The sequence below is a fragment of the Phyllostomus hastatus genome, unplaced genomic scaffold (assembly GCF_019186645.2).
Source record: "Phyllostomus hastatus isolate PE091 unplaced genomic scaffold, TTU_PhHast_1.1 phas_scaffold_1674, whole genome shotgun sequence".
In the NCBI taxonomy this organism is placed as follows: Eukaryota; Metazoa; Chordata; class Mammalia; order Chiroptera; family Phyllostomidae; genus Phyllostomus; species Phyllostomus hastatus.
Window position 1 is genome coordinate 26,831,662 of NW_025334011.1, and position 121,896 is coordinate 26,953,557.

General features: G+C 41.9%; 1 protein-coding gene and 1 pseudogene across 1 annotated transcript; both read right to left on the reverse strand.

The window, feature by feature from the left end:
• Window positions 1-38,095: 38,095 nt before the first annotated feature.
• On the reverse strand, window positions 38,096-121,145 carry ITIH5 (inter-alpha-trypsin inhibitor heavy chain 5). Its single transcript, XM_045857853.1, has 14 exons — window positions 120,982-121,145; window positions 109,066-109,110; window positions 99,327-99,490; window positions 98,356-98,457; window positions 94,940-95,190; window positions 77,032-77,201; window positions 76,189-76,305; window positions 54,400-54,568; window positions 52,099-52,408; window positions 49,132-49,691; window positions 46,914-46,967; window positions 45,419-45,535; window positions 43,158-43,535; window positions 38,096-42,096 (listed from the first exon to the last, which is right to left on the reverse strand). The coding sequence occupies exons 1-14, from the start codon at window positions 121,069-121,071 to the stop codon at window positions 41,798-41,800; spliced, it is 2,826 nt and encodes a 941-aa protein (XP_045713809.1). The 5' UTR covers window positions 121,072-121,145; the 3' UTR covers window positions 38,096-41,797.
• LOC123831045 lies at window positions 102,977-103,860 on the reverse strand (annotated as a pseudogene).
• Window positions 121,146-121,896: the final 751 nt, after the last annotated feature.

The window sequence follows — 121,896 nt, forward strand, 5'->3', positions numbered from 1 at the left end:
AAAACATTTTAATTATGTGGAGTCACAAGGAGGAAATCTTACTTTTGTACTGTGTATAATTCTAATTCGTTTATTCACTTGATTAATAGTCATTGAATACCTACTGTGAGCCAGGCTACACAAGGCCCCTGTACATGCAGGGCGTGGAGTCCGGTGGGAAAGACAGAAGGTAAAGGAAGCAATAAAATAACAGGTGATGCATTTCATCATAGAGAAGGTGGGGCTAAGGTGCAGGTAGTGGAGGCACCTACCCTGCATGCCAGGAAAGGTACTCAGGGGAAGTGATGTAAAGCTGATGGCTAAAGGGTAAGGGGCTAGGTGAAGAACGAATGGAGGGCCTTAGGAGACACAGTGTGTACTGAGGCCTGAGAGCACAGGTGAGCAGAAATCAGAGCCCACCTGAGAGCCTGAGACGTTTGCAAGCCACAGGAGAGAGGTTGGGTCATATCCTAAAGGCGGCGTAAAGCCACTGAAATGTTTTAAACAAGGAAACCGCATGACCACGGTGATGTCTAATTTTATGTGTCTACATGACAGGACCCAGATATTTGGCCTAAAGTCATTTGTTAGTATGTCTGTAGGGTGTATGTCTGTAGGGTGTTTCCAGTTGAGAGGAGCATTTGAATCTGTGGACCGAGTAGATTGCCATCTTGAATGTAATTTTATTCAGACAGCACCTCCAGTGATTATTAAACAGAAACGACGCAGTGGCGCCATCCTTGTGAGGGTGTTTTCCCATCTGGCCCAGCCCAGCATCGTTCGTCTGGTGTTGAGCACGTCCCCAGACTGCTCGATACAACATCTTGTTTCTCACATGCAGATAAATGCACCGCTTTTTAACAGCATGTTGTTGTAGCCTTAGAGATTTCCAGCTACCACATTGTAAGTTGTTTTTTTCTCCATGTAACCAGGAACAGGATCAATAAAGTAAAAGCATAATGACTTTCCCTGCTTTATTTTAGTAGGTTATCTGATACTATTTGCTTTTTTAGTCTCAGTCAATGTTGATGTCTCCTGGGAGGCAGAGATGATATCTCTCCACGAAACTCATTCCTCCACACTCCTAAATAAAAAGCCAGCCAGGACAAAGGATTCCAAGCCCCACTGGTCATTTTTTAAGTGGATTTCAAACAAATGCTAGCTCAGCCTAATTTTGACCATAATCATTTGCTTTGCCATTGCTGTACATGGTGGTGGTTGCTCCTTTCGCCTAGAGCCCCCAGCTGCCTTAGGGACCAGGACCGGGACTCTGTTTTGTAAAGGGTGTCTGACCTCACTGTTCAGCTAAAGCCCTCACTCCCCTTACTAACAGCTCAGGGACAAATTTCAGAGCTCAGGCACAAGAAATTCTGCTGCGTTATTAAATGGGAGGGGAAAAAAGAAATTGTTCCGCTTACATCCTGGTTTGCTAAGGCTGCAGTAAGCTTATTACGTTGTGAAGGCTCCATACATGTCCCTTCCTCATTTTTTAAAAAAAATTTTACTTATTTATTTCTAGAGAGGGGAAGGGTGGGATAAAGAGGGAGAAAAACATGTGAAAGAGAACTGAACCCACAACCCAGGCATGTGCCCTGATTGGGAATGGAACCAGCTACCTCTCGCTTTGTGAGACGACACCCAACCAGCTGAGCCACACTGGTCAGGGCCCTTCCTCATTTCTTAAACCATCCACTTCATCCTGTTTTTCCTCCCTCCTGATGTCTTCAAGTGTTTTTTTTCAGATGAGTAAGGCTTCCCAGGAAATATCTGGGAGCTGCACTACCTGCCAGAGAAAATGAGATTCCACCTGGAATAATTGCCCTCAGATGCCTGTTCTTCGGGCTGTGGAGCTTAATTCCGTTTCACAGCCAGCATTTCTTCTTCCCGATGGGAATGCGCAACCGCCTTGACAGTGGTACCTGAGAATGCTTGTCAAATGACTTCTCATCAACAATCACACAAAACAATTGTTTTTCAGGAAGCATCAGTGGTGTTTTTTTATGAATTCACCTCATGCTGTGACCACAGTCAGAGTCTGGGCTCTCATTTCGTATATGAGCAGACTGAGGAACAAAGAAATAGACCTTTTGCAAGCCATAAATTTAGTTAGCTGGAATGTCTGGCTGCTGGACTGGGTCCAGTGTGGCTGTGAAAACAATATAGACATTAAGTCACTATGTGACCTTGAGCAGGTCACTCCACCTGTTTCCTCATCTCTCTGAAGAAAGAGGTTGAATTAGATGGACAGATCTTGGAGGTGCTACCATTTCCTGATTTCTGGCTTCATCTCCCACAGGACAAAGAGCATAAATTTAAATATACAGTTTGCAACTTATGTGTATTATGGGAAAAATCCTTTTTCTCATAATGTTATAATTTGCAACAGGAGGAAACATGTAGGCTGAGTAGATTTGTAAAGAAAACTCTGTAGGAATTACCAATAAAATACAGCTCTTGAAAGCTTTATCTACCAGATCATCTTTTGTGGTTTTTCCACTTGGGAAATGTTACTCTCCCTTACTTGTCTCATGGAAGCAGCTGAAGGGACAAAGAAGGTCATTTTCTGAAGTCCCATTTTGAGCACCAGTGCTTCCGGTCCTTCCAGCTGCAATTTCCCAAACATTAAGTATAAAGTGTTAAACTTGGGGCAGCTTCTTTCCTCCTCAATGTCTGTGAGACAGACAATCTACTCATTTGCCCTTCTTCCAAAATTATGATTTAACCCAATCAAAGATGAAAATTCAGCACACAAGTCCCAGAATAAATACATTTAATTAAACTCATTTTGTTCTAAATGAAATCTGACCTGTCTTTATTTGTATTCAACTCTGGGTAAATTTTGAACAACAGAATGAAATATGACATCCTTTACTGCTCTTTTCCTGAATATTTCTAGATTAGTATTTCTGTTTTTTAAAAGGAAAGATTTTATTTTAAGTTTTTTTAGACAGAGGGGAAGGGAAGGAGAAAGAGCAGGAAACATCAGTGTGTGGTTGCCTCTCACATACCCCCTACTGGGGACCTGGCCTGCAACCCAGACCTGTGCCTTGCCTAGGAATTGAACCAGTGACCCTGTGGCTCAGAGGCCAGCACTCAATCCACTGAGCCACAACAGCCAGGGCTAGATTAGCATTCCTTAACCTGGGATTTATGGATCTCTCCCAGGGAGTTTACTGTGCATTGTTTCCTGAATGGTATAAAATGGGTCGAATGCTCTGACTAGAATCAAAAGCGTATCATGTCAATGTCTATACCTGTATTTTTCTTTTTTTATTTTTTTGGCCTGGGAAGAAATTTCAGAGTTTTCATTCTATTTTTAAAGCAGACCATGACTCTCAGAATGATAAGAATTATTGCTCCAGGTATTAATTTGTAGGACTTGACTTGTTGACAGTATCGGAGTTGGTTTTTTCCACTTCCTTAGTGACTAGATGGTAGCTAGATGACCTGAATTGAACTGAGATCTTCATTTGAACTAGCAAGTGCCTTAGGTTTAAAAATTACCCAAATTTCTAAACTGTCAGCTTTGTAGATAAGATCTTCTACTGGTCCAGGGAGATGGGGAATTCCATATATTCTGTACTAAATATCTCTTTATGACCAATTTGGTGCAAAGTTAACATGTTACATTTATTGATCTTAAGAAAATCTTTTGTAAAATGAATCTGTGCAAGACTAAATATCCTAGGGCCTGCAATCCTTTTAAAATTGCATGTCTTTGGGAAGATGGTTATATATGTTTCTTGTATCTCTTTACCACGCAAGCAAAAATGCTGCAGACACTCTTTTTGGCTCTACAGTTGAGCTCCCAAATCAGGTAACTTTAGTGTCATTTTTACATCCCTGTCTTCCTTTCCCTTTCCTTCTTGCTGTCCCTAAATTTTGAATTTTGACGGAGGTTAAGTGTATAAAATGTCTCTTGAGAGAATGTTGGCAGAAACTGTAAAAACAAAGAGATTTAATGAAATAATCTGACCTGTATAAAGTAACGCTATTAGTAATTGATGCTAAGATGTTTCCTCTTTCTTTTTCCAAAATCCACAAAATTAATCACCTTAATATAGCTGCATTAGTCATTTTGGACTGTGCTCTTTTAAATGAACTCCAAGTGCATACCGGGATCTAAAGCAAGGAATCCACAGGAAATAAGTCATCCTGTAGATGACCTTTCCTGGTGGAAACTTCAATTTCCTTTCATTCATGTATTACTGGTTCCCTCCTGAGGGATGCTGGGAAATACTGAGGAAGCCCACAGTACACGGTCTGGTCTGGTGGAGCGTTCAGTCTCACCGGGTAGCTAAGATCTGCCATGCGAAGCAGCGAGGGGGCAATGTGCAGAATGCACAGTCCAGTTTTAAGGCACACCCTCATTCAGTTCAACAGGAAGTTGGAAAAAGACTGAACTGGAGGCACTGAAACAGTTGGAGACAGATTTCTAAATCTGTGCTTGTATGTGTCCCAGGAGCTGGAGAAAGCACATGAAAGCAGGCTACAAGCACAGTGGAAGCTTTCCTGGGAACAGTGAAGGAAGAAGCCAGAAAGAATAGAACTGGCCTGGAAAAGTGAGTGGAAATACAGGTGAAGGGAGGAACCTGGGGCTGATGGCGGCAGAGGTTGAGTCTTATTCTCACTGGTACTATAGCTGCTAGAGAAAGAGGGGAGGAAAGGGATGGACTCCAGAAGGAGTGAAGACCCCCTTAACTTCAGGTACCACTGTAGGTTTGGATAGGCACAGCATAGAGGGAAATGAAACAGAGGAGAGGGTTAAGTGTTGAAAAAGGGAGAAGGAGGAGGAGATAGGGAGAGGAGGGAATAGCTTTGTTTTATTAGATACATGCTTGTGACCAGGATTTCATGGAACCAACCCAACTTGGTGGCATCTCTCTTTTTGAAATGTTTCAGTGGCTATGACAGCTTTCCATGTAATAAATACAGCTCCTCGGGGTTCTGCGATCTTCCTAACCAGGTTTCCCCCCACTGCGACTCAGCACTCCTTAACATAGAAGAACACCTTCCCTCACCCCTGACCATTCAGGAGGTGGTCAATAAATACATGAATTAAACAAAACTGAAGTTTCTATCAATATAGTTTATGAAAGATGACCTTGATTTTTTTCCAAGTGGATTTCTTAACTTTGATTCCTGTATACACTTGAAGTCAATGTAAAAGGGTACCATCCAGCCACCTCATACCCATTACGGATGCCTACTATTAAAAAAAACAGAAAACAACAGGAGTTGGGGAAGATGTGGAGATATTGGAACCCTTGTGCCCTGTCGGTGGAAATTTGAAATGGTACAGCTGCTGTGGAAAACAGTGGGCAGTCCCTCAAAAGATTAAACATAGAGCTAACATTGATTCTGCTGTTCAGAATGCACACCCACAAGAATTGAAAGCAGAGCCTCGAAGAGATGCCTGTACACCCATGTTTGCAGCAGCATTGCTCACAGTAGGAAAGACGTGGAAGCAACCTGAGCATTCGTCAACAAATGACAGAGAAGCGAAATGTGATCGATACATACAATGAAAGATTATCAAGCCTTAAAAAGGAAGAAAATTCTGACACATATAACATGAACCTCAAGGACATCATGCCAAGTGAAATAAACCAGCCACAAAATAACAAATATTGTATGATTGCACATATGTGAGGCACTTTGTGTTCACAAATGCAGAATGCAGAATGGTGGTTTCCAGGGGTGGGGATGGGGAGTTACTGTCCAAGGCAGACAGCTTCAGTTGTGCAGGATGAAAGCGTGGTGGCGATGGGTGGTGGCAGTGGTGGTACAACGAGGCGAATGTACTCAATGCCCCTGAACCGAACACTCACACATGATTAAGATGGTAAGTTCTACGGTGTGTGTGTTTTACCACAATAAAAACAGAAGCTAAAAAACACAGCGTCCAAAATGACTCATCTTGCAGGAGGCCCCACACGGCTGAAGCACCACCCTCTGCAGCCTCTCATTCAGGCTCCTAGACCAAGCAGCTCAGCAGATGCCTTATTAAGCAGTTAATTATTTCTCTTTGATACTTGCTTTTTTATCTTTTAATACAACAGTTGGACTGTCTCTGATAATCGCTCAGTCTTGATAACTCTTTTAAATCTAATGAGGTGTGGTGAGCTCTGCTTAACAAGGCAATACCCCATTAGCTTCTTGCCTCTTTGCCATCTTATCACACTCAATTACAGTATCACCAGCCAGACACTGACCTGTCACTCGCCATGGGCAAAATGGTGTGACGTGACCTGCTGTTGGGTCAATTAGTGGTGGTACTTAATAAACTTCGGGGAGGGGAGCTCACACTCCTGCATTTTATCCTGCCCAACACCCAGGGTGAGAGGGCCTTCAATATACATCAGTTTTCCACTCACCTGACAATGCAATCATTAGGCAGGGTCCTCTGCTTTCTCAGTTCTCAGGAATTCTAACATTCCTTCTCAAGAGGCCCTGACAGAGAATCAGCAAGAGGCAGTGCAGTGAACACTGGGTTGGGTGGAAAGGCAAGGGGTCAATCATACAGTGCTCACCACATGTGTGGCTTTGGCTAAACCATTTAGCCTCTCGGAGCCTGTTATTTTTTTATCCCAAACAATATATTTCTGAGGATTGTCTTGAAAGTTAAATGAGTCCTAGGTTACCAAGGCCTTTACTTTTGAAATGAGTTAGGGTATAGAGCAGTATAGTGTCAAAATGCTTTCAAAAATCTATTTCTTCATGTCTTTCCTTTCTCCCACAGTCTACATAACTGCCACCAACCTTCTACTGTATCATTCCCAAATCATTCAGGGGGTGCTGGGGGGTTATTATTTATTTAGCATCTTTGTTCTAGGCTGTGGCTCAGTGGCCAATGAAAGAGAGAAAGTCTCTGCCCTTAGGACATGCATCTTCTCAGTGAGAGGGACCCACTGCAGGATTTCAGTAGTGGAGTAAAAATAGCAGAAGGTCACTTACTTTTCACTTTTATCTTCCCTTTGCCTGGAGTAATGCCTGGCACATCTACAGCAGGTCAAGTTCAAAGTTCTAAGTACTTACATGTGTTGACCTTTCCAGTGAGTAGGTGTAATGAGAGGTGGAGGAGATTCACAGATCAGAGGGACTATTCCGAGGTACCTGTGTGGTGTGGTAGGAAGTGCAGATTTGGGGCCAGAAAATGTAATTCCAAGTTCTAGCTCGCTTCCTTGTTAGCTCTGTGCCCTGAAAATGTGGAGGGTAATGCCTCTTCCCAGGATTTCACCAAGACACAAAAGGATTAAAGTATCTGAAAATTGAAGGTGGGAAATTACTACTGAAAATAGTTTTATTGATTTTGATAATTTCCTTGGGCTGTGAGTCACCAAAGTAGTTACTTTTGATAAAAAGGATGCTTTCAAAATTAAGCTTGTTCTATCTGAATTTTAAGAATAACAGCAATTTCATGCAAAGAATCATCTCTTCCTATGCCACTTTTTATACCCATGTCCTTGCTTTACTTATGAGTTCATTGTAAATCTGTTTCTATAAATGAACTTCAGGGGCAAGATCTCAGGAAAGAGGGTATCCCATCTTAACTGAGATAAAATGAGTCGCAAGCACACGCCTTTAACAGAAGGTCAGTTTTCATCCAAGCAGATAGATTTCTTTTATGTTTGGAAGATTCAAGGTCAAGCCATTTTTCACAGATAATTTTCAGGTTATCATACTGCAAGCTCAATCATTTTACAGTAAACATACTTCCAAGTCCAGAAAGACGTGGCAAAAATCCCTTCCTTAGCCCAAAGCAGTGGATGATGGGGAGCCCGGCCTTGCATTCTTTGTAAATGTCGAAAGCAGTGGGTGGGTGCTCCCATTACCACAGGGCCTGCTAGCTCCCAGGATGCTAGGGAGCTTCCAGGAAAACCCCAGCTCTGTTTTCCTCACTGCAGCTTAGAGGGCCCAACACAGCCAGTTGCTGTTGCTTCCTTGCAGTCTGCCCCCAACGACCTGGACGTGTCTTCCTCTCACAGAGAAATAAAGTGGGTGGTGGGAGGTTCTGGCCCCCAGGAGTCAGTGTGCTCTGTGCTAGGGCTACGAAGACCCACTGCTCTCTATTCACTTCACATGGAAGTTTTGTCCTCAGGACACTCACCCAAAAGAGAGCTGGGCAGGCTAGAGGTCAGACAGACGGGTGCTGCTTCGGGACACGCCCCCCAGACCCCCATCTGCCTCAAACCGTAAGTTCCCTGAGAAGGAGACCACGTCCTCCCCATTCTCCTTAGGTCCACAGCACTCAGGGCGGGACCTTCCACCAAGTAACACCCAGCAAGTATTGTCCAAGTGAGCGAGTGAACGGTGAATGGGCGCATGTCTAGGAGTCCCCCTCTTTAACTCTAAGGACCATCCTCACCCGCAGGTGTGGACTTGGACCCACGTCTACAACCATAAGGTCCTCCCTCAGGGACACTCCCCAGGACATTGAGTAATGAGTGACCCTCATTCCCACAGGTGGAGAGAGGTTGTAGCTCTAGCAGAGGGCAGTCCTGGAGGCCTCAACCTGTCTAGTCATTTGTCTTATGAAATTCATATGTTCAGCCATTAATTCATTCTCTTTTTCAACATAATTAGCTGAGCACCTGCCATGTGCCTCGGGCATTTTTTATGCATAATACATTTACACAACTTAAAGTTCAAAATTAAATGAAAAATATATACATTGAGGAGGCGCCCCCTGCTGGTTGCCATTGTTACTTTGTTTTTTACTTGTAAGCAAATATATAAGAAAGCACCTTACATATTACTGTTTTGTACCTGATCTCTGCGTAGGTATCTCCCTCAGTATTTTAATAGCTGTACAGCATTCCATTGCCATGTGTACCAGATTTCCTCAAGTTGTTTTCTATTGCTGGGCATGGATTGTTTCTAATCTTTTGTTATTCTAATACATTATCACTGTGAATACTTTTATGTGCACGCTATTGTACTTGCACAGTTGAATCTGTAGAATAAATGCCCAAAATGAGATTGCTGGATCAAAGGGTCAATGCATTCACATTTTTGGGAGGTCAGCTTCCCTTCAGTTCTGCTCCCCCAACTCCCCCACCAGCAATGCACGAAGCCAAGGCAGGGTCCCAAGGAGTGAGGACGCAGTGGGGACGCCGTGGTGGGCAGGAACAGCTCTTTTGGAATGTACTTTCCGGTGTGGGCAGCCTGACAATAAATACAGAGGCAATTGGGAATTATGATAAAATGCTGTGTGGACAATGAGACATGACGCTGTAGTGGAGGGTTGTGTGGAGCATTGGGTGAAGACTGATCCACGCTGGATGAGGAGTCGAGGAAGGTCCCTCTGAGCAGGTGACATCTGATCCCAGGCCCAAAGGGTGAGAAGGAGGCAGTTGAGAGATCAGAGGAGAGCAGTCCAGAATGTCTGAGGAGAAGAGACAGCAAAGGTGTTGACGCTCCTTCTGGAAAGCAGCCCCTGCCCAACTCACCCGAGAGCCCCTAGGAGCAGGCGGATCACCCAAGCACCGAGCTCTGCTCTGGGATTCCTGCTACACACGAATCAAAGGCATCCGACTGAATTATTCTACATCTGTCCAACCTGCAGAGCGTGCACAGTCAGGGAAAGTGGGAAAAGGGCAAGTTCACTTTGTTGCTTAGACTCAGAATTTTCTGTTATTCACACATAGGATTTTTTTCATAATATTCTTAAAGTTTCCAGAATCTATTAGATATGTAATTTTAAATATTGTGTTTCAAAAACACCTAATAAAAAACTTACCACTTTAACCATTTTAAGTGTACAGTTCAGTCGTGTTAGGTATATTCACTCTGTTAGAGTCTCAGACTTATTAACTACAAACAGGAGTCTAGGCTGTGAAAAGAGGAAACAAGATAAAAGTAACTAAAACTTCAACAGAGTTACATGCGTGCCTCTGGTTCCAAAGTTCAAGGGAAATAAAAAAGTGGGGGGTGGGGGCAAGTCACTTATGGATGAGGGTGGAATTGAGGGTCTTTGGCATCTGGGAGTGACCTTTCCCTGAAAAGTCATTCTCACAGTCCCTTCCTGTCTAGGTTAAGAAGTGGTTGCATTTTTCTCAACTCCTGTGGTGCACTTTAATGCTCCAGAATGAATCACATCTTATATTCAGTAAAAAACAATTAATGATGCTTAGTGAATGAATCAGATAAACAGCAGACAGGTCAGATGTCTCTCTGCAACTACCTGCTGTCTTTTTTTTAAGGTTTTATTTATTTATTTTTAGAGAAGGAAGGGAGAGAGAAAGAGAGAGAGAGAGAAACATCAATGTGCGGCTGCTGGGGGCCGTGGCCTGCAACCCAGGCATGTACCCTGACTGGGAATCGAACCTGTGATACTTTGGTTCACAGCCCATGCTCACTTCACTGAGCTATGCCAGCCAGGGCTAACTACTTGCTGTCTTTGTACCACTGCAGACCCAGCACGGCAACCACAGGCCACAGGTAGGTCCCTGATGGTTACTAATACATCTAGTGGGTTACTAGATGGATTCACTAATTTGGGCCCAATGTCAGACATGTACCACCTTTCCCTGCTCTCTGACTTCCCTTATCCCCCATGGCAATTACTGGGAAGATGACACTTAGCTACTTTATAATTTTATGACAAATGAGTGAATTTTAAAAATCTATTAGAGAGGTTGTGAGTTCGATTCCCATTCAGGGCACATACCTCTGTTGCAGATTCCATCCCTGATCAGGGTGTGTATGGGAACCTGATGGATGTTTCTCTCCTACATCAATATTTCTCTCTCTCTCATCCTCTCTAAAATCAATAAACATATCCTCAGGTGAGGATTTAAAAAAGATCTATTAGCGATATGTCATAATCCTAATAAGTGACAAGGAGCTAAACTCCAAGTCCTCCTTCTTCTTTATGGAGAGACGATGTACACACAGATGATGCAATAGGAAGCAGCTCTACTTCAGAGACTGAAATGAGAAATATATTGATAGTGAAAAAATACATCCATGTGTGTCAGCTTTCTCCCCTATTTTGAATCGGCTTGCAGTTTGGCTACGATCCATTAGGTGGTGCTATTCATCTGTTTATCTGCCAGTGTGCACGTCTTCCACTAGGTTAAATCCAATTTTGAGACTTGAAAGCTAGGGGGCAAGATTTCCTTAGAAATAACTTGTGGATTAAAAAGGAAGTAAAATAAATGTCCATTTGAGTATAAAATGCCTATGATTGTCCCAGTCTTCTAGCGGCAAGGCTCAGCTAGCAGCAAAAAGGTGACAGATGTGAGGGAAGATTGTAAAAAGCCTGGGCAATGATTTTTATAGAGGTGGACTCAAGGCATTGGGGAACGAATGTAAGATTCCATTGCCTGGAAAATGTGTCTTAGACTTGGGTGCTTTATTTCCCGTCAATTGCTCACCAGGAAATGAGGATTTGGCCGGGCTGGGTGTTTTCTCCCAGAGTGAGAGCACCGCAGGCTCGACTCCCCTGAGTCTGGAAGAGAGTCTGGCATCTGGAAGTCATAAATCCACTTTCAAACACATTTGATGTCACTTTTTGTGACTGGTGCTCAAGTATCAAGGCCTTTCCTTGGTCTGAGCTTGGTCTGAGGGCAGTGGTGGGCGCAGTGAAGCGGGCTTAGTGCAGCGGGCGTGAGAGGTGGAGGTGCCCTGGTGGCTTTTGCCAGGAGGGGAAGCCCACCTCCTGTCCTTTCCCGCCTGGACCCTGGCAGCCCGTTAGCCCGCCTGCATTTCTCCTTCCACCCCCTTGCTTTGCCCCCTTTCTCACTCATCAGGTTCTTGCTTTTTTACCCAATTTGGGACCTTGGACCAGAACTGCCTGCCACTTTGTTTCTTTTATAATTTTCCTCTTTTACTTTTCAAAGTTTCTTCTAAAATTGTGTGTGTATGTGTGTGTGTGTGTGTGTGTACAGTGTGTGTGTATAGTGTATAAAATATATAAATGTGTATATGTATATTTATTTATGTGTATGTAACTATGCACATGCACACACGGGGATGTGTACGGACTAATTATTTCAGACCCACACAGAACTGCACTTGTCCTTGGTAGGTTATGATTGACCAGACCCTTCTGTGCCTGTGACCACCTCTCAGTCTGGAAGTGGGGGAGAAGGGCTCACAGAGGCTGAGGAAGGGGTATTCCCTGGTGCCAGGCCATCGGGCTGATGAGATGTGGGGTGACAGCTCTCCCCAGACCACCCTGTGGCGTGTCCACTTCCATTAACAACAGCATTAAGATGGTGATGCCTCTCAGCTCCTCAGGAAGGTGATTCGGACACATTTAGGAGAGGAATTCGGGCAAACAGCCACCCCCTGTATTCTTGCGTGGCCTCCACTCAGGTCATCTGCTGCCACAGGCCCTCTCCTCCGCATCCCCTGCTTTCATGTATTTGAGTGAAGGTGCCTTGGCAAGAGTTGTTACATTCATTTGGCAGACTTTGGCCCAAGCTTTCTAAAAGCACGTGTTTAGGTTGCTTTTCAAATCTGGTTGTATTTTTTAAGTTGGAGGAGAGGGAAGGCTGTGGGGAAATGAGGGGTGAGTGTGTGCACCCTGTGTGGCACAGAGGAGGGGGACTGGGAGGGGGGGTTCCAGGCTAAGTCTTCCCTGGAAGATTCAGCTGACTGTGCTTATTTTAGTTAACCAAAGGGATGATAGAGACAGAGATAGATGCGTAGGTGGATAGATAAGTAGATGGTTGATAGATTGATTAGAGAGTTGGATGGATAGTTAGACTTTTTACTCCAGTTTATTTTTCACGATTAGAAAGGTAACTCAAAGAAAAGGCAGAAATAATTTATTCGTTCACTTCATAGAGAAATCTTATAATATTACAAAGTGAGCTATAAGCATATTTTTGGTAAAATGAGTTATAGATTCCTCCTGTAGCTGGAGATACCTGAGCCAGGGGCTGCAGGCACGTGGACATGTAGGGGCAGCTGCAAGCTCCATCCGCGGAGGAACTGGGCAGTAGGACCCTTCTCTGTGAATGGCAGCAACACAGCGGAGTAAGACTATGGAGCCAGAACCGGAAATGCTGCACGTTATCTGTCTTTGATTGACAGCGGTCTTAGGAGACCTCCACAGAACACTGTTGGAGGAAATGGGCGACTCTGATGGGAGGTCCCAGCTGATACAATTTGGGCCCTTTTGTTCCGAAATTAAAATATTCAACTTGAGCTCACATTAGAAAATGCTCTCACAAATTTCTCTAGAGGTCTTAGACACATCCAGTGATTTATGCATCCCTAAGGTCTGTATACTTGTCCTGAATGAGCCACTTTAAAAATAAGAATGATTAATTAAGACCAGGTCCCCCTAACCCTTCTGCTTTGTAAAAAGGATCCCCAAACAACAGATTTGTTGTTTTATGGATTGGTTTAGATACAATGGGCTCACTTAATTACAATGCCACATGCTTCAAATATTTTTACTGAAACGGATCAGGCCCCAGGGAGACCCTCAGTAACAGGGAGGTTATGCAAATGCCCCCTGGGGGGAAATGGAGATTGCTTCAAAGGTTTTGGTTTTGTGATTAATAACAATATGAAAAAAGTGGACACGATTATAGGGTCCAGGTCCAGGTTTTTCTGCTTTACATTCTTGTCTATGACTTTTCCTACCTCACTGAATCTGAAAACATCGTGGTGGGATTCTAGTTTTTCTCTTTTCTTCTCTTCTAGTGGAACGGGTTAAGGAACCAAAGAAAGAAGACATCTTGGAGAATGTGGTGTGTTTCGACTGTTTTAATGTGGAACTAAAGAATATGATAAGATTTTATCAGTTTCCAGAGAGTTTTTTCTCCAATGATGACTTGTAATCGTATCGCTTTTTGCTTGTCAATATTACAAACATCACCCATTTTGGTGGTATTTTTTCTTAGTTTATAAAATTACATCTAACATAAATAAGTTGTTTTTATTCCTGACCACACATGAAAGTCAAATGAGATAAACCAAATATTTATCCAAAAAGCACAAAACTATTTCAGTAATCAAAACAGCATGTTACTGGCATAAAACCAGACACACAGATCAATGGAACAGAATAGAGAGCCCAGAAATAAACTCACACCTTTATAGTCCATTAATATTAGACAGAGGTACATTGTATATACCTCTTGCACATACAATGGGCAAGAGGTAGTTTATTCAACATATGGTGCCAAAAAAATTGGACAGATATGTGCAGAAAAATTAACTAGACCACCTTCTAACACCACACACAAGAATAAACTCAAAAGGGAACAAAGACTTAAATGTTAGATCTGAAACCATAAAAATCCTAGAAGAAAACACAGGCAGCAGAATCTCAGATGTGGCTCGTAGCAATATTTTATTGGATATATCTCCTTAGGCAAGGGAAACAAAAGAAAATTAAACAAATGGTGCTACATCATACTAAAAAGTTTTTTGCATGGCAAAGGAAAACATCAACAAAATAAAAAGACAACCCATAGAATAGGAGAGCATATTCACAGATACATCTAGTAAGGGGTTAATATCTAAAATTTGTAAAGAACTTAGAAAACTCAAGGCCAAAAAACCAAACAACCCAATTTAAAAAATAAACTTGAATAGGGCAAAGGACCTGAATAGACATTTCTCCAAAGAGGACAGATGACTAGTAGACATATGAAAGGATGCTCAACATCACAAATCATCAGATAGATGCAAATTAAAACCACAATGAGATGTCACCTCACACCTGTCAGAATGGCTATAACCAATAAATTAACAAACAACAGGTGCTGGTGAGGATGTGGAGAAAGGGGCATGAACCCTTTTGCACTGTTGGTGCCAAGGCAGATTGGCACAGCCACTGTCGAAAGCAGTATGCAGTTACCTCAAAAAATTAAAAATGGATCTGCCTTTTGACTCAGCAATCCCATTTCTGGAAACCTAGCCATAGAAACCCAAAACACTAATTCAAATGAACATGAATACCCCTATGTTCATTGCAGTGTTACTTACCATCACCAAGGTGTGGAAGCAGCCCAAGTGTCCATCGATAGATGAGTGGATAAAACAACTATGGGGCATTTACACAATGGCATACTACTGGACCATATAAAAAAGAAAAATTTTACCCTTTGTGACAGTGTGGATGGATACAGAGAACATTACTGTAAGTGAAGTAAGCCAGTCAGAGAAAGACAAATATATAAGATTTAACTCAAATGTGGAATCTAATGAACAAACTGAACTAAAGCAAAATAGGGACAGACTCATGGGTAGAGCAGGATGACAACTAAGGCGGGACAGGGGTGGAGGGATTGAGCAGAAAGGAAAAAGGACTTGTGGAAATGGACAGGAGTGTCATCCATGTCGGAGGAGGGGGAATAAGGGGACTGAATGGTAGTGGGAAAGAATAAACTTTAAGAAACAAGCAAATAAAAAAAAAGAACAAAAAGCACAAAACTATTTCAGAAATACTGACTTTCTTTAACTTCAGTTCATTTTTAAAATGCCATTGATCAGGTATATGGGTATGTCCAAATTTGTAATTTATTCACTCTCCTGCTGATTTGTCTGAAAACATTTATCAAATTCTACATTATTTCCTCATTTCTCAAAAATAAGATGTCATAATTACTTTTGGATTATTGTAAAAGTAAGTAAAATATAAATATTGTGATTTAATTCCTCCTTTGAAGTCACTGGGACAATCATAATATGCATATGTTAAAAAGTGTAAGATATATTGGGTGTCCATCTCCTTCATTTCTAAATGCTTTCCCATGTGACTGGAGTAGAATTGGATGTGTTTGAAAAAATGTCTGACATGGAGCAGGACAGTGTCAGCTAGAACGGTGTGATGAAACAAAGGCATTTTTAAAAACCTGTTCCTCACCCTGACTGGTGTGGCTCAGTGGGTTGGGCATCTTCCCACAAACTGAAAGGTCACCAGTTATCCGATTGCCGGTCAGGGCATGTGCCTGGGTTGCCGGCCAGGTCCCCAGTTGGAAGTGAGTGATACGCAACCAATTGATGTTTCTCTCGCACATTGCTGTTTCTCTCCCTCTCTTTCTCCCTCCCTCCCATTCTTTCTAAAAATAAATAAATTTTAATAATGAATTTCAAACACCCTATTTCTTGGTTCAATGAGACCTCAAAGCATATAATGGGAGCCCTTGTATACACTTTGCTTACATTCTCCTATCAGATTTTACAGAATAGCCTCATACAGATTCTGTGTCTAAATCATGCCCTTATCTTTGTAACCAGAATTCATTAACTTCTGTATATAAAAATATATGTATGTATTTATTACTAATTTTTACACCGCTCTAGCTAGCCATTAGCAGCGCTGAGTGACTCTTCTAATTGATTTTCAGTCTTTCTTTGCCACCCTGGCTCTTTCGGAGCAGGAAAACCTGATGTCATGATGATAAGCTTTTCCTTCTCTTCAGACCTTATTTATCTAATAGCATTTAATATTAGATGAACACATCTTTGGGAAAACAGCTCAATCCATCCTCACTGAATATGCTGCATTGCATTTTGCCTTCGACCTGTGAAAACGGATCAGTCACTTTCTTTGAGAGCTACGGAGAGACAGCGGTTGTCAGAAATGAGACAAGCTGGCACAATGGCGTTCGATACGACAGATATCGATGGGTGCCGACGACAACAGACTGACACTGCGCTGGGTGTGGGGTGCACAGAAATTAATTAGCCTTTGCTCTGCGCTTGCGGCTTTGTGAACAACACGTCCACCTGATCTTCTGTCCTGTTGTACGTGCATGCCAGGCCCATCCTTCCCTGTTTATTCCTAATTATAATCCGTTCTCAGCACTCTCCCTTTTTAAATTCATTCTTTCGTTCACTTTCTCTTTCAGAAAGTCTCTACTTTGTACCTACTATGAACCAGGTGCTGTTCTGGGGACCAGGGATAGAAACAGGAGAAAAGCCAGCCCTGGTTTTCATGGAGCTCACATCTCAGTGGGGGAAAAGGTGTTAATCAAAGAATCATGGTGAGCACATGGAAAACTGTGGCCATGACGAGTGCGGTGAAAGAGAAGGGTGGTGGGTGCTGTGAGTCCTGGGATGAGAGGGGAGAGAGAACTGGGTCTGGGATCTGAAGGTGGGGGAGGGACTAAGCAGCAGACCATGTGACCGCAGCAGAGGGCACGATTTGGTGTGAGAGCAGAGAAGAAAGGAGGGCAGGAGTAGAACCCTGGTGGCCTCCTCGGAATTGTCCTGGATGGAATGGTGACATGTGCAGACCCAGATTTGGAAAAGGCCTCTCTCCATGGCAAAGAAATCTCTGGCCCAAAATGTAAATAGTACTGTTGAGAAATCCGAGGTTAAAGAAAATAAACTATTCAAAACTAAAGAAAGCAAACCTCTCTATGGCTGCGGTGCAGTTAACACAGGGAAACATGCCTTGCTGGAGGTCTTGACTCCAAGGACATGTGATATGTGGGTGGGAGCAGAGGGACACGCGTGCCTCCGCACTGCCTGTGTGGAGCGTGTGTTCTGCCGACCCTGCGGTGCAGCGTTGCTGGCTGGCTCTCACCACAGTCTTCTAGAAAAGACCAGTAGCTCTGGGGATGGAGTAACTGCCAGTGGAACATGAATAAATAATACAGGTTTTATTCATCTTCTTTCTGTTGTAAGAAACTATGAAACATGGCACAGTGAATAGAATGGTAGAGGGAAATAATATCGTGGCCTCCTGAAATCCTTATTACTTTGCAGACTATTCTCTCCAAGAGGGCAGAGACCATGCCTTCCTTTTGTAGAAATGACCACTCCCATGTTCTTTAGTCAGCGTATGAACTGTGGGAAAAGACTGGATCGTTTAAATAAAACAGGATTGTCATTACGGAACCGGCCACCAAATAAAGCCTTGAATGTTGTTCAGCCAGTTAAAGAGAAGCCACGTCTCCCACTGTGCAGACTCACTGGCCGGTCTGTTTTGATGGGCAGAGCTTGCAGTCGGTCTAGCAGCTCCTCTCCCCTGTCCTCTTTGCTTAATGACCCGATGAATTTTGTCTTGGATGCCACCATGGCAATGCTACTCCCATGGCCTGGTGTGAAATCAGTGTCCCGAGTGGCCGACCATTGGGATTACTCCTGTTGGTGTTTGATGGTGAACTCTGGCATGGGCAGATTTAGTCTGCATCACAGAGGGGACAGTGCTGAGGAGTTTCTGTTTACTCAGAGCTTTCAGCTTAATATCCCGCAGCCGTGGGCCTTCTTAGGAAATTCTTCATCAGACCACTGCCTCTCCTGTGTTCAGTTGACAACAGGAGTCTCAGGAGCTACACTGACCAACGTGCCACATTGATCAGGGTTCACTTGCAGAGAACAGAGTCTGCTCTGGCTAGTTGAAGCAGAGAAAGATCCGTTACAGGGCATTAAGTGGCTCCCAGAATCACTGGTAAGATGGAAACATTGAAGAAACTCTAGGCTGAGTTTGCCAAAGTCATACCGCAGAAATGGGCTGCCAAGGGGCTGTGATTTTGTCATCATCAGGAAGCCGCCTGCCATTGCACCCGCAGAGCTGGGGGTCCAGGCTGCTGCTGCTGCGTCCTCACCAGCAGAGCACACATCTGTCTCCCTCTCTGCCTCAGGCCCGCACTTCAGTCCTGAGCAAGTGCTTCTCTTTGGTGGAACCAAGTCGCATTAAGTGCCCCGTGTTTGTCAGGGTTCTCCAGAGAAACAGAACCAATAGGATGTGCACTCATGAAGTAAGAGGTTTGTATTAAGAAATTGGCTCACAGGATTAGGAAGGCTTGGCTGGTCCAAAGTCTGCAGGGTGGGCTGGCAGGCTGGACACCCAGGAAGAGCTGATGTGGCAGATGAAGTCCAAAGGCCTTCTGTTGGCAGAATTTGCGTTGCAAAGAGGAGGATCAGTCTTTTGTTATATTTTCACTTTCCACTGCCTAGATGAGGGCCACTCACATCATGGAAAGCAATGTGTTTTACTCAAAGTCCACCAATTTAAATGTTAACCTCATCTAAAAACACCCTCACAGGAACATCCAGAATGATGTTGGACCACATATCCATCACTAACATGTCCCAGCCAAGTTGACAAATAAAATTAACCGTCCCGTGCCCAGTTGCAAGAGAGTCTAATGAATGTGTCCCCATACCTTCCTGCAGGCAGGAAAGCCCTCTGCACACGTCCATGCTGGAAGCTGGAACAGGTGCGTGAGAGCCAAGCTGCAGAATCTGCCAGTGTCTGTGAAGACGTGCCTTTGAAATCAGAGTGCCTCTTCTAGGTTTATGCACAAGTGTTCTTGGAGATCAGAGATAAAGTATTGCTGTTACTGTTACTGGTTTTAGTGGAAGGTGAACAACTTGATTTAAGTTCTGTCCTTGATGTGGGGGGAAGAAATACCTCCAGTATGATCATGATTGTTTGCTAAACAAACAAACAAAAAATCAAGGTCAGATGCTAACAAGAAAAACTTACAGAAAAGATTCTCCTAGTCCTAGTTCATGGGTGTTCACAGGGGTTTCTGAAATGAATGGTCCTAAGTTTTTATCTGTCCTAGTGAGTGATGTAGAAGTCCCCTCATTTACATGCATTTCCCCAAATGAATATAACATGGCCAACTTTATAGCTTCTAAATTTCAGCCACATTCTCTCTCTCTGAGAGGACACCTCTGGCCCTCCCCCTAGAACCGGCCAGATCAGCTGCCAGAGCTTCTGTCCTGACCACTGAGCAGTACTGTGGGCTAGGCAGGTACCAGTTAAAGTACAGATCTAATCATCACTCACTTCGTATGGTGTTTTACATCTTCAAATATTTTCGTATCTGTTGTCATCTTTGGTCTTCATGACAACCCTGGAAGTTATTCTTTTTCTTTTTCAGGTGAAGAAAATGGCAGTTTGGGCACAGTCAGTGACTCGCTCCGTGGAGCACAGTAATTTTTAGTCCTGGAGGCAGCAGGCTGCCTCTCTTCATGCAACTCTGGTTCGACTTCCTTCGTGCTAAGCTTTGCCCCAGCCTGCCTTCCACGGCTCCAGCACCATCTATTGGACACTTCCTTGTAAGTGATTCTCAGCCTTGGATAATGACAGCCTGTGTGAGCTAGCTCAGGTGGGTTGTGAAACATACCCAATGCTCATTTAAATTCACTCCCATTGAAATATCTTTGAAGTGTATATTTGAATTATACTCCAATCTACTCCCTGTTTTAATTTCTCAAACAGTCCCACAAGGGGGCAACAAGAGTTCTCAGAATGGCTGAAATTTCTAACACAGTCTTTCTTGTGAGAGCTTTTTCGATATCCTTTCTTTATCACCAGACCAGAACACTTACTATGTATGCATTTTATGACAAAAATTCAAGAAAATTTACCAGAGCTCACCTGGTAAAAATTCTGTTTTAACCCACTAGCTTGAACTGTTTTCTTATCAGAAGTGCGTGCTAAATGTAGGGTTTATTTCCCTCACTTCCTTTTCCTTGTCTCTAACCTGTTTTCATTTGTGCTGGTATTTTCTGATAATTAGGTCCCTCTGATGGTTACCAGCTCCTCCCCAGCTCTTAACATATCCCACGCAGGCTTCATGGTATCCTGGGCAGAACAACCCTAAGAACTAAGTCACAATCACATCAACTTAACCTTGTATGCTCCCCAGAGGAAGGGACCACGCTTTGTGCTTCTTTGTACTCCCCACAAGCACTGTGAATTGGGGCCACCTTAGTGCCTGTGTGAGGGGGTAGTTGTCCTGTGCACAAAGCATCCACTCATGCATTTGTCAAATGTATAGAAGAGTGAAAGTGGGAGAAATAAATTCACCAGTGACAGCTCTACAGGCAAAAAGGAACAGGAGGGTCATGGACTCCTGCGTCTAGTACCATTTTCATTCAATGACTTAGTGCCTGGAGACACTGCTATCTCTCAAAGCCTTGACACAGGCTGGCTTGCCATCTTCCAAGGTTCAGCCTCACCAAGACCCATGCCTGCCCTGGCTGCTCTAGTTCACAATATCCACCCTCTTCTCTGAGCTTTTACTCCCTCTCTGTCACTGACAGAGCCCTGCATATCCCTCCTTCTGCGATGGGTTTATTTTCTTGTATGTTTACCTCTCACTTAAACAGTAACCCCTTGGTGTCTCTCACACTGCCTTATACAGAGGGAACATTCAGTGAAGAGTTCTTGATTAGAGTCTACATTCATTATGTCACTGCATCGTTTGTCTCCCTGGGTAACATGTCAACATGGAAGAAAATTGTAGACTTATTACCTATTTAAAAATGTGACATCTCACATGACTGCTGGGTTGCCCTTCAAAGACAAAAAAATAAATGTCACATTTGCTCTCTTATTTTTTGAGTCTTCACGCCACCGTGGCTTTGTACCTCTGGGGATGGGGGACCCACTTCATGGTTGCCGGGAATCCAGCGTGAGAGAACGGAGGCATTCAGCACTGGGGGTGGTGACAGAGAAAGCAGCTGGGAAGGGGCAGAGCGCATGGAATTTGGTTGGGCCCTCCTCACTTTCTCCCTTTGTGTGGGAGAAGAGCAGATGGTGAAAGGGCAGAAGAAATGAGTATTTCAAATTGTTCCAGAAACCCAGAGTAGGCGAGGATAAAGTCACTATCAGGTCAGGTTAATACTGGTTAGAGTGAGAGAAGTAAGGGATGGCGAGTCTAGGCATCAATCTGTATACGGAGGAGTTTTAAAGTCCTTCCACCAAAATACTACAGCTCTACCTAACGTAAGTCTTATGATTTTTCACAGGCAATTTCCATGAACTTATGAAGCTGTGTTTTCTCTACTGATTGAAGGCTATGTATCTTTCTTAATCTGAAAAGCCCAGTGGGAATTTGTGTTTGTTCTTCTCCCATCTCTTTGCTCAAGAACTCTGATCCCAGCTGTCTTCAGTAATGCCCTTGGCAGAGAGGGGAGACAGACTCGCCCTCCAACCCCAAGGGCTTGAAGAACATGCCCTGATTGGAAGTGAGAAGCAGACGGTGAGATGCGCTCGGCAGCAGTGGGCCCTGGAGGCAAGATGGGGCAGGACTGCAGACCTGAGATGAATTTTAGCAGAATGCACTGGAGAGGGAGCAGAAGATCGCATCACTGACACAAGAGATGATAGCCCAAAATTTAGTTCTCTCTGGTTTAGAATATGTGCTGTTTTCATGTCAAAATGTGCTCTATATAATATTATAATTTCTCTGTATTGCCTGAATACAGATGATATCATGTAAAACAGAAGCGGATAAAAGTTTGAAATAAATTCCCCTCCTTATTTATATACTGAAACTGTATGTTATATTCAAGTAAAAGCTGAACCCAAACCGGCCATGGCATCTTTTTTTTTTCTTTGTCTCCCAGGACTGTATCTGCAGGTATGGTCCTTGGAATCTGCAGTCATTCATTGTCCGAAGGACAGGGAGGCAGAATTCCTCCCTAAAACAAGGTCAATTATAAAACTGTGGCTGGTCCTCTGCAGTCATGTCTGAGACACACGTCCCGCCATGAAGGCGTATGGGCTGCTCCTGTGCTGTTGCCATGGCACCAAGCAGTGTTTCCACAACATGGCCTTCCCACATCCTGGGCAAGCCAACTTGGATGGTTTGCGCTGCATGATGCTGTTCAGCCTGGAAAGGGATCAAGGGCCTTTTGGGATTGGTATGCTGATTTTTGCCTGCGAAAGTAACTCTGGCTAGAACCAGGCACGTACATGAACACCGTCTTGAGGTCTAGCGGGAATGGCCCTAGAAGAAGACACAGAGTTGCTCAGAAGGCATTGAGCATATTCCTTGCCATTAGTTTTGAGAGTTTGCAGGGTGTGCAGAGTGCCGTAGCTGCAGGCATCCTCGTGTCTGCGAGACACAGGCAGCTGCCAAGAGGAAAATGAGAGCGAGCAAAGGGCAAGGAGGCAGTGCACTACCTGGGCACAGGCAATGGCTAACTTCCATGGCTTCAAGATTTTATTTGCCTTTTCTGCAAAAGAACAAAAAATAATTCAGGAACTTAATTTAAACTTGGTGGGTATAAATAGGAATAAGGCACTCTATTTAAAGCACTTTGTGATCCCAGGAGAAGAGAGTACTCAAGACTCTACATCATTTCTCACTGTTATTAACAAAATTAACCTGTGTCTGGCACAGGGACTCACACATAGCAGATAAACAGTAAAATTCTGGAGTGAGTGAGGGGTCAAAGTGTCCAAGCTGTCAGTGCAGTGACGTGTCATCTTTTGGCCGTCTGGCTCTGTGGGCATGTGCCCAGCACTGGGGGAATCCCCCACTTTGAGTCCGGCCCTCCCCATGGAAGCTTCAGAGGGCCAAGTTTCCACAAGTTTCCACAAGTTCGGTACTCTCACGCTCATTTTCCTTTTCCATGGGCATGCTCCCAAGAGGAGCCTTTGGGGAAGACAGATTCTTAAGAGAGGATTTCAGCCTCAGTCTTTCTAGTTCAAGTTCTGTGGCCTTGATTTTCAGAAGGAAACAGAAATACAAGGTAAACTGATGGAGAAGGAAAAGACTTAGGGGTGTCCAACCTGTGACCCACAGACCACATATAGCCCAGGATGGCTGTGAATGTGCCCCAACACAAAATTGTAAATTTACTTAAAATGTTATGTGATTTTTTGGTGATTATGTGTTGCAATGTATTTAATATGTGGCCCAAGACAATTCTTCTTCCAGTGTGGCCCAGAGATGCCAAAAGGATGGATACCTCTGGGACTGACCGTGTGGTCCAAGGTCGTCAGCCTGGGCCAGGCCAGGGTAGCTGGTTGGGAATGGAGAATCTCAGGTTCATCCCTCCTCCCCACTTAAAACCATAATCTACTGCTCAACAAATTCTCCTGGTGATTCACAAGCACTTTCATGCTTGAGAAGACTCATTTGGAGAAAAGCCCAAGCAGCTGTCTTCAGAACTGTGAGAGGAAATGTGTACTTGACTAAGTCAAAAACGGTAACTTGGCTGCAGCATCAAGGAAGACAGATTCCAAAAGATATAGAAATAAGGGTGTAGTTCTGACACAAGCATTCCATTATAGGAGCTACTGGATTCTTTGAGTGGCAAAGCTTGGCACATTAACAGTCTGATTAGGCCCTGGCAGGGGAGGGGACAAGTGGGAAGAAGGCAGTGATGGGGAGGAGAAAGAACAAAGGAGAGAGATCCGATAATTTTCTTACTAATTTAAAATAATATATATCTACCCTACAAATTTTAAACACCATGCAAGAACATAAAGTAAAAGATGGACATTAGCATTGCTCCAAGATGGTGTTAATCACGTACATCTAAGAACACAGACTCTAGAAACCCACTGCCAGTGTTTGAGTCCCAGCTCTATGGCTTACCAGCTGTGTGACCTTAGGAAAATCACTTAACTTCTCTGTGCCTCAGTTTCCTCTGCTGAAAACTGGAAATAACAGCAGAGTTGTTGTGAGGATTCAATTTTGACAGGTGTACAGCTCTTCCAACTCAGGCCTGGTATGATTCCAATACTTTGTTTTTTTTCGCATTTAAAACGTAAATCCATTTGGTATTTTAGCATAAGGAGTAAGGAATTGAGGAATTCATTTTTGTACGTAATGGTTGACCAGTTATTCAAACATCATTTATTGATGAATCTCTTTTTATGTGTCATAAGAGTTTATTATGTCTCCCAAAAGATATGTTGATGTCTTGACCTCTAGTCCTTCAGAATGTGACCTGATTTGGAAATAGAGTCATTGAAGATACACTTATCTAAGATAAAGTCACACTGGAACAGGAAAGGCCCCTTACTGCAATATGTCTCCTGTCCTTACAAAAAGATGAACAGACAGAGACGTGGAGAAGACGGCCGTGTGAAGACAGAAGCAGAGATGGCAGCGATGCTGGCGCAGGCCAAGGAATGCCTGGGGCTGCTTCAAACTGGAAGACACCAGGAAGAGGCCTTGCTCCCGAGGCCGCTCAGAGAGTAGCTCTGCCCTACCTCAGCTTCAGACTTCTGGCCTCAAGAAATGTGAGACAATAGATTTCCGTTGTTTTAAGCCCCCCAATTTGGGGTGCTTTGTTATGGAAGCCCCAGGAAATAAAAACAACATATAATGGGCATTTTTTTGGTTCTTTTGATCTGATTGCTAATTCCTATGCCTTAATGATATGTTTTAATGATTTTTAAGTCCTGTTCAGAAGGAAGAGATATCAATCATTCCCATTTTTTCTAATAAGTAGCTTTTGAGAGAAAATTTGACAGAGGCGAAATCAGTAACTAGTATCAGCCATTGTAAAAATTCTCAAACTTTTCTGAGAGTCTGAGGTGGCTGTCAGCCTCCCTTCTTGCTTGAGGGCTCCGTGGTGACAACTCAAATAAAGGGTTTAACACCTTAGCCACTGAGTCTCCTCTTATTAATTGAGAGAGGTTATAGGATGCTATTAATGATTAATAAACTCCATCCATGCACTGCGCCGAAGTCTTTATCATGCACAATCGGTCTTCTCTCCCTGGTTCACGACAATGTTAATTGCTTTTTAAGAACTGTTGGTGCAGTTGTCGAGAGAGCGCCAGTGCCAGGTTCCATTTCACTGGAGTAAAGAAAATCAGATTAGAGTAATGAATGACACTCCAGGAACTATGAGGTTTCCTGGGGGAGCTAATGACTGTCCGTGGGGTCTTAGCCTGAGACCCCCTTTGTGGCGTAAATAGGGATGCATTTCATAGCAGCTAAGCATCAGGAAATATGCTTTTAATTATCACTTAAGATGTAACCTGTCAGAGGTATTCGTCTCACTTGTATGTAATGAGAATTGATTTTCAGATTGCATTACCCAGAAAGCCTGGGATAATGGACACCCTGGTTCTTTCCGGAGACCTTTAGTCACCACATACTTCTGTGTTGGTGCTGGCCTGCCCGGCAGCCACCAGATATCCGATCTGCCACATGCAACCCAGGCAGAGGCCTGCTCGCCAGCCTCGGAGTGATTTCTGATGAATGAGACTCCGCCAAGCTGAGCCTGGCTCACAGGCTTTGCTGCAGTGTGGGGGAGCCCCAGGGAAAACAAATTAGGGGGTGAACTGTTGACTGCTGCGCACAGACTTTTCCAGTCCATGCAGGGATACCACGCAGAAACGAGGTGTTGATGGGACAAGCATCCGCCTGAGCACTGCCCTGCTCTGGCTAGATCTTCTCCAGGTTTCCTAACCTTCTTGAAGGCAGAGAGCAGGGCCTGGAGAGGCAGCCCCGTGGGGATGTGCAGAAATGCAGTGAGAGGCGGAAAAGTTGCCTGGTTATCCAAGTGCTTCTAAAGTTTACATCACTCATATACTACGTGCCACTTTTCTGTTTTTCTTGCCATAACTGTGCTGCCTTTACAGTGATTTACTTAATGCTTTCCTTTTAGCCGACTTGGTACACCGTATATGTCTACTTTGCAAAGAAAACCTAAATCACCCTGTAAACAGATTAGTATTACCGGCTTGGAAATAAAACCTCTGCAGCTGTATTTATTTTTTATTGAAATATACTTGACATATGGCATTGAGTAAGTTTAAGGTGCAGGGCACATTGATGTGATACATTTATGCATTCAGTGTGATTGCCATTACAGCCTTAGCTAACACCTCCGTCATGCCACATGATGGCCATTTCCTTTCTGTGGTGGGAATGATTCAACTTTTCAGCTACAGACAGGTATGTTTGCCTGCTGATGGTCTTGCCTGCGATGGTAGCCTGTGATTTCTTTGTTTAAATGGATATTCGAGAGGGGTTAAAAACATAGTAACATGATTCGGAAACTTCTCTCTCTCTCTCTCCCTCTCTCTCTCTCTCTCTGTCTGCAGAATCAGGAGGATTGAAAGAGATTTAGATGGGGAGTAACTTCTTCTCTTTGAGATCCCATATTACTGATTTTTATGTCTGTATAAAACCTAAGCAAATGGTGGCATGCATTGTTCTGTTTGGGAAACAGTGCTATCCGTGCACAATTATGTGGGCCCCATCCGTGTTGGCACATTATGTGGAGGGAAGTCGGAGAAAGGTGGGAAGAAAAGGAGACAAAGAAGCAAGAGCAAGCAGGCCCCCTCGATTGAAACACCACTTCTCTCCGTGGTGTGAGAACCGTAGTTCTGGAAAGAGAAACGATCAGAGTTAAAATCAGCCCCACCTCAGTCTCTTGGCCCCTCCTCCTATGCTCTTTCATGCCTTCTGTGAGTATTCATTGCCTCCCATGTATCAGACACCGTGCGACACACTGGAGCCATGAAGACAAAGAATCACTGTCTCAGGGGCTTGTCTAGTTTGATTAAAAAACAAAAACCAGAGAGGTGCATGGAGAGCTGTGGGGTCTACGAGGAAGTCACCTGAATCAGATTCTGGGGATAAGCAGCAGCAACGGGAAGAAAGTGGTTGCTGAAGTATCACCCTAATAAAGTATTCTAATACTGAGGGAAATGGGAAGCCATCACACTTGGGACTGACTTTCTGGACAAATGGGCAAGGGTTGTTCTCTGCTCCACTGTTTTGCTGACTATAAAAGGAGGATGTCAGCACTGGACACCAGGTGGCGCCGGTCATTAAAGTTCTACAGCCTGGAACTAGTGACATCTCAGTTACAAGTTGAGCTTTGAACTCATGGGCCAGTTTCACTGAGTGGCCTGCTGTGATTCCCCATGGTGACCCCAGGGAGGTATTAGTCATTGGGTCCAAGTCCCTGGTTCCCACTGGGTTCATTCTGTCCTCCCAGGTGAGCCTTCCTAAACAAGGCCTGAACCGGGTAGTACCTAGTTAACCTGCCGACCGTGGACTTGGAGAAGATGGCCACTGGTCTTGTTCTGCTCATCCTCAGCTGGACCACAATAAGAATTCGACTGACACTTCTGGAAGTTCTGTGAGTTGATGTTCAAGAGAGGGGTGAGGTTTGGAACCAGAAGGATTGGATATGGCCAAGCCTTGGCCACTCAAGCACTAATTATAGAGATTCAACCTGCCACTCATATTATAGCCATTTCTCTGGTCCTCCAGGGGGACATAAGCCAGTCCATTTTGCTTACTCTGAAGCAATTTTGGTAAAACACATGTTAGGGCAGGAATAAGACTTTGGTAGAGTTCCCTTGAGGCTGGGAGAATGTCATAGCTTTCAAGAATTTGGGGTACTTTTAGTTGTTAGAATGCCCTCATTTCTCTCATAAAATCTACTCATTAGTTACTAGAACTTCATCTTCACTGTTTCCACAAAACATTCCCTGATGACCTCTTGCTACAATGACTACAAGTAGTTCCTTCTCTGTTGGACTGTCGGCTCCAAGAGACAAAATATACTTTTACACTTTATTTCCCTCCAACTGCCTTATGAGCTGATATGCTATGCCTAGTTGGCTGAGATGGGGGATTATAAAAATCACGTATCCTTAATGTTCTATGTTCGAAAGAACAATGACAAAGATTTGATTTAAATGTTTTCAGTTTTTGGCTTCATGGTCTCTCAGTAGTCACGGCTGCTATTTCAGTTCTTCTAGTCCTATTCACCAGGAACTCCACCTACTTCTGTGTAGTACAGGAAAAATCTCAAACATTGATTCAGATTGGTGAATAGAACTGATCATTATTAATGGTCATTGTCAATTTCACTATTAGTTTCTTATTGGAATGCATATATTCTCAGCAGTTTATCAGCGCTAGAGTCAACAGTTGTTTGAAAGTATTTCAGCTGTTGTAAAAGGTAACTTACCCAAACCTAACTGGTTTGCCATCTTTATTTGGGTGTTTATACTTTCTATGGGCTTATAGCTGACAGGAAAAGTGGAAGAAAAATTGTGCCCGATAATGCATCACTTGAACTTTGTATCTTAATGTTATGCTTAGAATTGCTCTTGCTTATTAATGCCTTCTGAAATGTAAACACTGCAACCAAATAAAAGACAAAGATAAAAAAAAAGATTTATCTCTGTGCTCTCATTGACACAAATAAGTGAGAGTTGCCTTTACTTGACTTCAATTCACTGTCCCCCAAGATCACTTCTTCTTTTGTCACATAAAACTGTGAGATATATGTACACTTAATACTCATTTTCTTTCATGCATCCTGGTAACAGGTAGGAGCATAGAGGATTTCACCTCCCCAGTGAGAAGGCTGCCAGTGTCCATGATGAAGATGCTAAATTGATTCTACTCCATTGTTGTGGGGTGATCTTACTCTCCCGCCAGCCTCAGAAGGTTTGGTTGGATTACACCCTAGACCCTCAGCTGAAGCTGGTCCTAGTGAAGCTTATTGTGTCTTTCATTGTCAACATGAGTGCATCTCAAAGGGTTTCTGAGAATAAAATGGACAGTGCAGTGAGGTATGCAGGTCAGTGCAGAAGCCTGGTCTGGGAGCCCCTTAGCTCTGGATGGGGTGGAACCAACAGTACTGTGTGTCCTCCTTGGCAGAGGAAATTATCGCAAGGATTTGGATTTCCTCCAAGGAAACCAGAAAGCAACAAACTAACATCCTTTTAGTTATAAGAGAACCACTGAACATGTCTAGAGGGCAGAGGGTACAATTGCATGAGGTCTGTACCTCAGAAGTTCCACACAGGAGTTTCACTTTGCTTGTTTTTCAAACTGTTCTCCTCAGGGCATAGTCTATCCCAGTTTTCTGCAAACCTTCTGGAAATTCTGGTGACTCAAATGCAGTCCTGATGCTTCCTATTCTTCAGATTGCATTCCAATTTAAGGAGTCATAATGGGAAGTTTAGACTAAGATGGCTAGTGGCTGTCACGGACTCCGTTCAATCATAAAACAGGAAATGGAAAATGACCTTTTATTTCAATCCCAAATCCATCAGTTAGAAACAGAATGACCCTTTAGCTGCTTAGAACATTTGGGTATTTTCGGCATATTCACATACACGCGGGTCCACACCACACCCATCATCACTTCCTTTCTCCCCAAGTAACTTTAATCGTACATATCATTCCTACATTCTTTTCTTACCTTTTCTTAGCCACCGGAGTCTTCTTCCACTAGAGGCACACCATCAGATGACCAAGAACAAGAGGTCGGGGGATTGGGAGTGAGGCTGGCAATAAGGGAGAGAGCTAGAAACACCAAAAAGAACACACATCCTCTCTGTCATCATTTCCCCCTGTTCTTACCAAGACCTTAGACAGACACATCTTCACCATCTTTCACAATCTCACATCAGAGTTTTATTCAAAATTATTTTCTATCTCTAACCATCATCATCATCATCTACATGTCTTTCTTGAGGTCATTGTGTTTTGGATGGCAGACAACTTGATCATTCAGATGTAAAAAAAAGACAAAGAACACTGACAGTTTTCAATGCAGGTGGGAGGTGGGCAGTCTACCAGTCACAAAGCAAGACGAGTATTGAGTACTGATGAGCATGCGGCATTAAACATGATCCTTTAGCTGAATCATGATTACGTCAGGTGTCTGAACATAAAGTGTGCAATTATATCTGTGACTTTAATATTTATTATAGAAAGTTTACATATATATTCAGTGTAGAAACTTTGGATACTACTAAGTATAAAAAAAGGAAATAATTATCACTATAATCCTGCCACCCAAAGATAACCACTGTTATTATTCTGATACATTTCTTCCCTTCTTTTTCACTAAATATATATGTGAACATTCTCCTGTGTCATTAAATATTCTTGCATAATAAGATGCCCCCATATGAATACATCATGATCAATGTCACCAACTCCTTCTCGTTAGGAAACCGAGTGGTTTCTAGTTTGGCTCCATTGCTGTCCATGCATCTGCTGTCCGTATCTTGATATCCATAGACAGCATCCCTTGAAGCAGGACACTAAGTTAAGCAGTACCTGCATGTTTAAGATGATTCTTACTGCCAAGGTGCCCTCCAGGGAGAGGCCACCAATTTTCCCTCCCACCATCAGTAAACAAATTGCCCCTTTTGCTGGGTGTGGGTCTATCTAATGGACCTTAGAAGGGCTTTCAAGTGCAGTCCAGGGTAAGTTGGAGAAAGTTTAATAATGCTGAGGACAGAATGATTGCCCTTCGAAGACTGGGGTTCTCCAAAATTAGATAAAGCCTGGACTAGAGTTGAGAATGCCAAGTTCAAGTTCTGGCTCTGTGTGACAAGCTTGTGCTACTCTACTTCTCTGGGCCTCAATTTCCACTCCTAAAGAGTAAAGTGGTGATTGAGACAACCACTCACAGACAATAAATGTCCCTAAAATTAGGGTCCCTGCTTTGGAGTGGGCCCCAGGTCTGAGAGCAGCCAGGTTGCACTGTGGCTCTGTGCCTGAGGCCAGTCACTGTAATGTTCACACCCAAGCAGAGGCAGCTGTTCTTGGCCAAAGTGTGAGTACAGCCTCCTTCCCTGCTTCACTGATGGGGTCAGAGCTTAATAGTGATAACTGACTTGATGGACTGAGAAAACCAAGTGGAACCTGTGCTTGGGATCCCTAATGTGATTCTATTTGGAGTAAGAGGGAGTTAAGTTAAATGAGGTTGTAAGTGTAGAGCCCTAATTCAATGGGATTAGACTCCTTTTAAGAAGAGACACTAGAAGGCTCTCGCTCTCTCTCTCTCTCTCTCCCCCTCCCCCCCCCCCCCTCTCTCTCTCTCTCTTTCTCCTCTGGATGATGACACAGGGAGAAGATGTTCTCACCAGAAACTGAATTGGCCAGCACATTGATATTGGATTTCCAGCCTCAGAACTGTGAGAAATAAATGTCTGTTTTGTAAGCCACGCTGCCTGTATTTTGTTAGGGCAGCCAGAGCTGACAAAGATACTTTACAAAGAAATCGGGAAGTCTCCGTGCTACCATATAAGAAACAAGCAGGGGTGTCATGGCGGCCTCAAAACTCCAACTGTCAGAACAAAACTGAGACAACGTTCAGTGTCTTCTTCGTTTAAACAGTAGAAAGGGGAAGGCCAGGTGGGTCCTGAGTTAGGCGCAGGTGGCAGGGGTTCAGCTCGCTGATCCTACCCCATCCCACTTTCCTCGATTTCAGTTTAAGTGTCAGGCTGGATCGGTTTTCTCCTTGCTAATTAGTAGACAAAAGGTAGGTCAGCCCTATCACAGAATCTCGCACATGGAACAATGTGTGAGGATACAGTGTCTCGCAGGCACTCGGTGCAGGAGTGAGGCATTCATCCCCATTCTCAGGAGAGGCACATCCGAACTCAGTCTCTGGCACACAGACCAGGGAATCACACTCCTCACTTCCAGCAGAGCAGAAAGATAGAAACGCGATGAGGTTTCCTCCACACCCACGACTGGTACCTTTCCCAAATCCTAGAGTCTGATAGCACCTGGCAGCCTCATGGCATCAGAAGACAACTCAGAAAATAGACCTCCAGGCATGAGCTGACCCTTCCTGAGTGGCAGGGTGTTTGTTAGGCTGGCTGGCACTGTGCTCCAGGGAAGGGCTTCTCACTGGCTGGTCTAGGAGGGTTTGGCGAAGACAGTTTCCCAGCAGGCGCCTCCGTACCCAGCCTCAGTTTTGATCCACAGCCCTGGTGGACTTGAACTTCCTGCTGCCCGGATCCCTCCCTCTTCCTCTGCCCGCGCGGGTCCCAGCAGCAGGACCCCCTCCCAGCTGTGCGCCTTCCCCGGCGGACCCCGCGTGCCCCTGGCCTCTGCCCGCGCTTTTGCGAGTACACAAAGCCCCTCCCTGGCTGCCGGGAGCCCTCTGCCCGCACCCTGCCGGCGCCCTGACTCTCCACGGGGTGCTAGAGTTTCCCCCTGGCGGATCAGGCCGGCGTGGGGAAAGTGCCTTCAGGTTTATCAGAGTTCATCGGACTGTCTAACAGCAGGCGCCGGGCTGCCAGCATCGGGGCGACTTGAATTTCAACCATTTTCTCTACCTAACACCTCGCTGGCCCTCCCCCTCCGCCCCACACATAATAAGCCCCATTCTTTCCAGCAAGCTCGGCGCTACAGCAACCCTGGACCCACCGCGTGGGGACACGCTGGCCTTACTGAACCTGCGGATCGTTTCTCCCCTTTCTTTTGGGGACACTCAGCTGTAATCCTAGCAGGCCCCGGGCAGAGGGGCGCCAAGGCCTTCGCTACTGGGAGTGAGCCCAGCTGGGACCTGTAACTCAGGCCGGGCTTGGGCAGACTGTGGTCATCAGTGGGTCCCTGGGTCTTAACTGCCACTGTGACCCCAGAAGCAGGAAAGAATAGGCTTGCAGGGAGGTCCTGGAAAATGCTTTAGTCTTAGTGTCAAAGTCCTGAGGAGAAAAGGAAGAAGTCGGGGGCGGGGGGTGGGGGGGGGCCGCTGGAGGGGTGCGGGGAGAGGACAAAAAAACCTTTCTGGTTATTATGTCTGGAGTTAGGCTCGTCTCCTTAAAAGGGATGGGCAGGTGGGAGTAAAGCAGGGTAGTGAGGGTCACTTAAGGACTCATACTAGATGAATTAGGCTTAAATCTCAGCACAGAGGTTTGGGGTTTGACTTTAGTCATCGGCTACATAAATATGGCAGCAAAATACCTTCTGCTTTGGAAAGTTTTAGTAAGAGATTAACTGGGTGATTTGTTTTTTAAGAAACAATGACAGATCGTATTTTAGATTTCACATTTTATCAGGTGCTCAAATGTGTCCCTGACTCTAGAGATACTGGGCATCAAGGTGTTGTCATCTAGTAGGATCATTCTGTACATACTATTCTGCAACTTGTTTTTATGTTTATTAGAGCTCTCTATTAATAAGTACGGATCCACTTTAATAGTCATAAACCATTGTATTAAACTGCCCTCAGTGAATACACACTGCTACCTTCTGATGGCCGTTCAGGCTATTTCTTAGTGCCTATGTGTTTGCTTTTAGTATTAGAAAGTGGCAAGGAACAGCCTGTACACATAGCCTTGCAAATATATGTGAGTTTATAAAATAAATATACAAAAGTAAAACAAAAGAAAAAATAGATGCTGTGATCTGTCCAGATCCCCTTTGGCTCCCTAATGCAGAGGAAAGAGCATCCTTACTTCTCCCCATTCCTTCTCGAGTTACTCTTCCTCCAGGTCTAGGACTCAGCTGCCTGGAACAGAAACTGCTGGGTGGGTGGACACGCACCAGCAGGTCAGACTGAGCTGATAGGCCCTGAACTCACCGTGGCTCTCAGGTGTGGGATGAGGGTGCCCCAAACAAAGAATATGAAAGAAAGAAGGAGCAAAGGACAGAAAGTGTGTCTCCCCTGCATGGGTAACAGAAGCAAGGGGCCAGCAGAACCTCACAGAACCTCAGAAATCAGTTCCTTTTTCCAAATACGGGTAGTTTGTAATTCAGTTTTGCTTCCTTCACCAGCACTGTGGAGATGGAGGATGTGCAAGTGACTCAGGACGAATTTGCTTTTGGGAAGTTGATTCTGTGCGGCACTTCCCATCTTCCTGTGGCCCCTGGCCCCAGATCTGAGTCTGTGCTCCCTTCTTTCCTTCCTTACTCCCTGACAGACACATACACTGTCCTAGGGACTTGCTTATCTCCTCTGCAGAAACCAGGACAGTCACCCCAGCACAGCACTGGGTGTCTGACAGAAAAAGGGAAGTTCCCCTCACTCCCTCCTCCCCAGCCACAGTACCTCTCTGCCAGGTGCCGTCCAATGGCTCATTAATCATGTCAGTAGCTGCATTTTCTGGGCCTCTCCCAAGGAAGACAGGTGACATTAGCCAGTGAATGTTCACGTGAATTCTGTCTCTCTCCATTTCTGTGCATGTAACTGGATTGGGGTTAGCACCCTCCTCCCCTGCTAGCTCTCCACGCCCCAGCTCTCCAGATGCATGTCCATGTCCTTTGAGCAATGATTTGCTACAGAAAACTATCAACTGAGAACTGTTTCCTAGGATGCTGTTTCTAAGGGAACAGGAGAAAGATGTGGTCCCCACCCCAGCAGAATTCCCTCGCCATTCTGAGCCCAGACCCGAGGCTGAAAGCCCGACATTCGGTACAATGAACACCTGCTTTTAGAGGGGAACAAGCAATGCTGGAGTTTCTGCTTCTGGGGACACCCATCACAATCCTTTCTTCTTCATCTTGTGATAGTTGGCTGACATACACGGGGTGGGGGGTCCTCAGCTCAGGGGCCAGCAGTCTGTGACAGTCACAAAAGAGGCTGCACCCCACTCTGATTTGTCCAAAGCATCCCAGCGCCATGAGGAAAGCCAAGCCTGAGCTCACAGAGCTCTGTGATGAGGGCAAGGTATTTACATCGCTGACTTTCAGTTTTTCTATACAGCTCATTTTCCTTTCCTTTTTGGTATTTTTTTATTAAGAATAATATGTTTTTAAAAATGTATTTATTTTATTGTTGCTCAGTTATAGTTGTCCCCATTTCCCCCCATTGCGCCCCCCTGCCCTGTCCAAACCCTGCTCCCAAAGAAAATCCTCACCCTATTGTCCTTGTCCATGGGCCCTTTGTACATGCTTTCCTTCTTTCCCCATATCCCCCCTCCTCCTCTCCGGTCACTGTCAGTTTGTTCTTTATTTCCATGTCTCTGGTAAGAATATGTTTTTATATACAATACACCTACACATTTTTCCTCACCAACCGTACCAGTTCTTTGAAACCTAGATTCAATGCCAATGCCTTTTCTAACCTAGGCTGAAAAGTCTCTCCCTTTTTAAACCCCACATATTTATCTGGGCCTTTGTAAGGGCACACTGCTGACTCTCTTTTCTGAGAACTAATTACCTGAAACATTACCTCCAGGGCCAGGGAGAGAGGGCACTCTGTGCCCTCCACACAGTTAGTAACCACTAAGTATTAGTTAAATAAATGTATAAGTGAATATATTTGTTTTAAAGTATTTTCTTACCTGGGAAAATTGCATGAATAATTTAAAATGCTATTGTCAATCAATAAAATGCAAAGTTTTATATTATGTTTTCATCAAAAGTTCTCAAAGTGTCCCATATTTTTTCTATAGGAAGGCAGATGAAGAGATGGAAAAAATAAAGAGTTGCCTCCAAGTTGTATGAGACCTTTTAGTTTCTAGAGTATTCCAGGAGAATGTTCAGTTTCTAGAATATTCCTGAAATGTTCTAAGCCTTCTTCAAAAGCAAATACACTTCACTGTTGAGATGAGTCTTCAGACTTTGAACTGTTTCTGCTTCCCCTAGAAAGTTTTGTTTCTTTTGTAAAGTTCCATGTGAAATTTCAGGATAGAATCTGGGTCTCAGCATTCTGTAACACTGAGAGAGCTTGTATCACTGTCATGGCTGGGAGATGCTGGAACTGTGAGGCAGACTGTGAGGCAGCAGGAAAGTTAACAGGAGAGAAGAGTGTATGTGTATCCTTCATGCATCCATTCACACTTAAATATCTCAAGTATTGTGTTCTCTGTATTGTCCTTATACATTCTAAAAATTATTTGTAAAAAGCATGTTAAAGTGTATTTATAACAAATGTGGTACTAATAGTTCAATGAAGTGATTTAATGATATATAAATAAACTTAGTGCATGTGATTTTCATCTTATATAACAAGAGATTCCCAGTGAGCAATCAGGACGCTGAACCTTTTCTTACACAAACACAGCTGTTGTTTTGAGAAAATAATATGATCAACAGAGAAGTTTCAGAAAGAATGCTGTGTCAGTAAAAATGAATTTTGAGTTGGCCTACGAAAGGCACCAACACACACAAGCACACACACAGATATTTCCACGTTTATTTGCAACAATCAAAATAAAAAAGGACTGTGCTGGATCTTCTTCCTATCTACTGAGATCATAAATTCCAAATACTTATACTAAAAATATAGGCACTTTGAAAATGTAACGTTTGTTTTTGTTCTTGAGCTTGAGAGGATGCTGGAACAACTAAAGGGAAGTGTCCCAACACGAGGAGTCAACAATGCAGATTTATGGGCAGGAGCCTTCTCCACAGAGCCCAGTGATGGAGCCCTGATGTGACTGAGAGTGTGTGCTGGAAAGTGTAGAGGACCAAGGATGAGCCTTAGGGTAAGTCCACAGGTTGGAAGGGGGAAAGAAATTGAGCAAAGGAGACTAGAGAAAAAAACTTGTAAATCAAGAAGCATAGGGATCCGTCACTTTAAAAGAGGAAGAGACCAACATCGTCATGCAGTGAGGTGAAAGACATTGACAGCTGGAACTGAACCTCAGGAATGGTAACCTGACATCTGACATACAGTTCTATTAGCATGGTGAAGACAGAAGCTGAATTTGACGAGTTAAGCAACTGAGTAGGAGGTTAGAAAAGAAAAATGAGGGCTCAAATACCAACCACTACAGCAAGCCTGACATAGATATAAAAGAGGGAAGATGGAAGCCCTAGGCAAGGACAGTAGTTTCAGACCAGAGGAAACTTCTGGAGTGATACTTGAAATAAAGAGGGAAGAACCTGGTGGAGAATAAGAGCTTAGAGATTCTAGAATGAAAAGGAATAATTCAGGCAACTGCCCAGAGGAAGTGAGCATGGAGGGGTACTGGGAGAAAGGAAGACAGTTATACTTAAGAGGAAGGGGCCATGAGGGTAACAATATCATGTGATGATAGAGCCATCTTGATATCAGACAGTGAAAAGGAAGCTCTTTCTTTTTTCTCAGAAAAATAGGAGGCAACCTCCTATGGAAAATTGCGGGGGTGGGGTCAGGGGTGAGGTGATCTAGAAAGCATTGAGGCCAATGTACTTTGGGGAAAATAGAAATTGAAGCAAAGAAGAAAGCAAAACCCGGAGAGTTCGACTTCACACCCTTGAGATCAGGCATTGGCTTGTTTTTAACACAGCCTCCCAGTGCCATCTTACCCATGCTCTATCTGGTTGGGCTCTAATCAGGTGCTGTTCAATTCAGAACTTAACATAGCTCAGTCAGAATCTGAGCAAGACCTGAGGGCCACTCAGAACTGGAGGTTCTGGGGGTGGGATGCCAGAACCATAAAGTGGAGATGCCCCTTGAGGAGGAAAATGACTCAGAGCCAAATGGAAAAATTTCCAAGCAAGATGGTGGCCAGTGTGTACGAACAAGTGACCCAATAAGAAGGTGATCAAAACTTTGAGATACCGGAGTCCCAGAAAATATGGTATTGAGAGGTTTAAGACACTTCTCTACCTATTTAACAGTTTTATACAAAGGTCAGGAATGACTGCTGTACATTTGCTGTTCTACATGGTAATTTGTGTGTTTTACTATTATTCTTCCAGTGTCACTCACTACTCCATTTACATATATTTTTATGTAATTCATAAATTATTATAAATAAGCAGTACAGTTAGAGTCATCAAGTTTTATTCTCCAGAGCCTTAATTCTGTTTTCCTTCAAAACATGAACATGCCAATATGTTATTTTTAGATGTCATTCTCATATAAATTTTTAAGAAAAATGTCTCTTGAATGTGAACTATCTTGTACCCTACTTATTATTTTAAACTGACTAAAATAAATATTTAAAGTTACATTTCTAAGTGTTTGTTTAGCTGTGTTACTTTAGTTGCTGTTAGCTTTAGGTGGATCAAGTTCTTCTGTTCCAAGAGCTCTCCAAATTTAATGACAGCATTATTTGTATACATTCTATGTAGCTTGAAGAAATGAAAAGAATTCGTGCTTTGATTCAGTCTTATTCAGTTCAGGCTGCTACATCAAGAATGCCACAGACTGGGGGCTTAAACAATGAACATTCATTTCTCGCCATTCTGGAGGCTGAAGGTTCAAGACACTGGCAGATTTGGTGTCTGGTGAGATTCCATCCCCTGGTTCATAGATGTCATCTTTTACCTGCATTATCACCTGGTGAGAGGGGTGAAGCAGCTCTCTGGGGTCTCTTTTATTAGGACACTAACCCCATTCATGGGGCTCCACCCTCATGACCTCATCACCACCACCAATGCCCCACCTCCCAATGTCATCACACTGGGGGAGTTAGGCTTTCGCATATGAATTTTGGGAGACAAAAACATTCTGTCCACAGCATTCAGTTTAGACAAGAGATAAATTTAAAGAAATTAATCATGTTCCAAATCCACCTGTGAGGGTCCATGATTCCATTAAAGACTTAATGTTATTCCTGATCGAAACAAAGAGGTGTTCTTCCTTGTTCCCAGTGCCTGCCTCACAACTGCCCAGCTGTGACACTGTGTCAGGATGGCTGATCCTCCCAAATACCTACTCCCTTGAGACTGAAGTAGTAAATCATGGAAAAGTCAAATGGAAGATGATAAACCACCCAGCATGGCTGGGTAGAGAACATTCAGTCCATTTATTTGGAGAATGCAAAACTTTAAATCAAGATGACCCATTAGAAGGCTTTCTTTTTAGATGTGGGAGGGGGTGGGAGGCCAGAGATGAAGACTTTTAAGATCTTAATCAGTTGTTATGACTCTTTCATATTAGTTGTGTTGACAACATGTGATTTATCTCCTCTAACTGCAACATATTTCTCAATCTCATTCAACTTCTCATTTAGTTACCCTCTGTCAATTTATAAATGCTCAAGGAAAATAAATGATTGCCCAGATGGTGCAAATGTGTCGAAGCAAACAAAAGAAGTTCTGGAAATTCAGCCTGGTCTCCTTGTGAGTCTTTTACCTGACATGGGCAAAATCACCCAATGGTACTCTGCCTCAGTTTCCCTACCAGAGGAGAAGAGAGTTCCTCCTTCATCTTGCATTGGCTTCAAAATAGCTTGATCTTCACAACACATGGCCAACAGAAAATATTACATTTTTCAATCAAATTAAAAGGCCCTAACTATAACATGGGTGTGGAATTTTGGGCTCACATATATCACAGTCTCCAGGTGAGAAGACAAAATTTAATGGTAAATACCTTTAGCAATAAAAACAGATGTACAACTGAAGGAGGAAAAAGAAAAGTGGATTTGTAAAAGTCTCAAGTAAAAACTTTAAAATAAGAGCTCAACCTTGATACTTAAAAAATGTTTTTGTCTAAGTAGGAGAGGAAGCGATGGGTAGACCACTGGAATATTCTTCACTGCTCTTAGAAAAGCAGGAAGAAGTGGGAATGTCTTTCAGTAGCCTCCTCTCTGCAGCTCTGAGGCCTACACTTGGAACACAGGTCACTGATCCCACTGTTAACACAGTGGGCTCACCTCAGGCTCAGGGACATCTACCCAGCCAGGACTGCAATTGTATGATGGGCCTGGCCACTCACTGGTTGGCCCTGGCTCATGCTCCTCTTCTTCCTCTGGGCTCTGAAATATGGAAGCATCTGTCAGTCTGGGCAGGTGTCTTCACATGCTGGCATGAAAACAGGCAGCTAGTTTGAGATGGTGGGAGTTAAAAATAACACAGCTGGCAGGCCATGGTCTAGTGGGTTCACGCAGAGGAGAGAGACTGAGAGAGGACTGAAAAGTCCCCAGCTACTAACTTAATCCTCTGGTCCAACAGGACCATGTGGAGGTCGTTTTGCTGTTCAAATGGTTCCCATGGGAAGGCAAGTATGACAAACAATTTTTGTAGCTCTGATTTCCCTCCAAGTACTAAGCATGCTTTCATTTTTGTGAAAGCCTGCTTTGGAGTCAGTCCTGATGGGGAAAAACCTCCTGTGAAGCCAGCACAAAGGCCTTTATTTCATTCAGTCTCACATCAAAATATTCTATGTCTCTGGCCCGAATCTTTCTCTGCTGTTTGACACAAGTGCCCCCTGTGTCCATCTGTGACCTGACTGTTCTCCTCACTCAATGAGGATCAGACTTTCAGAGCCGCAGTGGTCCTGAGAAGACCAAACTGAAAAGTGAGAACTGGTGAGTAGAGCACAAAGTGAGGCTCTGATGCCACCAGCACCCTCATGTCCTGTGATTATATGAACATGCTGCAAAGAGGGTGCCCACAATGAGAAGGCTGACAGTCGGTGACTCCTGGAGCTCCCCTCCCCAATTTTAACCTATTCCTTATGGGATTAGCTATGTCCACACTCTGGAACCAGAGCCCTTGACTCATGCTGATTCCTTGCTTTGCTTATATGAGGTGTGGAAAGGCTTCTTAGACTCTGTAAGCAGGGGTACTTCCTGCTGAGAACATGCAGGTTGACTCCTGTATGCCAGCTGTCAGACTTTCCCTGTGCTGTGTCTACCTCCCAGTCCAGTACTGGGAGAGCCTAATTTATCACCTGGTGCATGATGATGAAGGCTAAAGAGGGCCTAGTAAAAGCTTGTCCATTCAGCTGGCACCAAGACAGGCCAGTAAAAACATCCATGTGGAGTTGTCCTTTTTATTATAAGCATGTGGCTTACTGGAATAAATAGGAGAATATTCATTGGCAAAGTAAAGTGTTTTACAAAACCCATTAGAAAGACATGGGTAAGCTGGGATGTAGATTTTCTAATTTTTAATTAGTTTTTTTTATAAAAATGAAAACTAAATTTCAAGGGCAAGATATCACAGCAGAAAAAAATCTTCTCTAGGAAGAGACTTAATTGTTTATAATGATCAAATCTACAGGCTATCACATGACTCATGGTCTGGGCTACACCGAAGGATCCCCTGAAGCAGAAGCAGGCCACACATCTGGAGAATGCAGCAATATGAAGAGAAAGGATTCCTAAGCATTTATAAGGTGAAAAGCAATGTGCCCAAACTTGGCTTTTTCCACAGAGAAAACAAACTTTGCAGCAACCTTCCTTTGTCAGAGTTCCTTTATGATGGGCTGTGAGATGGACAAGCCAGTTGGTACGAGACATAGACTTCTTGCTTTTAATTATGCCCTTTCCCCCCTTGGTGCAACCATCTTTCTCAATAGTACATAAGGAGACCTTGGCAGGAGGAGGAAGCAGGGGAAACATTTCACTTGTGCTTCCTGACCCTACTCTTTGCTCAAGATGATGTCCAACCTACAGACAACCAGGGACAGACCAAAGGTCACAGCTTACTACCAAGAGACCAGGCACAGGGACCACACCGCAATTTCCCTGAAGGCCATTTCCCTATCAGGCACTGTGACATTAAGGGTGCTGGTGTCAGAGTCCCCTGGATGTTCCCAGGCTGAATGAAGTCTCTGAGTCAAAAGGATGGGCTGCCAGGTAATCCTTGTACTCTCCATCGAGCAGCTGGGCAGCATTCCTGGCAAACCAGCAGTCTACCTGCTCCTCCCCATTGTAGATTTTCCTCTGTTTCCAGACCACCGGGACCTGGTGTCCTTTCACCTTCAAAACAGTCCCAGACGCCTCGCCTGTCTTTGGGAGTGGAGGACCAGTAGTGTTCTTGCTGGGCCCATCAGGCTCCCCTGTGAGTCTGGCATCTTGGTTCAGGAACTGACCTGAACAGATAAAAAAAGAATCAGGTCTAAATCAAGAGCTGACCACACCATGCAGAAAAAAAAACGAATTTCAATTTAGGCCACTGGTGATGAGCAAATGCATACATGGTACCCAGAGGAAGGGGGAATTCATGATGTGACCGCATTCCTAGTTGCACTCTGTCAGAAGGCACTCACACCTTCTCCAGTGTAAGTGATGGAACACGTGTCTGGGGCGTATGGAGAAGAGATACCTGAGGTTTTACAGGTAGCGGCCTCCGCATCTGGAAGCTGTCCACTTGCTAACACTGGATGGAATGCTGCCTAACCAGCCCACAGAAATAACTGTAGTCTCTTACTGAGCTGGGAGGACAAGAAAGGGGGCAGGTGAATAGGGAAGAGTCAGGCCTTCCCCTCTTTCCAGTCCATGCTACAAAGTTTGTGGATTGTATTGGGCTGAGGGTGTGGAGGCAGCCAGTTCAGTTTGTCCCTGATACACATCATCATAATTCTCCAGGTCAAGTGAGGGCATCACTGAGGCCAAGGACACTGGTGTGCATCTGTCAGAAGGAGTGCATGCTTGGCCATTAGGAACTACAGAAATGCATCCAGCTGAAGGGCCAGGAAATCCTGCTTTCTAAATCAAGTCCTGGTGGCTCTGGCTCTTTACTTGCAGACAAGAGGCCCACATGAAACTGCATGCTGAGGAAAGCCATGCCAAGCAGATCGCCTGCTGTTCATGCAATGTGGGTGACTCCTCAGAAGAGACACCCATGTCATACCACGTGCTAGGCTGTGGACTGCCCTTTCTTTGTATTTTCTTGCTGAGAATAAGGATCCAGAGGGTTAGTCCTAACTTCTTTCCCTGCTTTCCCAGAAAGCCAGTGAGAATTAGTTTATAAAGTGCAATCCCATCCCAGAAAGTCATGAAGAGGCAAGATATACAATTATTCTGACATGCATAAAGACCACCTTCCCACTGAATTTCTCAATCAAGCTAAAGTGATTGGCAACACCAGCTTCACTCCAGGACTCCAGGAGCTGAGCATTCTCCTCTCACCCTGGGAAGAGTGGCTGCTTACCTAACAGTCCGTGGCAGCTGCTGGAAAGGCCTTTGCTACTGGAGATGTAGAAACCTAGGTGGTCTCGCTGGTAGGGGGCTGGTTTTTTGTAGAGGTGAATGAGGATGACAAAAGCAATGGTGTCCTGGATGGTGACGGTGACATTGGCATTGGCAAACACTGACACCTCCAGCCCCCGACTCCCCACTACCATGCTCTGGTTGCAGGGGAGGACCAGCCTGTCTTCACTGTCCAAGATGACTCTGTGTGGTGTGATCTCAAGGTATGATCTGTTGGGCTTATTGACGAGGATGGTGATGGTGCGAAAGTAAGTGCGTTGTTTCTTGTGGCCGCTGGGAGGAGCGGGGGCCCCGATTAACGCTCCATTCACTGTCACACCTCCAAGATAGAGGGGAAGAGAGCAGTGGTTAGAAACACTATCCCCACTTTCACGCTAAAGACATCTAATCAGAATTTCCTTCCTCCCCTGGTTTTATCTTTATATCTCTTGCCCCATGAACTTTGACTCAGGAGTAGAGGCCACTTACTGCCTATTGAGTGAGTGAAGAAATGAGTAAATGCATGAAGTTACAAGGAAATTTCTTCCCCATGTTCAACCAATATCTTGGGGGAGGGGAAGGATGATGTAGATTTGGGTCAAGATATCACAGAAAGAGTTTACGTGTTTGTGTTCACTCCAGTATTTCCTTTCATTCTGGTTGCAGGGACAAAGAAACATTTCTTATCTGCCAGTTGCCACTGCTGCTGATTTGGAGACTCCATGATGCCACTGAGCAGTGTGGCATAATGCAAAAGTTGGAATCACACTTAGTCCAAAAGCTCAAGTTCTTTTACTTTCCAGGTGTGCATCTCTGGACAAGTCACTTTAAAACTCTGAGCCTCAATGTCTTCATTTGTAAAAAGGGGGTATGAAACCTAACAAGACGGTGGTGAGGATTACGGTAGCTGGCACGTGGGCAAGCTATCAATGGCCAGCAAATAGAACTCTTTTCTTTTCTCCTTCACTCTTGCGAGCACAACTGCAACTCTTCTAGACTTGAGCAAGGCCTGGGAGCCAGACTCCTGGCAATCCATGCTGTCCAAACAGATGGCAATTCTACACCAGATGTTTGGGACTGAATTAGTTTATGCGCATTAAGTGTGTTTGCTCTCAGCCAAAGAGGCAGTTTGCATTAACAAAAGATTGTTATGTCATCAACTCTTGTTTTCTCTGCTTTGGGGATAATCTTCCCATACATCTTGACTAGAAACTCCTTGGACACTCCAGGGGAAAACTCATTTCTCTGGGGAAAGGAAAAACCCCAGCATGAGCAGAGGTCAGGCAGTTCCGCCTCAAGGCTCCAAGCATCTTCCACTGAGCTTCTCATCATGGATGCCACACTGAACACAGAAATGACAGAACAGCTCTGAGGGCAGTGGACACCTCTAGGGAAGGATGCAGGTAGGTCCGTATCTCACTCTGGAGCCCTCTGAGTTACAAAGAAGCCACAATTTTGCTCTAAGGCTAGCCAGCCCTGCAAGAAAGCAAGGTAGGTAAGGAGCCCACAGTCAAACATTACATAACAACATCATCCGTGTGATCTTGCTGTGGGGCCCTCTGTCACCTAGCCTTCTAAGAAGCTCGTTTTCTCAGAACTGAGGAATGCCAGAGTGTCCACTGCAAAACTTGTCCTCACAAAGTCAGACTGTGTGGCTATCCACATGGCCATCCCTGAGGTACTGGCACCTGAATATAACCAGAGAAGCTTCTTATACACCAATCTCTTTCATGCAGTCCCTCTACAGACCAAAGGGGATCAGAGGCCTTCTTACATCTGTGTCTTCTGTACAAAGCTGAGTAATTAACATTGGGCTTAACACCTTAATCATCGAGGAACTGAGATAAATGAGTTTAGCACATCCCACCATCACAGTTTTTGATTGGAAAGGCATAATAACAATAATGTGCTGTGAATTTATATAGCACTGTGAGGCCAGCACAGCAAGTATCACTATCTCTGTTTTACAAGGGAGACAGCAGGAGCTCCCTAGCTGAGTACCCAGGGCCACAACATGAGTGCAGTCAGAGGGCAGGGTTTCCAGTGCACATCTTCCTGCCTCCAAGGTCAGCACACAGTCTATTTGCTTTAGTTATTCATCAACGATCCTCATCAAGCATCTGTGATGTGCCTCTCATATACCTGGACACCTGTCTTAGGGACAGAGGGGATATGGTGTCTACCTTGCTCTTGCCCAAAACCACTACAGAGGTCAGAACTTACCAGAGTCCATGTGATCGGAGACCAGCCTTAGGATGTCCCCAGGCTGCCCATCAATGTTGAAGCAGACAGTGAGCTTGTTCGAGGGGAAATCCACAACAAAATGGGGGTCTCCATCCGCTGCCAGAGCAGGAAGAAACAGGAGAGAAACAGAAAGAAAAGACATCATTGAGTGCCATGTGTAAGCACTTTTTTATTTTTTCTCATGTATTATTGATTTGATTCTGTCAATGATCTTGAATCTCTAAATGAGGAAGATGACTGGGAAGTGGATGACTCACCACAGTTACCTAATTAGTAGATGGTGAAGTTTGAACTTGGGTCCCCTAAATTCAAATATAATGCTCCCTTTTGTCACACCTCAGCCAAACACAGACAACTAAGCCTTGAGAGGTAAGAGGGAAACAGAAAGGAGAGTTATTGCCAGATACCCCCACTACGATTAAGCCCACTTGCTTCAACTTCCCATATGATGCCAATCATTTCCTTTCTCCTTTGACTACCCAAGTGAAGAGATGTGGGTGAGAACGCTTTGTCTCCTATGACCAGAGAGCCATGGCACTAGGGACATTCACAGCCCGATGCACACAACTCTGGTAATGCACACATTACAGGAGTAATGACCAAACCCAGTGGAGGGCTGGTGGCCAGTGAAGACACAGAGTCAATAGGAATGGAGCTATGTGACAGTTCCCTGAGAGCTTCTTGGGTTCACACCACATCATTTCTCCTCAAATCATCCAAGTCCCTTTACAAGGGTGTTGCACGATTTGCTTGTGCCAAACAATAGAGCAGTGGTCTGAAAGTCTGACTCCCTGCAGCATTCCAGAAGAAAGCGTTCTTGCATTAAAGCATGTGTGAGTTCAAAGGAATCACATTCTCTCCGTTGGAGACTGTGCGTTTCCTGTCTGCTCAGCTAACCTTGGGGATGTCCCTGATTTTATGAACTTGTGTGTCTGGCACATGGACAGCAAGGCTTACAAAGTGATGTGTACATTTTAAGAATCCAACCCAGCCTTTGTGTTGTTATTCCATCTGGATTTTCATTATAATCCCAGAAAGTTGGCCAAAGGAAATTTTATGGTATTTTTATCTATTCTTCCCTCTAAACCAAGGATTAAAGAAATAATACAATAACTTTTTTAAAATCTGAATGTCACAGATATTTGTACCACCAGAAACAGGAAGCACACATACTTCAGATCTCTACAACAAATGTCTTTTAAACTCTGCAATGAGGAGAATGTGAGTGTCACCCATCTTTCGATCAAGGCTATTGCCAGGCTCCGCAGGACTGGCATCCACTGTGTGGATGCAATGGTTTAGCAATGATCCTGGTTCTCAGAACTGTCACACGCTGCTGGCGCAGGCTGAGAAACCATGGGTCCTGGCGTCACATTTCTAGTATGAGCTGGTATTTTAAGTGGTTTCAGGGAATTCCTGGTTGTCCACTTTCTAAACCTATCAACTCCCAAATCACATATACTGTTTTCTTTACCTGATGTTTTGGAGACTTTAATTCTTGGGTTGTATGGCTTCTCAAGAGCAGGCCCTGAGAAAGAGAAGGACAAGAACACTCACTGTTACCCATGAAAGAGGATGAAGTGAGGGGCACAGAGAGGAGAGGGTTGAGGTGAGTAAAATACAGCTTTCAGATACATTTTTGGCAACTTAAAAACATCATCTGTTTTAAAGAGGGAGCTTGGCCTCACAACATACAAGCAAAGGTATAACATGTGGAGGCTTAATTATTTTATTCTTTTATAAATTAGATAATATTCTTCTCGTCTGTAATTTCTGTGCATGTAATAGAGGAAAATATTCCATCATAGTTAAGGTCTAGTTATGGGAGTAGGGGAAAAAGGAAACTTGTTTAATGGGTTCAGAGTTTCAGATTTACAAGAAGAATAAGTTCTGAAGATCTGTTTCACATCAATACACTTAACACTATTGAACTGTACACTTAAAAATGGTTAAGATGGTAAATTTATGATCCATGTTTTTGTACCATAATTAAAAAAAAACAGAAAAATGCAGAAATATAAAAATAAATTAGAATCCAGCGACTATTGCTATGTGTGTAAACACAATTCATAAAGCAGCAGGCAAAATAAATAATTCATTAAAGAATAACCTAAAAGTAAATTAATTTCTATAAATAAAATAAAACTAATATCTTATTTCAAATTGTTTGTATTAACAAGATCATCTCCTCTTCGCTGCTTTTGGTCCCTCACAGAAACTAAAGATCAAACTGTCTCCAAGTGTCCACATGCCCATGTCTTTTCCACGCTGGTCCCCCACCAGTGGGACGCAGGCCAAATTGGGCAGACCATGGAGGGGAAGTCCCTTCTAATCCACACAGCTGATGTGAGAAGCTGTGGTGAGTGGCAGCTGTCACGGACACTCAGAAAAACTAAAACTTAAATTTTAAAAATTATCAGAGCTTTAAGCAAAGAAAGATTGTCTTGGGTACTACTACCTAATGCTTCAGGAAAATTTATTCCCAACAACAGTTTCGAGCTATCAGTTGGTTATTTCTTTATATGGCTCTTTCATAGCATCACACAGCTTGCTTTTCATCAGAACTCGGACTGCACTAGTTGTGCCAGGACAAGCTTCGCTCCATCTAAAAAGGCAATGCGTCAGCTTTAACCTCTCCATCAGGGTCTGAACTTTCATTAATTTCTAGTTCTACATTCCTCAAGGGAAAGGGAATCTCACATTTGTAGAACACTCATATGTGCCAAAGACTTTACACATTTAATCCTTGCAATGGCCCTTCAGGGAAATTATTATCACCTACGTTTTATAGGTGAGGGAATAGAAGCTCAGAGGTGCAGAACCCTGCCCCGCGCCACACAGTTGGTCATGAGGGTAGGTGAGCTGAACCTCAGCTCTGTCTGCACCCTAGACTCATGCTCTCTCACCCATCCCAGGTGCTTCTCAGAGTTCAAAGTTCAAGGAATAAATGAGGCAGCATTTGTAGGTCCTGAGATAACATCAGTTCCCCTACTTAGGAGATGTGAACTTGACAGAAATTTAATGAAAATGTTACACATTTTAAAAAATGCCCATTTTCCCAAACAGCTATTACTGAGAATATAATCCTCTGCTTTGGTTGCACTACCTTCCTTTTCCATTTCCTGTTCTCATCATTACTCATTTCCCTATCAAAATGACAGTGAGCCTGATCGTGACAGCTGCTCTTTAGATTCTGAGTAATAAGTATGTAAAGGGTGTGTTCTCTCAAGAATCCAGAAATTAGTCCTCACCTATGTTCCCAGGAAAATAAAATCCAGCATATATATAAAATGACATAACTTCGAAGTACTTAAAAATGTAGAAAGGCAGTTTAAAATGAACATTTGCATATATATAACTGTTTATTCCTCTTAGTGTCTCCAGTAATGCTTGGTGAAGGTTAGGCACTCAGTATTGATGACTGACTGATGGACTGACCTCACCAGACAACATTTCTGAGACAACGGCCACCTTCTCTAATCCCTGCACAGAGATCCGCCATTTATAACCAATCAAACAGAACGATTGAACACACTTCCTGAAAACTGGGAGCTGCATGTGGAGGTGATTACTTACAAAAATTATAATAAACAAAGTAAAAACAGACTACTACTGAGGTGACCTTGGCCTGAGAATGAGGCAGAAAGGACAAGCTAGGCTCCTGCATCCGGCCATCCCGGGAGTTGGGTTACCTGTCTGCAGGTTGGAGCCTTGCAGGCTCTGCGTCACTGTTTCAGGCCCCATTGCAGCAGACATGCCATAGCTCTCCTCTAGCTTCTTTGTCTGCAGTGCAGGTTTCTTCAACTTCATGGAGGTGAATGGGGTGAGGAAGCGAGAGTTCACAGCCAGATCCTGGGCCTTCTGCCTCAGTTGCTCCTTCTCCCGCTTGTCGTCACTCTGTAGCCAGGAGTTCAGCAGCTCCTTCATGGTCAGGTAGCTCCAGAGACGCTTGAGATGGTTGGGGTCCTCCTCACCATCACCCTTGGGCCTGGTGCTTCCTGTGACATCATTCTCCACCTTTGGAGGCTCCAAGGGCACGTCTGTCTTCAGTACAACAAATTTCTTACTGTTGCTGGCTGTGACCTCCACATGCAACCGATCCATCTTCCTGTCCACCAGCTTCCCAGCAATGATGATCTCTGAGCCATTGAAGTAGTTGGGGAAGAGGGTTCTGGTAGCCTGCTCCACGAGGCTGGGTGGGTAATCAACGCGGATGTCAGAGAGCAGAGGGGTCCTGATCTCATCGTAGAAGCTGGAGTGGAGAGGGGGAGAGAGAGAGAGAATGAGAGTGAGTATGTGTCAGGGCCCAGCTCTGACTGCAGGCAGGACAGGTCCTAAAGGAAATTGTGGGCTGTCAGAGGGGAGAACTTGAACTTAGAAGCAATGGAGTCCAACATTCTGCCCAGTAGAACATTGTTCATAGGAGGTTATGTAGCAGTAGCTTGAACACCACTGGTGACAGAGAACTCACTGTCTCATAAGGCTTCCTTCTCTCTTTCAACTGCTCTGAGGAGGAAGAGGAACCTCCATGTAGTAGATTACAATCTTCCCCTGCAGTTTCCACTCACCGGTCTCACATTTGCTTCTGGAGCAGCCCAGCATGAATTAGCCTAATCTAGCTTCACCATGACAGCCGTCTGAGGGTTTGACAAATACTGCTCCTGGGGTCATCTTTTATTCAGTCTAATCAACCTCCAGTTTCATTAACTATTCTTCAGGTGATGTAATTGCAAGGTTCTCTAACCACTCTGGGTAACTTTCCTCTGTACATGCCTGAGTTTCTCAAAGGGCCTTTTAAAACATTTTTCTTAGAACCAAATGTGTATTGCCAATGTGCTTTAACTAGCACATTACTTGAGAAATCTGACCTTGATTTTGCCACTATGCTTTTCAGCAATGCAGCATTTGCTTGCATTAACTTTTCTTCTAGTTATGTCACCTGGTTGCTAGTTTCTGAGTAAAGGGACAATTAAAATCCCTTTCCAAAGATCTAGGGAGCATGGGCTGTGGAGTTAGACTTCTATCTCAGCTACTTCCTTGCTGTATGTCTTGGGACATATAACTTAACCTCTCTGAATTTCAGCTTCTTCCACTGTAAAATTGGAACATTAACAATACTTACTTCAGAAAACTACTAGCTGCTTCACCAGACCCTGCCTCCCCTTCTTCCCTACTAATTTAGTTTTAACTTGGTGACGCCCATCCAGCTACATACTACATTTCTCAGCCTCTATTGTGGTCCCATATGGCCATGTTCTCCCCAGTGGAGTATGAGTGGAAGTGAAATGTGTGCCTTCTGCAGTGCTTGCTTGAAACAAAATGGCTTGCTCTGGCTCTCTTTTCCTTCCCCACTTTTAGTGCTGGAACACTGAAGGGATTGTGCCCATTTCAACCTTGCAGTTAAAGACAATGTCTAAGGGGCACAGAGCAGTGAAATGGAAGAAACCTGAAATCTCTGAATGACCCACCTCATGGAGCAGAACTGAGCCTGCCAGACCGTTATAGGATGGTCATCTGCACGGCAGTTAGCCTTTATCCTAGCACACCTGCTCCTAGGGTTTCTGTGGGACTCACAGGAGGTAATGCTTATAAAAATGTCTGTCGTATCATAAGTTCTCAATAAATGTTGGATAGTGACAGTATTTTTAGTAGGACAGTATAGTCAGTTTGTTTCAATGTACTTGCTTTTGCTTATGAAACACATATTCAATTAATGCATTAAGTTAAATTGAATGTCATTTTGAATAATTTTGAAAATGTGGGAAGCTAATCTGTTAGCTTTAACAGATTAATCTGTTAAATGAGTCCATCCTAAATGACTCATCCTAGGGATGAGTCCATCCCTAGGACTCATCTCTATTGTCCACCTTCAAGACCTCCAATTAGATTTCTCTTTGGTGAATGTTCTTTAATTATGGCTATTAAACACCCATGGATGTACCTAAAGCCCACTTTTCCTTTTAAATATCTACACCAAGTGCCACAAAGTGGATTGAAGCAGTAACACTAAACTGCTTCAACTGGGAGTCAGCAGGCTATTGAATCAACAGCAAAGCTATACCCCGTGTTTGGCATCGTGATATCAAAGGGAAGGCACTGAACTCAGTTAGAATACCTAAGTTCTAGTATTTTCTCCACCTCAAATATATATATATAATCAGTGACTAGTGTCAATTGGCCATTTCACTTCCAAAGAAAAATATGATCATTTTAATAATCAATACTACTCAATAGTTACTTCTCCTAGCTACCGCACAGGGCAGAATTAGAGTGACTATGCCAGGAAGTGCTTTGAACTGTCAAGAAGACAATTATAACCAGAAGAGCTCATTGAACACTTAACATATGATAACAATTCTGCCAATGCTTTACACAGGTTTTCTCATTAAATTCTGTCAATTGACCATAAATCTCACTTTATAATGAGGGAACTTAAATTGTTGCCTAAAGTCACAAAGCAGGACCTGAATTTACAGCCAGGCCTGCCTGATGGATTTCAAAACCCAACATGATATCTCCCAGTGTAATGAGTTATAGTCATTTCCAGTAGACTCAAGGTTAAGGTGCAGCAAACCATCCTCATTTCTGAGTCTCTCATAAAACCCAACCCCACCCTCTTCTGAGAACCTCCCATTATTGTTCCAAGGAGACAAACGGACCCAATGAGCTGTGAGCCTGCATCCTCCTCCTCGTGGACACGCCGTGTGAGGCCACAGTTCTCCAGTGACAGTTTCTCCAGCAGCTTGAAGTCCACGTCATTCCCAATGCCGATGGTGAAGATGCAGATTCGGCCCCGGGCGGCCTCCTTAGTGTTGTTGAGAATCTTGAGGGTATGGGTCTCCCCGACGGTGGGTTTCCCATCCGTCAGGAAGATGATGAGGGATACGCTGCGATCTTCGATGTCATTGTGGGCCACGTAGTTGTTGAGCAGTCTGATGGCCCTCTGCAGGGCCCCATTGATGTCTGTGCCTGTGGGACACCAAAACAGGGCAGCTCAAGCTTGTACTCACTTCCTTCCCCTGGCTGCACACTCACAGCTGTGGTTCACTTGAAATCATTCAAGGATTAGCAGGGGTGACACTGGAGAGGAAGGGAAGAAGCTCCCCCAAGCATGTGGGGTGATTATAGGTTACATGGCCTAACTAGAGACCTAGCAAGTGTTTGCTAAATACTTTAACTGTTTTAACTCATTTCATCCTAATAAAAACTCCATCATTATCCCCATTTTACAGATGAGAAAACTGAGGCCTAGAGAGATTAAATGACTTGTGGATGGTAGAGCTGGATTCAAATCCAGGTGATCTGGCTTCAGAATCAATGTTCCCACCCTGGCTGATGTGGCTCAGTGGATTGAGTACCAGCTTGCAAACCAATGGGTCACCAGTTTAATTCCCAGTCAGGGGACATGCTTGGGTTGTGGGCCAGGTCCCCAGTAGGGGGCACTCGAGAGGCAACCACACATTGATGTTTCTCTCCCTTTCTCCCTCCCCTCCCCTCTCTCTAAAAATATAGAAATAAAATCTTTTAAAAAAGAATTGATGCATCCAATCCTGATATTACATGTCTTTGGGAGGAACAGATTAATTTTCTGTCTACCTGCAGAGGTTGAGGCAATGAAGTGCCAAGAAAAAAAAATACAGGAAACCATAAGGTTTCTAAGGTTTGGATTCCAAGAGAACATAATGCACATCAGCTGTTTGCTAAGCTTTTATGTTCACCTTTGTATAACATCCTAATTATAACCAAGAGCATTAAAATAAATTCAATTAACAAATATTTGTTGGGCATACACTATATGCCAGGGGCTGTGCTAGGAGCTGGGGGATATTCAAAGATGAATAAGAGTTTCTCCTCTCGAGGACTTTACAACCTTGTCACTTCCTGCCATAGGTCGATGATCAATGGTACAATATCATAATGAATCCAATCTATTATTTCTCCCATCAACTAGTAAAACAGTTCCTAAACCTCACTGTTGTGGAGACCGGTAGGAAATCCCATTGTAAGTCCAAGTCTGGTCCAAGAAAGATGAAGTTCCAAATGAAACTTGTGTAGGAAATCAGAGCTTTGTCTTGGGCAGGAAATGATGAATATAAGAAAGATGAAAAATCCCAAATGGAAGAAGACCATTGGGTGTTTTGTATGTTTCCAGGTGACTACCCACCACAATAATCGAGATGACAACAAGAGATGGTGTCTCCATGAATGGCCTTTAAGAAAGTGGGGCGGGGTCAGGATCAGTGCCCGTAAACACTCCAGTACTGAGCACCTACCGTATGTACACTGCACCAGTGACAAAGTTGACAGCAAGAATGGGTGGGACCAAGGCCCTGAGTTGAAGGAACTTACATCTGTCCAGCTGGATAACACTAGTGGACTGCCTCTAGATACCCTAGTTATCTTAGACTTCTCTATGACCTGTCCCTCCTCTCCACTCTTACCTGGGCACCATACCCAAGCCAGGCATGCAGACACTCAGAGCCCACCACACCTTCCATCCACAGTGTCTCCAAGGCTCCCAGGGATTCCTGCTCTGCTCACTGTTTCAGCCCTGCCAAAGGGACTAAGGGTGCAGCTGGGCAGGTGCACCTGCTGCTTCCTAAGGTGCTAAGATTTGAGCACACAAAACTAACTCATCTATTTGGCTTTAATTCCACATCCTCAAACAATTTACAAAAACAACTTCATTACTCAGGATCTGTGAGATAAACCAGGAAAGGCTCCAAACACTATCAGGTATTCCCCCTCATAACTTACTTGACCATCTTAGTTTGGGGCCTGGAAGAGGAGAATTTACGGAATCGGTATTCAGAGAAACATGAGCTTCTGGGAAAGCTCTCAGCTGTTATCTCCTTTCCTGTGATAGTTTCAGTATTCAAATCCTTGTCTCTTGGCAGAAAATTTAGCTACTCACTTATTATCACGTCAAAGCTAACATGAAAAGAAGGACTCATATTTACCTCCAGTGGGTGACATGTGGTGAATGTAGACTTTGCCATCTCTGATATTGTTGGGAGTAACTGACACCAAATGGTCCTTCCACACTTTGATCCGGTTGGAAAATCCAATAATATTGAAATGATCCTGGGGTCGGAGGTCATGCAGGATTGTGAACAGGGCATCTTTGGTCTAGGCAAACACAAAACCAAAACCAGTCACATCAACTGCATTAGTCCACATGTCCCCTAGCTTAGAAACTGCACACCAGGAACAATGTCAGGGTTAAAATTAAATGCCTACTATGTGAAGGGTACTGGATAAATGTCCAAGTAATGATTATTTGCTTTTATATCTCTTTCCTTTACTGTATATTTTTAAAGATTTTATTTATTTATCTTTAGAGAGAGGGAAGGGAGGGAGAAAGAGAGGAAGAGAAATATCAATGTGCGAGAGATATATCGATTGGTTGCCTCTCACATGCCCCCAACTGGGGACGTGTCCTGGCTGGGAATTGAACCTGCGACCTTTCATTTCACAAGCTGGCACTTTTACCCAAACCACCGAGCCACTCCAGGCAGGGCTCTTTAACTATATGTTAAGCTCTTCATAGGCAGGCTCCACTCATCTTTGTAAACTGCCAGTACTCAAGAGGTACTAGAGAGGTTTAGTAAATGGATGAGTGAATGGACAGAATGAATTAGAAGATTAAAAGTACAAATAATAAATACCATAGTGATTTTTAAAAGTGAAAAAACTGGGCTGGAATGATGTTAGGAGACTTCACAGACAAGCAAGAGTTTCTCTGTGAAGCAGTTTGAGCACGGGGCTTAAAGGAACTGGATGTCTTGAAAGGTAGGGCGGGCATTCTGCAAAGATGCAAAGAAGATACGTGCGATGGGTCAAGCAAAGCAAAGAGGTGACATGGGTAAGCCTGCACGAGCTGAGTGGATAAGAGGCATGGAAAAAAGACACGGTTTGTGTAAAGAAAGAAAAGACCATGGGAAACTGAAAACAGAAAAATTCTAGGAATATGGACAAGAGTTTCTAAAATAACCAACCACATATTGAAAGAAAGCATTGTCTTCTCTAAACAGCAATATTATTAGACAGTTAGAAATTCATCATATGAAGTAAGGAACAGTCATTACACAATTGCCTTAACAGTGACATCTGGCATCTCTTACAGTGATTAAGAGCACAGACTTCAGAATGGGTGGTCTGGGTTTGACCCTGGATGTGTCACTTACTCTCTGTGTGGCCCTGTGGCCCTGGGTAGGAAGTTCTATCACTATCTTTTCTCACTGTGCCTAAGTTATCTCACCTGAAAAAGTAAGACAATAATAGTGCTGCTCATCAGGTTGTCACAAGGATTGAATCAGTAACATACGGAAAGTATTCATAACAGGGCCAGGCATATAGTAAGTTATATCCTTACTATATAACTTGCTCTTACTTGCCAGCAGGTGGTAGGTGGCAGAGTCAAAGAAACTGTAAAGTCTGAAACAGTGATTGCAGAATGAGGTATGCTAAGGAACTATATGGTTACCCCGATAACATTTTGTAGGTCTTTTTCTAGGTTCGATGACTATTAGCCTTTGCTTTGAAACCAGCTTCAGACAGTACTGCCCCTTCTACCTCCCTAAGTGAAATAACCACAACTTCTTTTCCCTTCTGAATGGTCCCTCTTCCTCTCCTTAGTCTTACTCTTCTATCTGCTCACTCCAACATCCCACTGTCCAACCCCTGAATTTCATGGGAACCTCAAAATCCACTCTAGAAAACTAACCTGGATGTATTTATTTTTAAATCTGTATATTGCATTTCAGTAAACTTACAGAATTTCTAGCCTGAGCAAACAGATGTTCATTTAACATTCCCCTTATGGATCTTTACTGAATGAATGAAGTTGTGCCTCAATTTCCCCATCTCTTTATTCCCAGATTGAGAAAGCAATGCATCATAACGATATCATTAGAAGCATAACAATGATGACATTGGCAGCTAACATTTTCTGGACATGGAATTATACCCCCAGATATTTTGCCAAGTGCCAGAGCTTTTCATAGGTTGAGGTGATGGGCCCATTTAATCTCACAACCCACCTAATGTAAAGTGACTATTAATATTCCCATTTTACAGCAAAGTGCCTGAGGAATGAAAGGGTTAAGCACCATGCCCCCTGGGAGCCTGGATGAAAACCAGGAAGTCAGACTCCAGGGCCAAGGCTTACACCAGCAGCAGTGGAATCCTAGCCCCAAAACTGCTGGCACTGAGCGTGTTCTGAGTTATAACCCTTATAATGTGCAGCTCATTTTGGGATTCCATCCAGGTCCCTGAATGTTGATGGGCTCTGTTTATTTCTTTGTTTCTTTCACTTGGTTTCTGGCAGCAACTAATGGATTAATTTCCTATAACATCCTTGCAGAAGGCATCCACCCGGAGATGAGAACAATGAACGTATTTCATTCAATTCATCGTCTCATGCTACAGAGGGCTGTCCCACCCTCCCAACTGCCCCGGTTCTTCCACGAGAGAGAATGGTGATGGCAGACCTTACTTTCATTCGGAGTCTAGGAATCCCCCTCTAGCCTCTGCTCTCTCCTCTGGGGCTGGGCCCTTCCTTCTAACCCATCACACTGGGTTGTTTGGAGGACACACTCAGTGGCAGCTGAATTTCCTGTCTTCTCCCAACCCTGACTCCACCTTCAGGAAATGTGTCTAAGGATCTTGTAAAAATAAGCAGAATCCACATCCAAAACTTGTCAGCCCGATTTGGAAGCCATTGAAAGGATCTGTGACGCTCTGCTCCTCTGGCTTCCGGGCACAACCCTGTATGCCCTCCACTCTGAACAGTGTTCCTTGCCCTTGCTGGAGCCTCCTTCTCAGACCGGCCTAGGGTGCCCATGGACTCAGCACACACACACACACACACACACACCCGCCACCGCACACTGCATACACCCCCTTAGCCAATTAGTGAATGACTGACATCCACACGTATCCCTAGAGCTCACCGCTCTCATGAGACCCAGACCCAGCTGCTGACCATTTGCCCCTGCAAGTCCCACAGGTGCTTGGATTTAGTACATTGAAGGTCAGAAGTTTTGCCTTTCTGTCCAAACCTTTTCTTCTCTAATCCTCCCTGACTGGAGAATGGCACCTCCAGCCAGGTCAGAAACCATGTCATCGTGTTGCACCTCCTTTTCGCCCCTCTCCCTGAGCCTCATGTCCTTAGGTCATCCGAGGCTGGCAGTTCCACCTCCCTTAGTAACCCCTTCTCTTCCTAAACATCCTGTGGCTGTAATCTGGGCTTGGGCCACCTCTGCTTTAGATTGGCAATCGATTGTTTTTCTTTATTTGTATGTTTTTCCTAATGCAAAAAAAATCATTTAAAAAAAAGATCAGAAGAAAAACATGTAAGACTTACAAAATCTCCCTCACCTAGAGATAGCCACTATTTTTTTTAATGTATTTATTGATTTGAGCTAGAGGAAGGGGTCAGGGACAGAGAGAGATTTGTTGTTCCACTTATTTATGCATTCATTGGCTGATTCTTGTATGTGCTCTGAATGGGTGTAGAACCCACAGCTTTCTGTATCAGGATGACACTCTAACCAACTGAGCTACCCGGCCAAGGTGAGACAACCACTATTAAAATGTTGTACCACGCACGTTTTCAGAAACTTTACTGTGTATGTAATCTAAGTAAAATGGGCTCACATATCATGCTATAAAGTTTTAATTTACTGTGTCATATATAGTTTTCATGCCCATACATAAATGTCTAATCATTTTAATGGTGGCACTATATTCTATCATATGCATACACTATAATATTTTTAAACATTTAAGCAGTACTTCTGTGGGACTCAGTATTCACACATCTTTGTGCTCACTGCTGTTTTCTTGGGATAAATTCCTTACATGGAGTTGGTGTGGCCAAGGCCCTGTACTTTCTAAAGAATTTAGCCTGTCCTCACATTGCTGCCAGAGTTGCATTTTCCACCCTCCTCAACATTCAGTTCTGGGCTTACCCATCATGTCCCAAGACAGCCCTTCTTGCCTCCTCACCCACACACTGCTGTGCTCTCAGGCACGGCACCCCGTTGTCTGCCTCCACAACACATATAGAGAGAATGCAATTACATATCTGTGCATTTGCTTCTCTATCCAACTCATCCCTGTGCTTATGAAGGCAGGGCCTTTTCCCATTTTGTTACTGTATGTCAATACCCCACAGTGCCAGGCCACATGACAGAGCTTGATGCAAGCTTCCTGAGTAAGTCATCTGTCAATTCAGACAGGGAGCTCCTCAAGGCAGCTGTCCCCTTGCCCTACCCCACCCTCCTGACATGGCATTTTACACACTGTGGGGTTTCGGTAGGCATCTGGTGAATGAGTAAATGAGAGAGAGGTAGACTTCTACTGAGTGAACACAAAGGAAGTTAGACGCACAGCCCCTGAGCTGGAGCACCTATAGCAGATGACACCGAGAACGATGATGTGCAGGAATCCTGGGGCTGACCGGTGGATGGTGTTCAAGTGAAAACAAACAAATCTGATCATTATAATAAACAGATGTGGGTGGAGTGCCCTAAATGTTGACGCTGATGCCATTTTCCAGGGAGCTGGCAACACTTTGTCCCTCACCCTTCCTTCAAGTTAGAGCCAGTGCATCCCCGGTGTGAGCGTCAGGCATCATTCCCAGTCGTGGGGTCTGGACCTCTGGAAAGTCTGAAGGCCTGCAGCTAGGACAAGGCAACACCAAGCAGTGGCTGTCCCTGAGACAACACAACTGGAAATCCGGCTCCAAGGCAGACACTTGGAAATATTCTAGCTGCTCCCTGTTTGAGCTTGGAACTGGCCAGGAACCCAGGGCATAGGCTGGAACAAGGGGAAACTTGTCAGAAGATTATTGTTTGTTTAGCTGCTGGCATCCTTAAGGATCCTCAAACAGTGCTCTAAAGACCTCAAGAAGGGTCGGCTTGGCTCCTTTGCTGCTATTTTTTTTCTGATTGTGATGGATATTCTGCTTTAGGAGCAGTTGTTCAAGCCTCTCCACCCTCCTCCCCTTAGCTCAGCAACTACAGGTTCCTTATGACCTTGTAAGGCCACAGCTGCAACTTAACCTCACTTGAACCAGGAAAGGCAGGCCAACAGGCTCGCAGTCGCTCCTTTTCCAGTTGCATTAGGACCTTCTGGATGGTCTCCCACCCTGCATCCCAAGGGGCCCCGACAGAAGCTGCCGCTGACATTTACAGCCACTACCATCCATGAGCCCTCTCCAGGCTCCTGCTTTCCTGAGATGGGCTGATGACCCCAGGCACTCTGCAGGCCGTTGCAGGCTTAACATGCAGGCAGAAGGTGAATGTCCAGATAGAAGTGTAACTGGGAGTGGGCTTAAGCTGATGTTTCAACATGGTGTGTTTACATGCTTAAGATTAACAGAAACCAAGTCAAATATTTTCCAAGAGTACAGTCCAGAGAACAGAGTTAGGACATTCCAGAAGGATCAGAGGAAGCCCAGAAAGGCAGAGAATGTGTAATCCTAGCTGACTTGAGGACTGAGCTACACTGAAGGCCAAGAAGCACCCTAAGAGGGACTGGACTACTTCCCCTTAAGGTCCCTTCCAAACCCTGGTTGGTAGCTCTCAACACTACAAGTGAAGGTGACAAAGTGAGCTGGCACCCCTACTCCCACAGTGGCCTCTCTACCTAACCTGAACTGAAGGAAAGGACACTGCATGCCCCAGCACACCATGTCCCTTGGCCTTCTTCCCCATCCCCAAAGCTCCACCTAGTGGCCTTGCACTTTCGGAAGAAGTGGGCCTGCTGGTGACAAGCAACCCCAAAAGACACCTCTTGGAATGATATCCTGAAATTAACTTGCTAATAGGTGATCATAGGAATCTGTGGAAGTGTGTTCCTTGGAGATCTTTGAAAATAGGCATGCAAAATTTACGATTATACATATTATATAGCATTCAAGGGAGATTAATAAAATTGGGGGTAAGGGTCTGATTAGTGAGGAAGGCTAAACGTCTAACATTGGAAGGTTACATTCACTCTTTGGGACCATAAGAATCGACCCAGGAAGTCACCATCCTCATTCGTCTTTATGTGGGGACAAGGACAGGGCTTCTGTGGGAGACAGTTTAGGTCGCTATATCCAACCGCTAGGTGGTAAGCCTGTCGGGGAGGAGTTAGTAAATCTCGGGGAGACAGGAGGAGAGGCAGGAAAACCAAACCCTGTGCCTAGGGAAAGAAGAATAATGTGCACATAAGGGGCTGGCTGAGAAAGAAAACTGAATTCTTAAAGAGAGCAGCCAGCAAGACGCTAAAGAGGCCAAGTGGGTCTCCTCTGGGTACGAGCCAGTCCTGAGAGCACCAACCCCAGGCAGCAGGTACCACACACTGCCCGCCCACCCCAGAGAGCAATCTACAAGCACCAGTCCATATATGTCACCAGAAGGTATCTTTACAACATCCAGATTATGTTTGGACTGAGGGAGGAAAAAAGGGTACACAAATGCAACTAATAAATGAAAAGGGCCTATGCATATTTCTTTTACTATTTACGGAGTAAAGAAGTACCTTGGCCTGAATACAAGTATTACACAAGACTCCTTTTAATCCTGGCTGTTTACAATCACAAAGAATAGGGACACTTCGCTGCTTGAAATTATTTTACAGTGATGAATTCCTCTTCTTATATGTACTTTCCTTGGGTTAAAAGGGAAAAAAAAGTATCCTCTTTAAAAACAATGTCTTAGAAGTTAATTCCAGCTCTGCCTTAGGTTTATTATTAAGTCTTTTAATCTTTGTCCATTTAAATGTTTTCAGGAACAAGGCAGGATATAAACAAACAAAAATAAACTGTTTCAGGTTCTCCATTCATTCAATAGGGTTGGCCGTGGTCCTATTTGTTCTCGTGGATCTTCAGGAAAGAAAACAAAATAGTCTCCTCTGATGGCATCCGTAGGAAAGAGCAGAGTAGGGTCCTGGATATGCCGTCCCCTCCCCACTCTGTACTCATGCAGCCCCTCAAAGTACTACTACAGGAAAGGGAGTGTCCAGGAGACAGCTCTGTCCTGGGCACTCTGGGCCCCAGTATTAAGCCATACTGGGACAGGAGCTGGGACCTTCCTCTGCCTCCCTCTCCTGCTTCCCTACAAAACTGACTGAGCTCAAGTAGCTGCAGACTCTTGGCATAGCCCTTAAGGGGGCAAGCGCTCCACTGGGGGTAATGACCATGAAACATTTCCCAAGTGGAGCAGTACTACATAACAGACTCTCAGAGTGCAGCCCATGAACAACCCAGCTGCTGCCCACTCCTTGCTACCACTTCTGTCAGGGTACCCATTTGATGTAGCACTTCTCACATATTTCTGCATCTCCGTCAAACCACACTCTGACACAAAAGGCTTTTGTACCACAAATTCTGGATTGTTGGGAGTAATGCAAGGGGAGCCCATGACATCACAGAAGGAACTCAAGTTCAAGGGTATTAGATATGAGCCATCCCATGTTTTCAGCAGAATGGCTGTGCTGTTCTCCTAAGCAGTCCTAGCATTTGCCTCATTCTAAAATGTTTACCATGGAGTTGACATTTTCTCTTTCATTGATCCACACAGTCCTTTTAAAGGAATCCAAGAGAAAAATCGTCTGTGATGAAAAGCTTAAAATAATCCAACAATGAAATTCAAGTCCATCTGAGCCATGAAAGAGAATCATGATCAACAGACCATGAAAAGAGCCCCAAGTTTCTGAGATGATATCAGGAAAAGGAATATGCCCAACATTAACTTGAGCTGCAGCTCAGCCTTCTCTCTTTCCTAGGAGGGCAGAGATAATGCACGCTGGTGGGAGGGAGGGAGTATATCTACATTGTCCTTCTGTTAGCCTGCAGTCCTTCCTGATGCCAATAGGGGAACCCTCGGTGCCAGGCACCTCCGGCTCCTAGGTGTAGGATGGCACTGTAGTCATTCTATTTGAAGGGCCAGACAAAAACAAAACACAGCCTGTGACTCCATCTAAGTGTGCAACATCAGATCCTCACTGCAACCTTAAACTACTGCAGTCCACGTTCAGGAGCACGGATACGACCCCCATCCCAGCGTCTCTCCACACGTTTCACAGGCACGCAGACAAGGCGCTACCTCGAGTCACCCTGGATTCCGTGGGTATCGATTACACCGGGAGTATTTCAAGATCATAACATTTCAGTATCACAAAAAAACATTCTGTAAACTGTAGAAGAACCTTATATTTCCATGCTGCAAGTCTTACAATAAATTGAAAAAAACTTCTGAAAGTTTATTGTGACTGACCCACCATGTAATCAGATTTTTTTTAATTCCAACTTTAGGAACAAGGTGATAAATTGGGTGAAAAAGGCCATTTCTCCAATATATCAAGTCTATATCATTGTTACACTTTTATAAAAATCTAGCAACAGATTGGCTTCAGAAAAGAAACCAAAACCCTAAAAAATAATGTTACTCCACAGACTAGAGAGAAAGTACACTTTCTGAGCTTGTGTGCACTCGGAAGGGGAATCAGTGGTAACGCTCTCACAGTGCCTGCTTCCCTCCTGTTGCCATGGCCGTAAATATCTCCTGAATCAAACCACGTTAGAGAATTTATGTTAAAAATGAAAAATCAAACTATAATGCAAGAAACAAAGTATCCAAAAGAGGTGACTCAGTCAAATTTGAGGAATCTTGCTGAAAGTCAAAGAAACTCACTTTCTACTGGTCAAAATGTTCTTTTTGAAGAAAGATCAGAAATTAATAAGCTTTCTTCATATACATAGAAAACTTGGGATAGAAGTCATTATAGCTTCCAATATTTTAAAACAGTTCAGTAAATGCGAAATATTAACTTGAAATTTCACCTAAATATAGAAAAACTATTTCTTCTATCTCTACATTTTAATATTCACAAATTATAAAGAGCCTATTTCTTATTTTTAATATATTTTTATTTCTTAAATTAAGCAAACTCATAGGGCTTCTGTATTCAAAAATATATTATTTTAAAGCTATTATAATTTCATTTACTGTTTTAATTCTAATTTCAAATGCTCTTTTAATGCAGTACTATGCTCGATTATATTGCAGTACAATTCTCGTTCTGATGACCTATTTACATGTTTACATAATCTGTATAAAAACATAAAATAGTTGTTTCTTCAAATCAAAAGAAAAGCACCTTCTTAGTAAAGGTTCAGATCTAAATACCAATAGTACTTCAGTACTGGTTTTAAAAGAGAATGTCTGTTAAAGACTAAATTCTGGCTGAATTCAGCCTTACTTTAAAAAAGTCTGAATAAGTAAAATATTAGAACATCTTCTGCAATGTAAACGTAACTAAATTTCATGAGTCTTTGTGTTTGGATAACATAAGTCCAACTTGAGAAGCAAACTGTCTCTCATGTTACCATTTTGGCTAACGTGAAGATTCATTACCTAATGTTTTGACTTTGCTTTGACAAATATATCAAACATGTACCTAATAATACCACTATACATTTTTCTAAAAAGCCCTTTGCCAATAACACATCTTTGATTTTTCATGCCATACAAAGCACATTCATTTTTTATGCTTGGTGTATAAACAACACAGGACTCCAAACAGTCTCCTTTTCACTTCTCTTCACGTGGAAGATTCATACATAACCCAGATTTGCCCCCCCAGTGTCGGTCTCACGCTTCTCATTGTAGAGCAGAGCCAGGAAGGCTGCCTCACCACTTCCACCTGTAGGCTCCAGGTGGTCATCAGCAGGTTGGCTTCCTGCTCCATCAGGAAGTACATAGGAAGAAGCGGACTCGGGAAAGTTCACCTGAATATACAGGTCTCCTTTGCAACTGGTGTCCTTTGTCCATGTTCTGACTCATCTACTGACTGACATGACTGAGTTGTAGGTCCCCAGTGCCTGGTCTGAATGCTGAAGTTCATATTGCCCAACTGCACATCCGGCTTCTGGAGCCCAGCCTGTTTCATTCTACAGATCTTTTCTGGTGGCTGACTCTCTGACCATCCTTTCACCCATTCAACTTTCCCTTACATGTGAGTTCTCATGATCTTTGTTTCCCTGGTGTAAGTGCACCCTGTGCCTCCCTGTATACCCCCAGGGCTGTGTCTTGACAAACATCAAGAATATAACAGGGGATGCGAAAGAGTCATGCTAAATAGGAAACAGGGACCAATTATGAAAGGAGTCAACATAGCATGTCAGCACCTGTAGATTGTATATGTAGGAAAATATTTAGAGGAAGTGAAGCCACCCTCCATCAGACAGGGAGAATGACTATGTCCATGTCTCTTGCCATTTTCCCTTACTCTTCAAGACACTGTGAGACAGGAAAGTAAGGTTTTTATTGCAAGAGGGAGAAAGTCTAAAGCCAGATAAACTTAATTGTTGGACAGTAGAGGGTCCAGGGTAGAGACTGGCAGGAGTTTTCTTCTGCCCAGCAATGCACTGAGGGTGCAGCCCTTCAGAGGAACCAGCTTTATGCAGAGGTCTCAGACCAAACTCCCCCCACCACCCTAGAGCACAAGCTGTCATCCTCATTCCACATGGGTATTAAGACCTCAGGCCTAGGACATGCAGACCATCACCTCTCCAGGGGATACCATCACTTAGCTCAGGTGCTCACTGCTTTACTTCCCTGTTCCCTTTTCACTCTTAGAATCTGTGGTGTTCTCTGCTTGCTCACCAAGCTTAACTGTGCACTTAGAAGACTTGTTACAATTTACCTGCCTCTCTAACTGTCCATATCAGGATGGTTTTCAAGTTATCTAATCCAAGTATTGCCAGATCTTCCAACTCTAACATAATCACTCTTGTTTTGTGTCTTTCTTCATGTTTTTCCACAACCAAGAATTCACTCCCTCCTTTCCTGCCCAGAAAACTGTATCCCACCTTCAAGAACCAGTTCCTACATCACCTCCATCATACATCTTTTATTGACTAACTTGGGCTCATTCTCCTCCCTAAAATTCTTCCCACTATCTATGTGACATGCTGGATTTCATTAACATGTGATTGTTCCATGTTTCTTTCCCCAGAAAAACCCTAAAGTCTATAATTAAAGTGACTTAAATATGATGCTTTCCTTGTACATCATTCTCTCCTGTCTCCATGTTTTTGCATATGCTAGCCATCCCTCCTCCTCCTCATTCCTCCCACTCAGCTGACTTCTAAAGTTAGACTCACTCAACTATCCCCTCTTCTGATAGCATTCAACAGTTGTTTCTTCAAAACTCCATCTGCAAAAACAACTGATCGACACTCCAAATGTGCCTTGACTGTATCTCTATTATAGCAGCACTTCGCATGTGAGTTTCACATGACTTTCCTTCTCCCCTGGAACTCCTGAAAGGAAAGGCTGTGTCTTTTATTAATCTTTGTATCCCCTATGTCTAGTAACTTCCCACAGCATGTAATCCTGCTGTGGGAAGGTACTAGATATTTATCTCGTTCTTTGAGAATCTGAAGTCTGGAGTCAAAGCCAAGATGGGATCCTGTGGGAGAGTTGGGTGTGCTGAAGAAGAGAAGGGGGGCCTCCCGATATCAGGCACGGCAGCCCTCAGGAATCTCGCCTCGGTGCAGTTCCAGCCAGCCAGCCAAGGGGATGCCATCTCAGGAATGACACCACTTTCTGACATTCTGATAAGCATTTCAAGCTCTTACACATTTGTTATCTCACTCAATTCTCTTTGACTTACAGTGTTTATCTTGTTGTTACTTGTAACAAAAGTTTCCTTTGGGGCCCTATCCAGCCCTGTACAGGAAAGTCTGCCGATCTCCACTCAAGACTTGAGTGCAAAATTCAGAAGCCATTTGAAAGGGGAAGCTAGGCTCTCTGACAGATTCAGAAGCTGAAAACAAGGTCTGAAACCTGAACAGACAATGCAAGGGTACTCAAAGCTCTGTATTGTTCATTCCTTCTTTCTACCAGAGCCACAGAAAGCCTTCATTCAGAGATCCTCAAAATTTTTTAAACATGACCTCACTTGGGTAAACCCTAACTGCTTCAATAGAAAATTTTGAATGAGTACCTCCAATTTATTTTAAATCATCTACATTATAGTCATTAAAGAGCAAGTCCTTTTAAACAAAAATCCAAGTTTTCATGGTGGCCTTGGGAAGAAAAATGTGTCCTCTGTCCATCATTTATTTCCTCATATTCTGAGTCAGAGTCGAAAAACAGTAGTAGTCTTCCCTATGGCCTGCTGCTCATTGCCCCACGTCCCAGACCTCTGTTTTGCAATGTATTTCTAAAACACATCTGCTGGTGGCAATGTTTGGACAAGAGCAGTTCAGTAGATGAAAACAAATACTATCAACTAAAATGATCTCTAGGCATATATCAACTAGTCATCACTCTAGACCAGCAAACCATTCTGGTCAGCAAACTACAGCCTGGGGGTCAAATCCAGGCCACTGCCTGTTGTTAATAAATACAGTGTTATTGGAACACCACACACCCATTTCTTTCTAAATTGCTTATGGCTGCCTTCGTGCTACTATGGCAGAGTTGTATAGTGATGACACAGACCATCTAGCCTGCAGAGCTTAAGTTATTTACTGTCTGTCCTTTTAGAAAATGTTTGCTGACCCTGTTGTAGAAATCTGGAAAGCGGGGAGGTAAATGTTTCTGTTATTAACTGGAGCCATGTTGTCAGATACATATGAGGTCTATGTCCTGAAAAGGTAAACCAGGAGTACCCCAAAGTTACATTGTCCATTTTTACTTGTACAATGGCCACATAATGCCTACCTCCAGAGACCCTCCAAATGTCTCTGACACGATCTCATTTGTTATGCTTGCATCCCTCCTCTGCTGAGCTCCTTCATTTGTTTAGGAAACTTTGGCCTCCCAGACAGATCACAACTCTCTGAGGCCCTTCTGGGTTCTGCTGTCATCATCTAGCATTCCTCCAGGTGGCTCAGTGGACCTTAGACTGCCTCCCTCTCTTAAAAACTACTTTCTCTATACCCTATTTTCCAGCATCCTCCCTTTGAAAATGTGGCAGAGTCACATGTTCTGGAACAAGACAGCTAGAGTGAATATACCATTAGACATCATTAGACCTCAGTGTTACTCACCTCACCTTCACTCTACACCTGTGCCATCCCCACACTTGCATTCAGCCTATCCAGCCCAAATCATAAAGTGGAAAGAAATCTGTATCCATATATGCGCCCAAGATGTGAGTAAAGTTAAATAATAAAATACTGATAGTTAATTCTATGCATCAGTGCAGAACAGCTCCATTGGTTTTTCACAACACGAAGCTGCAGGCTGAGGCCCCTGAGAGCAGCTGACATCTGTGAGCACTCACCAGAGATGGGCAGCTTTCCACATTATGTCACTTGGCATAAGAACAGGTAGCACCCGAACACTTAAGAGGTGCTCTGAAGTTATGTTATGGTCTAACAGTGAAGAACGTTATGGTGAAGAACTTTAGAGTGGGGTAGACTGGGCTTGACTATGAATTTTTCCACCTCTAATTTTGTGTATTTCAGCATAGTTGTGTCACCTTCCTGCCCATCAGCTTCTCATTTATAAAATGGGAATAGCATTTCACTGGATTGCTGAAAGATTGCATGGAAAAATGTATGTCAAACCTTTAGAGTGCTTGGTTTGTACTAGTGCCTTAATGTTTATTAGTAGCTACTAATGGTAGCTACTGTGCCTTAAAAATGCATGTTACATTTAATGTTTATGTGCCAGTATGTTTTTTAGCAGAAATCATTACCTACTGTACTATGTGCCATATACCATATAAGATCTGGAAATACATACCGTAATGATAAAGAAACAACATGGTACCCAAATCCATGGACTTCATAGACCACTTGCTTGTCAGGTTACATATGACATGTCAAATTGCTCTCAAAAGCCCAGTTTTGGGCAGTGAGGAAGAAATTAATGTCCCAAAGCATGAAATATACCAGTGAATGAAGCACAGCAGCATTCAGACGTCACTTCTCCAATCCAGTTCCCAATTCTCCTCATTTCAATCTGGCAGTTACAGGTAGGAAGCATGATGCCTTCCTTAAACTGCCCATTCTACCCACAGCCACCTAAACATTCAACACAATTCCCATTAAAATACCAACAGCACAGTTCACAGAACTATAACAAAATTTCAAAAATGTACATGGAACCAAAAAATAGCCTCAGCAATCTTGGGAAAGCAGAACAAAGGCCACTGTACTAACAAGAGCCTGGCACTGGCATAAGAACAGAGACACAGACCAATAGAACCAAACAGAGGGCCCAGGAATAAACCCACACCTGCATGATCAATTGATATTTGACCAAGGAGGCACGAGCACACAATGGAGCAAAGGCAGTCTCTTCAATAAATGGTGTTGGGAGAACTGGACAGGGACACACAAAATAATGAAACCAGACCACCAGCTTACACCATATACCAGAATAAACTCAAAATGGATAGAAAACTTAAATGTAAGTTACAAAACCATAAAAATCTAAGAAGAAAACATAAAGTCTCAGATATTCCATGTGGCAGTATTTTTGCCAACATATCTCCTAAGGCACTGGAAACAAAAGAGGAAATAAACAAATTGGACTACATCAAATTAAAAACTTCTTCACAGGAAAAGAAACCATCAACAAAAAGGAAAAGGAACCCGCTATATGGAAGAACATATTTTCCAATGATACATCTGATAAGGATTTAATCTCTAAAATATAGAAGGGACCAACACAACTCAACACAAGGAAGAAAAACAATGCAATTAAGAAATTGCATTCAGGGCAAAACACCTGAATAGACACTTCTCTAGAGAGGACATATATAGAGGGCATATATAGATATGAAAAATGTTCAACATTACTAACCATTAGAAAAATGCAAATTAAAACCTCCATGAGATATCACCTGTCATAGTGGCTATTGTCAATAAATCAACCAACAACAAGGGTTGGTGAGGATGTGGAGAAAAGGGAAGCCTTGTGACCTATTGGTTGGAATGCAGACTCGTGCAGCCACTGTGGAAAGCAGTATGGAATTTCTTCAAAAAATTAAAAATGGAACTGCTTTCTGACCCAGCAATTCCACTTCTCAGAATCTATCATAAGGATTCTGAAACACCAATACAAAAAATATATGCACCACTATATTTATAGCAGTGCTACTTACAATAGCCAACATTTAGAAACAACAGCCTAAGTGCCCATCAATAGATGAGTAGATAAAAAAGCTGTGGTACATTTACATAATGGACTACTATGCAGCAGTGTAAAGGAAGAAACTCTGACAATTTGGAACAGCATGGATGGACCTGGAAAGTATATGCTAAGCAAATTAAGCCACTCTGTGAAAGACAAATAGCACATGATCTCATTTGTATGTGAAATCTAACTGAACACAAATGGTAAACTAATGAACAAAATAGTAACAGAAGTTTAGAAACATAAAGGAGACTGGCAGCTGCTAAAACAGGAGGGCGGGGGGATGGGATGAAAAATGGTGAAGGGATTAACTAAAGAACATTTGCACATGACCCATGGGCATGGACAATGATAGGGGGATTGACTTAGGGAGGGGAAGGCTAGGTGGAGGTGGAGAACGAGAGAAAAAGCAAGAACAACTGTAATAGCATAAATAATAAAAATAAATAAATTTATAAAATACCTAAAAAAAAGAAACATAATGCTTGTTCTTTACCCTCTCTGAAACTGTTGACTAAATTATGTGGAGAAAGGAAGTCAACATTCAGAAACCTACATGGGAATCTGGGAATGCCAGGGGATGGCAGATTATGAGAAGAATGTATGAAAGTTATAGCATGAAGGCATCTGGTAAATGATACATTAGTCACTGCTGGGTTGCCAAAGAGGGACCCTTAGCCAAGAAACTTAATATGAAGGTAAAAGTAGTAGATCTCATTATATAGATTAGGAAAAGGAAAGAGAAGAATCTGTAGACCTTGATAAGGAAAATCTATTTAATAGACACATTCTCCTCAATGTTCCTGAGGACATGTGTGTTTGCTGGTGCGAATGCTTCAAACATGCAACAAGAAAACAGTCTGCCCTAATCACATTTTTGTTGTTGTTGTTGTTGTTGTTGTTGCTCTTCTCAATTCTCCTCTCAGTGAGAAGTTTTCTAAACCCAAATTGAGAGGCAAAAACCTTTCTTGATCTAGCACCAAGCCATCTTTGAACACATTCGTCAGTAAAAGCACATGGGAGAAAAAACAGAGCCAGCAACCCGTGCATGTGTGTGTAGCGGTTGGGGGTGGGAACAGATATCTGTCCTGCAGCTGGTTAAACCTGGCGTCCATACTTGCATTCCCACTGAGATTAGGACCAGAATCAGAAAATGCCAGATGCACCCAGCTTTGGGTGCTCCCAGGTACTGAATATACATTTTTAAGGTTAAATAACCTTTACAATTCTTTAAAAATCAATTGTTCAAGTAATTGTTAAATACTGACTATGATCTACATCAAGATGAGTACAGCGAAGTATTTGGGAGATGAGCAGAGCCAAGAACATGCAGCATAACAGTGAATGATCCTTCAGAGAATTGAGGGGACTCATGACTAATGTCCGATGTTGCCAAATTCATTGACAGGTTACAAAAGCCCTGTGCTTGGGGGTAGTTTTCCTCTTCACCAGTGGATGCGATATTGCATATGAGAGCCTGCAAAGAGCCAACCAAGCTTTTCACTCAGTGCTGTGGTCTTTGAGAAGCTGAGAGCTGCTAAAATAGTCAGCAGTTTTCAAAACCACTCAAGACAGCAATGGACATCAGAAATTGTGTAGAGGCTTCTGACGTGTGTTTGGCTGTTCTTGGGTACTCCTGGAACGAGGCCATGCTGTAGCTTAGAAGCCAGCAAAATGCATGCCAGACTTTAAGTGCCTAGGAAGGAAAGGAATTTTAATTTCCAGGAATGAAGGAAGAGGGGAGAATAATGAAGGAGTGACATCTATCATTACACTGCTCTTGCACAATGCAAGGAAATCCCTCCTTCTGAAACGCAGCCTTGTCGCTTGGGTTGTGAAATGTCAGACTGCTCTGACCTTGGACCCACTGGCACTTCTATCATCGCAGACACTGCTGCTTCATCACATGGGTACTTGCACTAAGACACCATAGCATTATGGCTTGACTTAAGGACTTGAGAGTCACACCTGGCTTTGAAGCCTCTCTCTGCCATGTGCTAGCTGACTTACATACCTTCACAAACCCTCAGCTTTTTGCATCAGTAAAATGGGAATGACAACTAAATTGTTGCAGAGATTAAATATTCTTTTGTTCAATAATTTGTGTACTACCTTTAACATACATCTAACATATTGAAAATGTTCCATGCCATATTTTTAAAACTTACTCAAATTATTTTATCATTAATGGTAAGTCTAGGAGATCTCAACTTAGTTCACTGGTTTGCTCTATACAACTTGGGTCTCTCTGAGGGTTATTTAGTAAGAAAACTTGTGATAGTTCTCCCATCAGAAGTGGAAGAAGACCCTGTACACTGGTATAGACTTGGTTTCAGGTTAAACCTTGAAGTGACTCAGGCACCTAAAGAAGTCAGTCCTTTAGGCTGGTGTGGCCTTTGAATGACTAATGCCTTTTCATGAAGATGCAGTAGAACTGACCATACATTTTACCATTTTGATGTTTTTAATGTTTATTGAGAAATAATGTAAATATTTTATTGAGCTCTACAGATGTATACTATAGAAATTGTCATTATAAGTAATTTACATTATTTAAAGTTCATAGGAAGATAAAAATTATATTTTTTAAATTTGCATTTATTTAGTTACTAATACATTTAACTCTCATAATCTTACTGAATCTCTTTATTTCTTTATGGTAAATGATTTTATATTCTTTGACCACTTTCTTATACAGGATTAATTATTATTGATTTGGAATAGCTCTTTATATATTAAAGATAAACACCTGCTGCTTTTTATATAGCTCTTTATATATTAAAGAAAATCTTTTTGCTACATAATTTTTTCCAACTTTTGTTCACTTTTATTGTTTTAACTTGAAACAAAAGTTTATAATTTTTATATAGGTAAAGTTATTAAGTTTTTCCCTTTTAGTTACTTTCATTGCTTTTAGGCTTAGAACAGGCCTTTCATACTTTAAAACTAGTTAAATGCACACTTATGTTTTCTTACATATTTTGGAGTGTGAGTCCTTGGTTACTTTTAACTGCTTAATCTATTTGGAATTCTTAGTCTGGAAGCAGTTTTAAAAGTTATAAATTGGTACAGCCTTTCTAAAAAATGTTTTTGTAATATTTGTAAAAACCACATATGAGTTGGTATTCTTTGCCCCACTCCTAAGAATTTAACTTAAGAAAATGGTGGAACACGTGGTCAAGGATTTCTATGTAAAGATGGTCATCCCAATGCTGTTTATAACAGCAAGAAACAGAAATAACTTAAAAGTCTCTCAACAATGGTGGAGTGAGTGAATGTTCTTCAGCTTCACTGCCCAATATGGTAACCATCAGTCACATGTGGCTATTTAAATTCAACCTTATTAAAATTAAATAAAATTAAAAATGCAGTTTCTCAGTTGAATTAGTCACATTTCAAGTGCACAAAGCCACACGTGACTAGTGGCTACCATACTAGAGATATAGTGCATTCCCACTCTCATTGAGGTTTCTATTAAATAGTGCTGCTCTGTGGCCATTAAAATCAGGTTTTTAAAAAATATTTAACAATGTTGGATGTATTCACAATATGATGGTAAGTAAAAATGTCAAAATACAAAATATTTGGTGGTGACAGGAGTTCTGATTATTTGTAGTAACTTAATCATCAATATCTTCAAGTTATGTTTTTTTTTTCAGAGAAAACCCAAACACTGCCCTCATTAAGCTCATTGTCTTAAAGGAAAAGAAAAGAAAACCTAAAGCTTTATAGGTATATAGAAATTTAATGAGATACATGGGGAAACCTAGTAGATGGCACCCACTCAGTAGCTGTTAATTGATTCAAAATCCAAATGGGAATTATCATACTGGAATCAGATGCAAGGCTGAACACTGTATTCTGTGACCAAGAGTGGTCTCAAAGGAAGCCATGATTATTTTTCTGTCGATATCTATCATCCAGTTAACAGAGGCACAAAAACAACTTAGCCAACAATGACACTTAAGAACTTGGGGTACATAAAGCAAAGACATTCAGCACACTTGTAAATATGGAAAGGCTGTAAGGCCTCTCAAAGATCAATAGATAATCAGCCACTATGAAAGATTGCTGCACTATGAGTGAATAAAACTTTAGGAGATGGTGCCCATAAAGGAAACCTACAGGTAATTTGTACTCAACCTTCCCACCAAGAACAACTGAAAAAGGTAAACAAAATGTCTATTTTTTTAAATCTTTGAGATATCAGAGAGTTAACAAAATAATAAGAAAAAAGATCTAAGAAAAGATAAAATATAAAGAGGTGGGCTCAGCATTTAGGATCACTTTTGTCTAAGGGATGTTTGCCAAGGCCCAAGAGGTATCTGAAGGGCTAAGCATTTAGTAATTTAGGAATCCAAAAGCTGAGGTCCAGAGACCACTAATGACAGGTGCCATCTAGCCATGAGCCATCTGGGTCCCCTAGAAAACCTCAAGCCCTGAAAATGGGCTAAAGTAATCCCAGATTATAATTTCCTCAAATACTCAAAAAAAACCCCCAAAACTTTAGTTTCTAGAGGCATAGATTATCATCTTAGGCCTCAAAATATTTCTACAAACAATTTTTAAAATATAATGTCCATCATGCAATCAAAGATAACCAGTCACACAGGAGAGAAGATAAGAAACAATATGAGCAACTCCTAAGCAGCTCCAGAGTTTAAAATAGCAGCATACAGGCTTTAGAATAACTATGTTTACTGTGCTTGAGAAAAAAATTTTAAAAAATTATTAAAAATTTGAAAAATAACTGAAAATTCTAAAAAGTGACAGAGCAGGTTTGGAAAAAAAACAAACAGAAATTCTAAAACTAAAAAAAATGTAACTAAAATAATTCAATTAGTTTTAACAGTAGATCAAATATACCTGAAGAAAGAATTTGTGAACTGAAAGATAGGTCTGGAATAAAATATGAAAAGACGAAATCTGGAATAAATAGAAGAGAGCACGGGAAACAGAGGGCATGGAGAGAGAAATCTAACATTGGAATGCTAGGAAGAGAAAGTTAAGATGAAGCAATTTCAGAAAAATGGCTGGGATTTCCCCATGAATCCACAAATTCATGAAGTCCTAGAAACTTCAGGCAGAAAACTGAAAACAAAAAGAAAAATCTTAAAAGCAGTTGATAGAAAAGTTACTTTTAAAGGAACAACAGTTAAAAATACAACTGACTTTTCAACAGCAACAATGGAAGCCAAGAGAGGGACCAGGGGAATCCGTCTTCAATGGACTGAAAGAAAATTGCCACCAACCTAGAATTCCATACCAGTAAAAAGTATCCTTAAAAAATGAGAGGGAAATCAATAATTTCCAGGCAAATGCTAACAGTATTCTTTAGCAGTAGACCTATATTTAAAAAGATACCTATGAGTGTTCTTCAGGAAAAAAAAACAAAAAAAAGTAACCCCACATGGAAGGTTAGATATGCAAAAGGAAAGCAAAGCAATAAAAATAGAGGCATTGGTAGGCTGAATTCTGTACAAGAATGTGATGTCGAAGAACTACAAGAAGCTGACTTCCAGGTGAGGTTATCTTCCTCCTATATTAGTTATAAATGATATTTGGCTGTCCTCTGAAAGAAAATAGTTAAACCTAATCTTCATATCACATTTTGGGTTTTTTTTTTACTCTTTTGGGATAAAAAAATCAAATGCCATAAAGAGATCAATATATTATACTACATGATTTTAAAAATATATAAATGGCCAAAGAAGCATTTATAAGTGATAATAGAGAAAATATGTACAATAGTTATCAGTTAGAATCAGTTTCAACTGCCTGTAAAATGGGACCTAGGAGTGGAAACAGGTGAGCTAGAAGGTTCTCATAAGGTTCAAGATACTATTTTACTCATTATATTTATTATTATTTGATAAAATAGATATGAGTTAAAAAAGAAAAGCTGAGATCTAAGTTTTTGATAAATGGAGAGCTATCAATTGGTCCAGAAGTCAGTAGATCTTTCTGTTTTCTGTTACATGAGTTGAAAATATATTGTAATTGCAAATTTCTGATGCTTGGGATACCAGAGTAAGATAAAGAATAGCCTTTTCCAGTGGTTCATTTTTTAAAAAAGTACATAGTTGTATTTTCAAGATACATTAAAATTTTCAATACAGACTACATGTACCCTTGAGATTCCTCCCATCCCTAGAATTTTAAGATTCATCCTAAGTACTGTGAAAATATCAGTCTCGAATTACTGAGATACAGGCCCTTTGTTCTAAGGATATATCCACAGGATTGCCAATGAATCTCTTCCACTGTTCTCAAAGGACATTATTACTGAACAGAATCATTCCATCAGCAATGGTGTTGCTTCATGGCTCTCTCAGTATGGTCCTGTCTCACTCACATTACCCACTCTGCAGTCAACTTTACTTCAAGACATTTCTATAGTATGTCCCTCTGTTCTCTGAAACCCCAAGCTGAAATGAGCATTTATGTCAATGGCTTAACTGAATCAGATTAGAATGCCCTCTGCAGGCAGCAACAGCTGGATGGTAAAGCAGACATTGGCATCAATGGAATTGTATTCACATCATTGTCTCAGGCAAAAGTGAGGGAGGAAGAAGTGGGCATTTTGTCACTCACCTGCCGGAGTTTGGTTCCTACCATGGAGGCACTGCTGTCAAGCACAAATACCACATTCTTGGGTAATGGAGGAAGGTCTTTAGGAGCAAAATAGTGCACAAAATAGCCATTTAGAACCTGTTGGAGGGAAAAGAAAATACAAATGGTAGTACCCAGAATAGGTAGGAAAATTAACTAAAATGGGCAATGTATGGAACTTTCAAAAAATCAAAGATAGCATGAAAGCAGGGTCAGATTCCAGGCCCAGAGCAAAAGTGTTCATGGTCCTGATCCTTCCAAGAGGATGAATTTCTAATTTAACTGTACAAGGGATACAATCATCCCTTAAAATTTTATTGACTATGTTGACTGATTCTATTTAAATTATCCATACCCTTCTGCCACTTGCCACTTGAGAATCCTGCCTCCCTAATTATCTGGATTTTTACCAAGCATCTTACAAATTGAGATGTCAAGAAAACTGTCTACATTCTGGGTGCACATTAATACATTTTAATATTCCAATCCTGTCTCTGGAGCAATAAAACCTACAGGGAAATGAGCCAGGGACCAGTCTTTCTTAATTAAAATTGAAGAAGAACTAAAATTCTAACTTCATCTAACACACCACAGGGAAAATTGTAAATTTCCCTTGCTCTCCAGATTACTGAAGCAGGAAACACATGCCCTCAGTCTCCAGCTGGGGAATACCACTCATCTCCTTGGAGACACATTTTGGGTTAAAACAAATTTCCTAAAAGTCAGAAAGTTCTCTCTACCTTAGGTAAGTATTAAAACCCCGGGTTCTGAGTCTAACGAAAAGCATCAAGCAACTAACATGAAACAGTAGCAACAAACACCTACCTGGATGTCTCCAATGTTCTGTTCCCTATTGACATCATATCTAATGATGAAATCTCCCAAAATGCCATTTTGCGCAATCCTGGCTTGCTGCACCACGCTAGGCTTAAAAATGATTTTGGCAAAAGTTTCGTTTTGGTTGATAAGAGTAGAAGGAGGTGGCCCAGCATTGTCTGCATACAAAATATAAACATTATTAGTAATGTAATACATAAATATTCTTCTGAAAAGAAGAACTGTTTTGCAGTGACACAGAGGGTTAGACTTCATTTTATTGCAAGTTTATTTCCAAGCAAACTTTCTAGACTTCATATTGATAATGTATCACAGTGCATGAGATATATCAGCATGTAATTCACCTTTATGTCTCCTTTTTAATCTTTTCGTATGAGAACCTTTTAAACACACAAAAATAGAAAGAATAGTATAATAAACCCCCATGTACCCATCACTGAACTTTAATAATTATCAACTTTTTTACCAAGTTTTTTATATCTGTTTTTATGTATCACCTCACCATTTTTTGCTAGAGTATTTTAAAAACAAATCCCAGACATTGTATTTCATCCATAAATACTTCAGCATGAATCTCTAATGATAAGAACCTTTTGTAGCATAAACATAAAACCATTATCACAAGTAACAAAATTAATGACCAATGATGTATGGTTGAATCATCAGTCTGTATTTAAAGTTTCCTGATTCTTAAGAAAAAATGTCTTGGAATGGTTGGTTTGTTGGAATCAGGATCAAAACAAAGTCCCCACATCACATTTGGTTTATGTTTCTTAAGTCTCTTTTCATCTGTATTACCCACCCCTACCTTTTTCTATCATTACATATATGTGTTGTAAAATACTGGTCATTTGTCTTACCAAGTTTCTCACAGTCCACATTTCATGATTTTTTTCTTGTCCTGACTTTTAACTTGCTCCTCTATTCCCCTGGTTTCCAACCTTGGCTTGTATTGTATGTAACATCCAGGGGAGTAGAAAAAATATTGATTGCCAGGCCAAGAGCTTGTTTAATTGGTTTTGGACACAGCCTGTGCATCAGGACTTTAAAATCCTCCATATGAGCCTACTGTGCAGTCAAGGCTGAGAACCACAGCTTGGTCCCCTGTATTTCTTTGTGTTCTGGTAACTAGAGCTGAAGGGTTGGTTAGATTCAGGTTCAATGCTATTTGCAAGAACACTTCATAGGTGATGCTAAGTATTTACTGCTTTATCACATCAGAAGGTACGTAATGTCTACTTGTCTTTTTAGTGGTGGTGAGATTGATGGCGGGCTCTGGTGTTGTCAACCTGATCACCCGTGCTGCAGTCCTCATCAATCTTCCACTTAACAGTTTTATCATTTGCTGATAATGTTTGTCTAGATCCACTATTTCATTACAGTTGTAAAAGGGTGATTTCTGATTCTATCATTACTTCCATGTGAATTCTTCCGTACAGAACACCTTTCCCTCATCAATCATTTGGTTGCCCTACCATACTGTTTGTCCAGAAAGTTTATGGCTCTTCAAAAAAAAAAAAAAAAAACCAATGGGAGTAAAAGGGAGAAAACTGTACTTGAACAATGATTAAAATAAAATTTAGAACAAAACAAAACAAAACCTCCCAAAGCTTTGGGATGAATCTTAGAATATAAATCTGAATTTCAGAAAGATAAATAGATAAGTGCATTCTATGTGATTTAAGAAAAGTTAGTGACATGACATTGAGCAAAGCCATCCCATTTTTTCACTCCTGACCTTAACCTCCTGTTGGAACACAAAGAATCATTATGCAGACTCCCCGCCTTTACAAATCAAACACCGCCATGTCTTCATACTCAGCAACAGAAATCTAAATTTTTGAGTTCTTTCTGCTTACACAGTAAAGAACATGAAAATAAAGTGGAGAATTCATAAATATTAGTATATGTGGAGACTTTTTATCCAGATACTGAATCAAACCCAGACTTAAAACTGCTGCAAAGCATCTGATTATCTTTTTAAATCTATTCAAGTTGATACCATGGAGTAAGCTGACCAGCAATTTTCCATCCCTAATTAGCAAAATAAAAAAGGAAACGAAGCTTAATGACCCATGGTAATTTGTATTTGAGAATATACTTCCTTCTGCTAAAGTTTTATTAGATATTAAAATCAAAGGAAGTTTAAACATTTCCTTCAACAGAACAGACAATTGTTTTTCAGAAACAATTTAGGTATAACCTGAGCAGGGACAACAAGGCAGAACTGAGTCTTCTATTATTTGCACTTAATAAAAGGCAGAAATTGGGGGAGTGGCCAGAGAGCTAGCAAATAAGAAAGTTCATTACTGTAGAAAGACAATTGTGTGGAAGATCACATGCTTCCAACAGATCTGCTCATCTGAAGAAGGAGTTGGGAACAATTCAATGGCTCATTGACAAATGCCAGCGTCCAATTCACCAGCCTGGTTGATGATGCCTTAGAACCAGTAGACAGGAAGAAGGAAAATAGGCTGCGAATGAAAGACCCTTGAAATAGAAGGAAAGTTGCTTGTTCTCCCAAGTCAATCTTTCATTTCATTGGTGATTATTGGTAAAGCACCAAGAGTGAGAGGGATGCTAATAAAATAGCTAAGAACTCAGGATCATGAATGAAAGAGAAGGACTACATTCGGTACTGTGACTTTGGGCAAGTTACTGAGCCTGGATTATCTCATCTGTAAAGTGGATTAATGGTCTACCAAACTCACACTATTGAAAAGATTAGGCAGTGCAATATACTTAGCACCTTTCTGATTCATGGTAAGCAGTCATGCTTGCTAATATTATTATGAACCTAAAATACACAAAAATAGAAGAAGAGACAGGGAATTAAATGTAAGACAATTCAACATGTCAAACCTGGGATACTACAGGCAATGAAAAGGAAAGAACTGTTGCTATTTACAATATGGTTGAATCTCACAGCCATTTTGAGTAAAATATAACATAAAAGAGTATATATTCTCTATGCTTCTATTTACAGAAAACTTAAAAGCAGCACAACTTATTCATGGAAATTGGAGTACTGACTACTCTTGGGGGTGGGGGCATGAGGACTGACTGGGGAAGAGTGTAAGGGAGTCTTTTGAGGTTGTGGAAATATTCTATGTCTTGACCTGGAAGTAGTTGTATGGGTATATACATATGTAAAAATTCAGCAGGCTGTATACATAAGATGTATGTACTATACCCTATGTATTCCCCAACTTTAAAAAAAATTAAAGTCATTGGGAGCTGGATAGCAGAATAGATCAGGTGTATTTAGAGTACTTCCACCTGGCAGAACAGCATTAGGGACAGCGTCACCAAGAAGCACATTTCATGCAGCATCAGTGGAAGCTCTAGGAAAGATGTCTGGTTGGCAGAGGCCGCCTTCACAGCTCAAGTGTTGAAGCCGCCCCGGGTGACTCAGCACCTGCACGGATGGCGCCGAGCGGTTCTGACGATGTGGTCTGGGCCCAGCAGCATCAGCGTCACCTGGGAACTTCCTAGAAACATAAATTCTTGGGCCCACCTAGAAACTCTGAATCAGAAACTCTGGAAGTGGGACGCTGAATCTTCTATTTTAGCAAGTTTTCCAGATGACTCTGGTTCCTGCACAAAGACAATGGTCACATGCCTTTGATGTATGTAGCTGGGCAGCACTCACCTTGTACATTCCTGCAACTCGGTTTGACTCTGTGCTGTCAGCACGGACCTACTTTTTCCTGTTTCAAATCTCTCACAGAAATGCTCTTCACAACCACCCTGAATTAATACCATTCATGGTTGAATAAAAGCACTGAGGATGAAAAACTATAATTCCTCTCTTCATAATTCATTTGACTGGGCTCTTTGATATAATCCATGAGAAACGATAGTGTATTATTATTTTGGTTTCCTATTGACCTCTAATGTTTGCTAGTTCATGATGAAAATTCATGAGATTCCTCTAAATAGGCTTATTTTCTATGCCCAAACTGTGGGTTGATTCCCAGTGTGGTCACTCACTGAGACTAGCTCCTGAGGCTGACTTCCACCCATTAAGTACCAAGTAGTCAATGTGAGCCAGTGAATTTTCCACTCCTTATAAAAAAAAAAGTTGGCTAGAAAATATCCCAGAGTAATCTCTCTAGAAAACAAAAATCCTCTTCTTATTAAAGGAGGGAATATATCAATGAGGTTAGTATAGGGTACCCCACCGTTACTGACCAAAATCTCAAAGCAGAATAAGACTATTCAGCTTTTCCTTGCTGTGAATTGGGACTCAGGCTGCTGACCCCCATAAAATAGTTCATAATCACAATGAGCTTTATTAGTAGGGCCCTCAGCAGTCATGAGACATGCTCTAAAGATAATGAAGAGTGCAAAGGAGGTTGGGAGCAAACCAAAAGACTGAGAATCTGACCTACTTCTCTAATGAGAACCCACATATCTTTCCCTCCTATTGGTTTTCTCTCCTTCATGCCAACTTGGTTGGGGGCAGGAGTATGGCCATTGCGCTGAACTGAAGCAAGCTGAGTCTTCTAATGCCATCTTCCTGTTTTAATCTGGGCATCAGTGGTCTCGTGCGAGATGACCTTCAGTGGCACATGTCTGTCTCCAGTGTCCACGGCGAGTCCCTGACTCTCAGGTCTCCAGCATCCCCATGATGCTCTCTTTATGTCTAAAGCACAGTATTTTTTAATAAGAAATACATGTTATTTTAGAAGCCACATAATACTGAAGGAAGTGCACTCTAGGGTGTGACAGACTCAAAATGACTGACTGAGTGTCTCTAAATCTCAGTTTCGTATCTGTTAAATTGGAGTAAATCACACATAGCATCACTGTCAGAATTAAGCGAGATCACATGTATAAAAGGAACAGAGCTTAGAGCCTGGCACACCATCAGTGCTGAGCACATATTAGCCCCCAGCCTCTTCCCCTTCAGAAGCAGCTTCTTGTCCTCTCTGTCTAGGATGAAAAGCAACTCATGAGTTTAAAACACTCTTTGATAACACACAATTTACACTTTGTCATAACAGGTTTCTCTCCACCATTGAGAGCTTAGTAAAAACAAATAATCATTATTTGGAGGAAAAAAGGCACATCACAGTAAACATTCACAACAGGAACTTAAGAACGTTATATAGAGCACAAGCTTTATAAAATATAATGCAATTAGTAGCTTTCCAAGAGCCCCCCAAAATTATATACAGAGCTATGCATGAAAGCATATACATGTTTATTTTTTCTGGAGAGAGTGTCTATAGCTTTCACCAGATTCTCCAAGGTGTCAATATAATGTTAAGAAGCATGCATACAAGTGATATCAAACATTCCTCCTGTCGATTCCATCTTGTAATGGCAAGGCACTCCACATTGTACTATTTGGTATAAGTAGTGAAGAGAACAAAACACATGTCCTTAGTTTTGTCCTGGAACATGGGTGTTACTAACAAGTAAACATTCTCTTCCTAAACAGCTACATGGGGAAAAAGAAGCCAACTGCTATGTAAAATGTCTAAAGGTGACAAGATTTGGGAGCAAAGAACCATACAACTAGAAGCTATGCCCCTTGGGGTCACTTGACAGGGATTTCCTGGCCTCTCTTTCCTGTGGACCTTGGGGACAGTTGGCGAAAAGCAGCCAACACCTGGTGATTTTATAAAAGGATTTCCAAACAAACACTGCCTGCTCGTTTCCCCTTGGAAAAGAGCCTAAATTGTCTATGTTGATTATGTAACATGCTCACCTGGGCTCCAGTGGAGAGGTCTTTTAAATATACAGCTGTCAAAGATACTGTGAATAATTGGGCAACTACCTTTTGATGGTAGCAATAAAGACGCAAGTCAAGCAAATCAGAAGCATATTAAAAGAAAAAGGGATGAGGATGTGAGGCACAGCATGGTGGGTATAGTTAGTAGCATTGTACTACATATTGGAAAGTTGCTAAGAAAGTAGATCCTAAAAGTTCCCATCACGAGAAAAAAAAATCTATAACAATGTGTGGTGATGGATCTTAACTAGACTTAATTGTGGTAACAATGTTATAATAAATACAAATATCAAGTCATTATGTTATACACCTAGAACTAGCATAATGCTGTATTCCTTTACACCTCAGTTTAAAATACTGGCTAGGCCTCAAGAAAAAGAAAGTGGTGAAGTTGAGGCAATGAAGATGAGAAAGAATTTCAATAAATACATTCATAAGTCTCTTATTATATATATAGTTTTCTTCTTGGAAAGGGTTTTTTTTAGGTTTACTTACACAATAAAGAATATGAAAATAAAGTGGAGAATTCATAAATATCAGTATATGTGGAGACTTTTTATCCAGATACTGAATCAAAACCAGGCTTGAAACTGCTGCAAAGCATCTGATTATCTTTTTAAATCTATTCAAGTTCCCTATATTGACATTTGGTATTTTATATTCTTTAGGAAAATTGCATCATATAGATACTGTAGCAATATATAACAGAATAATTATGTAAATTTACAGCTGAAGTAGTTCAAATTCAACTTTACCACCTTATAGTTGTGGTATTTACCCAGATTTCTCCTTTTTTGAAGATTTCATTTATTTATTTAGGGAGAGGGAAAAGGAAGGAAAAAGAGAGGGAGAGAAACATCAATCAGTTGTCTCTTGTACACGCCCCAACCAGGGACCAAACCCGAAACCCAGGCATGTGCCCTGACTAGGAATCAAATTGCTGACTTTTCACTTTGAGGAATGGTCCCCAACTAACTGAGCCATAATGGACAGGGCCAGACTTCTTAGCAAATTAGTTTTCTTCACTACTTACACAATGCTCTTTTTTTTTGCTAAAATAATACACTACTGAGTCTGTTTTCCCTATTTGATTGACTTCCTACAGAACTATGCACGAAAACAATGCAACTACCTCACACATTCTGAAAGCAGTTTACCCATAAAAACATGCATCATCCCTTCCAATGTCATTCTGGGGTCATCAAAGACCTCAGATACTTGACACTGCTGTTCTAAGCACTTAAAACTGAACTGAATGGAGGCCCACCAAGAGCAGCACTAGGGCAGCAAAGGAGTATAAGACAGAGATTTCAGTGAAATTCCTCCACCTTGTTCTCATGCGTGCAGGCAAACACGGCCCAGTTATTTAGAAAACCTGGGTATCATTTTATAGAGTCAACCTTACCAGGGATTTTATCTTTTTATTATTCAAAATTGTCAACTTTATACCCCTTAGGATAGGTACTACAAATATTTTAAAAACCCAGAAAATAACAACTTGTTGGCAGGGATGTGGGAAAATTGGAAAATTGTGCACTGCTGTACACATAAAATGTTACAGCAATATGGAAAACAGTATGGCAGTTCGTAAAAAAATTAAAAATAGAACTACTATGTGATCCAGCAATTCCACTTTTGGGGTATATACCTAGTAGAATTAAAGGCAGGCTTTCAAAGATCCCACAGCCCATGTTCACAGAAGCACTGTTCACAATGGCCAAGAAGTGGGAGCAACCCAAGTGCCCTTCCACAGGTGAATGGGTGAGTGAAATGTGGTCTATACATACCAGGGAGTGTTATTCCTCCATAAAAGGAAGGAAATTCTGTCACAGGCCACAATAGGAATGAAACTTGAGCACATTATGCTAAGCGAAATAAGCCAGTCACACACACAAAAAAATGCTATGTGATTCCACTCATATGAAGTTCTCAAGAGTAGTCAAACCCACACAGGCACAAAGTGGAATGGTGGTTGCCCGGGGGCAGGGGAAGCGGGAACAGGAAGTTGTTGAATGGATATAGAGTTTCAGTTTGGGAAGATGAAAAAGTTCTGAAGATTAATGCATAACAATGTGAATACAAAAGATTACTGAATTTAGACACAGCTAAAATGGAGGTGAAAGGATTGAGAAGTAGAGATTGGAAGTTACAAATAGTCATGGGGATGGAAAGTACAGCAGTGGAAATATAGTCAATAGCACTGTATTAACTACGGTACTCACTGGGTATTGGAAATATTGGGGGGACAGTTTGTAAAGTATATGATTGGCTAACCATTATGTCATACAACTGAAACTAATACAAAATAACATTGGATGTAAATTGTAATTTAAAATTGTTTTAAATAAAAAACTTTAAGAAATGCTTATTTATTTACTTATTTTTGACACTATTACAGATGTCCCCTGTTTCCCCTCTTTTGACCTACTCCCCTCAGTCCCCGCCCTCCCTCCTGGCCTTCATTGAATTATTGTCTGTGTCTATTGGCTATGCACTCAAGGGGGAACCCCCCAAAACCCAGAATTATCTTTTGAAGAGAGGTCCCCTGTAGCACAGGCTTCTCTCGCTAGGACAGTGTTCTGGGAACCATCTGTATCAGTGTACCAGCTGGCATAGTTGTGAGAGGCTGAGTTCAGCTTCAGTGATTTTTGGTTTTTTTGAGGACTTTCAATGCATTTGCCCATTTCATGATGGGCGATTTACGAGCACACCTGCCCACACTGCTCTGAGTGTTCAGCTGTTTTTAATCAAAAAACAGCATGACTCCCATGCCCCACCCTCCCTATTCACCCAATTTCACCCCAAGCAACTTATTTTTGTTTCCCCGGATGAAAAAAGTCCTCAAAGGGAAACTTTTTACTGATGTGGAAGAGGTGAAACAAAAAAACATCAGAAGCACTAAAAAGCATCAGAATTGACATATTCAAAAACTGTTTTGAGCAGTGGAAAGAAACATCTTGATAAGTATATTGCATCAAATGGAGAGTACTTTGAAGGTGACCAAAGTTTAAGCATGTAAGAATAAATATACAATTTTTATAAATAAACTCTGTTTTTTGGGTTCTCTCTCATATATGCAAAAACATGCTTTGGCTAAACTCATCCAGCCCCCCCTCAGAGATTGTGCTGTATGTATCCATGCCTCTGGTTTTATTTTGTTCATCAGTTTGTCTTGTTAATTAGATTCTACATGTGAGTGAGATCAGATGGTATTTGTCTTTCTCTGACTGGCTTGTTTCACTTAACATAATGTTCTGCAGGTCCATCCATGCTGTTGCAAAGGGTAAGAGTTCATTCTTTTTTATAGCTACATAGAATTCCATTGTGTAAATGTACCACAGCTTATTTATCTACTCATCTACTGATGGGCACTTGGGCTGTTTCCAGACCTTCACTATTGTAAATAATGCTGCTATGAACATAGGGATGCATATATTCTTTCTGATTAGTGTTTTGGTATTCTTAGGATATATTCCCAAAAGTGGATGGTTAAAATAGTAAATTTAATGTTACGTGTTTTAATCATAATGAAAAACATGTTTAATTTTTAAAGATTGACAACCACAAGTTCCTCAAGGGCAGTGAAAACATCTTTGTTATATTTAGGTTCCAAGCATCTAGCACAGTGCCAGGAAGGTGGTGAGAACTTAAGATAAGCTTGTTGAACATTTAACATGGAGATAACTCAACACATTGGCATGCGGTTGGATGGGTGGATAGAGGAGCCCCTTGAGGGGATCCCCTTGAAAGCGTTTTGGTGTGGTTGATGCTCTCAGTAACCCATGTCACATGTCCTGGACCCACTACTGGTTTCGGCCACAGCTGTAGTAGACAGCGCCACAGGCCCAGGTGACATCCCATCTCACACACCCGACTAAGACAGCAAGAAAAAGGAAGAAACAAAGAAAGGTCTCCCAGAGAGGAGTAGGTTCCTCACCAATGTCAAGTAAATGAGAGAACGCCACCCTCCTGGGTTCCTCTGAGTCATCCTGCTCACAGCTGGCCCTTACCTAACTACAGCCAATGTCAGAACAAACAAGATAAAATGGGTTCTCACGTAGGCATTAGAAACCAAACCGAACAAAACCAACAGTGGAGCCAAATGATTCATACCTGAACAATTTTTGCACTGAACAATGCTGGAAACCCTACATGACAACCAAATTGTTTCCTGGCAAAGGGACAGAGGCCAAACAGGGCCATGCCCTTCCAGCTGCAGCATGGACACTGGATCAGGGATGGGTGGGGGGCCGGGGAGAGGACAGCTGCAGGGAGCTGGACCTGGGGTGAGCGATCAGTCTCCATGTAGCCCTTTGATAGGGCAGAGCTACCAGAATTAGCAAATAAAAAGACAGGGCACCCAGTTAAATTTGAATTTCAGATAAACAGCAAATGATTTTTTTAGTATAAGTATGTCACAGATATTGTATGGAACATATTGTTTATCTGAAATTCAAATTTAACTGAGGAACCTATAGTTTATCCTGCTATCCTAGCAAAGGAAGATGAGATCTAGATTTTTGTAGCCAGTCTTCTGGAACCAAACTCTGTAATACCTCCTTCATAGCAAAATGATATCTGCACCCAAGATCTGGCAAAATTAGCCAACTTACACCGGGAAAATGTTGAAAACCTAACAGCCTTTCCATTGCCAACAGCTCTCATTCCTAAGTTCACTTTGCAAAGCCTTAGTGAGCACCCACTCTACGGCAGGACCAGGCGAGGTGCCTAGAACACAGTCCTTACAAACCTTCACAACAAAAGGCAGAGTCATGAGGCTAACACACCAAACAAAGAAAAACATAAGCTGTTAAAGCAGATTTAGCCTGACCCCTTCTTGGGCATCCACTGAAATACAAGACATTGTGCTGGTCTCCAGTGAAAGGCGACCTGATCTTGCAGGACCTGTGGCTGGTCACTGACCTGTTCCCAAAGACAGCTGCTGTGTCACCAGCCTCATCTTCTAACGTAGAAGGTAAGGAAACTGTATTTTGAGTGGTTCTCTTTTTTCTAATTAAGCTTCTTCAGTCTTCAGGATTACCCTGAGGTCAACATTTCATAGGAAGTTTACACAGGAGTGACAACGATTACATGGCAAGCCACAGTCTGAGTTCCACCCAGTCTTACTGTCTGCCTTCCTAGGCCTGTAAAGGATGCACAGCTAATTGCCAGAGAGCACAGCTAACATTACTTCCAGGGCGCTTGAAGAAATGGGATTCCAACAACCTAATGTGGAGTTTTTTTCAATTTACGTTTTTGAGGTAAAATTCATATAACATAAACTTAACCATTTCAATGCATACAATTCACATAACATAAAATTGCTGAAAAGTGGCATTCACTGGCATTTAGTACATTCACGATATCATGCAACCATTCCATCTATCCAGTTCTAAAACGTATTTCTCCCCCACCCAAAAGCAAACTCTGTGACCATCAGGCGGTCACTCCCCATTCCTTCCTCCCCCAGGTCCTGGCAATTACCAATCTGCTTTCTGTCTCCATAGGGTTACCTATCCATCTGGACATTTCATATCAGTGGGTCATAAATATGGAACCTGGAGAGTCTAGCTTCTTTCACGGTTCATCTGTGTTGTAGCATCTACTAGTACTTCATTTCTTAAATGGATGACTAATATTCCATTGTATAGACATACAACAATTTGTCCATTCATCCACTGATGGGCATGTGGACTGCTTGCACCTCTTGACTATTGTAAATAGAGCTGCTATGAACATTTATGTACAAGTATTTGAATACCTGTTTTCTCCTTTTTTTATCTTTTGATGTTTTTATTGTCTTAGGTGCAGAGTGCTTTGAAAGCAAAGTCAATTCTGTTACAGAATTATTCCATAAGTTACAGGAGACTGATCACCAGTTATGGTACAATGTGTTACAGAGCAGCGAACAGGCATTCAGAGAAAACGTCAGAAACTACAAGGTCATGGCTGTGAAATGCAAACGAACGTGTTCATGGAGCAGCACAGTAGGCATCCTGCAGGGCTACAACAGCAGATGTCCAGGGATCCACAGCAAAGCCAGCACACGCCCATCTTTTATCACTTGGATCTCTAAGCTAATATTCACTGATCATTGCAATGGCACATAAAATTGTAACAGTTTTAGTTCTTTAAAATTAAATTTATTGGGGTGACATTGGTTAATAAATTATATAGGTTTCAGGGGTACAATTCTATAATAATCATCTGTATATTGTGTGTTCACCATTGCAAGACTCCTTCCATCACCACTTGTCCCCCCGTACCCTCTCTTGCTTCCCCTTACCCTCCCCTTTCCCTCTGGCAATCACCATACTTTTGTCCATATCTATGAGGGTTTGTTTGGTTTTTTTTGTTTGTTTGCTTGATCTCTTCACCTTATTCACCTACCCCCTATATCCTCCCCTCTATGAGTATGTTTCTATTTGGTTTGTTAGTTTATTTTGTTCATTAGATTTCACATACAAATGAAATCATATGGTATTTGTCTTTTTCTGACTGGCATATTTCACATAGCATAATAATCTCCAGGTCCATCCATGCTCTTGCAAAATGTAACATTTCCTTTGTTTTTACAGCTGAGTAGCATTCCCTTGTGTAAATGTACCACGGCTTTTTTATTCACTTATCTACTCATGAGTACACAGGTTGCTTGTTTTCACTTCTTTTGTGCATATGCTAAGAAAAATTGCTAGGTTGTATAGCAACTCTATGTTTAACCTTTTGAGGAATCACCAGACTGGTTTCCACAGTTGCTACACCATTTTACATTCCCACCAGCAATGTACACAAGTCTCAGTTTCTCCACATTTTTGCCAAAACTCATTTTCCATTTGTTTCTTTTTATTATTATTATAGCCACCCCAGTGAGTTTGAAGTGATATTTCATTGTGGTTTACTTGCACTTCACTAAGGACTAATGGTCTTGAATATCTTTTCATACGCTTGTTGGCCATTTGCATACTTGCTTTGGAGAAATGTCTATCCAAGTCCTTTGCCCATATTTTAATTGTGTTGTTTACATTTTTTGTGTTTGAGCTGTAAGAATTTTATATATATTCTAGATACTAGACTTTTATCCAGATATATGATTTGCAAATATTTTCTCCTACTCTGTAGGCTGTCTTTTTAGAATATTTTTTAATGGCCAGCGGATACTCTTTGTCTTTCTTTTGTGTTCTTGAGTATGGAGCACCCCTTAATGATGAGCCAGACACGGAAAGAACATTAAGACATTTATGAAAGCCCTCATTCCTGAAACTAAAATTTCCTTTTAATGCCAAATTAGAGTAACATCACATGGGCCCCTCAGTTTTGACAGAGATTGAGGAGTTAAGACTTCTTGGAACTCCAGCTGAGAGGCCTGAAAACGAAGTCAGCAGCCCAGGGAAACCTCAGGGAACAGAAGGGAACTAATGCCAAAGAAGGCTTGAAAACAAGAGGTCAGGCTGTGTGAAAAAGCCAGGATGAAGGCAAACACTAAGCCAGGCTTTGAAGAAGTAAGAGCACCTTTTCTCACAGTGGTGGGAGGAAGAGTGGGAAGAGCAGGAGGACAATTCCCACGGGTCCAGGAAGCTGCGGTGGGAACTGAGGAAAGTAGAGAATTTCTTTTGACACCAAAATGCATTGAACAATCATGTTTGTCTTTTCCAAGAGAAGATGGGGTATGTAGTTTAATGAGCTTGAGACTGTATTAGAAGTATGCACTAGCCCCGTAGAGATGGCCTGTTGGTACTTTTCCATCTCAACTTTCTACGTTGATGAGCAGAAGTTGGATATGGGACGAAGCTAGTTCCCACCAACTGTGTGAGTAATTCTGTGTTGGTCTGAATCCAACAGTAAAAACATGTTGGTAAAAAGAGGAGGCATACACATTTTAATAAGGATCAAAAGCTATTCTGCCCCAGCTGGAGTAGCTCAGTGGATTGAGTGTGGGCCTGAGAAGCAAAGGGTTGTGGGTTTGATTCCTAGTCAAGGCACATGCCTGGGTTGCAGGCCAGGTTCCTCAGTGAGGGGCGTGCAAGAGGAAACCACACATTGATGTTTCTCTCACTCTCTTTCTCCCTCCCTTCCTGTCTGTCTAAAAATAAAATCCGTTTAAAAAATCACTAAAAAAAGTTATTCTGTGGTCCTGTGAAGTTAAAGATATATCTTTTTTAATTTAAAATCTGCTGCTGTAGATCAAGATCCTGACATAGTTAATATCCCTAAGTTCTGCTGGGAAGTTCAAAGTAAGGGTTCTCAACATTTACTGAGCATCAGAATACCAGGGGGAGCTTTTAAAAATAGAGCTATCTGAAATCTTTACCGTCAGAAAGTGGGTTAGTAGTTGCCTGGGGCTGGGGTAGGAACAGGGAGTGACTGCAACAATATACAAGGATTTTTGTGGGCTGATAGAAATGTTTTAAGATTGCATTGAGATGATGGTTGCACAACTCTACAAATGCACTAAAAATCAATGAACTTGACACCTAATATGAGTACATTTCAAGCTACATAAACTGAATCCCAAAAAGGCTACGCTCTAATAAACTATGAAAAGTAGAAAAAATTCAGTATTTTTCTTTAGTTTTACAAATAAATGAACATGTTAAAAGTGCTCATTATAGTTTCTCTATATAAATTCTTAGTTTCTCATATAAATTCATAGAACATCACATCTCAAAATGTACAGCTACCTAGGCCTATCTTGACAATTTCTAATTCAAGTGTTTAATGTAGAACTCAGTCATCTATATTTTACTTTTTAAAGTCTCTCCAGGTGTCTATAAAGGTGTAGCCAAGTTCAAGAGTCACCAATGTAAAGCAAAAGGGAATAAATAAAACAAACAAGGTACCTTATTTCTTACTTTATCTCATTTTATTTTACTCCTATCTATTAGGGATCTCATTACAAATGAAAATTTTGTCAAAAAAATTTGTAATCATGAAAGGGGCAGAAATTTTGGGTCCATGGGACAATAGGAAGTTTGAGATTTTAACACAGAGAGTGAAATAAGCAGCCTTGAACCAACCACACCAGTGGACTATCTATCTTGGCGTATGCCTTCACATGATAACACAACCCGAAGATGTCCTAGGAAGTCTAAATTTCAAATATTCTTTTCATTGAGCCCATAAATTACTAAAACATTTAGGGGAGAGGAACTGGGGGTGTTGGGGGCAGGAGAGGGAGTCTTGCCTTTCGCTGTATACTAGCTTGTCATCTTTTAGATTCTGAACCATGAGTTACATGAGTTCCGAGTACATGAGCTGACATTTTACTAATCCAGAAAGTATAACACTTTGGCTTCCAAATTACACCTCAGAGAATCAGCTCATAGATTGAGAAGTAGCTTGTTAATTTACGATTCAATAGCCATGGGCCCAATCCTGATATAGCAGGAAAGTAAACCGAGGCAAAGATAGGTCATATTGCTTTTAGGCTTGTGTGTGTGTGTGTGTGTGTGTGTGTGTGTGTATTTTTATATAATGAAGGGAAAACTGGGAATTTGAACTCACACCCTCAGTATTTTACAAAACACTCCCTAAGAGGGTTGTCATAAAGATTGAATGAGATAATGATTCATGCAAAGTGCCAAGCCTAGTATCTTGCACATAGTAATCCTTATCTAGAATTGTTTCCTTAGAAGATGCAAATGGGGCCAGTGGTCTGAGATTTGCCTAGAGAAACTCCAGAATTCTGACTTCTGAACGCAGCCAGCTCTGACAGAGGAATGTACTGGCTGGATCCACATTCATGCAGTCACAGCTCCTGTTGGTGCAAAGCCAGGCCTAGTTTGATCTCTACCCCAGATTTCTTTTAGAAACACGCAAGCGTCCAGACAAAATCACAACATGTGTGCTGCTCCTGCTGAGGCTTCGATTTTGCAGGAATAATAACAGCTGAACCCTAAAGATGGGAATGAGGAGCAAAAAATCTGTCCTCTGCACCTGGCCTGGGTAAATGCTTGTGAGACCTCCATGCTCTGGAGAGAAAATATCTGCTCTGCTACAAAGAGCTAAGAAAACAATTTTCTTAAAAATAAACAGGTCCCAAGAGATCAATGGTCTGGAAAAATTCCTCTGAGATTCTCTCAGGCCCTGAATATAAACAGTAAGCAACTTTTCAGGTCAACAATTGGATTTATACCCCCTCCAAGCCTAACACACACGCAACACAACTTGCACACATCTCTGAGGAATCATAGTCATTCTGAAAGTAAGGCAAAACACACATACATCTCATTACTGCAGCGTGACCCTCAGATTCTCCCATGGGGGGCCTGCATGCATCTCTTGAGCCCTGGGCATTCACTCCAGATGCATGGCACAGCTGCTCTGCCCTCTCTGAGATCCTACACTTTCAAAGACTCTTCCCCCAGGAAGATTTCCTTCACACAGTTGTACATAAGAAAATATCCCTATAAACTATGATGAGGAAGAAATGAAACTGAAGAACATTCTTTGCTATTAGTTTCGGTGCATATATATATATATACAGGGTCTGGCAGAAGTAACACCATTGAGTGTGGTTGGTCAGGTACGTGAATATCTCACATGAGATGGACAGCAATGTGAACATCTCACTTGAAATGTCATATGGAGTGTTTGAGCATGATATTTTACAGAATTACATGCTTATGATTTTGTAATAGAAGATTTGATATAGATTACCAGGTCATAAAAAAGGAGCATTATTTGTGCTGAACCCTGTATATATATTTTTTGCTTTCTCCTCTAATTTGCAGTTACTTACTTAGCTATCTACTCTCTAAAAGGCATTTTAAGGAGATAAAGGTTAATCAGACAAAGATCTGCCTTCAAAAATCACACTTACAATCTAATAAGAGTATTGATTTGCAAAGAAAAAATAAGATGATAATGATAATAGCAATATCTAACAATTATTAAGCTCTTCCCCTGGACAAGGCACTCTGCACACACTAACACTTCCCGATGGCCCTGTGAGGTAGTTATCAGCCCTGATGTGCAGATGCGCAAGCTGAGTCTTACGGGGCCTAGGTAGTTTTTTTCAAAGTTATAGGTCATATCAATAACTAGAATCCATTAACCATATACATGACCACTCACATGACATAAGAATGGTGTATTGCGTCTCGTGACATTTCTGAATGTCAGATACCTTGACAATATGTTAAAATCTCAATTAAGTCGGGATTGAGAGGGTCAAACTCAATGTTTGTAATTAATACATAACAGAAGACCTGAGTCCCTCACAGACCAGGACACACTCCAGAGTTTGAGGGTAACCACTTCTCATGCAAATAAGTCACTTCTGGATTATTTTTGCATTGTGTAAAATCACAACATTCTCTTCTTGCCCTGGTCAAGTCATTTGTCCTGTCCCCTTCCAATCTCATTCCTAAATATTCTCGCACAAGAAGACTTCTTGGGCCACTTTCCTTGCAATCACAGGGGTTGAATTAAGATTCTGCACATTCACTCATTGCTCAGCATTTCTCTGGCCTCAATGTCACAATGATCTGAAAGCTTGTCATTCTGATTCTGGGGCAATTTGTGGACCCACCTGTCTAAGCCTTACTGGCACTACAGGATAAGGCCCAATACAAGTGAATATTTAATGTAAACTATTACTTTTAAAACATATTTTTATACTTTTTATGACCCCATAATCCCTCACCCCTAGTATAAAATGATTATTTTATTGAACTTTCTAGTCTTTTGTCAAATTTTATTGAACAGAGGTATCATATTTAACACTATGGTGTATGCACAATTGTGTCTTTTTCCCTCGTAACATCTGAATCATGTTTGTAACAATGGTCTACTAACCATATCTGTATGGTTAAATAATTAGAATGATGGAATGTTTTTGCTACTGCAAGTATTATCAGATGAGTTCATGCATATAACATCTCCAATATTTTAGGTGTTTCACCTAGGTTAGGTTCCCAGAAGTGAAATTACTCTGTCAAATAATTTAAACATTTAAAAATTTCTTGATAAAGACTAGCTTAAAAAAAATTGTAGAGGGCACTGTCTTTGTTTTGTTGCAATCATTCAAATTCCTGAAAAACACTTAGAGCTTTTGTCAAAAAAGTGCCATTTGTTTTATAAATTGCTCTAAAGCCAACACCTAGCTCTGAGTTACCCAAGAATACCTCGTCTTACCCAGCAAGCACCACTCACCTTCCGCCCTCCCGCTGCCCTTCTGCCTACTGTTGTGTAGAGGCAGCACCTCCAGCGATGTGATGCCCGAACTCTCCAGAATATTCACTTCCACTGTCAGCCTCCCCACCAGCTGCTGGGGTCGCACACTGATGACATGCTCATACTTCCCAAGCCGCCTCTGCAAGAGCTCTTCATAACTCAGGAGGAAGACAGCTTTGTCCTTGCTGGGAATAACTATGGAGGCTCTGAACGTTTCAGTCCCCTTCTCCCTGTGTGGAAAAAAAAATGGGAACAAAGAGTCAAAGAAAGCCAGGTTCCCTCACGTCTCATTGGGGCACAGCCGAACTCTCTGTAACAGTCCTTAGAAATTAAAAGTAACAGTTAGCATTGGGAGAAGTAAAGGCCTACACTAGAGAAAGGTTGCAAAGGTTCAAAGGGTACTAAGGAGTAGAGAATTCAAACACTGCTGAACTCTCCTACCTCTCCCTGAGTCATACTCAAGGGGACAGAGGGGAAAGGGGATGCTGAAGTAGGTGAACTGCTGGAAGAGAGAGCATTGGGGTCAACATGTAAATTGCATTTGCTTCTTTGTGGGGATAGCCAAATAAACCAGGCATTTTATGTAACTTTAAAATAGCTAATATATGAGGTTTTTACACCTTGGTAAAATATAACGGATGTGTTTAAGGGAAGGGTAAAAAGTAAAGGATTGCAAAGCATATAAAAATACAAATAATTTTAAATGTTTTCAGTACTTGGAGTGAAAGTTCTCTGATTCAAGGTGGCAGACTGACCATAACAGGGAGAGTAAAGGATTAAACAAAAGGAGTAAGAGTGATAGGGGCAACCATCAGCAGGTAGGACATGGGAAAACATTTCTGGAAGACTTGGGAAATTCAGTAGACCAAGAATTCTACAGTTCAGACTACGTGGGAAGGGTCTGCAGTAAAGCAGAGAAACAAACAACCTGCAGAAGCGCGGAGAGACTCCAGGCTGTGGTTCAGCAGAACACCACGAGATGAGAGTGAGAATCAGGACCAAATACAGGGAGAACTCCAAGTTTATGTGTAAATGAATGAATGGTTAAGATGACAGGCTTCCTATACTTCTCTTTCCCAGAGCTAAAAAGAGACAGAAGTGTTAAAATGAAAAAGTTTTTTTCAGAGCCGAGCAGAATCAATAAAAAAAATGACTGACACCTAAACTCCTTATTGTAAATTTCAGAATATCAGGTAGAGAAAACAAAGAAAATAAATGGTATTAGGCCACATTAAATGCATCATCGGTAATGCTGGATGTTTTGAGGCACTGGAGCAATGTCTTCAAAGTTTGGATGCTAAATTATTCTGAATCTTAAATTCTATACACAGTCAACATTTTAAGCAAGGTCTCAGAGAGTTTGCCTCTCATACACTCATTCTAAGGAAGTTACTTGAGAATATACTCCAGCAAAGTGAGGGTGAAAATCAAGAAGGAGGAAGATATGGAATACAAGAAGTAATTAAATCAACCCAGATAAAAATAAAAAGGTATCCCAAGATAAACATCATATGTTAAGGCTGCAAAGCAATGACAGTCTTCCATGACACCTATTCAGTCATGTTTAACAGCTTAGAAATAAGACTTGGCTGGTGTGGCTCAGTGGATTTAGGGCCAGCCTGAGGGTCACCAGTTTGATTCCCAGTCAGGGCACATGCCTGGATTTCAGGCCAGGTCCCCAGTAGGGTGCACTCAAGAGGTAACCACACATTGTGTTTCTCTCCCTCTCTTTCTCCCTCCCTTTCCCTCTCTCTGGAAATGAATAAATAAAATCTTTAAAAAAAACAGCTCAGAAATCAGGATATGTCTTTCAATTAGTGACGCCTTCCAGTTGCTGTCGACAATGACATGGATGTCACTGTTATGGCTGTTTACGTACTCACCATTTCAAATGAGTTCTGTGTCTTGCTAGATGTTAATTGTGACAAAATTAAGCTTTATCTCACAGGAAAATCAATTAGAAACTCCAGGAGAAAACAGGTATGTATGTGTTGTGATCTGACTAAACAAAACTGTGGCATGATTCTGAACAATTTATGAATTGTAAGAAAAGATAATCCTGATAAAGCCCATCTGATAAAGACCACTTATAGACCAACAAAGTTAGGCTTTAATAACCTGCTGTGGCAAAGGAGATTATATACCAGAAGCATCGTGGAGCATCTTGCCAAACAAAGGAGGACACAGGTTATCACAGGATTAGGGGAAGGGTGGAGTGCAGGCGAAGCCAAATGAAGCAGTGTTTGGAAGCTCAAAGAAGAGCAGGGCCGTGTGCAAAGCATTTAATATCAGTCTGAACTGAGAAGCAAACTCAAGGTTCCTTGTCCTTAGGAACTACAAAATTAAGATAAACGTGGACTTTTGTGGCAGACAACCCCTCATCTGAAGCTGTGGACCTTGGTTGGTTTTCATGATCAAAGTGAACCCGTGACTCACATGTTCCCTTCTCTCTAACAAGACTTCCAACAGCAGAGTGTCTGACAGTGTTTGGTTTCAGAGAACAAACTTCCTCAAAACTATATTCTTTTATTAATGAACAAAAAGCAGATTTACATGTTCACAGAATTTCACATTTTATCTAGATACGAAGAAATCATGCTTCTCCAGATGGGCTGGTAAAGAGGGAAAGAGAATCTTGGTATTCTAGATTCTCTTAGTATACTAGATGGCTCTGCAGCTAGTTATTTATGCATGGGTAAAAAAGTAAATGCTATTTCTTCATGGTCAGTGTTTAGGTTCAGTTTACAGACAAAACAAAAAACACAAATATCATGACAGGTCAGAATTTAAAAGCCAATAAATCCAGGAATGCGAAAGTGAATGATTAGATAAGGGAAGATGGGCACCGGAAACGGAAACCCAAAGGTACGGTAAAGCTCAGGGGAGGGAACAGTGTCATCGAAGATCGCAGGTCCAGTCTGAGATGGTGCAACTGCTTAAACTGATGTAAGAAGAAGGAATAATTATGTAAAAATTAGGAATGCAGAGGGGGAATGGGAGCATTGCAATTATGCTAAATCCTGTGTCTTCCCAGCAAAGAATCAATGGGTAATATCTGATTTTTATCAAGAAATTTGAGAAAACAAAGACTATCATAAAATATTTAGAGTTACGGAGATAACAACAAAAAAATACAAAAATATTAGAAGTGGATGTTTCTAGAGAGTGAGAACTGGGGAGTAGGAGTACTAAAATGTACATTTTTTACTATAAATCCTTCTCTACTGTGCTGTTAACAAGGTATGTTTTATTATTATTATTATTATCATCATCATTATGGTAAAAAAAGAAAATAAATACTTGAAGAAAAAAGATCTAGGTGGCTAGGCAAAGAGGTAGAAAATTTGACATTTTGCTACAGTGAATTTTTAATTCCTTAATAAAACGGCACTTACCCATTATCTTCTGTGGTTTTATTCCTTTTCTCTTCTACCTTATCACCATTTTTCTTTTCTCTCTCTGTGATTTCTCCCTGATACACCTTGTCTCCAATTAGCCTGTAAACCAGAGACAGCCGTGTTACCAGCTTGCAGCTCCCAGGCAAATACAAATATAGATCTCATAACCATGACAACAGTAAAAAATATTTTTATTTGCCTGTTGGATATGCAGAACCTATGTTCCAAACCAGGGATCTAGATTCCCTTTGAATTATTCTAGGGCAATTTTCAATAGGTACAGAAGGTAAGACCCAGCCCACAGTGCCTCTATGATTCTTCAGGAAGAAATCAGGGAATCTGCTCAAACTTCCAAGACACGTCATGAACTTGAATCCTGCCCAGGCCTAAGATGCAAATCAAGCACCTCCCCTCTTTTGCATATCTTTACCATCCACTGGGAAAGGAAGAAATATAACTAACATAGCGAAGGTTTCATGCTGTCTCTTTATTCAGAACTCAACGTAAACACTGCCTTTTCTGAGCTACCTCCTTGATTTCCCTACCTCAACAAGCCTCTCTCATTTCTGTTTGCGATCGTTATAGCGTTTGCTACTGTCTGAAATTGTCTCATTTATTGATTTGTTTACTTATTATTATAAAATTTCTGGAGCAGAACAGCATGGTCTTTTTCCTAAAAGTGTACAATCACTTTGAAGAGTGCCCAACCTTGTTGGAGGGAAGGAGAGAAAGGAAGAGGAACAGAAGAGGGCATAGGAAGGAGTAAGAACACAAAACAGAGGGAGGAAGGGAGAAGGGAGAGAGAAGGACGGAGGGAGGGAAAGAAGGATCAGCCTTCTGACCCATATGCTATCAACCGGGAAAGAGATTCTCACAGCCAAGGCTGTGGGCCACACATCATCTCAGGCTCACCCTGACCACCGTACATAGTTGTCCTCATTCTGGGGTCGCTGACCAATGTCACCTACATAGTGAAGTTGGTGATGAAAGCTGTGGCTGGAATCTGCATCAGAAACTCAGTCTCTTGGTCCTCAGAAGCTCTATTCATCATTTGGCAGGAAACTGTAGTGAAGGCATAGCGAGAAATAATGGTAGACTTCACGAAGAACTCCGTCATCAAAGGTTTGGTTTTCTGTTGAAATTAAAATACACAGCATTTTCAATGATGTGTGAAAGCATGATTCAGTCATTTGGGATAGATGTGGGTCTTTTTTCCCATAAGAAATAATCTTTAATTTGGGAGACCTTGACCTGTGATTCTTTACTTCTTTATTTTTGTCTTCCCTGACGTTTCACCTTTTACTCCCTCCACTTGTAAACCTGGCTAAACAACCAGTTTATAACATAGAAGCACATCTTCTCACCTAACTGTTACAAACACACACAGTTAAGATTTCCAATTTGACAGAGATTACGCATTGCTTAAGTAGCTTAATAAATTATTGGAATTTTAGATGTATGTGAAATATATAATATTTTTCTATTATAAATGTTCAGATCACATTTATAGGATCACAAAACTGATAAAAAATCAGAGCATGCCTAAAGAAATTCTCATTTTCAAATTAACTTCAAAATCCACTTAGAGACGTTGTATTCTGGGCTTTCCATTTGGACTACGGTCACATCATTATAAAATGGGAATCAATACTGAGTTTAAGAAAGTATTTGAGGAATTAGAACACAGAAAAAGGAAAGCTTATGCTGATTAAACTTATCCTAAAAACCTCTGGTAAGGGTAGTATCTTCTCCTTAAAAAAAAAAATCTGTTGATCTCTGGTCTACACTATTTAAACAGATAAGGCCCTGATATCCATCATTACATATCTTTACTGATTGGTATATTTTAGGAAGAGATCTCAAATTACATAGCCCATAGATATTTTTATTTGAGTTGACAATCTTTAAAAGGTTTTCAAGTTTAGGTGGCAACATTTAAAAATTGGGGAAGGTCACATAAAAATCCATAATGCCCATTTTCCTTGAAACAGAAAGTGGGGCTGCTCTGGCTGTGTGTCCCCATGTGCCCAGGAGCTGCTGGCACTAATGCTGGCTGCTGCTGTAGATCAGACCCACAGTCCACGCCCCCAGCTCCCTAGGCTTACACATCCCAAATGTCTCGTTGACACTGAGACTGAAAGTGGGTGGCCATTTTCACTGTGTTTTTACTGTAATTTTCCTTATTCCTAGCCTATTTCACTCATTGATGTCTTCTGTTCTACTGGATTAAAAATGGCCACAATTTGCACACCTATATTTATAGCAGCATTTTTCACAAAAATTCATCCATTGATGGATGAATGGACAAACAAAATGTTGTAGCTATGTAAACAGGATGCTATTCAGTCTTAAAAAGGAAGGAAAATCTGGCATGGGCCACAACACAAATGAACCATGAGAACATTATGCCAAGTGAAATAAACCAGATGCAAATGGACAAATACCTGTATGATTCCAAGTACATGCATTTACTAGACAGAAAGCAGAATGGTGGTTTCCAGATGCTGGGGGAAGGGGAGAGTGGGAAGCTACTATTTAATGGGTATGCAGTTTCAGTTTTGTGAGGTGAAAAGAGTTATGGAGATGGACGATGACAATGGTTGCACAACAGCATGAATGTCACTGAACTGCACACTGTAAAGTGCTAACACAAATTTTGTGCTATAGGTATTTTACTATAATAACAAAAGAATGAAAGAAAAAGTAATTTTTTAAAATGGCCACAAATTCTCACTTTTCCTGCCATTGAGAACTTCCTCAATGGCAGGAGTTTAATAAAAGCTTCCCTTTGAATCTGGGCCTTAGTAACTTTCCTTCACCTATAGAACCCACTGGAAGTGATGTCCTAGGACTCTGAGGCCTGGTCACAGGAGCCTTACCACATCCGTCCAGGTTTCATGGAACACGTTCTCTGGAGGCTCTGAGTTACCGTGTTAGACTGAGACTGTTGTGCTGGAGAGGCTGTGTGTAGGCAATGCAGTCGCTGTGGCCGTGGAGCCCAGCTGCAGCCATTCCTGCCCAGGAGCCCAGCACATGAGCAAAGCTGTAGTGGGTCCTCCAGATCAGCCCCTCTGCCCCTAAACTGCACCGAGCGACCTCCACCAGCATCCTGTGGCCAGAAGACTCACTCAGCTGAGCCCTACCCAAACCCTGCCCACAAACGGTGCAATAATGGTTGTGGCTTAAAAGCCACTGAGTTTGGGGAAGATTTTTATACAGCAATAAAACTGGAATGCCTGCCTCATCTCTTAAGACATTTTAGAGTTTGCAACCCTACTGTAGTGTGACTAGTGTTTGAGTGAGATCTAGTCATTTTGTCAGGTATTCTTAACTTTATGCTATTTCTGATCACTACATGTTTTATTTGTTTTGCTTTCTGAACTAGATTTATGCATATTGGAAAAAACCCTTAAAATCCTGCCAAAGAAAGCTACAGTATAAACACAAAATATAAAGAATAAGATTCTTAAGTCCAATCCCCTCAGTCTACCAATGTAGGCCAAAGCTAGGAGGTAATAGACCCAGCTTGGGAGACTAGGGTCTCTGACTTCCAATCGTACCTCAGTTATGAAGGGTTCACTAAGGAGCCTGGCCATTCTAGGCTTTGCACAGTGATCACTGTTAGGTGGCCAATAAAATATAGAACTCTGACAGCATGCCAAATATAACTCAGTCTTTATTGCTGAATCAAAACCTACCTGTGAACCTCAGTTATCACCCACTAAATTGTCAATATTCAAGACATAGGGTGTTAAGCTGAACCCATTCTGCACTGTGGTCATATTTTGACATTTTACAAAAGTTATTTGTTTAAGTTAATGGTCTTTTTATTGGAAAATATTAAAAAGACTAGCATTTACAACTTGGAATAGATGTAAATTGTAATTTCCTGAACAGCAGTGTTGATGGCTGTACTAAAGTCCATACCCACAGTCTACCTCTGCTGGCTCCAAGCCATGGTTCAGAAGGTATTATGAACAAAGGGTTCAAAGATGCTTCCTTGGTAAAATAATGACAGCCTGACACCCATTTTGCTCTCATACAATGCAGACAATGCAAAACCAACACACGTGGGCATGCCACCAGGATGTGTCACCATCACCAAGAGTCAGGGCACATGGAAGTACAAGAGGACCATCCTGCTAGTGGGCTATGTCTGGACAGTTTATCCATCACCCACTTTTCTACACACATCTTGAGGGAAACCAGTTTTAAATGTGTTTTCTTTCAGTAAACCAGTTATGACCACTTATACTAACACACTGAGCTAGAACCATTTGAATAAGTTTTGAATTTGTTTTTTCATTTTTCATTTTTAATACAAATCCCTGGTGGTGCTCAATGGTCAAGCTGTATACATGAAAAACTGGCAAGCCCAAACAGTGTATTAATCATTAGCAAAAGGATCTTCTGCAAGGAGTCCACTAAGAGCTTCCCTATCATTAAGGTAGTACAAGCATTTATATGATAAAACTAATGTATAGCTTGATCTATAGGGGAGAGGGCCACCAACCAATACATGCATATTTTTGTGTGTTGACAGAACGTAATCCTGACATTCAGCTTTGCTATATAGAAAGAGAATGAGTAAATTATTATTACTATTGTTTTGCAAGGTTCAATTTGATTCTTCTACAGGGGGAGAGTTGAAAGTAGGTCTTCGTTTTGCAGTCATCATCTATATGAATTCTTCATAGTTGACTTGTCCATCTCCATCCATATCTGCATCTCTGCCAATTTCATCTATTTCTTCATCTGTTAGTTTTTCTCCTAAATTTGTCACAACATGACGAAGTTCTGCCACACTGATGTAACCATTACCATTCTTGTCACAGACTCCGAATGCCTTGTAGCTTTCTCCTTCACTGTCTGTATCTTTCATTTCTCTAGCAGTCATAGCCAAAAATTTGGGGAGTCAATGGTGCCATTACCATCGGCATTCACTTCTCTGATCAATTTGGCTTCTGTTGGGTTCTGACCCAGTGACCTCATGACAGTGCCAAGTTCCTGTGTTGTGATGATGCCATTGCCATCTTTTTCTACTAGGGAGAAAGCTTCCTTGAATTCACCAATCTGTTCTTGGGTCAGCTGATATCGATCAGTCACTGTGCTAACAAAGGCAGGCAGAACCGAGGGAGCCAGGGTGACATTGGGGGGCCTCCAAGGCTGCTAAGGCACGGGGCTCACCAAGTGGTGTGCTGCTGCACTCCTCTGCCTAGGCCTCGCCGCAACTGAGTTACCCACGCTGCAGCTGCGAGACTCCCAGCTCAGATGCCCCCCAAATTCTTATCAACCTATTGCTTATCTCTTTTACATAAAAGTAGAATACTATTAGTTCACATCTTCAGTTCTTAAGTTCACATCTTAGGTAAGAGTATACAGCTTGAGATGCATAGCAGTCCAAATAATTTAGCCTTCAGTAGGCAGTCCTTGCCCAGTACTATTTTAAAATAATTAAAAATCTTCTTCACTTGGTACATCGGTGACTCTTTTTGATGTCATGTTGATTTGTTGTCATTTATGACACAATTTTTAATTATAAGTTCATTGAACTTAAAATGTGAAAATCAGAGACACCTGATAAAAGGCTAGGTTTACCTATATATACCATTGTACCTTCTTTTATCTTAAATTAAGGTTATGGATATAGTAGATTTTCCCATAATATTACATCAAGAATGGGAGGCATAATTTACAGATCCAACAGACAGGCTGAGGAGAGTTTCACAAAACTATTTTAGTTTTACGGCTCCTTCTATAACTGTATTTCCATAGGAGCATCTGCTGTGACTCTCAAGTCATAGGCCTTGCCTTTCTGTTACTGTGCTCTCTGTGTATAATCTATCGAAATTGTGTGCAAATCTGTCCCCCACTCCCCTCAAGCTACCCATTCTTCATCCCCACCCCCACTAGGCTGTTGTACACATGTGGAGAACAGGGACCAGCGCTAATTTTTTTTTCACCCACAGCTCTCAGCATAAAGTAAAACTCAAAAACATTTATGAAATTAAATTGGATTTTCCACTTCTTGAACAATTAAAGAAAAATAAATACCCAAGAAAAGAAAATGGTAATAAAGTAGTATTTATTAAACACTATGATAGACTAAATACTATGAATGATTGGGAAAAATATTACATATGGTTCCTTCTCTCAAGGCACTCACTATGATCACTTTGGAAAGAAAGTACAATATAGAAAGGTATAGGGATATATATATATAGATATATAGATAGATATAGATATAGATATGCTATATACAGTTTTCAGATGAAAGAGAAATCAGTGAGGTCTGTAAAATTAAGAAAGAGTTTTAAAACAGACATAGAATTTGTATGTGGTGAAAAAGAACAAAAAGAACATTCTAGAAACACAAAATTTATGGAAATAGGAATGAACCACATCACATTCCTGAGACAAAGAACAGAATGGTTTAGTTAGAAAGAAGGATACATAGTGAGAAGACTACTGGACAGGTATATCAAATTGTTAGGAAATGGACAACCCCAAATGCCAAGTACAGAACTTGGAATGGCCAAGGTTCATGAAAGTATGGCATAAACGGAAAGCTATAAAACAATTGCCTCAGTTTTTCCCCAGAGCACACTTCTTAAAAATTCGACATGCTTTCCATTTTTATACTTAAATCACTTCATTTGGGAATGCCAACTGGAAAATAGGGTCAAAAATCAAGTCTTCCTATGACATAATAATTTCTTCAGTATTTTCCATAAAAAAGCTAAACAGTTGGAAAAGCAGTTTGAGACAGGGAGTGTCTTAATTAGCTTCTCAAGGGAACAAATGTGTCTGTGTGACTCATGTGAGTCATTTAGCATGGAGTCGCACAGAGGATGTCCTGAATTACCCAAGATGCCATCTGGAAATGTAACTCAGGAATGTTTGCATCAGCATTTGCCAGAAGTTAAGCCTCTTCCCTGAAGATTAACATTTTGTTGTTTTATTCTGGTTTTATAATTCAGTGATCATTAGGAGAAATAATTCTGAAGGTGGTAGAGAACCTTAGAAATCATCTAACTCAGCTCCCTCTCACTTTATAAAGGAGAAGTGTGATGGTTGGCAGTTGGCTGAGAAAAACAACATAGCCATGTCATTATCACATGAAGCAGAAGACCTCAAGATGAAGCACCTCCCTGATCAGGCACCTGTATTTATCACCTTGGAGAAGTAGTGTACCCCTCTGCATAAGCTCAGGATTGCCTATCTGCAGTAATACTACTTACTTAGCAATATTTTATTATGTTTAGAGGAGAGGAAAGGTAAAATGCAATTATCACCTTTATGTAGAAGAAACACCCACTGTGTACATTTCCTACAAAAAAATAAGCCATGGTTCCCTGGCTGGTGTGGCTCAGTGGGCTGAGTACCAGCCTGCAAACCAAAAAGTTGCTGGTTCGATTCCCAGTCAGGGCACATGCCTGCCTTGCCCAGTCAGGTCCCCATTTGGGGGCAGCATGCAAGAGGCAACCAATGGATGTATCTCTTGCACATCAATATTTCTCTCTCTCTCTTTCTCCCTTCTTTCCCTCCTCTCTAAAAATAAATAAATAAACCATGGTTAAAAAATAAACCATGGTGGTTAGAGTTGGGAGTAGAAAGATAGGCACACATATAATCAACCCTCTATGAGGTAACGATGCCCCGCACCATGTTATCTGCTGTATTGACTACACTTTCTTATTTTCTATATTCTTGAAGCTCTGGCATTGGGGGCCTCAATCCCAGGGTTCGCTAATTCATATAGTTAACAAACAACTCCCCTGTGAGCACATGTTTGATATACAACCAATGAGTCCAGAGTCCGCACTTTCAACCACCTTCTTTATTAAATTCTCACACTCCCAGCCAACATTCATCTGCCCTAAATCACCCCCAGACAACCAGGGACCAACACTATCACCCAGAGTCAGCCAAAATTATTCCAACTATCCAATCCTAAGCTTACTTACCAATTCCTTCCTGCAAAAACCCATTAAAGGTTCTGGCCCACATTCTTCCTCTGCTTCTTCTGTCTCCTGACCGACCCTGGTGTTCCCCAATGCGTCCCTATGTGATGTGCTATGCCTCCTGTTCCTGCAAATCTGTAAGTATAAACTTCTTCCTTTATTATAGTCATTTCCATGTCTATGAATCTCACCACATCTGCTTAAAACAACTCCAGTCTACAAATTTTAGAATACCCACTCCAAATGAGATGCCTGCCATGGATGGCCCTTTCCATTGGTAGATTAAATGATGACAGTCTAATTGTTTTAGGAAAACCAGGCCAATATATGTTAAGCACCATGGAGACTCAGACACAAAGACACCCTGCTTTTCAAACTATAAACATTTTTTGTGTATGTGATGTCAGAGAGCTTCGCAAAAAGGGTATCTAATTGAGAATAAAATCAAGCAAATCCCTGTGGTCCATGAGGTGGCAGTGATAATGAATACCAGCTGTTACCACCCACATTCTATTCATTAATGAGAATAGAGAACATTCAGGTTAGTGTGATACAGCTGAGTATAAAATAAAGGAGACTCCTCAGGTAGCCAGGCAGGAACCAGATTACTCAGGACCCTGTATGTTCTTAGAGTTAATCCCATAGGTCAGTGGTGTCAAACTCATTTTCACCGGGGGCCACATCAGTCTCGTGGCTGCCTTCAAAGGGCTGAAATAATTTTAGGAGTGTATAAATGTAACTACTCCTTAACGGTTAAGGAGTTGAAATTACATTCGGCCCTTTGAAGGCAACCGAGAGGCTGATGTGTCCCCTGGTGAAAATGAGTTTGACACTCCTGCTCTAGGTGATGCAGAATCATTGAAGACATTTGTGAAAGAAAGTGAAGCATCAGGTCTACTCCTGGAAAGATCATTCTGGTACCAGTTGAATGGGCAAATAAAGGTTGTGTTAAAAATTATAATACATGTAAGATTTCTAAAATTTCTAGAGAGTTCCAAAAAATCGGGGCAATTAAATTAAAAGTGTCAGTCATGGGGGCCAAGAAAATTTTTTAACCAAGAATGAAAACTCAAAGGCTATAAAGAAAAGAAAAACCTATTTATTACTTATGAACTTAAAACCTTCAAATGCCCAATATACCATAAACAAAGTTAATAGACAAGTGACATATTTAGGAGAAAATTCTTCCAACTTAGAGGACAGAGTATCAATAACACACAAAGTTACCCAACACACTGACAAGTAGAGGATAAAAACTCAAGAGAAAAATGAGGGAAGGACCTGAAAAAACCAATTCACAGAACTACTCTTCATGGCCAAGAAATGTATAGGAAAAAAGTCCAAATTCATAAGTAATTAGGGAAATGCAAATTAAAGGAACAATGAAAAATCACTTTATATCTAAAGGACTGGTAAGTAAAAAAAAGAATTATTATTTCTATTGCTGACAGAAATAAAGTTAACACAGATAGTATTAAGTGTAACAGTATTCAAAAAGTAATCTGAAAACATCTATCAAAATTTAAAATGTACATGCATTGTGATCCAGGAGCCCTCCTAATGAAAAATCTGGACTATTATATTAAAACCACCCACATAACAAAATAAACAGAAAGCTTTTTGCAGCAGTGTTCATAGGGGAAAAAATTGGGAAGTCATCAGTTGTAGAGTGCTTAATAATTTATGATGTGCCAACAACATGGAGTATTTCTCCCCATGTAACAGAATGGATAGAGCTAGGCCAGGTGAGGCAGTGTTGAGTGAAAATAATAATAAATAGAAAATCAGATATAATTGAGAAGGCAGTTTGGTGTATTAGTTAAGAGCATGGCTTCACAAGCCAGACTATTGAGACTCAAATCCCGGTTCTTCCACCTCCTACCAACTGTGTAGTTTAGGGCAAGTTACTCAGTCGCTCTGAAGCTTGTTTTTCTCATCTGTAAAATACCTCAGAGAATTGTAACAAGGGTGACTGAGCTATGACACATGGAGCACTTAGAACAATGCCTGGTACATGGTGAGCACTCAGTACATATTGGCTGTCATTGTAGGATCCCATTGTTTGAAAGTGATGACCAAAAATCTCACAGATGCAAATGTATGTAAGTTCCCCCCATCTTCCTCTGTCGTGGTATTCATTATCTTCTCTATTACTAATACACTTACAATGTATTTGTTTAATTTATCACTGTGCCCCTTGACAATTCAAGCACTGTGACGGACAGGACCTTTGGTCTGTTTTGTTCATTGCTGTGTACACAGTGCCTGCAACAGTGTGGTGCTGATAGTAAGCATTCAAAAAACTGTTTGTTGAATGAATACCTGAGCTCCCATCTATTAGTCTCCAACATGCATTAGAGCCTTGCCCAACGTGTATCATGTGAAGCTTTACTTTACAAATGTGAATTCTTCATTTGCTTTAGTTGTTTGCTTCATAGGTCAGCCTTTATTTTCATGTAAAAATGTCTAAAAAAGTAATGGTGAATTTAGGTGTGTATTTTTCATAAGAAGGCCTTTAGAATTTCACACTTTGTCCTTATACTCCTACTGAAATAATCAAGTCTCTTTCCATAAAGAAAAATCCACTTAAAGAAAGCCTTATAAAAGCTACTCTGTTTCATGTTAGAATCCTTCTACAAGCAGCTTTATAAACTTTGGAGGAGCTGCAAACAAAGTTAGTGCCTGGTTCAAAATACCCAGACTCGTGAGGGACAGATGTAAGGTGCACCATGTATATACATACCAGCCTCTGCAACAGCCGGACTTGCCTCGGGACCCTGGCTCCAACCTAAAAGAGAAGTCATGAAATATGATTGGGAGATTATTCTCAAAGGAGTTAGTTACATAAGGAAGTTAAAATCAATTGAAATTCCCAAAATGGACTATCTATCCTGAAAAACAGTTTTGATCTTTAGTCAGAAAGCTTCTGAGACAGAATTTGCATTCATCCCTCCTAGACCTGGTGGACTGCTGAACCCACGATGTCACACTGCCCCATCGTCTGAGTGTCTTTAAATCTGCTAGAGGAGTATGGATGAATTGACAAGAACAAAAAGTTCATCTGCATTATTTTATTTTATTTGGGCTTGAAAATAAGCTCTTTCATATTGTCTCCATTACAATAAGTAAACGTGTTTGACCTTACTCAATTATTCAACTCAAAACTCCAGGAAACCCTGAAAGCAAAGCTGAACTGAACTTGAATGTTCTTTTGTTTTTCTTGATGATTTGCTGTGCTTTCCCACATGAAGGGGGAGACCCTGGGAAGATGACAAGATCCCCACTTTCAAAAATTGTGCTAATGAACCAGCCACTCTGGACTAATTTAAAAGTCCCAGCTTATCATTGAACTTTACTCATGGAAAATCAATGTTTAAATAACTGAAGTGTGAACTATTGTTGCTGTAATAAATTGTCCTTTCTGTGAGACAATTTCACAATGTAGATTAAAAACTTGAAAGATTTGCCTGAATCTTACGTATGTCTTATTTTAACAGTTTTATGGGGAATAATTGAAAGTATGTTCCTCCAGTCAAGATGGCAATATAGGTAAACACAGCTCACCTCTTCCCACAAACACATCAAAATTACAACTAAAATACAAAACAACTGTCACTCAGAACCATCAGAAACAAGTTGAATGGAAGTCTGACAACTATGAAATTAAAGAAACCACTTCTATCCAGACTGGTAGGAGGGGCAGAGACTGGGAATGGGCTGGTCCCACACTCATGTTAGGTAGATAAAAATTTAGGAGGGATATCTTGTGAATGAGGAGACCCAGCCCCACACCTAGCCCTCCAGCCCAGGATTCCATTGTTAGGAAGGTAAGTCCCCATAACTTCTGGCTGCGAAAACCAGCAGGGATTGAGTCAGTGGAAGAAACTTCTGGAGTCCCAGGCAGTTTCCTTTAAAGAACCACACACAGGCTTACTCAACTCACTCTCTCTGAGCTCTAGCACAGGAGTAGCAGTTTGAAAGGCACCAGTGGCATACGGGGAGGAACTGAACTGACTGGCAACAAGGTGTGAGATGGAGGAAAGCTTTCTCCCACACAGAAAGGTGAGCAGAGGCCATTGTCCCTTTTCTGAGCCTTCCCACACAGACTCACAGAGCCAGCAAGTAGGTGCCATATCTGACACTCCATCAACTTGGCGAACACAGTTTGCCTCTCCCTGGAGATCCACTGAGACTCTGTCCCACTCAACTTATGGCCCACCCAAACTGTTAACTGTGACTTTTCCATATGATTGGCTGGTCTTGGCTCATGCTTCACAAATTCCTAAATCCTTTCAAACAAGCAACAACAGGCCTCACTAAGTCCCCAGCCCACCCCCCGTACCTCCTGCTAAGTGGACCCAGGGCTGGCACTAACAACGGCCAGCCTGGGTTCACAGTTTGCCTTCACCTGAGGCTCTCCAAGCCCAGCTAAGTAGCAGCCATCTCAGATTGCTCTACAGCTCATGCAGAGTGGCCCTGGGCAGAACACAGGTGGGGCTGACCTTGGCTTTCACCACCCAGGAAACCCCAGAGTGTATGCATCTAGCAGAGAGCTGCAGACCACATCAGAGCACCACCACCCTGCCCCTACACAACTGATCCTCCACAGAGGGCAGAGATTGGTAGTCAGTGGTCATAGCCAGTCTTTGCAGCTTACTAGCCTGGGTAAATCCATCTCATTGATCTGCTAATGGAAATCAAAGCTCAAATATAAGAGGAGGATGTACTCAGATACACGAAGGGCTCACCTCGAGTACCCAGCTTGAATGACAGGGGAGGCTGTGTCACTGGATCCTACAGGATACCTACTACATTGGGCCATGCTACCAAGACAGGGGGTCATAGCAGCTCTGCCTAATGCATATAATCACACAGGTAGGCTGCCAAAGTGAGGAGACAAAGAAACATGGCCCAAATGAAAGAATAGATCAAAACTCCAGAAAAGAGAACTAAACAAAATGGAGGTAAGCAATCTATCAGATGCAGAGTACAAAACACTGGTTATAATGATGCTCAAAGAACTTAATGAGGACCTCAACAGCATAAAAGAGATCCAGTCAGAAATGGAGGAGATACTAATTGAAATAAAGAACAATTTACAGGGAAACAACAGTAGAATGGATGAAGCAAAGAATCAAGTCCATGATTTGGAACATAAGGAAGCAAAAAACAACAAATCAGAACAAGAAGAAAAAGAATCCAAAAAATGAGGATACTATAAGCAGTCTCTGGGACAGTTTCAAGTGGGCCAACATTTGCATCATAGAGGACTAGAAGGAGAAGAGACAGAGCAAGAAATTGGAAATCTGAAAAGATAATGACAGAAAATTTGTCTAATTTGGTGAAAGAAATAGACATGCAAGTCCAGGAAGCACAGAAAGTCCCAAACAAGACAGACACAAAGATGCCTCCTCCAAGACACATCATAATTAAAATGCCAAAGCTTAAAGAAAAAGAGAGAATCTTAGAAGTCACAACAGAAAAGCAGTTAGTCATCTACAAGGGAGTTCCCATAAGACTGTCAGCTGATTTCTCAAAAGAAACTTTGTAGGCTAGAAGAGACTGGCAAGAAGTATTTAGAGTCATGAAAAGCAGATTCCTCTACCTGCAAAACTATCGTTTAGAATCAAAAGGCAGATAAAGAGCTGCCCAGACAAGAAAAAACAAAGGAGTTCATCATCATCAAACCATTATTACATGAAATGTTAAAGGGGCTTATTTGAGAAAAAGAAGATCAAAAGTATGAACAATAAAATAGCAATAAATACATCTATCAACAATTGAATCTAAAAAACAAACAAAGCAAACAAGAAGAACAGAGACAGAATCATGGATATGGAGAGCATTTTGATGGTTGCCGAAAGGAAAGAGGGTGTGAGGGAATGGGTGAAGAGGTAAGGGGATTATAAAGAACAAATAGGTAGGTACAGAATAGCCATGGAGATGTAAAGTACAGTATAGGAAATGAAATAGCCAAGGAAATTATACACTTGGCATTTGGATGTTAACACTGATGCGGGGATTGCCTGAGGGGGTTGCTGGGTGGAGGGGGCAAAGGGGGGGGGGAGTGGGACAACTGTAATAGTATAATCAATAAAATATAATTAAAAAATGAAGTACACAATTCAATGTTTTTAGTATATTTGTGGAGCTGTGCAATGATCACCATAATCAATTTAGAACATTTTTATTTATCCCAGAAGGAACTCTGTATCCTTTAGCTGTCACCTCAGAACCCCTGCTTTTCTGCTGGCCCTAGGCAACCACTAATCAACTCTGTCTCAGTGGATCAGCTAATTCTGGACATTTCATAGAAGTGGAATCATTCTATATGCAGTCTTGTTTGACTGGCTTTTTTCACCCACCTCCCTCCCTTGCTTTCACCCCCCACTATGACTGGCTTTTTTTGATTTAGCATAATCTTCTCAAGATTCATCGATGTTGTAGCATGTATCAGTACTTAATTCTTTTTTGTATCCGAATAATATTCCATTGTATGAATAAACCATATTTTGTTTATCCATTCATCAGCTGATGGATTTAGGTTATTTCTGCTTAGGAGCTATTATTTGGGTATGATATGGAACTTGCTTGAAAATTCATATGCGAGTCTTGATGTTGGGTATATGTTTTTATTACCCTCAGGTAGATACCTGGGAGTGGAATTCCTGGGATGTATGGTAAATTTAACTTTTAAGAAATTGCCAAACTGATTTCCAAGTGGCTATAAGATTTTATATTCTCACTGTATCAATGTACAAGAAAATTCTTTGCAACTTTTGAAACAATTGTTAATAATTAGAAATTGCATAAATCACCATTAAAAGTGGTTTGATTAAATATATTGAGATATACAGACTAATTAGAATACAGCTAATAAATATAATAATGTAGACCTATGTTTATTGCCATCAATAAATGTTCATTTTGCTTGGACTTCAATTCTGTTCACCAAATATTTCTGCAGCTCTCTGCCAGATGTACTGCATTTCCTGGCCCCCTTGTGACAAGACAGGGCCGTGTGACTTGTTCTGGGCAAGAAGGGATAAATGCAAGGAACATTTGTCACTTCTGGGCCAAATATTTAATTACCAATGTGTGATACTACAGAAATGCCTTTTCTTTATGGCACAGTAATTAGCGGTGTTTGAGACGGTAGCTGCTCTGTCAAGTCCAGGTTCCCAACTGACCACAACATGCATACTCCTCCACTGCTACCCCAGGACAGACTAGTTGTATAAGCAAGAAATAAACATTTGTCATTTGAGATGCTGGGATTTGGGTGTTGTTACCACAGTACAGTGTAGCCAATCCTGAGTGATATATTAGTGACACATGTTTAAGTAATTAAATCAAGTAACACAGCCCTATCTCTAACATGACCTCATTGTTGTATGTTTGAACGTGCACCAAAATGCTAATGATATGGGGCCTTTGGGTGGTTGAATTCTTTTTCTTTTTAGAAAATTAATTCAACTTTAACTTTTCTGTATTACTTCAGTTTTTTGAGATTTTTATTTAGTTTTAGAGAGCGGGGAAGCAGGGAAGAAAGGAAGAGAAACATTGATGTACAAGAGAAACATCAATCCGTTGCCTGTCGCACAGACCAGGCCCACAACCTAGGCAAGTGCCCTGACTTGGAATCGAATTGGCGACCTTTCAGTTTGCAGGATAATGCCCAACACACTGAGCCACATCCGTCAGGACTGTATTACTTCAGGTTTTGATGAATTAATGATTACTATTTTCAATAAAAGAAAACACAAGAAAGATATTTCTGCTCTAGCTGGTGTGGCTCAGTGGATTGAATGTCAGCCTGCAAATCAGAGGGTCACAGGTTCAATTCCCATTCAGGGCACATGCCTGGGTTGCAGGCCAGGTTCCTGGTAGGGGGCATGCAAGGTGCAACCACACATTGATGTTTCTCATCTTTCTGCCTTCCTTCCCCTTGCTCTAAAAATAAATAAAAAAATATTTTTTAAAAAAGAAAGATATTTCTAGTTGTAAACTAAAAGCATAACAAAAACTGTTTTAATCTCCATCCTCTCCCTGACCCTTTCTCCTTTCAAAAAATATACTATTGTAAATTGCCATCATAAGCCACCAGAGAGCCTCCTATTCTGTAGAACATGGGATAGAAAGAAATAATGTAGGACTTAGGTTGACATCTGCCCTGACTCCAAATGAGAACCAAACAACTCTAGGGACTACTAGTTTGTATTTCTAAAATGAGGTGGTATGTATGAGACTGCTCAAGAAAAGCCATGATAAGCATCCTGGAGAAGGTCTTTATCAGTTCTGCAGATTCATCTCTGGCCTTTCCCATCCAAAATTGTAGAATTGCCTGGGGACCACTTAATGTAACTATGGTCAGAAGAAAAGCCCAGCCCCTCTTAGGTATTATGTTCTCTGATTGACCTGAAGTTTCTTTGAAGTTTTCTCCTTTGTAAAATAGGTTTTTCAAGAAAATAAATAAGCTTTAAAGAGAACAAGAGAAGTTGGTTTTTCATTTTTGAGATGACTATCTGACGTCTCAGGGGATCACTATGGCTACACTTCAGTCCAAGTTTAAACTCAGACTGAACCAGAATCAAACTTCCTGGTACACACAGGTTCCTGGTGCCAGCCAGGACTGAAGTGGAAATAACACCACTGTCATCATCATTGTTTTCAGTCATGCATTCCTGATCCCATTGCGTTATAAGAATCTGGGAGAGGGGTATAAGGACAGATAAGTAACTGACTCCAACTTAAGGTCAAGGACTGCCATGACTAGTAATCTCAGAGCTTCCACCAACCTGCCTGGAGCCCCAAATCATAGACTTAAGAGAGGGAACAAATAGAATAGAATTCTTTGCTGTTCCTGAACTGAGCCTGTCTCTCCAGCATCAGAACAGAAGATGTCCAGGCCACAACAATTATTGAGAAATATAAGCTGTGACCTTTGCCATCAAGAACCATACTAAGTTAAAAGAAAGAAATATACTCATGAAAATTTAATAGACCAAGTAATTCTTTATAAGTTACAAAGGAAATGAAAAAAAGAATGTACTAGGTTCTTGTGTGACTGACTATAAGAGGCTTTGTGATGAAGGAGTCACTACAACTAGTTGTGTAGGACATCTGTTGAAGTGGGATGAAAGAGAAGGAGAAATTGAAGGGAATCAAATTCAGTACAGGAACCCTGTGAGAAATGGTCAGTTTCATCAATCTGCCACTGCCTCTTCAACTCATATGGACCAAGCAGCATTCACTACCAGGAGGTAGAGTGTGGCTAAAGGTTTCCTTTGCACAGGGAATGTAGATATAGGGTTTACAATCTCCCCCATGTAGCCCATCATTAGTTAGGCCAACTATAGGTCAAAAATAGCAGGCACTGATTAAATGTTTATAAGTTGGATAACAAAGATTTATTGTTTTCCCCAGGATCCATCACAGTGTTGGATCACAAATGGAAAAGAAGACAAACATCCTGAAAGCACTCTAAAAGGTCCATAAATGGGAGAGAGCAGGGGAAGAGAGGAGAGCACTGAATACTAGTCTACCCATGGTGAAAGACACCCTGCAAACACAGATCGTGCATTGCCTTTTAGTGTGGATGTTTAATGACCCAGACTGACTGACAGGCAGGGTTCATGCCCCCGTACCTTTCTTTTGTGCCCTGTCACTGGGTCTGCAGGTCCCATAATAGAGCTGAGACCCTGCACTTAGCTCCGCCACATACCATCAGGTGACTGGCCATGAGTTTCTAGAGGGTTCTGTACTGAGAATTTATCTACTGGTTGGCCCCAACTTCTGAGGGCATTCTAAAATCTTGAAACCAAGACCCAAGAACTCAGTTGTCTCAAGGTGTGTTATTAGACCTGAAACGAAACCAAAGGCTACAGGTTCACTGGAGATGCCATTTATCACCTGGGCTGAGGACAGTTAGCCTGGGAAGATCCCCATTTGGGTAATTCTATATCACCTGCACAAAAGTTTTCTTCCTTTGGAGTAATTATGCTGTGAGTTGTTCAGCTACTAACCATTTGCAGTTCGGGATGCCTAAAATCTCAGTTATGGAAGAAAAAACTTCATTTTAAGGCTTAAATTCCAAACAATTTCCAAGCAACTTTAAAAAAGAAAATCAACTCATTTTGGACAAGTCACTGTTTCTTTTAACTGTGAAAAGCAAGGGAAATGGACTTTGCTTGGACCAGAGGAGTTTCAGGACCCCCTGTCCTACCCCAGAAAGCTCAGGTCCCCATCCCGTGGCCCCATCTTCTTAAACAGACTCTATGGTTCCTTAGATACAAAAAGCTTGTTGGGTCCTCCCACTGGAGCTGACAGTATGGTAGGCAAGATTCATCACCTGATCCTCTGGATTCCTGCTGCACCCCCCCCCCCCAACATTCTCAGCTCCCTCAGAGAAACAAGATATGCTGGTTAGGGAGTGAGCAGATCTGTGGAATCTCTCTCACAGTGTCCTCCTTCCCCATTCAGCTCTTTGCCTGTTTCAGCAATCCCACGCATGCACATAAAGGAGACATTACTGAGTGGTCTGGAATTCACCAAGTCTTTAACCGACTTACTTTTCAAAGAGTTTTTAAAAAGAAAAAGAAAAAACAGTCATCTTTGTTTTGTGTGTTTCTCCAAATTAGAAGGTTTGGCTCTGAGAGAGGGATCATGAAAAATTAAAACTCCAGGAATTCTCAATTCAGGGAATTGGAAATGTGCCTCCACAATCAACGTGGTACCACGAGCAAATATTGAACACCATCTATGCACCAAGGGCCACAAGTAAAAATCGCACAGAAACAAATTACATTAAGATTGGAAATATGAAAGTGGCTTGGTCTTTGGCGGAGTCACTGAGTGCTGCTTCTGGTACCTGCGTTCCGACCCGGGCTGTGCACCCAGCAGCGCCCACATCACTCCTCAGCGTGGACTTCTATGCCTTCCCAGTAAAGTGGCACACTGAGACCCTCCTTGCAGAGGACTCGGGGACTTAGCCAGGCTGTACATCAATACTAAAAGTAGTCACTATTTCTATAGGCAGGTGCGTTGCCTGCATTAACTTATTTAATCCTCACAACAATCATAAGAGCAAAAGTGGGTGTACTATTTTTATTTAATAGTTTATTATTTAGACACTAATAAAATGTAATAAGCTTCAGGGAACCTCCCTTGTACAGTTCCTCATCGAGAAGCAAGACGTGTTTGTGAACTTACCAGTTGTGTCATTTGTTGTGATTTGCTTATCATCCTAAATAAATGTTCACTTTAGCACCTAGTTTTGTAGTCATCATTTGATTTTTTTTCTTCAATAAGGCCCTGCAAATTGTGTAAAGTTTACTCGCCTCTCAAAACCCAGATCTGCCCCTGCCTGTGGGTAGGAACTATCAACAAGTCTGTCTTGCAGGTGATGACACTGAGACCCTGAGAGAGGTTAAGTTCCTTGCCCAAGTGCACACGGCCACTTAGTGGTGGGGTCCAGATTTGAACCCAGGCAGCCTGGCTCCACCTGGAGTGCTCTTAACCATACACATAATTGCTTCTTATTATTTTTACAAGAGGTCCTAGCAAACTCTTTGGGACATATGGACCCTTAATAATTAATGGTTATTATTATTTTGTAAATTAAAACCTGCTTTTGTAATAACAGGAATACAAACTTATCCTTACTTAAAGAAACCATATCAACTTGCAACTTACAAAACAGATACATTTGTAGCAGGCTGATTTCATATAAGAAACCTCCTTCTTAATATTAATTGCCTGAAAGAGTATGAAAGCAGCATTATTCTAAGTGTGGTCCGCCAATCCCCATCATCAGGATCATCTGAGCCCCGCGCAAACTGAATGGATCTAAACTGATGGGAATGGAGGTCTCAGCAATGGAAGTGTTCAGTGGGCTCCTGGAGTGTCATTTTATGCAACAAAGTTTGAAAAACTCTGCTTACAGTAGTCCTGCTATGAGTAATATTGTTTACAGGTAAGGCAGAGGGAAAGTCAGAAAGGAATCTGAATCCATTACTGAGATGGTATTAGTAATACCTCCAATTAAAGGTAAAAGACAAATAAGAGAACTTCTCTGAAACTGCAGTTTTGAGTTACATAAGAAAAATCGGAAGTAGGTCAAATGCACACTAATGAAAACAGTGAAAGGAGTACCTCACACACGCTCCCAGAGATGACTGCACATCTTTCTGATGTTTGTGCCATAAAGAAATAATAGAGAAGCATCACAAGGAGCCAGAGGGTGAGGGCCTGGGACAGAGGGTGTTTAACGTTTTACCAAATGACAATGGGGCCTCTGGCACAGGGTGGAGAATAAAATATGTCATGTGTTAAAAAAAAAAAGACAAATCGAGTTTACATATAATTTTGAAGACCACAATTCTGCAAATAGAGGACAAAGTACATTTCCACATACTGTTCTCAGGTTTAAGTGTACTATTAATTCTCTCAATTTTCAAAGTCCTTTTAATTGAGTCATCTCATTATCCACATTCTAGAGATGGGGAAATAGAGGCTCGTAGACACTAACTCTCCAGGAAGTGCAGACCCAGACCAACCCAGAAAACCTGACTCTGCAGCCTGTGCTCTGGAATCCTACGTCACACTAGATAGATAGATAGACAGACAGAAGATAGTAGATAAATTTTAATAGAGTCATAATAAAGAGGTAAAATTGTTCATTTTCACGGACTATATATCTTGGATTTTTTTCTGACTTAGTCATTTTTGAGATGAATAAGTAGGGTCATGGGTTGAAGACAGCATGAAATCATTAAGATGGGCCAAGCCCTTCATATTTTGTGTGGGAGAGTTCAGACAGTGTTCACGGCCTATTTGGACTTGCAGATGTTAGAGCTCTAATCCCTCCTCCTAGTCCATAAACAGAATCTTTGTTTCAGTTCTTCCCACACTCTCCTTCCTCCATCCCCCCAAAAACCGTTTTACAATCTTTACCCTAAATTCCTTTCCTCAGCACTTCAGCTGCCCAGGCCTACCAGCCACTGCCACACTGAGTGCAGACACTGTTCTAAGCACTTTAAGTGTATTATTTCCCACATTTAACAGAATTGGACATTGAAGTCCCAAGTAACTTGCCCAGAGTCACAGAGCTGGTAAGGGACAGATGTAGGAATTAAACTCCGGCTGCCTGGCACCATGCCCACACCCTTAACCACTTACTAAAACATTACCATAGTCCTGGCTGGCACAGCTCAGTGGATTGCGCGCGGGCTGTGAACCAAAGCATCGCAGGTTCGATTCCCAGTCAGGGTACATCACTGGGTTTCAGTCCACGGCCCCCAGCAACTTCACATTGATGTTTCTCTCTCTCTCTCTTTCTCCCTCCCTTCCCTCTTTAAAAATAAACAAATAAAATCTTTAAAAAAAAACATTGCCATTTATTGAGTACCTACTGAATACCTTCCACAGACCAGCAGCTGAATCATTACAAGTTTTCTTGAAAGGAGACCTACTTCCTGCTGTGATCAACAGGAAAGAAAGAGGCAGGGAGATTAGACCCTTGTCCAGGCCACACAACTGCAAATGGCCAAGACCAGCCTCTCTCTCTGGACCCACAGCCTGTGCTTCCCCTACTCCATGCACAGCCTCCAGGAATTTTGATGGGTCATCCCTTCTGACAGCCCTACAAAAAAATGACCATTTCTTCCATTTTGCAGGAAGCATATCCATGAGGCAGACAACAAGAACAAGATCATCTGATGTTTAGGCAGATTCCATCTTCTGGATCTGTTCTGTAAACCAAGGTGTAAAAGGGGTGGAGGACATATGCCTACTTATCTCTTCCCATCATGTAATAACATGCTTCTGATGAAACAACTTGAAAATAATTTAAGTGATGTATGTGTAAACAGCGCCAGGAGGTGTAGGTATGCACTATCTGCTTGGGACAGAGCCACTTCTCCCTATCAGGTCTTTATATTGATATTCATGTGAACTCATTTGATAGTTTGCAAAGAGCTTTTCTGTTCATCAGACACTGTATTGGGGTTTCATGTTTGCAAGTTTTACCCATCTGTGAGATTAAGCCACTTAAAACACAAACCCTGGGAGATGCACAGAATATTGACTAGAAGTACTGAGGCCCTTTGGTTCTTGGTCCTCAACCACCTGGTGGAATGTCTGTGTTCTCCCAGTTTTCAGATGGAAAAAGCAAGGCTTTCAGGAGTTTGGAACTTTCCCTAGATTGTGCTTTCTCTCTGAACAGGTAGGAGGAACAGTAACAACACACTACCCCACACAGCCTCTTAAAGAAGATTCTTATAATTCATTAACTGAGGACTTTGGCTCAGAAATGACAACAACAAAAAACTAGCAGAAATCTGTGCCGATAATAGGAGCCCAGAAGATTTGGTTCTGCAGGACTCTGAAGTCCCAGGCACAGTTCTGCAGGAAACTTCACCATTCAGACTCTGGTCACAAGTGACCAATAAATAGATAGGGAAGCTCCCTCGCAGGAGGTTGAGGAACAGAGAAGAAAAGCAGGGGACGAAGTGACAGGATAGGGGGTCGTATCTCCCTTCCCAGCGTCTACCACTGGTCAAAGGAGCTTGTCCAATGGGCACTCGCTCAAAGGAGGACCTGGGAAGGGACAACAGCCAGCGCCCGGTCCCTCCCTGGGTCCCACCAGATTTCCACTTACTTGCTCTAAAGTGTCACTCCAACTCCGTGGCTCTTCCAGCGACCCCGCGCAGAGCGGCAGCCCCAAGCACAGCCCCAGAAGCAGGAGCATGGTGGCACTGGGATGCCGCGGGAGGCTTGCAGGGAACTGCACAGAGCTCAGGCAGCCGACGCACCCAAAGGACAGCGCCGGGATTCCGGCAGCTGGAGCACAAGCCCCGCCTCCGGGCCAACCCTCCGGCCTTGCCACCACGAGCCCCGCCCTCCGCCCGCACCGTGCCGTCTGGTCCGAGCAGCTCCCCCCTGCTCCCCGCCGGCGGCCGGAGTGCACAACTGCTTCCAAGGGTCCCCTCCCCGGCCCACCCTTCAGCCAGTCCCCTTAACTCATCAACAGGGGGAGTTCGCCTCAACTCCCTCCCTCACCTTCATTGCAGACTTCTCCATCCAGCGCACGTGACAGCTGCCACCCCATCCCCCTTCCCCGCAAAGTGTAAAATACTTCTTCATGGACTTCCTTCATTTCTGTAGGAAGACTCTGGAAGGGCCAGACTGACAATATGTAGCCCACCTCCCTCACCTGCTATATATACCAGTGCCCACCTGTTGTAATTCCCACCCTGCTATCCCCCCACCTGCTATGTAAACACAGCAGAAGACCTTCTTCCTTCTGCCTGGAGAAGAGCACGTTCCTCTCGGCCTCAGGAACTGATGCTTAGAAGCCAAACTAAGTGATGCTAATTGCTAGTCTAATGGAAAAGTGCTAACAGCGTTGTCCCCATTTATGCAGTTTTGCCATTAAGGGGCAGGAAAGAGGAAGCTAGAACAGGCACCAAGGACTATTTCTACTGATTCATTAGTCATTAATCATGGAAATAAATGTCATTGTTATCTTAGTTACAAACTATTGGTGCTTTGACCACCCTGTCATGGGAAGAAT

Excerpts from the sequence above, each read along its gene's own strand:
- ITIH5 (XM_045857853.1), bottom strand. The coding sequence starts at position 121,071 with ATGCTCCTGCTTCTGGGGCTGTGCTTGGGGCTGCCGCTCTGCGCGGGG. Across the intron at positions 45,536-46,913 it reads TAAAGTCTCCAAAACATCAG|CGGATGGAGACCCCCATTTT; the intron begins GTAAAGAAAACA and ends CTGCTCTGGCAG. Across the intron at positions 43,536-45,418 it reads CTCCGATCACATGGACTCTG|GTGTGACAGTGAATGGAGCG; the intron begins GTAAGTTCTGAC and ends TCTATCTTGGAG.